Here is a 111,637-nt window from a genome sequence, read left to right as displayed (position 1 = left end):
GCAATTATCTCTGATCATGGGGTAGAAGTGCGGGCGAATTGTGCTGAGCATGCGCTCAGCAGAATCTTCCCGCACTTGTTTGACAGGTCTGGGCTGTCAAAAGCCCAGACCTGTCAAACACAGGGGCTGGAGGTCCATGGGACCACCAGGCCCTGACTACCCCTGCCCCGAGCAACAGGGGCTGAAGGTCCGGCAGACCTCCGGTCCCCCCGACAATCTCATCCCCCCCTAAACCCCCCCCTAAACCCCCAGAAAATGATCCCTGGTGGTCCAGTGGCCACTTAAGAAGTGGCCATTAAAAAGAACCCCCTCCCGGTCCCCCTACCTTAGTTGGAGGAGGGAGGTAGCCTGTCTCCCTCCTCTTCCTTGGGTTGACGCTGCCGCAAAATGGCGGCACCCAGCCCCTCCCGCTGGGCAGGGCTACAGACCATATAAGGGAGCGATTCCCTTATATGGTCTGTAGCCCCGCCCAGCACATCCCAGGATGCACTGGGAGGGGCTGGGTGCCACCATTTTGCAGCAGCGTCAACTCAAGGAAGAGGAGGGAGGCAGGCTACCTCCCTCTTCCAACTAAGGTAGGGGGGCCAGGAGGGGGTTCTTTTTAATGGCCACTTTTTAAGAGGCCACTGGACCACCAGGGACCATTTTCTAGGGGTTTGGGTGGGGCTGGAGACCCACCGGATCTCCAGCCCTCCCTGAACCTGGGGGGATGGGATCGTCAGGGGGACTGGAGGTCCGCCGGACCTCCAGCCCCCCTCCCCGTCGCTTGCTGGGAGGGAGGGGGTTTGGCCGGCGGCCACTGGACCACCAGGGTCCATTTTCTGGGGGTTTGGGGGGGCTGGAGACCCACGAGATCTCCAGCCCTCCCTGAACCTGGGGGGGGGTCGTCGGGGGGGGGGGGGGGACTGGAGACTTACAAAGTTCCATCGGTTACTATGTAACTTTGTAAATCTAAGTGCTTTGAAAATAAGCCTCCACGTCTGCATACCACCCTCCCCTGTGAGTTTTTTTTTTCTTTCTGGTTATTGGTAACAGCAGTTAGTGTATCTGGGTTTGGTTTGAACAAATTCCTGGAGGAAAAGTCCATAGACTACTATTGAGACATACATGGGAAGCAACTGCTTGCCTTGGAATTAGTAATATGGAATGTTGCTACTATTTGGGGCTCCAGAATGTTGTTACTCTTTGAGATTCTGCATGGAATCTTGCTATTCATTATGATTCCTGTATCTTCTTACTCTTTGGGGTTCTGGAATGTTGCCACAATTTGGGTTTTTGCCAGGTACTTGTGACCTGGCTTGGCCACTGTTTGGAAAACAGGATATTGGGTTAGATGGACCATTGGTCTGACCCAGTATGGCTACTATTATGTTCTTATGACTTGCTCCTTGGGAAACATTCTTCAATCAATGCTGCATTATAACAAATTTCAATCACACATGCAAACATGAAGAAATTATCCTGTCCTCAAGAGCTTCATATCCATTTTTCAGATCTTCCTCTCTGCCAGTTTCCATTCCCTGTAAACTTCTCAAGAAAGACACCCTGAAGGTAACAGTTAATATTAAGAGAAGAGACCGGATTGTTAATGACTTTATTTACTAATCTTTATTTTTATAGTTTTGCCAGTAATCTGTTGACATCAAATGTGGGCCTCAACTCCTATGGAATTACACTAGTCTTGTCCTATCAGTAACCACTTGTGACCAGAACTTGCAGAGAAGGGAAGGAAAGCATGCTAGGTAGTATCTCCAAAGACCTACCCTGGCTAACACCAAATCTTCACTTTACAACCTTATCCATAATAATAAAAACTTTATTAATAATCAGGGCTTTTTTTGAGGGAGTGCTTGGGGGTACTGAGTACCGGCACCTTTTCCATTATCTGCTAAAATTGACCCCAAGCTTTAGTGAAAGAGCTCAGGCTCTACACACCAATTCTGCCTTGTCATAGATTCTGTGACTGGTTATGGGGGGGGGGGGGGGCCCCACCCGGGCCCCACCCCTGAAGGGTGGCCTAGCATTTGAGTACCGGCACCTTTTTTGCTAGAAAAAATAACCCGCTATATCTTTAAAAGTCTAAGCAGAGAACAAATCACATACAAATTATATAAAAAAACCCAATAAACGTTATTTCTTTACACAACAAACTATACAAAAAAAACTCTACCATTCAAACGTACAGCAGATTAAAATTTACATAGTATTAAAATAATTTATACATCAGAGGAACCAAGAACCTGAAGAAATAAATGACTTTTCAATGCTTTTTTAAACTGGTCCATATTTTGTATTGAACGAACTTCAGTAGGCAAAGCATTCCATCATTTTGAATCTTTGATGTAAAAAATAGATGAACTGCATTCGTCTAAATAGACCTGATGAAGGCACCTCAAGTAGCTGTTTCCGAGATGATCATATCCAGCATGAAGTACCTCAAATGCAGGTTGTAGATCTATTCAGCCAGGGCCAGCATAAGAGACAGCAACCAGGGACCACTGGCATCAGGCGCAACTTCCGCCATCTTGTCCTCTGCTGGTTAGAGTGTTTGCAATCTCTTTGAGCTGATTTGGACGCCATCACCTCCCTCAACCAACGTCTCCAGAAATTTGTCCATGTAATAAAAGTCGCAATAAAAAGCCTTAAAAGCAATGAGGGTACCAAATTGCCACTCGTTGGGGTCAGACGGAGTCGGGAGTCCCGGAGCTGGCTAGACCTGCGTCCTGCGTCATGTGGTCCGGGCCCAGCTGATTTTTGGAAAGGATATAGATAGGCTCTCCCGATAACTAGTTAAAGACCCCATTTCATGTTAGGATGATATATACAGAAGAATCCTCCTGCAGAGACGCATTGCACATTGTAACAGAGGGGTGACAGCTTCATTGGTTCCTCCATGGCTGCAACCCACTGTTATCATTGTTTGGAGTGGAGGAGTAGCCTAGTGGTTAGTGCAGTGGACCTTGATCAAATGGCAACTGAGTTCAATTCCCACTGCAGCTCCTTGTGACTCTCACTTAACCCTCCATTGCCCCTGGTACAAAATAAGTACCTGAATATATGTAAACCGCTTTGAATGTAGTTGCAAAAACCTCAGAAAGGTGGTATATCAAGTCCCATTTCCCTATTTGAGATTCTACATGGAATGTTGCTATTCCACTAGCAACATTCCATGTAGAAGCCTTCCCTTGCAGATCACCGCGCAGGCTTCTGTTTCTGTGAGTCTGACATCAGACTCACAGAAGCAGAAGCCTGCGCGGCCGCGTTGCTGATCTGCAAGGGAAGGCTTCTACATGGAATGTTGCCAGTGGAGGAGTAGCCTAGTGGTTAGTACAGCAGAGTCTGATTCGGGGGAACTGGGTTCAATTCCCACTGCAGCTCCCTGTGATTCCGGGCAAGTCACTTCACCCTCCATTGCCCCAGGTACAAATGAATACCTGTATATACTATGTAAACCACTTTGAATGTAGTTGCAAAAACCACCGAAAGGTCCCCTTTCTCCCTTTTACCACACTTCGGAATAACATACTACTGAAGTACCCTGTTATTAAGAATTTAAAGTGCAAACCTCAGATCAACTCCAGGTTCTCCTTTCGCGCCACTGCTGAGTGGAATTCTCTACCAGTTATAGTCTGTTCAGAATCAATCCACATGCGGCTGCGTACGAAAGTGAAGACCCTATTATTTGACAAATTTTAACCGCTGCCTGTCTCTCCTGTCAATTTGAAGTTGAACTGCCTGCGGTCGTGTAGAAACTGAAGTCACTACGATGACCTTATCCTAAATTCATCTTCTGCTCTTCTTTCTTCTGCTCTGTAGAGACTCTTTTCCCCGTAAACCACCTCCAACCTCTAGTTGGGATTTGTACAAACTGTAGATTACATTAGATTACATCACACTTCAGACTTCTGAACCCGAATCAAAGGCTGTTCACTTGAGGTGCTGCTCCAAGTTGAATTCACATTCTTATCACTCAATGGCAATATCAGATCCTCTTGCTCACGACTCTCTGTCAGCTCCACTTTGAGATTCGGCACCAACTCCCTACGCTTTCGATTATACATCTTCTTCCTTCCTGTGATACAGAAAGACATTAAACCGATGCAATATGAAAAAATACACCTGCATTATTTTCAAGTAAACTGGCATAAGAGAAACTAGCATGCAGGATAATTCCAGAACTCAAATGCATAATCTTTAAAAAGTCACTTAAGAAGGGAGGGGACAAGTGTCACACACGCGCACACGGGAACTGGCAATGCGGAGCGAGAACATAGCGATTGTCAATTGGATGTAGCCATAGTCGGTTCAAAACTCTGCTGCCCGTCTCGTCTTCCGCCAGGGTCGCTTTACTCATACTACCCCTCTCCTCAAGACCCTTCACTGGCTCCCTATCCGTTTTCGCATCCTGTTCAAACTTCTTCTACTAACCTATAAATGTACTCACTCTGCTGCTCCCCAGTATCTCTCCACACTCGTCCTTCCCTACACCCCTTCCCGTGCACTCCGCTCCATGGATAAATCCTTCTTATCTGTTCCCTTCTCCACTACTGCCAACTCCAGACTTCGCGCCTTCTGTCTCGCTGCACCCTACGCCTGGAATAAACTTCCTGAGCCCCTACGTCTTGCCCCATCCTTGGCCACCTTTAAATCTAGACTGAAAGCCCACCTCTTTAACATTGCTTTTGACTCGTAACCACTCGCCTCCACCTACCCTCCTCTCTTCCTTCCCGTTCACATTAATTGATTTGATTTGCTTACTTTATTTATTTATTTTTTGTCTATTAGATTGTAAGCTCTTTGAGCAGGGACTGTCTTTCTTCTATGTTTGTGCAGCGCTGCGTATGCCTTGTAGCGCTATAGAAATGCTAAATAGTAGTAGTAGTAGTAGTAGTCTCTTGTAACCAGAGCTAATATTGTGATGTCATAATGCCTCAGGCCACCAATAAGAGCCAACCTCATCAGTGATGTCACAATGGCTTGATTGTCCTATACTTGTCTCACTTTTATTACATAGCTCTTTGAGCAGGGACTGTCTTTCTTCTATGTTTGTTCAGCGCTGCGTACGCCTTGTAGCGCTATAGAAATGCTAAATAGTAGTAGTAGTAGTAGTAGTGTTGGACCTAAGGTGAAGGGCTACAAGAACCAGAGCCCTTCGCGGTACACGACACTGAAAGGTATGAAGCTGAGTGCCACAGGAAGACGGGAGAGCAGTGGAGGGTGCCCTGCTGGACATTACGCAATACCTTATTATAATCCAACTACTGACATATACACGCAACATTAAACACATAATGTGGCGAGAATACAGTAATGCTTGTGACATGGGGGTTGGGTGGTGGGGAGAAAATGTAAAATTGTACGATGACATTTTCTAGATGATGGCAAGTTGAGAACGTGTTGTGTTTGGTGAATTTGTACAAGTTTGTTACCGTCAATAAAAAAACGACTTAAACATAAAAAGTCCATAACATAATTCTCCGCCACTCCCACCTCCCAACATGCACATGTTATGCCAGTGGTCAGGACTGGGATTTGCAAACACACACTGCTTAGTCTGGGGTTGGTAGTGAAAAGGTTACTGCCCTACAAATGAAACTTACCAATGATCAGCCCAGCTACAAAGAGGAAAGCCACCACAGGAATCAGAATAAAGGCCACCAGTTGTATCACTGTGTCTCGGATCTTTACAGGATCTGAAGAGAAACAGCAATCCACACAGCACATAAACCAGTGAGACTATCACCTGCATTGCCAAAGAAAGCCTCATGGATGAGGAGAGGAGGAATGTCCAGCCAGTGCTTAAAAGGGTGGACAAGCTTTTGAAAGAGTCACAATTTCCCCTACAGCAAAGGCTAAGCAATTCAAGATGAGCTGATCTGCTCCAGAGTCACCTGATGGGACTGATTCTGTCCTGGGTTTGCCCCACTGCATGAAGGGACTTGTAGTTCTCATGGCTTGGCTGCACCACCCAAGAAAAACAAGACTATGAATCTCTGCCTGGTGTGATGTAAATTCAGGACTAAGGGAAGCCTCCTCGGAGAGGTTATAATCTTGCTTTTTCTGCGTGCAATCAGCACTATGAGGAGCAGGTAGATTGCACAGGCTGTTGCAGTCCTGGTTCGGTTAACCAAAAATCTCTAAATACTGTGGAGCAAAACCAGGACTGAAGCAGCCTCTTCAGTTGACCTAGGGTGAGGTGGTAATCTTGGGAACAAAATGCGCCAGGAAAGACGGACATATCACAGAATCAAAATTGGCAGCATGCCCAGGTGGTGGAGGTGGGGAGGGGTCCTGCAACTCTTCACGCCCTACTCAGTCTCTTTATAGAAGTAAAGGCAGCATTGCTTAAAAAATCCATGAGTAGGTGTTGAGCTGGACTCGTTAAAAGAGCCTTACCAATGACGTCCAACAGTATCTCCGCAACCTTCCTCTGGCCAGCCAGGTGACAACTGTATGTTCCGGCGTTGGTGGCCGTCAGTCCCCTCAAGTTTAGAGTCCCATTCTCACTCAGCGAGATCCTGTCAGAGCCGGCGGCGTCCCTCGCGGGACGTGCAGAGCTCACAAGCTCAGCCTCCAGGGCTATCCCACTCTCTAAGAACCTCCAGGAGGTTTGCAGACTGGGTGAGCTGCCGCCACACCCAGGCCTAGAAAAGCAGGGCAGATGGACGGACGCTCCTAAAGTGGCAGTCATGGAGATGCCAAGACCCAGGCCAACGGGATCTATGTAGGATCAGATGAAGCACAAGGACGGAAAAATAAAAATGAGACAGAGTAAAATAATGTTACATACAGAGAGCAGCCTAGACGCTCAAACCCTACCCCATACCTCACAACCCAAGGAGTTCTAGAATTGAACACAAGGAGAGGTAGCGTGGATATTATGTTTGCATTTCTGTTGGCTACCTTAAGGGAAAAGGAGGTTAGGCTGGAGAGTACAGAGGAATGGGTTGGGGAAGGGGGGGATAATAACATTAAAATATTGATGACGATAACGAATGTTATACCACTGTATTTCTGGTGTATTCTATGATATGCTGCATGTTGGAGTTAAAGGTTGTATTGAAATTGTTGAAACATCAATAAAAAAACTGTTGAAAGTTAAAAAAAAAAGCCACTAATCTAAAAATATCGGATCCTGCTACTGAAGTCCCCGAAGGGGAACAAAGATTTAACAGTGTGATTCCACTTTGGAATCAGACTTTTTACTTGTGTGCAATGATGGGAGTACCAAGACACCCTAAACAGGGAAAGCAGTGGCGTAGCCACAGGTGGGCCTGGGTGGGCCGGGGCCCACCCACTTAGGGTTCAGGCCCACCCAACAGTAGCACGTTTAGTGGTAGCTGGTAGGGATTCCAAGCTCTGCCAGTTGACGACTTCTCCCTGATGGTAACGAAAACGCTACTCTCCATGATACCGGCACCTGCGCATGCTCAGTTTTCAGCGCACGCCTGCTGCAGACTACCAAGGTGGAGAGAAGCATTTTCCCACCAGTTGAGATATTTTTTTGGCGTGGGGGTGGGGGGAGAACATTTGGTGCCCACCCACTTCTTGCCTAGGCCCACCCAAAATCTGCTGTCTGGCTACACCCTTGACCTGCAGTGTAGTGTCAACAGAGCTCTTTATTGGAAAAAAAAATCATCAAGAAACCAAACACGGCCACGTTTCGGCACACTGTTTGCATCAGAGATATAAACCGATCCTTTGATGTCGCCTCAGCTCTGTTTCACTGAAGGAAAAACTGATTCTCTGAGCCACACTCAGCTGTGCACTGCACCTTCGTAAGCAAAGGAGATATCACAGGTCAATAGTTTCTCAATGGTCAATATGATATCTCCTCTACTTATGAAGATACAGTGCATCAGCTGAGTGTGGTCTGGAGAATCAGTTTTTCCTTCAATGAAACGGAGTTGAGGCAACATCAAAGGATTTGCTTATACCCCCTGATGCAGGCGGTGTGCCGAAACGTGGCTGCGTCAAATCTCTTGATGATTATTTTTCCAATGAAGTGCTCCGTTGATGCCTTACTGCTTTCCTGGTTCTGGTTCCGAGTGCCTTCATGCTTCCACCATTGCCCTTCGGTGGATAATTAGCCTTTTCATCATTGTCTTTACCTGTGTGTACATCAAGCTGTATCTCTGCGCAGATCTTCCTGGAATAAGGGGTCAGCGTGAAGATTTCGCAGGTGTAGGCTCCACGGTCGATGCCGGTGATGTTGGAGAGAGTGACAGTGATGTCTCTGCTCTGGGGCCAGCCGTCTCGCACTGCGGTCCGGTTTCTGAACCTGCCGCTCTGATGAAGGTTAGTGAAGTTCCTCGTGTCTTCGTGGTGGACAACTAGAGTGGCCCCTGGCCTCCTCGTCTGCCAGACCAGCTCAAAGTTAGTGAAAGGCAGCCCTTCCCAAGAGAAGCTGCAAGGGAGGGAGATGGTGTCCCCACAGGTTCCCGTCAAGAACTCTGTCCTCTTTGTGCAGAATAACTCTCCTGTGGACCAGATGCACCATTTGATGAGAATTCATGCATCATTCTCAAGGGCAATCATAACCAACTGTGGAAGGCAGCGAATGTGGAGAGAAAGTAGACGTGGTAACAGCTTTGGAATCCTGCTTCTGCCACTCACATGCTACGTGACCTTGAGCAAGTCATTATCTCCCTTAGACATGGATATCCACTTAGATTGTGGTAGGGAGGTATTGTATCTGAATACTTACCACTACTGTACAGTGACGACCATATCTAGTAGTGATAGAATAATGATACCTATGATTAGATTACCAGAGGAAGCGCAAATAATTTCAACCAGTGGCGTAGCCACAGGTGGGCCTGGGTGGGCCAGGGCCCACCCAACAGTAGCACACGTTTAGCGGTAGCTGGTGGGGGATCCCAAGCTCTGCCAGCTGAAGACTTCCCCCTGACGGTAATGAAAATGTTACTCTCCACCATACCGGCACCTGCGCACGCTCAGTTTTCAGCGCCTGCCTGCCGCAGACTGCCAAGGTGGACAGAAGCGTTTTCCCGCCAGCTGAGATATTTTTCGGGTGGTGGCGGGGGAGGGGGAGAACACTTGGTGCCCACCCACTTCTTACCTAGGCCCATCCAAAATCTGTTGTCTGGCTACGCCCCTGATTTCAACTCAAGGTCCACAGCCCTTTTTTTTTTTTAAGCAATGTTTTTATGTCAAATGTATAGAACAGGGGTTCTCAAACCTGTCCTGGGGTTTCATAGGCCAGTCGGGTTTTCTGGATATCCCTAATGGATATGCATCGTTATCCTCTAGGTATAAGTTCAATTAATAGTTGTATTCTCTATAGTATACAAATTCTCTAACAACTATTACGCCATACTTCATCAACCTTTATTAAATCGTTTATTATCTTTCTGTTTTGACTATAACAGGGCTTTTTTTGAGGGGGTACTCGGGGGTACTGAGTACCGGCACCTTTTCCATTGTCTGCTAAAATTGACCCATGGTTCCCCAAGTTTTAATGAAAGAGCTCAGGCTCTACACACCAATTCTGCCTTGTCACAGATTTTATGACTGGTTGCAGGGGACCTGCCTATTGTGGGACGGGTCCCTCAGTGATCACCCCACCCCTGAAGGGTGGCCTGGCATTTGAGTACTGGCACCTTTTTCGCTAGAAAAACCGCTCTGGACTATAATCACATTCAAACTGCTGCTCATATTGTTTAAAACCTTAAACACTAATCATCTTAATCCAATCACACAACCATGCATTCCTACAAATTCTTCTATTACATTACAATTATATTAAAAAAAATTCTTGCTTAATTCTTAGTGAGGAAATCAGTCCATGTTGCTCAAAGTCTCTTACGGTGGCTGAATATCATAGTTCCACATTTCCAAAAGTCTATGGATTGAACTCAATCTACATGCAATCTTCTACTCAGCTTTCTATGAGTTCAAAATTCATACAGTTGTTCTTATTCAAACCCTTGCACTCGTGTGTTCAACCTCTTGAGAACTTCTTCGCGATCCATAAAGAGAAACATGCAACAGTCCTTCAGACTTTATTGCTAAATGAATATGCATGAGAAGATTTGAATGCCTGTCACCTCTATTATGTATCCTTGGCATAGAGCAGACATCAAAAAGATTCCCCATGGTCACAGGGGGAGTGCACTTAAGAAACCCTCTCATCTCTGGGGGTGGGGGGGGGGGAGAGGAGATGCTGAGCTGCTATGTTGCTGCTGGGTGGCGCCCTTGCCAAGACGGTGCCCGGGGAGCCCCGTCCCTGCTTTCCCCTTTACTAGGTCACTGGCAGAAACAGAAACATTATAAGAGCAATTCATTTATACCTTGCACAGCTGATGTGCAGAGAAAAAGCATCAGTCCCAGCATTGCACGTTTCCTTTCTGACACAAGGTTCTTGCAAATCTTCAGTCTCCTGTGGGATGTTAAGAAGGCAACAGTGTGATTGTCCCATCACCAGGGCTTTTTTTGAGGGGGTACTTGAGGGAGTACCGGCACCTTTTCCATTGTCTGCTAAAATTGACCCATGATCCCCAAGTTCTGCCTTGTCATATATTCTGTGACTGGTTGCAGGGGGCCTGGTCCCTCAGTGATCACAGAAACAAAAGGGGTTCGCAGTTTCCACAAAAATTCAACAAAAGAAGGAGGTGGAAAACACAACTTCAAGAGATGAATCCGAGACTCAGGGTAAGATGCTCCAGGAAAACTTTATTAGGACCCTACACGGTCCGTGTTTCGGCTTTTAAAAAAGCCTTCATCAGGGGTCGATCAGTGGATGCACAAAGTGTATACTGATTGACAATGGAGCACATAAAATGTCGTCTCTGAGTAAAATAAAGTGTACTGCCTCGTGCCTGGCCATTGTCAATCAGTATACACTTTGTGCATCCACTGATCGACCCCTGATGAAGGCTTTTTTAAAAGCCGAAACACGGACCGTGTAGGGTCCTAATAAAGTTTTCCTGGAGCATCTCACCCTGAGTCTCGGATTGATCTCTTGAAGTTGTGTTTTCCACCTCAGTGATCACCCCACCCCTGAAGGGTAGCCTGGCATTTGAGTACCGACACCTTTTTCGCTAGAAAAAGTGCACTGCCCATAACCAACAGAATCAAACAGCTTACAGAACCGGGCCAGGCGTTGGACTTTTAGATCATTTGCATTCCGTTTTCGTTAGCTGCTACCGTGACAGGGAAATGGCTCGGAGAACCCTTTCGTTTGTGTCTTGTTTTACTGCTTGCTCGCTAGACTGGCTAGAACTGGTTTAAAAACCACATTGCTGGCTCGTTAACTTTTTAGTGCATCTGGCTCTCAGTCAGTAGCTGTTTAATAAAGGAATTTTGTTTCACTTCCCCCTTTGGACTTTTTTTTAATCGCGCATCACAAGAACACAAACGGCCGGCAACGAAAAGGCCAGTACTCTTACCTTAAAAACAACATAGAGAGTCTTAGCTTCACGTCTACTATGTATCAGTGGCATAGCCACAGATGGGCCAGAGCCCACCCAACAGTAGCACACGTTTAGTGGTAGCTGTGGGATCCCAAGCTCGGCCAACAGAAGACTTCCTCCAGATGGTAACGAAAACGCTACTCTCCATGATACCAGCACCTGCATATGTTCAGGTCTTATTTTATTTTTGTTACATTTGTACCCTGCGCTTTCCCACTCATGGCAGGCTCAATGCGGCTTACATGGGGCAATGGAGGGTTAAGTGACTTGCCCAGAGTCACAAGGAGCTGCCTGTGCCTGAAGTGGGAATTGAACTCAGTTCCCCAGGACCAAAGTCCACCACCCTAACCACTAGGTCACTCCTCCACTGTTGCTACTATTTGAGATTCTACATGGAATGTTGCTATTCCACTAGCCAGATCACCAATGTGGCCGCGCAGGCTTCTGCTTCTGTGAGTCTGACGTCCTGCACGTACGTGCAGGACGTCAGACTCACAGAAAAAGAAGCCTGCGCAGCCTTCTACATGGAATGTTGCTAGTGGAATAGCAACATTCCATGTAGAATATCCAACAGTAGCAACATTCCATGTAGAATCTCCAATAGCAGCAACATTCCATGTAGAATCTCCAATAGTATCTATTTTATTTTTGTTACATTTGTACCCCGCGCTTTCCCACTCATGGCAGGCTCAATGCGGCTTACATGGGGCAATGGAGGGTTAAGTGCCTGCTGCAGACTGCCAAGGCGGAAAGAAGCGTTTTCCCACCAGCTGAGATATTTTCTGGGTGGTGGTTGGTGCCCACCCACTCCTTCCCTAGGCCCACCCAAAATCTGTTGTCTGGCTAGACCCCTGCTATGTATAAACTGGAAAAAAAAATGCTCTTCCGAGCATGAATATTAATGCCAAGGACTGCCCAGTATTACAGGCAAATATTGCCACATAACACTACTCCTGAAACGGTCTTCTGTGTTGTTTCACTGGGGCCCTGTGCAGGCACCTCTGGGAGTGGTGTTATCTGAGCCCTTGGAGCAGTACTTCCCTCCCACTCCCCCAAAGCTCAGTATTAGCACATGCATGCTCACTCACCTGGATGTAGTGTCTGTGGCTGCTCTCTGGTCAGATACACGGCAAGACAGACAGCCTGAGGAGCCCTGGGTGGGTAGGAGGAGCGTGCAAACAGAAAGAGGAACCTGAGCCAGGGACTTTCCCCAGCTGGAATCAAATCAAGCGTCGGCAATAATTTCTATTCCTGTTAGATATTAAACAGCAACATATGTTGAACTACAATAAAAATGTGAACAGAATGTGCTTTGTCTCTCTCTATTCCAGTAAACTCACACAGCGATTGCTGTTTACCTGTTTTCTTGTGCCTGGGGATAGGTCTGTCCTTTTTTTTGTTGTTGTTTTTCATTTTCATGTTTTTTTTTTTTTAATATATATATATATTGTTTTGTATTGTAAGCCACTGTGATTGCGTTCAGTTCTGGTCACCGTATTTCAAAAAAGATGTGGAGGGGCATAATCGAACGCAAACACCTATCTCCATGGGCGTTTATCTCCGAGAACGGGTCCGTGAAGGGGCGGGCCGAACCGTATTTTCGAAAAAATGGACGTTTTTGAGCTGGGCGTTTGGTTTTTTTTTTTAGCGATAATGGAAACTAAAAACGCCCAGCTCAAAAACGTCCTAATCCGAGCCATGTGGTCGTGGGAGGGGCCAGGATTCGTAGTCCACTGGCCCCCCTGGTATGCCAGGACACCAACTGGGCACCCTAGGTCAGTGCGGTGGACTTCAGAAAAAGCTCCCACATGCATAGCTCCCTTACCACGGGTGCTGAGCTCCCAACCCCCCTCCCCCAAAACCCACTACCCACAAATGTACAACACTACCATAGCTCTTAGGGGTGAAGGGGGCACCTACATGTGGGTACAGTGGGTTTTGGAGGCCTCCCATTTACCAGCACAAGTGTTACAGGTGGGGGAGATGGGCCTGGGGCCACCTGGCTGAAGTGCACTGCGGTACCCACTGAAAGTGCTCCAGGGACCTGCATACACGCAGGCCTCTAGGACTTGTTGCTGCTGTATAACATTGGCACACCAGTTGACACCTGAAGACTAATCTCTCCGAAAACATCCTTTATTGGAATAACCGTGTTTACTCACAGTTAACTGCAGATCAGAGGTTGTGCCCCACTGGCAACGAGTCTCCCTGGTACTGAGATTAGCAGTAGGTCAGAGCTGGCAGAATGCTGTACAATGCCCTCTTTCAGCCACATTCAAGGTAAGAACTAAGTTCTCTAACGTGGCTAACACAGGAAAGGGAACTAAAACTGGCTTACAAAAATGGCCACTACCGCATGGACTACAACAGGAAACACAACAGGGCACACTCTGACCCAGTAGGCAGGGGGAAAAGCACCATGGGAGAAGAGCCTACCAACTACCAACATCGTGAGACTGTAACACAAGCTAATGAAATCACGGAGCCCAATACCCTACACCCACCACAATGCAATGCTGATGTGACCCTGTAGTGCACCCGAGAGCCACATCTGACCCAGGGAAACGCTGTGAGAGGATCGAACACATTCTGCTGTCATGGAGGTGGGTACGGCATTTGAGGCTTGCATACAGGCTAGGAAAAAAGTTTTTAAAGTGGGGTTTTTTTTGGTGGGAAGGGGTTAGTGACAACTGGGGGAGTCCGGGGACGTCATCCCCGATTCCCTCCAGTGGTCATCTGGGCAGTTGGGGCACTTTTTTGGGACTTGTTCGTGAGAAAAAAGGGTCCAAAAAAAGTGACCCAAAATCGCAGTCAAAACGCCTTTTTTTTTTTCTCAATTATCAGCTAAAGACGCCCATCTCTCCTCAGCTGATAACCACGCCCGTCCCGCCTCCACCACGCCTCCGACACGCCCCCATCAACTTTATTCGTTTCCGCGACGGAGTGCAGCTAGAAACGCCCAAAATCTGCTTCCGATTATACCGATTTGGGCGCCTTTGCAAGAAAAACGCCCATCTCCCGATTTGGGTCGAAATATAGGCGTCTTTCTTTTTCGATTATAAGCTGGATAGTGGAATTAGAAAAGGTTCAAAGAAGAGCGACCAAAATGATAAAGGGGATGGAACTCCTCTCATACCAGGAAAGGCTAAAGAGGTTAGGTCTCTTCAGCTTGGAAAAGAGATGGATGAGGAGAGATATGATTTAGGTCTACAAAATCCTGAGTGATGTAGAACGAGTAAAAGTAAATCGATTTTTTACTCGTTCCAAAAGTACAAAGACTAGGGGACATTTGAGGAAGTTACATGGAAATACTTTTAAAACAAATAGGAGGAAATATTCTTTCACTCAAAGAATAGTTAAGCTCTGGAACTCTTTGCTGGGGGATGTAGTAACAGCGGTTAGCGTATCTGCACAAGTTCCTGGAGGAAAAGTCCATAGTCTGCTATTGAGACAGACATGGGGAAGCCACTGCTTGCCCTGCGATTGGTGGCATGGAATGTTACTACTAATTGGGTTTCTGCCAAATACTTGTGACTTGGCGTAGCCACAGTTGGAAGCAGGATACTGGGCTAGATGGCCCATTGTTACTCTTCAGGATTCCAGCATCTTGCTATTCTTTGGGGTTCTAAGTGGAATGTTGCTACTCTTTGAGATTCTGCATGGAATCTTCTCACTCTTTAGGATTCCAGAATCTTGCTATTCTTTGGGGTTCTACATGGAATGTTGCTACTCTTTGAGACTCTGCATGGAATCTTGTCACTCTTTAGGATTCCAGAATAGAAACATAGAAACATGACGGCAGGTAAAGGCCAAATGACCCATCCAGTCTGCCCATCCTCTGAAACCCCTAACTCTTCCTTTCCCTAAGCTTATCCCATGCCTTCTTAAATTTTGACACAGTCCTCGACTCCACAACCTCTTGCTATTCTTTGGGGTTCTACGTGGAATGTTGCCATGATTTGGGTTTCTGCCAGTACTTGTGACCTGGCTTGGCCACTGTTTGGAAAACAGGATACTGGACTAGATGGGCCATTGGTCTGACCCAGTATGGCTATTCTTATGTTCTTATCTGATCTCTGTGAGTTAGCCATATAGCAAATCTTAATGAACTATTAACATAGGCAGGCTGCACACACCCTCACACCTCAGGCCCTCACACATAAGACACACAATGACTGGGCAAGAAGCAAGTTCTGGGGCATAAATGGCCACAGCTCTATTAAAACACATTAGCATAACCCCTAGGAAGCATCCAAGCCTTGAGTTCCATATTGTAGAGGCTTCTCCCTGCTATACCTTTCCAGCTGGCCCATGTGTCAGCCAGCCATATCTCCTTCTCCAGCGTGGCCCCGTGCAGGACGTAAGGCGTCAGAAACAGATGATCCCACAACGAAGGCGCCGGAGTTGACCGGCGCTGAAGACTCTTCGGTTGGCGGGATTTGGGGACCCCCGCCAACAAACAAGGTACCTGATGCGGCAGCGGGGCGGGCGGTGGTGGCGGCAGGGGGAGTTTTGCGGTTGCGGTGGTGGGGGGAGGGGTCGTCGGTGGCGAGGGGAGGTCGGCGGCTAAACAGTGCCCCCCACCTCGGGCTCTGGCCCTCCCCTCCCGCCAAGGTCTTGCTACGCCCATGGTTCAGAGTCAGGGTAAGTGGGCAAAGCCCAGACCCAACATACACAGTGGGGACGAAATGACTGGGGATCGCTCTTACCCCATTCCATTTACTTTGAGGACTTCACCCAGATAGACTGGGGATTGTTCCTGCCCATTTTATAGAATTTGATGCAGTAAGTGGGGTCTGGGGGAGGAAGGGGAATGAGCGGGGGGGGGAGGGGTTATAGGGTGATACCTAGAGGGTCATTTCCTAAATGAAAGGAAACAAAAAAAAAAAAAACAGAATTTCTGAGGAAAGAATGTTTTGGTTAGTTTGAAAATGAACTGAAAATTTTGTAATGTTTTTCCACCCCTTTTGAAATGAATACATATTCCTACACTATCTGGAACTGTATTTGTACACAACAGAAGCAGTGCATGCAAATCTCTCGTGCATATTCATTGCGGGTATCCTGAAAATCTGACTGGCTGGGTTGTCTTGAGGACTGGGTTGAAAACTGGTATTATGAGATCATTACGTCTGCCTCTTGTCCGCCTCCAACAGTAAATGTGTCTGTTTGTTTATTAGGATTTATTAACCATCTTTAGGAAGAGATTCACCCGAGGTGGTGAGCAGCCGGTACAGTTTGACATAAAACTTACAATTTTCTTAACATAACTAGTGAAATGATCAAACATAAGCATTGAGGTAAACTCGGAGAAGGCAAACAGGAGTAACGTTAACGTAGTATCAAAAATACACAGCTGCGCAGCACAGTAGAACAATTGACCCAGTATCGGGGGGAGGGGCAGGGGGGGCAAAATTCCCTGGGCCTGGCCTCCAAGGGGGGGGGGCCCGGTGGCAGCAAGCTTCTTCTTGCTTCTAGGTCTGTCTCTCTCCTGCGTGCCGGGACCCAGAAGGTTGCATTCAAGCGATAACCCAGCTTACCCAGGTTATCGCGTTAATACAATCATTCGGATCCCAGCGCACAGGAGCAGGAGACGACAGACCAAAGAGGTTTTCAGCCAACCTCTTTGCGACAGACTGAGGAAGGTAAGGGGGTGGGGGCGGAGGCCTGAATGTGGTGGCAGCACGAGTGAGTGTGGGGGGGGGGGGGTCTTGCCCCGGGCTCAGCTGCGTCTCTTGGCAGCCCTGCCCAGTACGGCTATTCTTACGTTCTTGATTATATAATTAAAATATGATAAAAGACAGTAGAGTACAAGGCTGCCCCCTATCACCTTTAAACCGTATTCGTCCAATTTAGTTCAGATGTTGGCCACAAACAGTAAAGTACCTTATCTCTCAGCCCAGCTCGTGCTTTTTTGGGGCGGTTCCCACCCTTACAATCTCATTTTTGAAACGTTTTCTACAAGGAATTGAAGTGGGCCGCTTCAGCTGCAATCTCTTGAGGGGGGAGGAGGGAGGCGGCAGAGCTGTCCTGTCATTGGTTGGTCCCTGTGGTAACCATCTGACTTCATTTCATTCCCTGTGAGGAAAAGTTGTCTTTAAATGAATGAGGCATTATGAGGAAATAAGTAACATCATACACCAATGAACCCTCGTCAACTTCCTTAGCCTGCCCAGCCCTGGCTCGGGAGAGGAACAAAGAAATTCATTTTCACTCTACGGCAAGGGTTCTCAAACCACTCCTGGGGACACAACCAGGCCAGTCTGGTTTTCACGATATCCACAATGAATATGCACGGGATAAATCTGTAAACACTTCCTCCGTGGTATGCAAATGTATCTCACCCATATTCATTGTGGATATCGTGAAAACCCGAGTGGCTAGGTGTGTTCCGCGGACTGGGTTGAGATCCCCCACCTGCTCAATGGGCACCGTGGAAATCTGTTTCCACAGCGGTCTTCTTCGATGGGAGGCTCCCAAGCTTGCCGCAAGCTTCGGTGTCCTGGAAAGCAGATGTGCTGCCATCTCTGGGATGCAGAGGGAGCCTTCTGGACACCAAGCGTATGACGGTCATGGCACTGTGGTAGGAACGTGGGTAGCCCGAGGCAGCAGCAATACCAGCTCGCTGTAGGCGATCTCTTTGGCAGTGTCTGGCTGTGGCTGGCCCTTTGCAACCTGTCGTGGTGGAGGGACCTGGTGGAGGGCATTCCTGATTTCTGCATATACTGTCCTGTCCCTCATGGTCTGGACAGGTGCAGAAGCAGAGGCATTTCCGAAAGAGAAAGAGAGAGAGAGAGAGAGAGGATTTGAATCCAAAATTTGCATCAGAACAAAACATTTCTAAATTTTTCCTTATTTTTAAGGGAGAAGTGAGGAGATCAGTGTGTATCACTGTACTGTGATGTAGTAAGTTTGCTGGGTTATTAATTTTGCTGGATCTAGGATTTATGAAAAGTGTTACTGGCTGGAACTGATCGCAGTGGTGTAGCCACAGGAGGTCTGGGTGGGCTGGGGCCCACCCAATTTAGACTCAGGCCCACCCAAAATTGAGACATTCTTGCTGTGGCTGGCAGGGATCCCTAAACTCCACCAGCTAAAGATTTTCCTCCTCCATGGACAGCCACTGCTCTTCCAAATGGTATCCAACAGTCAGGGCTATCGAGATACAGAGCCAGGCAAGACGACACATGTCACCAGCCAAGCAGGTTTAAACTGACTTTTCCTCAGACCTTCAGGCTTCCATCTCCAAAGCCCAAAGAACCAGTTTCAACTATCCCTGAATTGTGATTGGGTTACTACCAGTGCGTTATTTCCAGCCAAAATGGTTGCCGGTACTCAAATGCCAGGCCACCCTTCAGAGATGGGGGTGATTGCTAAGGGACCCACCCCACAATAGCCAGGCCCCCTGCAACCAGTCACAGAATCTATGACAAGGCAGAATTGGTTTGCAGAGCCTGAGCTCTTTCATTAAAACTTGAAGACCATGGGTCAATTTTAGCAGACAATGGAAAAGGTGCCAGTACTCAGTACCCCCAAGTACCCCCTCAAAAAAAGCCCTGGTTCCTATACACCATGGGACCTCAGTTCTTAATGGCCCAACAAGAATGATAAAAGCAGGCTTCATTTCCTCTCGCTTGCTTGTTGGATCCACCCTCTCTCTGGACCTTTGCTGGACTCCTCATCTTCACCCAAGACGAGACCTTCTCCACGTTCCACTCCGCAAACAGAAGACCTTTTCTGCCAGCAAAGGATCATATCTAGCTCCCCTCTGCGGAAGCAAGAACCTTCTTTACCACTCCGACCAACAACAGAACGAAGAAAGGATACATCTGGATCCCAATCAGTGAGTTCATCCTGATCCAGCACAATCAATAATTCAGACTTTCTAGGAATATTTATCCCGTGGCCCATTTTGCTTGTATAAGATCCCTAAACTGAGTGCTAAAATTAATGCATTGCCCGTACAGTATTGTAAATAAATGTACTCTGCAGCTGAGAATAAGAATCTAGTCTTCCTTAATGTTCTGAGTGTGTTTCCTTAATCACCGTGCAGTTCAGGTTGTGCTGTTCCCCCAACATAAATATTGCATTTCTCTTGCATAATTAAATCTGTTTACGTCACATCAACACCAGGTAATCTGGAGCCTGAAGACCTGCTGAGCCTCTTCAGGAGTCTGGACTACAGCTCCCATAATACTTGGAGTTTGTGACCCTGCATAACTTATGATTCTGTTCTTTAGCCATTGTCTTATTCTATCTTGCTTTGATCTTGACATGTTAAAGAAATTGTCGTGTTTTTCAATTGCACGAACAGTTTTGCATTCCTTCTCTTTCTCTGTATAAGTTATTTCCTCCTGTTCCTCTGGGTACCTAGATCAACCGGAACCAGGATCTGCCCTCATTAGCTTTTATTCCCAATGACTCAGGAAATTTTTTTTTTCTGTTTTATATTTTGTCACAGTCACTGTAGGAATAATTATGGCCAGGAACACACACCAGAGTGCTCACCCTCACCCTGCAATCATGGGTCATCGCATTCCTCCATTAGATGCCACTGTTGCATAATGACTGACCTCCCTCTGCTCTTTCCTCAGCACTCTCCCTATCCCCAGCCTCAGGGCATGGAAGATCTGAGCTGGGATATGAATTGTGTCTAGTGACCCAGGGGCGTAGCCAGACTTCGACGGGAGGGGGGTCCAGAGCCCAAGGTGAGGGGGCACATTTTAGCCCCCCCCCCAGCGCCGCCAACCCTCCCACCTGCCGCCAACTTTCACCCTCCCCCCACCGCTGCCGCAACCCTCTCGTCTCCCCCTTCCTGCCGCCAACCCTTTCCCGCCACGTACCTTTGCTGTCGGGGGACCCCAACCCCCACCAGTCGAAGTCCTCCTCTCGGCCACGTGGCATTGCTGAATGATCTGATCACGTTTGAATCTGTTTCTGCGCGTGCATCTGATGCCCTGACGTCAGACGCACGCACAGAAACTTGATCAGATCATTCAGCAAGCAATGCCACGCGGCCGAGAAGAGGACTTCGGCTGGTGGGGGTTGGGGTCCCCCGCCAGCAAAGGTACACAATGGCGGCGGGGGAGGGTTGGCAGCGGGAAGGGGGGGTCTAGGGCCAAATCTACGGTGCCCTCGTCCCCATGATAGCTACACCCCTGGTCTAGTCTGATTTCTATGCACACCTTTGACACTCCATGACACGTGTTCTCTTCGGTATCCCTGGTGATGGGTGGTCGCACCTCTTCTCGAGCCCCTGTGCATTTTCCTAAAGAAAAGCAATATTTTATTTCATTTATTTCAAAGATTTATAGGCTGCCCTGTCTTCCAATTCTAGGCAGTTTCCAAATTACATAAGTAATAAAATCTTTACAAATAGCAAACTAATCTTCACGTTAGACAAAACATAACATTAAATAAGATACCCATCTGTTAGATCTTCCAGACACTGCTCCTCACCCCCACCCCACCCCCGAGCTTAGATATTGCACTGTGTGTGTATGTGTCTTTGGGACTGATATGGGGAATTCTGTATACCGGGCGCTCACCTTTATGCACTTGTTATATGTATGAACTAGCCGTTAAGCCCGTTAAAACGGGCGAGAATTGTGTTTTTAACAATGTAGTGGAACAGCCGAAGAAGAAAAATAAGAGTTGGATGGCCAGCATGTCTTCTCTCTCCCTTCCCATCCATCCATGTGCATCTCCTTCCTCTGTGTTCCCTCCCCTTCATCCATGTCCAGAATTTCTTCCGTCTCCCCTCCATCCATGTGCATCTCCTTCCTGTCTTCCCTTCCCTCCCCTCCATCCATATTCAACAATTCTCCTCTCTCCCTGCCCTCCCCTCCATCCACCCATGCCCAGCCACCCTCCTCTCTCCCCTGCCCCCCCCCATGTCCAGCAACTGTCCTCTCTCCCCTTCCGTCCCCTCTCTTCCATCCACCCATGTCCAGCAACCCTCCTCTCCCCTTCCCCTGCCCCCGTGTCCATCAACTCTCCTCTGCGAGTCCTCTCATCAGCTCGCCTGCAGCGCAGCGTTCCTTTCCTTCTCTGTTCCGTCCTCTGACGTCATCAGGTCTTGACGCGGGGGTGGGACAGAGAGGGAAGTCTCTACTGCGCATTTGCGGGTGAGTCGGTCACCTCTCGTTTATATAGTTAGATGTACAGGATACAGACTTACATGAGTGCATATGCACACATATGTTTGTAAATATCAGGCATCCTAAGTGCTATTTCAGAAATATCTACTTATCTTACATAGCAGGGGGTGTATACAGGAGCAAGGCATGGGTGGGCCACTGTTCCCTTGAAGCTGAGGGGGAGTCCTCCACCTACAGTCCTGCCAGTGGGTGGTGCTGTTTCACTATCACATTTTAAATAGTGAGGGACAAGCAAGCTCTGCAGGACTTCAGGGAACCTGCCCGCCCCTTGCAACTGAAAGCACAATATTGAAGAATCGCCCTCTACTGGTAGCAATGCAGTTGGAGGACTCTCACTCAGCTCAGAAGAAACAGTGGGTGGGACCTAGGCAGGGCTCCCGCTTATTTAGGTAACTTACAGCCTAATGTAAGTTACGCACATCTCCACTGCATTTAGGAGCTCACACTTACAGCAGCTCTATGATTGGCTTAAGTACAAGCACATAAATATTAGGTGCAACAATGCCGAGTTATGCTAGAATTATATAATGGAACCTCTGGATGCCAAGGTTCCATTACAGAATAGGCTCCTCCTATGTGACCTTGGGGTGCCTAAATGGAGGTACCAGCTGTAGAATTTGCCACTATCATCAGGGTCCTACATTAATATGAAGTAGGGGTCAAGTGCTCATGGAAGGGGTTATGTATGTGGGTGGGCATGAAGGAGTGGGGTTGTGTGGAGAGGCTACTTGCAAAGGTGTGTGTGGTAGTTACATGTAGGGGTGTGTATAGATTGAGATTAGCTTTTTCAGGGGTAGCTTGAGATGAGTTACATTTAGGTACAACAGGTATTTCCGTGCTCCTGGATGGATTCCAATCTAAGTTTGTACCTGAGGCAATGAAGAGTTCAGTGACTTGCCCAAGATCACAAGAAGCTGCCAATGGCATTTGAAGCTGAGCTCTCTAGGACTTAGCCTGCTGCTCTCAACATTAGGGGTTGCTTGTAAGGGAGTGGGGTTGTGTTTGGAGGAGACGGGTGGCTATTTGTGAGTGGGTGGCAGTGAAGTTGTGTTGGAGGAGGGGAGCTATGTGTGAGGTATGGAGATGTATGAAGGGAAGTTCTATTACACTGAAACTTGTCTGTGGCTCCATCTACTGTTGCTTCAGGTCATCTGTTCCCTCACCCCCCCTCCCCCTCTGTCTGTCTGCTGATCCCTCCCTCCTGCTCCCCATTCTCAATTCTCACCTTTTGATGTCAAGATAAAGGCTGTCAGCATGATCAGGATCCCACCCATGGCAAGAGCCAAAACTAGAAGGGAGCCATAAAGCTGCAGAGAACTCTGAGGCAGCACCACCTCCTCACCTTTGCAGGGGAGAAGAGAAAGATGTGGATGAACCCAGGAAAGGTGAAACCCAGTACAGAGGTGAGAAGAGCATATCAGACAGTATATAGTGTAGGATGGTAGAAGCTGGTTTAGCACAGCGCAGGATTGGAAGGTGGGCACTCTACCTTGTACTGTTACCATCGAGCCATTTCCGGAGAGGTCCAGTGTGGGCAGTGGTCTCAGCACGGACACACTGCAGCGATAGAAGCCGCTGTCCTGCTCCCGGGCATCAATCACAACCAGCCAGGATGCCCTTGCTCCTAGATCTGCCCGCACGGACACTTTGCCATCCCGGCCAAGGGACAGGGGGGCACTCTTGCCTCCTGCAGCCTCCTCTGGGGTGGAGGAAGCCACACGGCTATATGTCTGGTTCCCAACCTCCCACAGGAAGACCAAGGTATGAAGTTGTGCCGCCTGCCTCCAGATCAACCTGCAACTCAGGTTGAAGGTGTCCCCTGTCCTTACAGTCAGTGAGAGGGGGGTCTGCAGGATGCTGTCCTCCTCCTCCTCCTCCTCCTTCTCCATCTTCTCCTCCTCCATCTCAAGCAGTTCTGGGGCACAATCACAGAACACAAGTATTTTTTAGAGTGGGTTCAATAGAATATGCTTTATCTCACAAAACATCCCTTCCAGACCTCACTGCACAGAGTCCAAAGATGTCACCAATTAACAGGCTGTATCACTCAAGGTCATTAGGTGTTCTTCTCATTTAACTTTAGGGCCCCCACTGAGATTGCGATCACTTCTAACACCACCCAAAAAGTCTTTTCTGTGGGTAAATGAGAGTTATCCAGGTCAATGCTCTACTTGAAAATTTCCCACCCTTCCTCTGGGCAAAAGTTCATGCCCATGGTTCTTTGAGTTTTTTGGTTGTCACATGCTATTGTTTTGCTGCTCTGTGCCACTCTCCTAGAAGCTGCTGCCTTAGGCAATTGTGTAATTTGCCTAATGGTTAAGCCTGCCCATCCCTCATAGAGACAGTCCTAAAATAAATTAATAAGAGGTTCCCTGTAGTCCCTAGACACCCCTGCAGCACACCACTCCTGATCTTGGAAGCCTTATGGATAAGTTCAAGGAACGAAGACAGGCAGAGGACCTAAGTGTAAGGGGTTGGGGGGGGGGGGCACATTTGTCTGCTGTCCAGAGCACCAGACCCAGTAGAAAGCCACTCAGAGGGAGCAGGAGAGGAACAAAGAGAAGAACCCAAGCTTGTACATTGACTCAAAAGAATTAGAAGTCAGATTTCAAGGAGGCCTTAAGTGGTGTGGTAGCCATGTTAATCCACTTTTAAAGGTAATAAGTAGAAATAAAACATAGAAAAGAAAATAAGACACCACCTTTTTTATTGGACTAACTTAATATGTTTTTTGATTCGCTTTCGAAGGTAACCCTTCTTCTTCAGATCGGAAATAAGCAAATATTGACAAATATCAGAACATAAGTGAAACACAAAAGCATTTCAATGACAGTCTCGCAGGAAGAGGGAGGGGTAGGTTAGGTGAGAAACAGAGCTGGGTGGGTGAGAGACAGGGAGAGATGGATGGCAGATAAGCCAGTGACAAAGCAGTAGAAAAGCAAGGCGCAGTGCCTCAATGGGTGCACGGAGCCGCCATTAACATGGCGCCGTGCCCCGACGGGGATGCGCACTAGCCCAAGCGGGGTGCGAGCGGGGCGAGGCGGGCTCGTTCCCGCCCCTCAGAGGCACCCCGCTGGGAATGGTCGGGAAATAGGAAGGGGTTTAAAACCCCTGGACTGAGCCCGGACGTCCTCTTCTGGCGTCTGGGCATCAGCGTGCACCCAGCCCCCCCTCCCAGTTTAATATTGAAATGTACATGTATATATTTGTTGCAGCTTTGGCGGGGTACCCAAGCCTGATGGTGTAAGCTAGGCAGCTGGGATAGCTGCGCTTACGGTTGAGCGCCCTTGCTGTACAGCGGGGAGCTCTGTATACGATTGGTCAGTCTTGCTGTGACAGCGGACTGGGTTTGGCTGCTAAGCCGGAAGGTTGATTGGCTTGGGTATGCCCAGGGTTATGATGTTTGTAATTTAAATAAAGCTGCGGCCAAGTTGTGCCATGTTAAGAAAATGCCATGTGTCTGTTATTATTTGACTATCTTGAATATCAGCAGGCCCGAGGAGTCTCGGCTGCCTATGTTATTCTATGGTTTATAGTGGGATAGAAAGCCCAGATCTTTTTAAGTCCCTGTCTGGTGGGCCTCTCTCCTCCTGGCCCAGTAGGCCACAAAACCCTTTACCCCTGGTAGGCACCTGTCTTGCTCCACAGACACCACTGTAAAACAAGCAACTTTGCCCTTCTGTCTGCCAGCCATACTCCATGGCGTCAGCTCTCCACTTCTTCAAGCCACGCACCAGGTCACCAGCTCTCATCTTTGGCAAGTAATAGCACCAATGTGGCTTCTTTGTTTTCATGGGGGGTCAGAGTATAGCACAGGTTAAACTTGTCCCATGGGCCAGATATGGACCCACCATCATTTGGAGAACTTCTCTTCTAAAGAGAGAGCACTTCATCTCCTCCCGACCCTCAATACAGAACAGTCACAGACAGCTCCCTCAATCTCCCCCCCCCCCCCTTAGCCACAAATACAGGACGCGTAGACAGGGAGCGTTCTTATTACTTACCCCGGTATGGGACAGAAAGGATGGACTCTAATTATACAACAAAAGCCCCTCACTCCCTGGTACAGGTCAGACAGGGCATCCTCTTATTCTATTTATTTATAAAATTTCTAGCCACATAATCGACAAGAGCAAAGTGAGGCATCGCTATGCTTTGAACAACCAATTGAAAATTATCTTGGGAAAGATCATCTTTCAGCCGTCTGATAAGATTTAACTTGGAAAAAAACAGTACTAATCACCTTAGTCACTTGGGATTTCATATTCAATGCAGAGTCCAGGGTCACACCCAAAGATCAAATCATTTTACTAAACTTAATTTCCATCCCATCAATTGAAAGACTTTGAAGCATCAATTAAAGGAATGCTAGACATCAAGATAACCTGTGCCTTAGACATATTCAAACTAACACAGTTAACTCTTACCCATTGTTTTATTGTCTTCAAATAAAGACATAGCAAAGACTGATTTCCATCACAGAATTTTCAATTTTGAAAAAGAATTCAATGTCGTCTGCGTAGATCCTTTAATAAAGACCCAAACCCTTCAGCAAAGTACATAACGGAAGAAGCAAGATGTTAAATAAAATCGCTGAAAGGGCAAAGCCTTGAGGAACCCCAGTGGTCAACCTAACATTCGTAGATCTATCAGCCCTCCGAACTACCCAAAAACTACGCATACCCAAAAAGGAAGAAAACAACTTTCCAACAACACCAGCAATGCCAACAGAACGTAGAACAACGCAAGACTAATTGAGACAAACGCGGCAGATATATCCAAAGAAACTAATATAAATGATGAACCTTTATCAAAACCCATTCTTAAAACATGACGTAGACAGTAATAAAGATTCAGTATCATGCTCGCAACTAAACCCAAATTGATATTGATCAAGAATCTGATGTTCATTAAAGAAGTCCACAGATTGAAACAATGCAACTTTTTCAGTTACTTTCACCCAAAATAAAAGGGACGAAATGGGCTTAAAGTTCTCAGCTTTGGAAGCATCCAACTCATCATTATTTATCAGAGGCTTAACCGAGGCAATGTTCAGAGAAACAAGTAACATTCCTTCGGTTAAAGACTTGATAACTAGGAAAGTCAAAACCTCAATAGAGCTTTAGCAATAGAAACATGGCAAGACTCAACAACAGATCCAGCTCTAACCTTAACCTCAAAATTCACACCAGAAAACTCGCCCCAAATCTCAACATACATTGACGAATCTCTCAAACTCTCTGTCAGCTTCACATCAAAAGAGAAGGCATCAATGAAAACCTGACTTGAAAGATGTATCCAAATGACCACTACCTGATTTAGGGGTTACTAATTTCTTTACCATGGCAAACAATTCTTTACATTGGGAAGGAGAGAACTCTATAATCTTATTTTAAAAACTCTCTATTTACTCTCAACGTAGCAGAATTATGCAATGAGTGGCCTGCCCTCCCCATGCACAGAGAGAGCCCCTCATCAGCTAGACACAAAGTGGTCTTATTATACAGAGAGATGTTTAAGGGCCATCAACAATGCATCCTAATAAAGCACCACAGAATACGTGGACTGGATTGAATAATGCCAATCACATGGCTGCCTTGTTTAAGTCCCTGCTGACTACCTGAAGCTCTTCACTCTTACGAACCTATAGTTGCAATGGTAGGGAGTGTTTTAGTGGTGCTGGATGCATAGTCGGTATCACAAGCCTCTGAAGCTCTGCCCATGGGGTTCCCCAACTCAACTATGTCACTCATACATCTACAAGCCAGAAGAGCTACCTTTCTCCAGGGAAGGGAAGCAGGGAGCCCGCAGTAGCATGAAGAGGCAGAGCAGGGTTGCTCTGTCTTCCATTCCTGCGTCTGATCTGGAAGCTGCCAGGTCAGGGAGTGAAAATGAGGTCAGAGGAACTGACAGCGGAGATATCAGAATTGGGGCATCAGTAACAGCCCATTTCCTGCCTTGACACACACTCCCTCCTGGTTCAAAAATCACAAAAAATTGTTAATATTGGTATCCAGATTCCCTCCCCCCATGCACGCTCCCAGCTAATTTATTAAGGAGAAATATGCTGGGGAAAATATAGAGTTAAAAATGAATGGAAAGTCATTGGACAAAGTGATACCACAATATAAATTAAGGTTAATGAATGTTTAAAGATGAAAAATTCCAGACCTACCTCTCCATGGCTCTAGATGACCTCTGGAACCTCCTTCAATCTATTTCCATGACCCTAGGTGACTTCTGGAGTGCCCCTCAAGTCCTGCCTTTGAACATGATTCTAGATGTCCTCTGGAACTCCCCTCCAGTCCTACCTTTCCATGACTGTAGGCAGCCTCTGGAGCGCTCCTTGAACCCTACCTTTGAACATCTTCATAACTCTAGGTGATCTCTGGAGATCTCTTCCAGTCCTATTTTCCCATTATTCTAGATGTCTTTTGGAACTCCCCGAGTCCTACTTTTCTAGTCCTATTTTCCCATTACTATAGATGTCCTCTGGAACTCCCCTCCAGTCCTACCTTTCCATGACTGTAGGCAGCTTCTGGAGCACCCCTTGAACCCTACCTTTGAACATCTTCATAACTCTAGGTGATCTCTGGAGATCTCTTCCAGTCCTATTTTCCCATTATTCTAGATGTCCTTTGGAACTCCCCCTGAGTCCTACTTTTCCAGTCCTATTTTCTCATTACTATAGATGTCCTCTGGAACTCCCCTCCAGTCCTACATTTTCATGACTGTAGGCAGCCTCCAAAATGTGACGTTAGTCCAGATACAGAGTGAGAGGATGGTCAGTCACCACAGCCATTAAAGGCTTGGCAGAAGAGCCAGGCTGTCACCTTCTTCCTGAAGTAGAGATAGTCTTTGAGTTAGGCATAAGCTCAAACACATCAGAAGATGCTCTTAAAATGTCTTTTGTAAATGTAGAAACCAAAGCGTGTTGATAGGTAAGAGTGCAATTATTACCCTAGACTTTGAGGCCCTCTTATCATTATAATAATAAGCCTCAAGGGCCACAGAGCAAATAGCAGGTAACCAAGATTTACTGTTTTATTTTTAGATTTTGCTCACACCTTTTTCAGTAGTAGCTCAAGGTGAGTTGCATTCAGGTACTCTGGATATTTCTCTGTCCCAGGAGGGCTCACAATCTAAGTTTGTACCTGAGGCAATGGAGGGTTAAGTGACTTGCCCAAGATCACAAGGAGCAGCAGTGGGATTTGAACTGGCCACCTCTGGATTGTGCTCTAACCACTAGGCCACTCCTCCACTCCAGAATATTGCTATTCTTTGAGATTCTGCATGGAATCTTGTCACTCTTTAAGATTCCAGAATCTTCTTTATTTAGATTTTGCTCACACCTTTTTCAGTAGTAGCTCAAGCTGAGTTACATTCAGGTACTCTGGATATTTCTCTGTCCCAGGAGGGCTGACAATCTAAGTTTGTACCTGAGGCAATGGAGGGGTTAAGTGACTTGCCCAAGATCACAGGGAGCAGCAGTGGGATTTGAACCAGCCACCTCTGGATTGCAAGACCAGTGCTCTAACCACTATGCCACTCCTCCATGCCTCTTGTTAACACCAACAGGGTCTTGGGAAGCCCTGTTAAAATAGGATTAGGATGTGCTCTTATAAGAATAAGAGGGTGTTATAGAACAATCTACCTCACATATTCTTATTTCCATTACACCTGCTGTACTTCCTCCTCCCCCCTGACCAGCTGTGAGCAGGAACCGTCCTGCAAGGCCCTGCTGGTCTTTTCTGGGTCACTGAGAGAGAGCGAGACCATTATAGGTTCTGCAGGAAGTGTGTGCAGGTTATGAGCCGAAGGAGGGCAGCAGATGGGGTGAAGCATAAGGACACTGTTGACCTGTTTGCTATGAGAGCAAAAACCTCAAACTAAAACCATTCCGTGCAAGCAAGAATTTTTCCGCTCCACCCCCTCGTTCTTTCTCAGAGGCCGATGTATTAACGTGTGTGAGGCTTAGCACCTAGTTTCTGCCCTGTCAATTCAGGAGTTGGCCCATAACTTCGTAGACATCTGCCCGCTTCATTTAAATCTAATACTAATGAGGGCATGAGCTGGTTTAGGGAGCCTTTTACTATGACGCGCTCACATTTTTGGTGTGCGCTAAAATCGGGCATACGCTAAATGTTAAAGACACCCGTAGGAATGCACTGGCATCTCTAACGTTTAGCGTGCGCTCAATCTCAGCGCACGCCAAAAACATGAGCGTGCCTTAGTAAAAGGGGGGCTTACAGTGTTCTTGAAAAATACATTTGTTACATTTGTATCCCACATTTTCCCACCTATTTGTAGGCTCAATGTGGCTTACATTATACCGGAGAGGCGTTTGCAGACTCCGGTGTAAACAAATATAAAGTGATATTGTGGTAAGATAAAGTTCATGTGGCACAGCCACATTAGGGAATCCTACAATGGAAGATTTGTGTCATGTCCATTCAGGGCTTTTTTTGAGGGGGTACTAAGTATCGGCACCTTTTCCTTTGTCTGCTAAAATCAACCCATGGTAACCACGTTTTAATGAAAGAGCTCAGGCTCTACACACCAATTCTGCCTTGTCATAGATTCTGTGGGGGCCTGGCTATTGTGGGGTGGGTCCCTCAGTGATTTCCCTACCCCTGAAGGGTAGCCTGGCATTTGAGTACCGGCACCTTTTTTGCTAGAACAAATGCACCGTGTCCATTACGTACTTTAGTTTTGTTGTGTTGCAGAGATCAGGCATTGATGTTGGATTGGTAGGGTATGTCTACCAATCACGTTTCAAGTGAGTTGGCAAAAAGATGTTTCAGTGAACTGGCATATGGTACAGGGAGTGCCTCGGGGATCCCTCTTCTCACCCGTTTTGATGTTTAAGCGAGATGGGCAGCGTGCGTCACTCGCTGAAGATTAAACTTTTCTCATAATCAGAGGATCTAATACTTTCCCCTGTGACTAAGGATATTCAAGGTGCTTTTCCTTCATCTGTTTGATAAGATTTATAATTGAATACCAGAAATTGTAAATGAATCTAGATTAAACAAATATTCTTTGACTGGGCCATCCTTTCTTGCTGCTGTTTCCCTGTAGATGTGTTGTTATTTGGTTAGAGAATGCTAAACATACTTTTTGAGCCTTGTCAACTGACACTTTCTGCTGACATTATACCTGGGAATTCAATGCCAGGGCCATGGCCAGGCTTGGCCACTGAATTTCCTGGTGTACAGAGCCAGCCAAAATATAGCTGCCTGTACCAGAAATGCTTTGGAAATCGGGACGACGAGTGAGGTGATCAAATTTGCAGATGATACAGACGGACATTTTTCACTCAACGAATAGTTAAGCTCTGCAACTCTTTGCCGGAGGATGTGGTGACAGCGGTTAGCGTATCTGGGTTTAAAAAAAAAAAAGGGTTGGACAAATTCCTGGAGGAAAAGTCCATAGTCTGCTATTGAGACAGACATGGGAAGCAACTGCTTGCCCTGGGATTTGTAGTATGGAATGTTGTCACTCTTTAGGATTCCAGAATCTTGGTTCTTTGGGGTTCTACATGGAATGTTGCTACTCTGAGATTCTGCATGGAATCTTGTCATTCTTTAGGATACCTCCGACCCACCCCCATCCTCCCACCCTGTCAGACTGTCATAGTAATGCTTGAATGTTTTCACTTATATACACTGTCAGCTAGCACATTTGCTTATTTCCGATCTGACGAAGAAGGGCAACCTTTGAAAGCTAATCAAGAAATGTATTAAGTTATGTCCAATAAAAAAGGTATCATCTTATTTTCTTTTCCATGTTTTATTTTGTTTGATTTCTATTGATAACTTTAGGATTCCAGAATCTTGTTATTCTTTGGGGTTTCTACATGGAATGTTGCCACGATTTGGGTTTCTGCCGGGTACTTGTGACCTGGCTTGGCCACTGTTTGGAAAACAGGATACTTTGTCATTTGAGAAGATGGCAGGCTGCATTCCTTGAACCTCTGGCACAGTGTGTCAGGAAACGATGACCTTTGCCTGCCCAACCCCCCCCCCCCCCCTCAAACACACACACTATGGAAAAGGCTGAACACCACTTTTTCTGTTCTCAGCAGAAGGTAACGACAGTGGGGTTGCAATGTGTAGGTGGCTTTCACATCCTGGCCCATGGCTTTTGGGTTCCTCGGTCACGCACACACGTGATAGGTGCCTGGCCTCATTTCAGGCTGTAAGCAGTAATTGTTTCAAGTTACCCTTCCTGAGGGCTGGAAAGCCTGGGTCATTCTGTGGCCAAGGCAGAACTGAACTATGGTGCCCATGCAGCTTCTTGCCAGTGTCAGGATACTGCAGAATGGATCTAGCAGAGGAATACCAAGCTGTGTTACTTCACCAATGAATAACAATGCCCCTGCGACAGCCTTGTTATCCTCTACCAGGCCAGTCCTGCACAGTCTGAGCTCCTTCCTTCGTTAAATTGTTTCTATAAAACATTCTCTTCCTCAGACAAGCAATGCTTCAAGTACAAACAGATTGTAAACCCTCTCAGGACAGGGAATATATCCATTCTAACTTAATGTGACTCACCTTGAACTGCTGAGAAAGGCCGAGTTAAATGCAAAAGGTGTAGGTCATAAAGGATGTTACGCCCAAGATAAAACTGTACGTAATGTTTTGCTATAAACGTTCTAATAAAAGAAAATATATAAAAACGACACAGTAATAAAATACAGTTTAGCTCCTAACCTCCCCACCCATAACCAATCCCTGCTTTGATGAATAACCTTTAGGGACAGCCAGTCAGTTCAATATACACAGCCAGGAAACCTGCCATTTACAGGTATCAGACCCTTGTAATGTTTAACTTCAGCTTATGCTCATAAAACTCGTTAACCTAGGGGGCATGCAATGAAGCTACAAAGTAGTAAATTTAAAACGAATTGGAGAAAATGTTTCTTCACTCAACGTGTAATTAAACTCCAGAATTCGTTGCCAGAGAATGTGGTAAAAGCAGGTAGCTTAGCGGGGTTTAAAAAAAAAAAGGGTTTGGCCGGCTTCCTAAAAGGAAAAGTCCATAAGCCATTATTAAAACAGACTTGGTGAAAATCTATACTGCTTATTTCTAGGAGAAAGCAGCATAAACAATGTATTGTTGTTTTGGGATCTTGCCGGGGACTTGTGACCTGGTTTGGCCACTGTTGGAAACAGGACGCTGGGCTTGATGGACCTTCGGTCTGTCCCAGTATGGCAACACTTATGTAACCTCTGTCTACTGAAGCTTCCTGGGTGACAGGGACAACGTGACTCACTTTGGACAGAGCTGTACTATAAATTATTACTAACTGATGGATCTGGGACCAAACATACTGCGTGTGTTCCCGCTGAGCAGGAGACCAGATAGGTCTAAGATGCTGATGTACATCACAGTGTCTGAGAAGGTGGAGTAGGTGTCCACAGGGACCTGTTCCCACCAAGGTCAAAGTGTTCTAGACTGTAGGTCTGTCCAAGCAACCCCCTGCTTGTACATTTTTGCCACACACACACACCTTTTCCATGTACACAAAGTTTAGCTGCCTTTTTTTAAATTTATTTTTAATAAGGTTTGCTATAGTAGAAACTGTTTAAAAAATCACTGAAATGATCCACCTGGGGGGGCGTGTCAAGATGGCGGATTACTAGATGGACGCTCTGCCACGTCGCTGAGATCTTCCCTGGTGGATAAGATTTTTCCTACTGAGAAGTATTCTCTTTTAAGCTTTAAACATGCCTCACACCAAGAGGAAGGGGGTACTTAAGGGTTTACCGACGATTAACCCTAAAACTGCCCTTACCCAGACGACAATGGACAGATTCGCCACTAGCACTCCTCGTCAAATCCACCAGATTATTCCTAACGCCCCCATAACCTCTAGATTGGTGGTCTAAGAAAGAGTATTGATTTTTTCTTTTCTCTTTTATTTTAAAGGAGATGATATTGTATATTTTTTGAAATTATATGTTCTGTTTTTCTTTAGCAAGAATTTATCTTGTATTATACTGAAATTATAAATAAATAAATTAAAAAAAAAAATGATCCACCTGCATCCACAGAGTAAAATACACTTCCATCTGTGCTGAGTCATTCATTTGCTCCTTAAAAAGGGAAGAGACACCAGTGGTCCTCGGGATTGGTCAGCTCTGCCTGTTACATATAAGAGTCCCTGCTCTGAAGAGCTTACAGTCTAAACAAGACATACAGAGACAAGCCAGAGGTCAGTTTCTTCCTGCGAGAAACGACGACAGTAGCCTCTGGCCCAGAGCAGTCAGAACAGGGCTGTCACATCATCGTGCAGAGTCCGTGAGCTGCCAACCAACCCCTATTCACTTCAGGGCAATCTGGGTCTCTAACCCCAGCACTGACCTATACACACCCTTCTATTTGCCTCAAACCACACACCCTGCTAGTCAGGTTTTCCAAGGATGAATCTGCAGACCTTGAAAACCCGACTGGCTGGGCGTATCCCAAGAACTGGATTGAGAATCACTAGTGGAAGGTAAACATGTCTGGAGCATGATCTCTGTGGACAGCCTGAACCCCGAGTGGCTGTGGGGGTCACATGGAGAGATCTGGACCACAGCCAGGAAGCTTTAAAGCAGAAGAGCAACTCAAGAAGCTGTCAGTCAGTATAACTCCAACTCCAGTGTCTTCATAGAGGTGGAAATGTTACAGTCGTGCAAAGCATAAGCTTTTCTTTGTTTCCTGCATGATAAAACTTTTTTTGTTTTTAAAAATAAAAGCATTGTTTTTTTTCTCAACCGGTTGAAGTCCCGGTTAATTAATGACACAAGGAGACTTCACTGTCCCCCAAAGCATCCAAGCACCACTCCATTCTCCTTAGTGGTAAAACCTCAGTATAAGACATTTAAGGCTTCCCCCCCCCCCCCCTTAAGAACCCACAACAGCAGCATCAGCGCACCAGGAACCAGTCCTCGGAAAGAACTGAAGCCAGAGCCCTGGCCACAGAGTAATCAAGGCAGGGACTGCGTTCTCTTGCAATGGCGCATCTGAAGGATTCACCACAGAGGGTGTTGGGCAGGTGCCATCCACACCGCACCACAGCCTTCCTCAGAGGACACATGCATTACCCACTTGGCATTCGCACAATTAACATAGTTAAACCTTTAACAAGTAACTGAAGCAACACCCTCAGGCAGAGCTGTATAGCAACTGTTCAGTTCGGTAGATTATCTGAAAATATCAGGGGAAGATTTCTGCAGAGCTGTTGAGAAAAAAAAAATAAAATAAAGAATGGATCAGGGTGAAAAAATAACCTCCCCTGGAAAAGTTCATTCCCAGCCTTAATCATTGCATGCAGTCAATTAATACCTCTTATGGTGTAAGAGCGTTACCTCTGTAAGGAGCTGGATGAGAGAAACTTCTGAGGCAGCGCTCTTAGACCGAGAGATATCTTGCTAATAAATTATTAAAATATTTATTTCTCATTTATCGCAGCACTTCTCGGTGAATTATAAAGAATATCGCAAAAAAAAAAAAAAAAAAAGGTTTAACTAGAAAACATAGCGATTCTCATGCATTCGCAAATGATAAAAATCAGACGAAGGAAAAAGACTTCAATAACTGGAAGGCAGAATTAATCTTACTTTCTGCTTAAATCAACAGTTCTATATTTATCATTGACTAGTAAAAAAGGCCCGTTTCTGACACAAATGAAACGGGCACTAGCAAGGTTTTCCTCGGAGTGTGTATGTTTGAGAGAGTGTATGTGAGACTGACTGTGTGTGAGAGACAGAGTGAATGTGCGAGTGAGTGAGTGTGTGAGAGAGAGTCTGGGTGCGAGTGTGTCTGTGAGAGAGTGTGTGTGTGAGAATGAGAGTGTGTGCAAGTGCGTATGTGAGACACAGTGTGAGTGTGAGAGAGAGAGAGAGAGAGAGAGAGTGTGTTTCACACAGATACAGTGTGTGCGAGAGAGAGAGTGTGTGTGTGAGACACAGACTCTCTGTGAGACTGAGTGTATGAGACCAAGAGAGTGTGTGAGTGACTGTGTGACACATAGAGAGTGAATGCGATACAGTGTGAGACATAGAGTGTGTGAGTGACTGTGTGACACATAGAGAGTGAATGTGATACAGTGTGAGACATAGAGTGTGTGAGAGTGAGAGAGAGAAAGACACTGACTGTGAGAGAGAGAGAGTGTGTGTGAGAGAGATTGTGTGTGTGACAGACATACCTCCCCCCCCTCTCTGGTGTCAGGCCCCCCCTCCCTCCCTCTCTCTGGTGTCAGGCCCCCTCTCATTCCCTCTCTCTGGTGCCAGCCCCCCCCCCCCCCTCTCTCTCTCTGGTGTCTGAGCATTACTGTGCTCTAGGATCTGACAAATCCTATTTAATAGAATGCACCTCCAACATTCTGAAGCCGAGAAACCTCGTGTGGTTGGTCACTTCTGCTTGTGACGAACCCGGAAGTACGTGATGTCAATTCAGGAGATGGATGCAGTCAGCTTCAGAATGTTGGAGGTGCGTTTTATTATATAGGATCATAAAAGAATTATAAAGAACATACCCAGTAAAAATACATAAACGTGCATTAAAAATGCTAAAAACATACTCAGCACCTCAACACACCCCAGGCTTCTATAATTACATTATAGCTCAACCCCAAGGAACATAATAAAAGCTGCAAGTGGGTCAAGGACTCTGGCCACTACAGGCTTTTCATACCCAGATATTCAATACCAGAATGTCTGGAATAGCCTAGTGGTTAATGCAGTAGCCTGAAAACCTGTGAAATTGGGTTTGAATCAGCGGCATACCAAGGGAGGGGCGGTGGGGGCGGTCCGCCCCTGGTGCACACCGCTGGGGGGGGGGGGGGGGTGCAGTGAGCAGTCGCGCGCCTGTCGGCTCTGCTGGTTCCCTGCTCCTTCTGCCCCGGAACAGGTTACTTCCTGTTCCGGGGCGCAGGGAGCCAGCGGAGCCGAGAGCCGCACGGCTGCTCCCTGCATGCCAAAAATGCACCCGGGGGGTGTGGGGGGGGGTGTGGGGGGGTGCGCATCGGCAATCCACCCCGGGTGGCAGCCAACCTGGGATCGTCACTGGTTTGAATACTACTGCAGCTCCTTGTGACTCTGGACAAATCACTTAACCCTCCATTGCCCCAGGTACAATTAAGTACCTGGATAGACTATGTAAACCGCTTTGATTGTAATCACAGAAAGTCCGATCCCCTTCCCTAAAATGCAGCGACTGGGTAACAACGATATTCACACCAGTCTGTGGGTAACTACCTGGATAAAGTCAAGACAGACCTTTTGCAAGCTACCTGGTTAGCGGACTGAACAGTGCCGTTAACCACTGGGTAATCCCTGGCTCTGCCTGGACTCCTCTACCCCAGCACTGACCGGATTTTCAGCAGCATTAATTAAGACCCACTGAATACTGGGCTCAAGGTTTTCAGTTTTTCCCTGAAGGTAACCAGATCCATTTCCCTCTGCAACTCTAATGCTGTTTGGCAACCGGACAAAGCCTCTGCTACTGCGAAGATCTGAGACCACACTGTAGTTAGCCAGGCCTTTTTCTTGTGTATGCGATATCATTGTGGAGGAGTGGCCCAGTATTTAGAGCACCAGTCTTGCAATCCAGAGGTGGCCGGTTCAAAATCCCACTGCTGCTCCTTGTGATCTTGGGCAAGTCACTTAACCCTCCATTGCCTCAGGTACAAACTTAGATTGTCAGCCCTCCTGGGACAGAGAAATATCCAGAGTACCTGAATGTAACTCACCTTGAGCTACTACTGAAAAAGGTGTGAGCAAAATCTAAATAAATAAGATTCTGGAATCTTAAAGAGTGACAAGATTCCATGCAGAATATCAAAGAGTAGCGACATTCCATGTAGAACCCCAAAGAATAGCAAGATTCTGGAGTGGAGGAGTGGCCTAGTGGTTAGAGCACTGGTCAGTTCAAATCCCACTGCTGCTCCTTGTGATCTTGGGCAAGTCACTTAACCCTCAGTTGCCTCAGGTACAAACTTACATTGTGAGCCCTCCTGGGACAGAGAAACAGAAGCCTGCCCTTGCAGATCAACAGTGCGGCCGCGCAGGCTTCTGTTTCTGTGAGTCTGACGTCCTGCACGTACGTGCAGGACGTCAGACTCACAGAAGCAGAAGCCTGCGCGGCCGCATTGCTGATCTGCAAGGGCAGGCTTCTACATGGAACGTTGCTAATGGAGGAGTAGCCTAGTGGTTAGTGCAGTGGAACATGGAATGTTGCTATTATTGGTGATTCTACACGGAATGTTGCTAGTGGAGGAGTGGCCTAGTGGTTAGAGCACCGGTCTTGCAATCCAGAGGTGGCCGGTTCAAATCCCGCTGCTGCTCCTTGTGATCTTGGGCGAGTCACTTAACCCTCCATTGCCTCAGGTACAAACTTAGATTGTGAGCCCTCCTGGGACAGAGAAATATCCAGAGTACCTGAATGTAACTCAGGTACTTGAGCTGCTACTGAAAAAGGTGTGAGCAAAATCTAAATAATTAAATTGTTTGTGATTTGGTCACATACCTTTAGGATGCACAATGATCAAGTAGGTTATCAGCAACAAGAAGCCCCAGACAATTAAGAAAATCACAGATGCGAGGAGCATTCCCCAAATGACAGAACCTAAAAAGAAGAGGGAGGAAAAGGTTAGAGAAAGAATGAACATAGGTCAGGATAAGATAATGGTCCACTGATAGCAAATATGAGTTATCTTGTTGGGCAGACTGGATGGACCGTGCAGGTCTTTTTCTGCCGTCATCTACTATGTTACTGAGCCCAGCATCCCATCAACAGGGGCCACTGCAGGTCTCTTGGAAACAGGGGCGTAGCCAGACCTCAAAAGGGAGGGGGGGCCAGATCCCAAGGTGGGGGGGCACATTTTGGCCCGGCTCCCTACCCCCCACCCCCATGGCCGCCACCACTCTCCTACCGCCGCCAGCTAAAGCGTTTGTCCCGCTGTGGTCTCACATTGCCTGGCGAACTGTTCTGTTTTCAGTCGCTGTGCATGCTCAGTTTCATTAACTGACTGAAAACAGGACAGGGTGCCAGGCAATGTGAGACCAGCAAGGGGCAAATGCTTTAACTGGTGGGGGCTGGGGACCCCAGACCCCCATGGCCCCCCCATAGCTACGCCACTGCTTGGAAACATCTAGCAAATCCCAAAGGGATGACCCATTCCTTTTACTGCTGGGAGTGAGCAACAACAAGGCAGCCTCACCTCTGCCTGAGCCAATCAGAGCCTGCTTTTCGATTAAAATTTTTAATCATGGTTTAAAGATCTTTAATAGTGTGATTAATTTCCCACTGCACCTCCTTGTGACCCTGAGCAAACCACTCAACCCTCTATTGCCCCAGGAAGAAAATAAGTGCCTGTATAATGTATGTAAACTGCTTTCATTGCAACCACAGAAAAATGCTATATCAAACCCCATCCCCTTAATCCATGCTTATGTATATACTCTGTAACTTTGTTCTTTAGAATAGTCTCTACCATTTTGCCTGGCACCAATGGCAAGCTCACCAGTCTATAATTTCCCAGATCACATTTGGAACCCTTTTTAAAAAATTGGTGTTACATTGGCACCCCTCCAATCATCGGGTACCATGGATGATTTTAAAGATAAATTACATATTACTAACAATAGCTCTGCAAGTTCATTTTTCAATTCTATCAATACTCTGGGATGTATACCATCCGGTCCCGGCAATTTGCTACTCTTCAATTTGTCAAATTGCCCCATTACATCTTCCAGATTTACAGAGATTTGATTCAGTTTCTCTGACTCATCAGCATTGAATACCATTTCCGGCATCGGTATCTCTCCCACATCTTCCTCAGTGAAGCAAACAATTCATTTAATCTCTCAACTATGGCCTTGTCTTCCCCGAGTGCCCCTTTTAACCCTCAGTCATCTACATAAGTACATAAGTATTGCCATACTGGGAAAGACCAAAGGTCCATCGAGCCCAGCATCCTGTTTCCAACAGTGGCCAATCCAGGTCACAAATACCCGGCAAGATCCCGAAAATGTACAAAACATTTTATACTGCTTATCCCAGAAATAGTGGATTTTCCCCCAGTCCATTTAATAACGGTCTATGGACTTTTCCTTTAGGAAGCCGTCCAAACCTTTTATAAACTCCGCTAAGCTAACCGCTTTACCACATTCTCCAGCAACCAGAGTTTAATTATATGTTGAGTGAAGAAAAATTTTCTCCGATTCGTTTTAAATTTACTACATTGTAGCTTCATCGCATGCCCCCTAGTCCTAGCATTTTTGGAAAGTGTGAACAGACGCTTCACATCTACCCGTTCAACTCCACCAATTATTTTATAGACCTCTATCATATCTTCCCTCAGCCGCCTTTTCTCCAAGCTGAAGAGCCCTAGCCACTTTAGCCTTTCCTCATAGGGAAGTCGTCCCATCCCCTTTTATCATTTTCGTCGCCCTTCTCTAGCAGTCCAACGACCGCTAGTGGTTAGGGTGGTGGACTTTGGTCCTGGGGAACTGAGGAACTGAGTTCCATTCCCACTTCAGGCACAGGCAGCTCCTTGTGACTCTGGGCAAGTCACTTAACCCTCCATTGCCCCATGTAAGCCGCATTGAGCCTGCCATGAGTGGGAAAGCGCAGGGTACAAATGTAACAAAAATAAAATAGATACTATTGGACATTCTACATGGAATGTTGCTACTATTGGAGATTCTACATGGAATGTTGCTATTCCACTAGCAACATTCCATGTAGAAGGCTGCACAGGCTTCTGTTTCTGTGAGTCTGACGTCCTGCAGGACGTCAGACTCACAGAAGCAGAAGCCTGCGCGGCCACATTGGTGATCTGCAAGGGCCGACTTCTAGTGGAATAGCAACATTCCATGTAGAATCTCAAATAGTAGCAACAGTGGAGGAGTGGCCTAGTGGTTAGGGTGGTGGACTTTGGTCCTGGGGAACTTAGTTCAATTCCCACTTCAGGCACAGGCAGCTCCTTGTGACTCTGGGCAAGTCACTTAACCCTCCATTGCCCCATGTAAGCTGCATTGAGCCTGCCATGAGTGGGAAAGCGCAGGGTACAAATGTACCCCCCCCCCCTTTGCTTTTGCTGCATGCATATAATTTGGATACATTTCCTTTGAGCATTAGTGATCTAGTTTTGTGTGCTGTTCCAGCGGTATAGATTCTGCGCTGTTGGCTTTAGCGCAGGAGTTCTGAGCATCCGCTCCTGAGACAGAAACCCTCTTAATAGGCTCAACTTTATAGAAACGGTCTTGAGCCTTCTATAACTACTGTCCCCTTTTTTTTCTAGCTGCACAGCTCTCTTAACAGGGTCTCTCTCTCCTTCTCTGCTCATATCCAGCAGATTGCCAAGACCTGTCGTTTCTTTCCCACACCCTTGTCACTTCTTGTTTAGACTACTGCAATCTGCTTCTTGCTGGCCTCCCACTTAGTCACCTCTCCCCTCTCCAGTAGGTTCAAAACTCTGCTGCCCATCTCGTCTTCCGCCAGTGTCGCTTTACTCATACTACCCCTCTCCTCAAGACCCTTCACTGGCTCCCTATCCGTTTTCGCATCCTGTTCAAACTTCTTCTACTAACCTATAAATGTACTCACTCTGCTGCTCCCCAGTATCTCTCCACACTCGTCCTTCCCTACACCCCTTCCCGTGCACTCTGCTCCATGGATAAATCCTTCTTATCTGTTCCCTTCTCCACTACTGCCAACTCCAGACTTCCCGCCTTCTGTCTCGCTGCACCCTACGCCTGGAATAAACTTCCTGAGCCCCTACGTCTTTCCCCATCCTTGGCCACCTTTAAATCTAGACTGAAAGCCCACCTGTTTAACATTGCTTTTGACTCGTAACCACTCGTCTCCACCTACCCTCCTCTCCTCCTTCCTGTACACATTAATTGATTTGATTACTTTATTTTTTGTCTATTAGATTGTAAGCTCTTTGAGCAGGGACTGTCTTTCTTCTATGTTTGTGCAGCGCTGCGTACGCCTTGTAGCGCTATAGAAATGCTAAATAGTAGTAGTAGTAGTAACAAACAAAAAAAAAAATTATTTTACTGGTTTCTTGCTTCTAATATACCTAAAAGGTTTTTCTATGTTCTTATGCCTCCAATGCAATCTTCTTTTCAAAGTCTCTCTTTACCTTCCTTATCAGTGCTTTGCATTTGACTTGCCAATTCCTTACGAATAGCATCCTTTTTTTTGGTGAGAAAAACATATATGCATAGTTTCCACTCCTGCTACACCCCTAGCACCATCTCTTCCTTCCAAAGGTAAAATGTGTGTATTTTCCCAAAACCTAGCATACAGGTTTGGCAATAGCCTCGATTTCGGTCAGCAAAATGCTATTTCACCCAAATGAAGGGCTGTTTTCATTACGGCTTTGAGCAGTAAAAGAAAACTCATTGTGTATATATATTTGTCTGCGGTCTTTCAGGTGTGTTTGTCTAACCTGTAGGCATGTGTTCACTTGGGTCTTTGACAGTCTTTATTTGCTGGGTGTCCACATCCAGCCGGACCACAGCGCAGTGATGGGGGGAGCGAGGCCCCAGAGGAAAGGTCAACAGCAGGCATCGGTAGAGCCCCGCATCTTTCGGAAGGATGTGCCGCAGGGTGAGGCTGGCATTCTTTTCCTCATACCACCTATCCCCCACGGAAGCTCTCGTCACAAACGCCTCATTCTGCCGGTCCGCTCTGTCCTCGCCGTTCTTGAAGAACACCACCTCATCCTCCGCACCTTGCCGCACCCTCTGCCAAATCACCTTCTTGTCGCGGGGGGTCACGGAACTCTGCGAGAAGAAGCAAGGGAACAGAGCAGTATCTCCCTGCTGAACCCAAACATCAAAAGTAGCAAGATGACAACGCACGTGACCTTAGAAAAGAAAGCAAGAACATTGAGAGCGTTCTCCTCCTACACTTCCCCTCAAAAAAAAAAAAAAACCCCACACCTCAGTCCAACTATTCCTCCTTTTCCAGTCTTGAGGGCTCTGCCAATGACTGTCTCAAGAGGAGGGAAGAAGGACACAGCCAGGAGCCAACATTCTCTCTAATTTTCAATGGGCTGGGCGTGCAAAAGTTTTATTTTGTACTATTTTTTATTAAAACAAAAAGAAGTTCCCATGTTCATTAGCAAGTAGAATCCTGCAATTTCAAAAATATTAAAGCAATTGTTTTAACAACAAGCTATTTTAGCATTTAATTTATTTGAAACTAGTAAAACAGGCCCGTTTCTGACACAAATGAAACGGGCGCTAGCAAGGTTTTCCTCGGAGTGTGTATGTTTGAGAGAGTATGTGTGAGACTGTGTGTGAGAGAGAGAGAGTGAATGTGTGAGTGTGTGACAGAGAGTGAGAGTGGTGGGTGTGAGTGTGTCTCCTCTGTCCCCCCTCTAGCCACCCAGCGATTCTCCTCTCTCCCCTGCTCCCCCCTCCAGCCACCCACCGATGTTCTTCTCTTCCCTGCCCACCTCCAGCCACTCAGCGAGTCTCCTCTGTCCCCTGCTCCCCCTCCAGCCACCCAGCGAGTCTCCTCTGTCCCCTGCCCCCGCCTCCAGCCACCCAGCGATTGTCCTATCTCCCCTGCCCCCCCTCCAGCCACCCAACGAGTCTCCTCTGTCCCCTGCTCCCCCTCCAGCCACCCAGCGATTCTCCTGTGTCCCCTGCCCCCCTCTAGCCACCCAGCAATTCTCCTTTTTCCCTTGCGCCCCCTCCAGCCACCCAGCGATTCTCCTTTTTCCCTTGCCCCCCTCCAGCCACCCAGCGAATCTCCTGTCTCCCCTGCCCCCCTCCAGCCACCCAGCGAATCTCCTGTCTCCCCTGCTCCCCCTCCAGCCACTTCTCCACTTTCTATAAAACGCACCTCCAACATTCTGAAGCCGAGAAAGTGAAGCCTTGAATCATTCGTGTGCTCTGACCTGGGGGGGCATGGCGTTGCGGCGAGGGTGGCAAGACGAGAAAGTGAAGCCTTGAAGTATTTGTGCGCGCCAACCTGGGGGGGGGGGGCGTGCCGTTGCGGCAAGGGTGGAAGGGGCGGGGCCTTGACCTGCTGTTGTGCGGTTGGTCAGTGCTGCAGGTGACATACCCAGAACTACATGTCGTCAGTTCAGGAGATGGAACCTTACAGAGCGCACGAATGCTTCAAGGCTTCACTTTCTCGGCTTCAGAACGTTGCAGATCTCAGACATAAAGGAAGCAATAAGCGCAAGCAGGGCCAGTCTTAGACAGGGGTAACAGGGGTGGTCACACAGGGCCCTGTGCTCCTAGGGACCCCACATTTCTGGCACGTTTGTCCTCCTTACTCGGAACATCCTCTTACTCCATACCTTAATGTGCATCCACATTTCAGTAGAGAGCATCAGGCAGTGGCAGCGATTTTCATATCCCATCAGCTGCCGTGCCGCTTTCTACTAAAACACGGTGGATGCACATCAAGGTATGGGGGTACATAAGTATTGCCGTCCAAACTCCGCTAAGCTAACCGCCTTTACCACATTCTCTGGCAACGAATTCCAGAGTTTAATTACACCTTGAGTGAAGAAAGATTTTCTCCGATTCGTTTTAAATTTACTACATTGTAGCTTCATCACATGCCCCCTAGTCCTAGTATTTTTGGAAAGCATGAACAGACACTTCACACCCGTTCAACTCTACTCGTTATTTTATAGACCTCTATCATATCTCCCCTCAGCCAGTGAGGTGGGGTTCTGAGAGCTGTAAACCTCCTTTTACTCTGATAAATTATTACTTATGGTAGCGGGGGGGGGACTGAACTGGTCTGCAAAGGGCCCAACAATTGCTAAGACCGACCCTGAGCGAAAGCCTGGCCCTGGGCACTGTCTTGTGATTGTCCTGTCTGCTGTACCGGTTTCCTGAAGTTACAAATATGGGCTTTTAGTGACTCAGCATCCCAGAAAACACCCTCTCCGAAGAGTGTGTGGGCAGACATTTTTTCCCAGCTTCTCTTCCCGACTCAGAAAGTTAGCTGAACTGTTTGTAACGCGAGTACGACCACTTTACTTACCTTGGGCAGGGGCAGAAAGGAAGACGATCATTGCAAAAAATGGCAGGAGCAGCAAAGCAGAGGGAGCCATGACTAATCTCCAAAGTAGGAAAAACAGACTGATAGGATAAAAGGGGTTTTCCAAGGCAGGGAGTGAAAATCCTCTCCCCCAGCGCGCAGGGGAGCCTAATCCTTAAAGGTAAGCAGGAGCGCCACCTACTGAGCAAATAATTGCTGCTCCCCTGATTGTATCCCTGGCACCCTACACATTGGTGTAGCTGTACTGTTTATCGTTTGTGTTTAAGCACATTGGTGTAGTTGTACTGTTTATCGTTTATGTTTATTAACTTTTGTTATCCTGCCAGAGTTGCAATGCAAATCACAGTGGGCTGACAAATACAAATAGCTTCAACAGGAAAAGGCACTCCATAGTAAATAAAGGAAAGTAAAACCATCCATAACATACAATCAATTATGCTTAAACTATTCAAAAGCTAATACAGTAAAAGCAAGGGAGACGCTATGGAGAGTGGCATATTTCACTTTTCTGGTCAAGAAACTCTAATTCCCCTTCCTTCTCTTTACCTCAGTCTCTCTTCTTCCTTCCTGGTCACCCTCTGGTCCCTTCCCTCTGTCTCGTTCTCAAATTTCCTTCTCCCTTTCCCCTTTTAGATCCCCTTAGTGAAAACTGCTAAACTATTCCTTAAGCAAAAAATGAAAACCCAGGAGGTGCAACTAGGAAATGCAGCTTGGAGAGAAAAAAAAATGTAACTGAACAATTAAACCTTTCAACTCCTCCCCTCCCCCTTCCACGGTTTTTACACACAAAAAAAACATTTTTAAAATAAAACAATAAAAAGTAGTACTTAAGTTTCATCATCCAAAACTAAAATGATTTGGCCCGTACGGGGATCGAACCCGCGACCTTGGCGTTATTAGCACCACGCTCTAACCAACTGAGCTAACCGGCCCTTGTGGCTTTTTCGCTGCATCTAGGCTGGTTATAACACGATATAGATGAGATTCCTGTGAGCCTTTTAATTAGTCTTTAGTGGGAACCGAAATACGTATTTCTCATACCCGAAAGAGGCCACTACCCCCCTACTTTTACTCTGGAACTGCAATTGACAACATCAACGACAATTCCCCCCTCACCCCCTGCCGTACAGTTAGTCAGGAGCAGAACAGGGCAGCTGCTGCCCTGGAGACTGCATCCAAGAGTCTGGCAATCTGCTATAGTACTGGGAAGCACAAAATTGATGTAATTTATTTGTAGCATTTGCATCCCACATTTCCCCACCAATTTGCAGGCTCAGTGTGGCTTACATTTGCCGTAATGGCGGTTGCCATTACCGGGTAACAGAATTTACAAATGGTATTGCATTAAGGTGCATACATACATGGAACATGGCATATATGGAACAGATCATGGTATATGTATATACCATGTGCATACATACATGGTAAAGAAAAATAAATTATGATATTGCATGAAAGTTTCTGAGAATAAATTGGATTGTAACATACATTAGCTTCTGCTATTTCTAACGCTTTTACAAGGGAAACCTTGGCTTTTGATAGCAAAATGCTGCTGAAGGCACTGGTTTGAGATTATATGGGTTCAAATCTTACTGCTTCAAGGGAACATCCTCTAATTCTACTTTCCTCAAGACAAACATTTTTAAAAGGCTTGTACAGCTTTTGTCCATTTACCTGGATTCCAGGAAAACGGTTTTTAGAGCAGGATATAAATAATAAACTATTAATTTATTAATAAAAAGAACCTTCGCCATCTATACCCCATGAAAGAGAACTTTTGGAAAAATAATGTGTCTGAACAGTTAAATTTCTTAACTCTTCCTCAAGACAAAAAAAAAGACAGATGAAAAAACTGTGCTTATGTTTTAATATACAATTAAACAGGATGAACAAAGGCTTAGAGGGGTGATTCCAACAGTGGTCAGTCCAGGTCACAAATACCTAGCAGGATCCCTGAAAAGATCCAGCCCTTCTTTAACATCCCCAGGGATAAGCAGTGGCTTTTCTTAGTCTAAGTGGCTAATAATGATTTATGGACTTTTCCTCCAGAAACTTGTTCTCCGCACCCTTTTTATTCTTTCCAACCCGATGGAAAGCATTATACAAAAGGAGTTGTGATGAGATTGTCCGTCTGGGGGCAAACTAACAATTGGACAATACTTGGCATGTGGGGTAACTGATAAAAAGACATATCTAGCTCATAGGAACATAAATACTGGGACAGACCAAAGCTCCATCAAGCCCAGTATCCTGCTTCCAACAGTGGCCAATCCAAGTTAAAGTACCTGGCAAGATTCCTAAAGAGTAAAACAGGTTTTAAGCCACTTATTCCAGGAATAAGCAGTGGATATTCCAAATTCATTTTAATAATGGTTTATGGATTTTCCTTTTAAGAAGTGGACCAAACCTGCTCTGCTAAGCTAATTGGGCCAAAAATTGGCCAAATGGGACCGGGGTTTCAGAGAAATAAGCCCCCCCCCCCCTTAAAAAAAATGTCTCATGTGTTGTATGGAAGTTCCAGTTTCTGCAGCACAGTGAAACATAATAATTAGAGACCAGAATTAGGACAGAAAAAAATCCTGTCCATTAGAATAAGATGAAAAACATACTTAGGGTACAGGAGATTTTTCAGGTGGGGATGTAGCTCAGTGGTAGAGCGCATGCTTTGCATGTATGAGGCCCCGGGTTCGATCCCCGGCATCTCCAGGGCTTAATTTTGTTGAATGAGCCATAAACAAATATCTAGGTACAAATGGTCGAAATTTTCATCACAGCAGCTAATAAATTCCGAAAAGGAATGCAGATCAAGCCTGAGGATATCATTATGCCTCAGTTTACCGAATGGTGCAACCACTGTGCAGTACTTTCTCAGAAAAGATATAGCAGAACAGAAGGGTGACAACAATGATTACTTCATTGCATTATTTCTTGCCCACTATTCTAGTTCAATGCCCTTTTAAAATACATTACAAAAAAGGTGAACTTACTAACTAAAATGTTAAACACAGACAGAACCTACCCATCCACTCTTCTCAAGTATTTCTGAAACGACCATGTCTTCTCAACTCAATATAATTATCCCCTTAGGAATCCAAACATTTAGCAAGCAGAAACTCAGTCTGTTGTCCAAGAATAAAAGACTGTACTGAGGGCAGAGATTTTAACATCCTGCCAAATACAATGGGACTAATCCATTTTAAAACAATAACTTAAAAACTGCTCCTGCTTGAATTGACAGCTGGTGCAAACGAGCCAAAAATGGGGACACGGTTTCCCACCTTTTGATCCCCCTAAAACCAATCTAACCATTATAATCTGCAGAATTTGCAATCTAGCCGGCTACTTTGAGGCTATGCCTAAGTAAACAATATTATAGTAGTCAGATTGAGACAGTACAATGGTTCGAATCCCTTGTTTCTATGCTACCTATGCTGGAACTCTTTCTCCCCTCGAAATACATTCATCATTTTTTTTTTGGTGGGGTGGGGGGTTATTTCTCTGGAACCCTGGTCTGATTTGGTCAATTTTCAAACATAACACACTTTTTTGTATGACTTTTACCATCATAACAAGTTTTATTCCTGTTCCGTTAAATTTTTGGAGACTTATTTTACCCCAGACAAACAGACATTCTTTCTATCTTCTATTGTTTGCAATACATTTTATTGAATTTTAATATTATGGTGCAAGTTGTATTATTTTGAAATTAATAAAAAGGCAAAATATGGTAGGAAAGAAACATTTCCTAGGATCATTATATTTTTGTATCTGTCACACACACACACACACACACACACACACACTTTTTGTTAACTAAAATTTTAATTTTTTTGATTGACAAGAATCATGCACAGATATGCGCACACATATACATACAGACCCATATGCTTTATGAATAAAGATTTTAATATTGCAAGACAAGAACCATTGTTTCAAGTAAATATTGAATGGAATAAAATATAAAAATGAGAAAAATCAATTTCCTATTACTTACAGGTAAGAAAAGGCATAAACAAAAGGTATTCTGCGTTGGCCGGGAATCGAACCCGGGTCAACTGCTTGGAAGGCAGCTATGCTCACCACTATACCACCAACGCCTGCTGAACGTTCAACTTTCTAGTGGCAATACACATGATTTTTAAAAATTTCTCTGCTAAAAATTGCAGAGAAAGCGGTGAATCTCTTCCACTGTCTGTACCTGGAACTTGGGTCTTGACATGCCGTCTCTATGCCAATATGACTTTAAAGAGACCATGTGGAGGGAAGGTTTAGATATACTATAAAATAGCTGGATATATGGGAAGAAAGACTCGTTTATTTATTGCATTTGTATCCCACATTTTCCCACCTATTTGCAGGCTCAATGTGGCTTACATAGTTTTGTTAACATTGTCACCCAGGCCAATTAACTAGTTTCATCTCTGCTCTCTACCACTTTTGTATACCTGCCTAGTACATTCACCTACTTAAACTTCAAATACCAATTTCCCAACCCTCACCATGCTTTGTCTTTATGTCTTGTTCTTAGTTTTCTTCTTTGGAGGCCTGATCAAATTAAGTAGTGGGGTAGGGGACAGTTTTGGGAACTGGGCAAGTAGAGACCATAGTAGAAGTGTCTTTAAATAAAAAAGCAGACAAAAGATTGCAAATTATCACTGTCAACTGCTGAGCAACATGTAAATAGGAACAACAAACATAGTTTGAAATGTCTATTTGCAAATGCCAGAAGCCTAAGAAATAAGATGGGAGAGTTAGAATATATTGCACTAAATGAAAAATTAGATATAATAGGCATCTCTGAGACCTGGTGGAAGGTGGATAACCAGTGGGACACTGTCATACCGGGGTACAAATTATATCGTAGTGATAGGGTGGATCAAATTGGTGGAGGGGTAGCACAGAAGTGTAGCCAGGAGGGCACAGGGGAGCGAGAGTGGACTGCTGACAGCGCTGGTGCTTTATTTAAATAAGATCACATCAAAAAATAGGCCCTGGTGCACTCAGAATTCCATTTGGGGGAGCAGCCACTCCCCTGGTAGCCCAAGGAGGGCCTTGAATCAAATAGATTGAAAGGTCTGCAGGATACAGATCATATCTTGGAATCCCTATGGATTGAAATTCCATGTGTAAAAGGAAAAAGGATAGTGATAGGAGTGTACTACTGTCCGCCTGGCTAGGATGAACAGAAAGATGTAGAAATGTTATCAGAAATCAGGGAGGCTAACAAACTGGGCAACACGATAATAAAGGGTGATTTCAATTCCCCAGATATTGACTGGGTAAATGTAACATCAGGGCATGCTAGGGAGGTAAAATTCCTTGACAAAATCAAGGTCTGCTGTTCCCTTTTATTTATTTATTTATTGCATTTGTGTCCACATTTTCCCCACCTACTTGCAGGCTCAAAGTGGCTTACATAATGTTGTTAACAATGTCATTACAAGATATTAGATACAGTTATTATTGTGCAGAGATTGAGTAGGGAAGAGAGAGGAAGGGAGATTTTTGGAAACTTATTTTACCCCAGACATACAGACATTATAGACCCTTTTGTATAATTCTTTCCAACTTCTATTGTTTAGGTTTGCAATAAATTTTATTTGATTTTTATATTTTGGTGCAACTTCTGTTATTTTGGAATGAATAAAAATGCAAAATATGGTAGGAAAGGAAAATTGCCTAGGATGATTATATTTTTCTATCTCTCTGTCACATGTGTGGGTATACATACATACATATATACATACACACGCACACTTTTTGTTAACAAAATTTTAATTTTTGATTGACAAGAATCATGCACAGGTATATACACACCCATGCATACAGACCCATACGCTTTATTAATAAAATATATAAAGAATTTAATATTGCATGACAAAAATCATTGTTTCAAGTTAATAATAAATGGAACAAAATATAAAACTGAGAAAAATCTATTTTCTATTACTTACAGGTAAGAAAAGGAAAAATAAAATACACTGCGTTGGCCGGGAATCGAACCCGGGTCAACTGCTTGGAAGGCAGCTATGCTCACCACTATACCACCAACGCCAGACACATAAGTAGTTTTCAAGTTTCCAGTATCAATTGGACTTAATCCTTTCAGAAGGAGGGAAATAGGATCTCAACATCGCAGAAAAATTAGAATACGGTTTGTTCCCTCCCCTCTCCTCTAGTTTTGATAAATTCAGCATCTTCTAAGTATAATCACAAAGGAATTCTTAATGTCAATGCAAGAAGACACGTCTATTCAAAGCAGCGTCTGTGCATGAGACTAAAACTAGCAAGGCTATATTAAAAACAGCCGGGAAAAGGGAAACGATTGAAGTTTAATTTTACACCTCTCTTGAGAATGATTTCAGGATTATCCCGTTCCTTTTCTTTGCCGCAGTCTCTCTCTTCCTTGCCATGCTGCCTTCCTGTGGGTGTCAGTGCTTTCTTCCTTTCCCTTCCACATCCTTAATACAAATAGTTAAAACATGATGGGGGAGAGAGACAGCACAGCCAAGGAGGTCAGAGCTTGCAACTAGGAAATGCATCCCACAGCATCGGAAAAGGGACAGACAGCCATGTGCAAAGAATGCATTTGAACCACTAGAGCCACATTGAGCCTGCAAATAGGTGGGGGAAATGTGGGATACAAATACAATAAATAAATAAATCCTTTTAACACAAGGCACATTTTCTACATCCCCAAAGAGAGTCAACCACATTAATCCATTCACAGATGCACTCCCAGCAAGCAAGGGGCCAGGTGCGCCCCCTAATGGAAAATCCGTGACACAGTTACAATGAAGGAGGTTGGGTTAGACTGAGAACACACCTACGCGTGTCTATGAAACGTCATCATGGTTGCAACCGGGTACAGTCTCCGCATGCGCAAGGCTTGCGTAATGTACGTGACGCAGGGCGTCCTCTTAATTGGCGGAAGTGAAGTGATACGTAGCAGCACTCGGTGATGGCGGAAGTGACATGTGGTAGCATGGAGGCGAGGGAGGCTGGTGCCTCTTGTGCGGTGTCGGCGGGACTGTGCGGCCCGCACAGGACGGTGAGAGATGTCAGATTCCGTCTCTGTCCGGAGCCGTGAAAGCACGTCGCAGTTTTTGCGTTTATTGTAGGCTTAGAGTTCCGGGTTCTGGTTGAACGCTGGAACTACAACTCCCAGCATGCCCGGGCAAAAACTCTGGGAAATCGAATCCCTACCTACTGTGTGGATTATGGCAAAACTGCACAGACTGCCTTGGGAGTTTTGCCTCTTTTTTCCACCAGTTTGTGGGGGATAAGCCTCGTTTTATCTTCATTGCATTTTGGGAGTAGGGACTACAAGTCCCAAGATGCACGTGGAAAGGAGGGGAAAGTTAGGCAAAAAACCAGGACATTGGATTCATTTGACTCACCTTTGCCTGTCATTCCCTTTTCCTGCAGGAGGAGTGCTGGCTGCAGGCTGGTTGCACCTTTGCTGAACGGTGGCTGTTCACAGAAGGCCCCAGCCTAGCAGAAGACATACAGCAGTTCAGGGAAGGAATTCTCCGTTGCCTTTGTAGAAGTGGGAAGCAGGAAGAAGGGAGGCTGGGGTTGCCCGTCAGCTACAGGTAAGGAATCTGGCCCTGGGCGTAGAGTTTCATAAGAACGTGCCATACTGGGTCAGACCAATGGTCTTTCTAGCCCAGTATCCTGTTTCCAACCATGGCCAATCCAGGTCACAAGAACCTGTCAGAAAACCCAAATTGAGCCTGCAACACTAGAAACATTGAGCCTGCAAATAGGTGGGAAAATGTGGGGTATAAATGTAACAAATAAATAAATCTTAGCAACATTCCATGCTACCGATCCCAGGGCAAGCAGTGGCTTCCCCATGTCCGTCTCAATAGCAGACTATGGACTTTTCCTCCAGGAACTTGGCTAAACCTTTTTTTAAACCCAGATATGCTAACTGCTGTTACTACATCCTCTAGCAAAGAGTTCCATAGCTTAACTATTTGTGGAGTGAAAAAATATTACCTTGTATTTGTTTTAAAAGTACATAAGTACATAAGTACATAAGTAGTGCCATACTGGGAAAGACCAAAGGTCCATCTAGCCCAGCATCCTGTCACCGACAGTGGCCAATCCAGGTCAAGGGCACCTGGCACGCTCCCCAAACGTAAAAACATTCCAGACAAGTTATACCTAAAAATGCGGAATTTTTCCAAGTCCATTTAATAGCGGTCTATGGACTTGTCCTTTAGGAATCTATCTAACCCCTTTTTAAACTCCGTCAAGCTAACCGCCCGTACCACGTTCTCCGGTAATGAATTCCAGAGTCTAATTACACATTGGGTGAAGAAAAATTTTCTCCGATTCGTTTTAAATTTACCACACTGTAGCTTCAACTCATGCCCTCTAGTCCTATTATTTTTGGATAGCGTGAACAGTCGCTTCACATCCACCCGATCCATTCCACTCATTATTTTATACACTTCTATCATATCTCCCCTCAGCCGTCTCTTCTCCAAGCTGAAAAGCCCTAGCCTTCTCAGCCTGTCTTCATAGGAAAGTCGTCCCATCCCCACTATCATTTTCGTCGCCCTTCGCTGTACCTTTTCCAATTCTACTATATCTTTTTTGAGATACGGAGACCAGTACTGAACACAATACTCCAGGTGCGGTCGCACCATGGAGCGATACAACGGCATTATAACATCCGCACACCTGGACTCCATACCCTTCCTAATAACACCCAACATTCTATTCGCTTTCCTAGCCGCAGCAGCACACTGAGCAGAAGGTTTCAGCGTATCATCGACGACGACACCCAGATCCCTTTCTTGATCCGTAACTCCTAACGCGGAACCTTGCAAGACGTAGCTATAATTCGGGTTCCTCTTACCCACATGCATCACTTTGCACTTGTCAACATTGAACTTCATCTGCCACTTGCACGCCCATTCTCCCAGTCTCGCAAGGTCCTCCTGTAATCGTTCACATTCCTCCTGCGACTTGACGACCCTGAATAATTTTGTGTCATCGGCGAATTTAATTACCTCACTAGTTATTCCCATCTCTAGGTCATTTATAAATACATTAAAAAGCAACGGACCCAGCACAGACCCCTGCGGGACCCCACTAACTACCCTCCTCCACTGAGAATACTGGCCACGCAATCCTACTCTCTGCTTCCTATCTTTCAACCAGTTCTTAATCCATAATAATACCCTACCTCCGATTCCATGACTCTGCAATTTCTTCAGGAGTCTTTCGTGCGGCACTTTGTCAAACGCCTTCTGAAAATCCAGATATACAATATCAACCGGCTCCCCATTGTCCACATGTTTGCTTACCCCCTCAAAAAATGCATTAGATTGGTGAGGCAAGACTTCCCTTCACTAAATCCGTGCTGACTTTGTCTCATCAGTCCATGTTTTTGTATATGCTCTGCAATTTTATTCTTAATAATAGCCTCCACCATCTTGCCCGGCACCGACGTCAGACTCACCGGTCTATAATTTCCCGGATCTCCTCTGGAACCTTTCTTAAAAATCGGAGTAACATTGGCTACCCTCCAGTCTTCCGGTATTACACTCGATTTTAGGGACAGATTGCATATTTCTAACAGTAGCTCCGCAAGTTCATTTTTTAGTTCTATTAATACTCTGGGATGAATACCATCAGGTCCCGGTGATTTACTACTCTTCAGCTTGCTGAACTGACCCATTACATCCTCCAAGGTTACAGAGAATTTGTTTAGTTTCTCCGACTCCCCCGCTTCAAATATTCTTTCCGGCACCGGTGTCCCCCCCAAATCCTCCTCGGTGAAGACCGAAGCAAAGAATTCATTTAATTTCTCCGCTACGGCTTTGTCCTCCTTGATCGCCCCTTTAACACCATTTTCGTCCAGCGGCCCAACCGACTCTTTGGCCGGTTTCCTGCTTTTAATGTATCTAAAAAGTTTTTACTATGTATTTTTGCTTCCAACGCTAATTTCTTCTCAAAGTCCTTTTTTGCCCTCCTTATCTCCGCTTTGCATTTGGCTTGGCATTCCTTATGATCTATCCTGTTACTTTCAGTTGGTTCTCTTCTCCACTTTCTGAAGGATTGTTTTTTGGCTCTAATGATTTCCTTTATCTTACTGTTTAGCCACGCCGGCTGACGTTTAGTCTTTTTTCCCTTTTTTCTAATACGTGGAATATATTTGTCCTGAACCTCCAGGATGGTGTTTTTAAACAGCATCCACGCCTGATGCAAGTTTTTTACTCTGCGAGCTGCTCCTTTCAGTCTTTTTTTCACCATTTTTCTCATTTTGTCGTAATCACCTTTTCTATAGTTAAACGCTAGCGTACTTGATTTCCTAGTTTCACTTCCTTCAATGCCAATATCAAAACCGATCATATTATGATCACTGTTATCAAGCGGCCCTCGTATCGTTACCCCCTGCACTAGATCATGAGCACCACTAAGGACTAAGTCTAGTATTTTTCCTTCTCTTGTCGGCTCCTGAACTAGCTGTTCCATGAAGCTGTCCTTGATTTCATCAAGAAATCTTATGTCCCTTGCGTGTACAGATGTTACATTACCCCAGTCTATATGCGGGTAATTGAAATCCCCCATTATTATTGTGTTGCCCAGTTTGTTTGCGTCCCTGATTTCCTTTAACATTTCCGCATCCGTCTGTTCGTCCTGGCCAGGCGGACGGTAGTACACTCCTATCACTATCCTTTTCCCCTTTGCACATGGAATTTCAATCCACAGTGATTCCAAGGAGTGTTTTGCTTCCTGCAGAATTTTCAATCTATTTGATTCAAGGCTCTCGTTAATATACAATGCTACCCCTCCACCAATCCGATTCACCCTATCACTACGATATAATTTGTACCCCGGTATGACAGTGTCCCACTGGTTATCCTCCTTCCACCAGGTCTCAGAGATGCCTATTATATCTAATTTTTCATTTAGTGCAATATATTCTAACTCCCCCATCTTATTTCTTAGGCTCCTGGCATTCGCATATAGACATTTCAAACTATGTTTGTTGTTCCTAAGTACATCATGCTTAGTACTTGACAGTATTAACTGGCAATCTTTTGTCTGATTTTTATTGTAACTTCCTTGAGCGTTCCCTAGTCTTTGTACTTTTGGAACAAGTAAAAAAATCGATTCACTTCTACTTTTTCTACACCACTCAGAAGTTTGTAGACCTCGATCATATCTCCCCTCAATCTTTCTCTTTTCCAAGCTGAAGAGCCCTAACCTCTTTATATGAGAGGAGTTCCATCCCCTTTTCCAAGCTGGCGTAAGGTGTGGGAATGGGTATTACTGAAGTGATAGGTTTTTCCAGAGCCCTGAGGGGGAGGGAGGGAGGTCCCTGCAAGAGGGCAGCAGTGGTAGGATGTGCCTGGATGGGAAGAAGCCCATGGTGAGTAGCTTTGAAATAGAATGTAGAGAGAGAATGCCCTGGGACTGAAGAGTGATGAGGGGGGAGGGAGAGGAGTTTAGAAGGGGATAAATCTAGAGTTACTCCCTTCTGGTTACCTATCTACAGGTCTGGAGTTGCCTGTACATCCCCTGCCATTGACCAGGAGGGGAGAGAGTCCTATAAATTGGAGATACTGTTCTATAGTTGGGTAGAAGAGGGCCCAGCCAGGGAGCAGGAGACCGGAGCCAGGGAGAGCTCGTCCCAGAACCAGGGTGGACCAAAGGTGGGGTCATTGCTAGAGAAGGGTCAGATCACGGGAAGTCTGAGCCTGAAGAAGTAAATCAGTGTAAAGAAGAGGAGTCCAGCCTTTGGGGATCATATCTTTCTACAGGGTAGGCACGGACAGCATAAGGACAAGCCATTTTTGGGTTTAAAGATACTTTTGTTCCCGGATGTCTCAAAAGAAATGTCTTGTCTATTAGATTGTAAGCTCTTTGAGCAGGGACTGTCTTTCTTCTATGTTTGTGCAGCGCTGCGTACGCCTTGTAGCGCTATAGAAATGCTAAATAGTAGTAGTAGTAGTAAATATAACATCGTATCCTGTAAATATAATTCGGAAAAGAAATTGAAAAGGGAATTCCCTTTTGGGAATAACAACAAGGAATACTTTAGATTGATAATTTGCCAGTTGCTGTTTGCCTGTTGCAAGAGTTAAACTAAAGGTTTTGCTCTTGTTTGAGACTTTTTGAGTACTGCCTGGTTTGTAGAAGAGAGAGAGAGCTGAGGGAAGTGATCAACTCCAGAGGATAAAAGTATAGCCTCTAAAATCCATGGATCGCTATTCTGGATAATAGACCCACTCCCAAGCTTGACTGCAGACAAACTGGAATGGATGAGTGAGGTTAGAGAGTGGCCCTGAATGTGAAAGTGAACTAATCTGCTTTGTGGCCTGGGGCCGGAGCTAGAGCATGGGTGAGGCCCTGGTTACAGTATCTTCTGACTGTATTTCTCACATATTATTAGTACATAAGTATTGCCATACTGGGAAAGACCAAAGGTCCATCAAGCCCAGCATCCTGTTTCCAACAGTGGCCAATCCAGGTCACAAATACCTGGCAAGATCCCAAAAAAGTACAAAATATTCTATACTGCTTATCCCAGAAATAGTGGATTTTCCCCAAGTCCATTTAATAATGGTCTATGGACTTTTTCTTTAGGAAGCCATCCAAACCTTTTTTAAACTCTGCTAAGTTAACTGCCTTTACCACATTCTCTGGCAACAATGCACTATTGATTATTTTAAATCTTTTGTGTCTTCAAATTGTGTTCAAGACCTATATTGTACATCCATTATTAATTTTTTTGTACATAACTGTCCCTGTGGTTTTGTGATGTTTTCCTGGCAATCCATTTATCCAGTTCTTTTTATTTTTTATATACTCGCCATTCATTTATTTCAATTATTTATTATCGAATTGATTGTTTCTCTATTTTATTGTTTATAATACAATTAGAGTGTCTTTTTGTGCATTTTGACTGTACATTTATCTGTTATTTTCAGACTCCTGAGGCAGGCACATAAAACCGAAACACGATGTCGTGTCAAGTCTTTAATTAAAAGCCCACCTTTTTGATGCTGCTTTTAACTCCTAACCCTTATTCACTTTGTTCAGAACCCTTATTTTATCATCCTCACTTTAATATTCCCTTATCTCTTGTTTGTCCTGTTTGTCCTAATTAAATTGTAAGCTCTGTGGAGCAGGGACTGTCTCTTCATGTTCAAGTGTACAGCGCTGCGTACGTCTAGTAGCACTATAGAAATGATAAGTAGTAGTGGTAGTAGTAGTCTTTGGGGTTCCGGAATCTTGCTACTCTTTGGGATTCCACATAGAATCTTTCTACTCTTAGGGATTCCGCCCAGAATCTTGCTACTGTGGGATTCCGGAATCTTGCTACTTTTTGGGATTCTGCTTGGAATCTTGCTACTCTTTGTCCTTATCCCTTACTTGTCCTGTTTGTCTGTCCTAATTAGATTGTAAGCTCTGTGGAGCAGGGACTGTCTCTTCATGTTCAAGTGTACAGCGCTGCATACGTCTAGTAGCGCTTTAGAAATAAGTAGTAGTAATAATTATCAATAAAGAGGGTTGTTTATCTGACATCCACTGAGAAATCATGATCTCAGCTGTACTTTTGTACTGCTTATTGTCTTCCTTTGTCCCGTTCTCCTGATCTTTCCCAATTTCTTTCATTGCTGTCCTTAGTGTTGGTTTTTCTAAGGGTGATGGACTTGATATACTGTCTTTCTGTGCAGGTACTTTCTCTGTCTGTACTGGGCTCACAATCTGTTTTTTGTACCTGGGGCAGTGGGGGGTTAAGTGATTTGCCCAGGGTCACAAGGAGTTACAATGGGGTCGGAACCCAGTTCCTCAGGTTCACAGTCTACTGCATTACATTCCACTCATTGCTGTCAAAGATTTCTTTTGCTCTTTTCCATTATTTTCTCTCGCTTTTTTTTTTTTGTATTTTTTCTTTCCCAATGGCATTTTTTTTGTTGTTGTTGTTGATCTCATTCTTAAGCCACATTTCTATTCAATCATTTGTTTCCTTTCTTCTTTTTACCCTACCCAAGGGTATCGCTAGGAATAGGCAGGCCAGATGCCTACAAAAGTCACCCTCAATGAAACAAATCATTCCTTAAACCACCCAAGTACACCAAAAAACACCTCTTACACGATCTTATCTAACACCTTTCCATCTAAATCCTCTTTCACCTTTGCTTATGATCGAGTTTTTTTTTTTAAATCATGTAACGACGTTATCATATCTATACTCTGTAAGCCACATTGAGCCTGCAAAAAGGTGGGAAAATGTGGGGTACAAATACAATAAATAAATTGGGTAGAGGTCGGGGGTGCTGTGCAGGAACGTAGAACAAACCATGCACCGCTCCGCCCCCTTTCATACATTCCCCCACCCTCTAAAGTGGTCTGTCTCTAAACGTACACTCCTGCTCCCCCTATTTAGTTAAGGGGATGTAAGTGCTGGGGGAGGGGGAGAAGTGTTGCAGCTTCCACGCTGACAGTGCTAACCCATTTTGGGAATTCACCAGTCAACTTCCACTCTCCCCACCTTTCCTTCTCTCTCATACGTATTCCCAGCTTCCCTTTCTCATACACGTTCGTCCTTCCCTTCTTTTTCTCTCGGCATAGAGCGGTTGGCCTGCCTGTCATCTGCTGCCTTAGTTGCATCTGTGGAGAGTCCCAAAGCCCAGAGACTTACCAAAATGTTGTAGCTTTAGCTTGTCTGCCTGTCCCATATCAGCTGTTACAAACTATTCTAGTTCTGTTTTTTTTTTTGGTGATATGATATTAGTCTGCAAGATAATGAGCGGAGTAGAGCGGACAGATGTGAAGCGTTTGTTTACACTTTCAAACAATAATAGAACCAGGGGACATAAGATGAAGCTAGAATATGGTAGATTTAAAACAAATAGGAGAAAGTTTTTCTTTACTCAGCGTGTAGTTGGACTCTGGAACTCGTTGCCGGAGAATGTAGTGACAGCAGCTGGCCTTACGGAGTTTAAGGGGGGTTTGGACATATTCCTGAAGGAAAAGTCCATTGAACATTATTAAATATATATATATATATATATAATTTTTTTTTTTTTTGGGGGGGGGGAGGGTTCCAAGGTTGTTCAAGTCTGGATTGGCCGCTGTCAGAGACAGGATTCTGGGCTTCATGGACCCTTGGTCTTTTCCCAGTATGGCGGTGCTTATGTACTTATGTGCCCCATTAGATCTCCAGACTTGGGGGAGGGAGGCCCTCCATATCCCCACTGAATCTATGGGCTTTTCTTGGAAAGACTGAATTGCAAGTCCATAGAAGCAGGTTCAGCCTATTTTATTCTGTCTTTATCAGGGTTGATCTGGATCAGGTAGCAAACAGGGGTGAGATGTGCCTCTTCTGAGCACTACTGGTTGGAAGATAAGAGGTCCCTATTGTAGCCACATCTACCAGCCCTGGAATTGGTTAGGATCTCCTGTACCACCTGCTGGTATGTCATCACGTGGCGTGGCAGAGAGCTTAGCGTTAAACATTTAAAAGACTTAAAACCATTGAATAAGGAAGTTAAAAGGTGTGAGTGGAATACAAGCACCTGGTGAAATAAAGTAAACAAATCTTTAAACAGGAAGAGGTGACCTATGGGGACAGGTAAAGGGTACAAGATGACATTCCTACAGAGGATGAGAGGGCTTCAATGTTGATGAAAAGCTGTGATTGGCTGAGATTTGTTGTACAGATGCTTGACACATTTTGTCTTCCCTTTTAGCTTTGTCTCCGTCTCGGAGCTGAAGTCCCAGCAGCGCAGCCCTTGCTGCAGCCACCTTTTTTGGAGTACCGATCAGTACAATAAATGGACACGTCAGGGAGAAGCCCTCTTGCACAATCAGAAGGCCCTGCCACGGGCATGCTTGTTACTGATTGGCTACCTGACAGACCAGGCCTCGGTGGAGAAGGCCAGGCGCGTGGATGGGAGTCTGTACGTCAGAGACAAGAGCAGTGCAATGCCCTGTGAGGTATGACATGAAGGGGGGGGGGGGGGGGGAGATGGGAGTTCCTCACAGATTCTTCTCCCTTGAGATAAGACAGATCTTTGATGGCATGAGGAGAAAGACATCATGGGGAAGGATCCCTGATGAGAGCTGGAGGGAAAACAGGAGGAGGGGGGTTCGGCAGGGGCTGAGGTGGTGTTAAGAGTTTTTTCTTATGGATTTAGCGCAGTATTTGTTTTTCTCTCTCTTTCTTGGTCATCAGATGTTGCATTTCTCTCTGGATTTGCTGGATCAGTTACTGCTTTTTCCTGGCTGGTCATACCTTCCTGCTCAGCACTCCTCCGGAGGGTATCTGGAAATTCTGGCTCCCCCCATATCGATATCCCCCAAACCAGAGCGGCTGATCTCCAGTGAAGGGCAGCCCATTAATGTCCTGTATCCACATGCTGCTGTGCAGCTTCTCCACACACGGTAAGGACACCTCACCTGAAGCCACGTTTCCGGAAGAGTACCCAGGCCTAGAAACGCTTAACTGGCAGTGTTGTTCGTAATGATGGTTCAGGCTGTACGGTGCCTCCCTGTGCTACAGTGTTGTGCAAGGTTCACTGCTGAGTTTCGTCTCCTCCTCCTCCTTCCAGGACAGAAGGCAGGTTCCCTCCAGTGAATGTGGCTGGAGAGCTGTGCAGGTATAGCTCTCTTCTGGATCTCCGGGGCCGCATTTTCTTTACCCTTTTCTTGAAGTGCTTCTCAACAGACCACTGTGTCCCAGTCCTAGTGCAGGTAAGATGCTGGTGCCCTCTGCACTCGGAGAGATGTGTTAATGAAGCCATAGGTCTGGATGTGTCATCGAATCTTTAAAAAAAAAAAAAAAAATTTCTCTCAAAGTACAAGGATCCTGCTTGTAGGAGTAGTCAATATGATAAGGTGTATCCCAGTCCATGTTCTCTTCACATTCATTGATTTTTTTTTTGTTTGTTTGTTTGTTAAATTTCTGTGCATACACAACTTTTGACGATCCCTGAGACTGGAAGGAGATCACTATTTCATTTCACATCTGGGAGGTCATTTTGACTGGGACGAGCCTAATGATGCAGGATTTTGTTATGCTGGGACTATTTTTTCCTTGGATCATCCAGTCCCTAGAGCGTTGATACTATTCTGTTTGTTTTGAGATTTATATTCCGGCTGGTTCCATTAGAATTCAATGAAGCCTTTAAACAGAAGAAAAAAAGATAAAAACCGTGATCACAATTTACATAGTAGGAGTTAAATTTCTATTTAAGACAGACTTGCTTCTTCAAAGTGGTTTTTGAAATGTTTTCATAGAGGAGGAGTGAACTTTGATCCTGGGGAACTGAGTTCAATTCCCACTGCAGCTCCTTGTGACTCTGGGCAAGTCCCTTAACCCTCCATTGCCCCTGGTACAAAATAAGTACCTGAATATATGTAAACCGCTTTGAATGTAGTTGCAAAAACCTCAGAAAGGCTCAAGTCCCATTTCCCTTTCCCCCTTTCCCTTAGGACATCACAATATCAGAAGTGAGCCAAGTATCGGGCAATCAAGCCATTGTGACATCACTGATGAGGTTGGCTCTTATTGGTGGAATGAGTGGAGGAGTAGCCTAGTGGTTAGTGCAGTGGACTTTGATCCTGGGGAACTGAGTTCAATTCCCACTGCAGCTCCTTGTGACTCTGGGCAAGTCCCTTAACCCACCATTGCCCCTGGTACAAGATAAGTACCTGAATATATGTAAACCGCTTTGAATGTAGTTGCAAAAACCTCAGGCTCAAGTCCCATTTCCCTTTCCCCCTTTCCCTTAGGACATCACAATATCAGAAGTGAGCCAAGTATCGGGCAATCAAGCCATTGTGACATCACTGATGAGGTTGGCTCTTATTGGTGGAATGAGTGGAGGAGTAGCCTAGTGGGTTAGTGCAGTGGGCTTTGATCCTGGGGAACTGAGTTCGATTCCCACTGCAGCTCCTTGTGACTCTGGGCAAGTCACTTAACCCTCCTTTGCCCCTGGTACAAAATAAGTACCTGAATATATGTAAACCACTTTGAATGTAGTCGCAAAAACCTCAGAAAGGCAGTAGTTTATCGAGTCCCTTTTCCCTTTCGACAAAATGAGAAGGAAGGGGAGAGTTTCTATAATGCAAGAAATGGCCACATGGTGGCACCAGTGACCAAACTGCACCAGTCCTGCCCAAAAAAATCAGTCCCCAGCAAACGGATCAGATTCGGATAACTATCAGAGTTGCCAAGTTACCCAGTTCCATGAGGGAGGCTTTTTGGCCAGTCTTGGTTTTGACCTGACATCCCAAGGCAGTGTGGCATTTATAATCACTGATTACACCCATTGAAATGAGTGCTGCTGTTCCCCATTTGGTGCAATATGGGTGGGGGGTGGGGGGTGTTGGAAATCCAGGACCAGCCTAAAATCGCCCTCCTGGAACTTGGTAACTTGCCATTGCAATTTTATTTTTTTAAAACTTTCTACATGTCACCAAAATACTAAAAATAAAAGGAGAAATATAATTTACAAAATAGCGGATTACTACTCACCTGGACCAGTGAAGCTTCCTTGATCTCAGGCCCTTACCGCATTTCTTCCCAATCAGAAGCACATCCAGCCAGTTGGGTTTTCAGGAATATCGCAATATGTAGGAGATGCATTTGCATACAGTGATCTCCAATGTAAATTAACTTGCACAGCTTGATTGTAATAATTCACTAAATGTGTCTAGCAAGGTGTGCCTCCAGGAGAGGGTTCACTGCCCTAAGGTACATCAAGTGAGGAGGAGGAGGATGGGACAGAGCCAAGGTGGATCCCTGGTGACACTCCTGTGTTTGTGTGTTGTAGGATCCTACTAAAATCAGCTGGCATTTCAGCCTGAGTGTGGGCAGCCGCTATGTGATAACCAGGCTCCATGTGACTGTTGTACAGCGCTCCAAGCATAGGTTGTTGCAGGTCAGCACCGCCTCTCGGCTCTTCCCCTTCAGTGAGGGGCAAGTGTGGGAGCAGGAGCTGCCCCCTGAGGCCTTACTAAGCCAGAACCGTGCTCCTTCAAAGGCAGAGGTCAATCCCCAGGATTCCAAGGGTAGCCTGGAAGACACGTTAACGCCCAAGATCAAACTGTCCAAAGTGATATCGTATAAGGTGAGAGAACCAGGACTCCCTCGTGTCCTCCCTAACACCTATTTCCAGCATTCAAATCAAGCTCCTTTTCTACCCCCATCTTTTCTTTTAGCCTTGCTTTTTACCCTTTCCCATCTGTCCCTCAGTGGAGACAGCTGCAAGGTCGGCCTTTAATCCTTTTCCATCCATATCTCACTGGACATCTTTTATTCCTAGGGGACAGTTACCAAAGTGTTAAATGCTCGGGCCGGCCTCTATGAAGTGGACGGGAGCATCTGCGTCTGTGTTGCTTATCAGCAGCTGGTGAATTGTGGCCGAGGGCTGCGTCCCGGGGCCCGCATAGAGGTGAGACCCTGGAAGGAGACCTCTGCCCACTTGTCATGTCTCTACTTGCATGCTGGTAAACGTTGCATTGCATAAATATTTTATGTACACTGATTCATTCACCCCACTGCGCTCAGCTTTTGGTCAACCTGTGCTTTACACGTCAAGGAGCACAGTGGAAGGAGAAAGCAGAGAGGGGAAATATGATGAAGTCTGGAGCAAAGCAACATAATTGATCAGAGGGTTTGGAAAATGTGAGCTCTGAGGAGCTGGATTTATCTAACTTAGATAAGAGATGGAAGGGTGACATAATAATCTCTGTTGGGTGGTTCAGCTCTAAAGAGAGCGCAAGAAGTTGAGGGTTTAAATTGCAGCAGAAGACAGATGCAACACACTGGAAACAAATCTTAGCCATGACGGGAGGCAAATACTTCCATGATGGTGATGGAATCGTCATCAGAAATTTTAAGAACCTGTTTGGTGCACATCTGCCTGACAGCTTGGATACAGTTACCTGTATATAATATGTAAACCATTTTGGTTGTACCACAGGTGATATATCAAATGCATTACCCTTACTCTTAACAGGTCAGGTTTTCAGGATATCATTAGTGAATATACACAAGAGGTATTTACATGCCATCATATACAAATCTCTTATGCATTTGTTAGGAATATTCTGAAAATCTGACCTCTTTGCAGACCTTGTGAATACCATCGGAGTAGATGACAAAATGAGGTTCTTTTTCAGCTTTTGACTTTTTTTTTTTCCCTTAGCGTCCTCACCAGACCAGTCCAGAGCCTATGGTTTGTGCTCATCTGCTATTCTGATATAACCTACAGGTTCTGGACTGGTCTGGTAGGACTGAAGGAAAGAAAATTTAGCTGGTAAGATCTTAAATTTCTTCATAATTCTCTGAACTATTTTCATTGAAAAAAACTGTCTACATCACAGATTCAGGATGCTCATCATCACCCTTTTGATGATGAACCACACAGTCTTGTCTCCTATGAGTTGACCTTCTGTCTCTGTATGTGTTGTAGATGCGAGACGTACACTTCCTGCAGAGACCCTCTCCACACTTCCCCCTTGTGGTGTTGTGCTGCTGCCTACAGAGCGTGATTCTTATCCAAGAGTTCTCTAGCCTCTGTTCTGCTCATCAGCCCTTCTACACCTCAAGGAACCTATTTGTGTCTTTGCTGCTAAAGCATCACCTGGGTTTGCCTCAGTACCTCTGGCTGGTGAAGACCGTAAAAGATCTACAAGATAAGTAAGGCAGGAGGGTGTGAGAATCTGTGTTCCCTAGTCCGCCATCCTTTCCGGGCATCTTCACCCTATTGCAGTATCTCAGTCTCTAGTCTGATTTTTTTCCTATCCTTACATCCCTATAAGCCAGTCATTGCTCTGCAATGGACAATGTTGGCTTTCTCTTTTCCTTGATGGATCCTACTCAGCCCTACTCCGCATCAGTCCTACAAAGTGAAATGCATTCAGGGCCATTGTTTAGAGGGGTGCAAACGGGGCACTTGCCCTGGGTCTCTATGCTACAGTGGGCCCTGAGCCTGTCTAAAGGAGAGTCTGCTGGTAGGCTCTGGGGGCTCATTTTCAAATCTCTGCCCTGGGGGCATCCAGGGGCAGTAACAGGAACTTGGTAATGCGAGCAGGTTCAAAATTATGTAAACAGAATTGATAACACTTAAGGCTTGTTACTAATATTTTTAGCATTTATATATATATATATATATATATATATATATATATATATATATATATACATTTTTATTTATTTATTTTGCCTGTTTTATGTCATTTTGCATTTTTTTGTATGTCTTTCTCTCCCTACTCTTTTTGGGTTGTACACTCCCTCCCCTGCTGTATGCCTGGCTCACTGTCTCTCCCCTGATTTTTCTCTCACTCTCTCCTGTCTTTCTCCATGGCTTAGGTTCTGCCCGCACTTTATTAAACAACATCAGTTAGAGGCCTCTGTGGGGACCATAGCCCACAGAATAACAGAGGAGGTCCTTGTCCCCATCCTTCGCTCGCTGTCGCCTTCTGAACACAGATGTAGGAATGTTGAGGAAGAGATTGCGGTGGTTGAGCAACATCAATGCCCCCTAACCAAGGTCAGATGCTAGATGGAGGCTCACCATGGCTCCTCTGGACCCCCACAGCTTACCCCAGCTTTCCTGAAACCCACAATGCTGTCTGCAGGCTTGGATTCGAGACTGACGCAGTTACCGTTGCCGCGGTGAACTGCAGTAAAGCCACGATAATGGCAACACTGTAAAAAAAAAAAAAAAAATCCTCTCCTCTCCTCTCACACAGGCCAGCTCCGTGGCCTTCCTCCTGCCAAGTCCCGCCCTCTCTACTGCAACTTCCTGCTTAGCGTCAAAACAGGAAGTTGCAGTAGAGAGGGCGGCACTTGGCAGGAGGAAGGCCACGGAGCCAGCCTTGGTGAATCGCCGACGCTGCTGGCAGGAAAGTGTAAGTAACAGCTTTTGATCTCTTTAGCACTGCCAGAGGAGCCTGCTGCGTTGCTGATAAGGGTTTCACTTTCCTCTGTCTGTCTAGACTAACCACTAGGTGTCACTATAGGAACATGAATCGCATCCCATAGTGCTAGTGTTGCTGAGAAAAAACAAGGGTGTGTGACTGGCTTATATACATAGTGTGTAAATGGATGATTATCATATAATGCATGCTTGCTTTGTTTAAATATGTATTCCATTATGTAGCTTCCCAATATTCCAGAACCTGTAGGATAGTTGTCCATCAACCAGCAGGTGGAGATAGAGGACTGAAAACTGAACTGAGACATCTATCTCTTGGCATGCAGTCCAACCAGCTTCTCAGTATTTTCTATCTCCAGCAGGTGGATGAGCACATTTTTCACCCTCTGGTTCTGAGTGCTTTGGTCTTGGTCCAGTTGGTCAACTGGTCCTCAGTTGAGCCACAAATTTACTTCTTCTCTTCTCTCCTGTTTCCTGAGGAGCTCTCCTTTTCCAACACAACAACCTTAAAAAAAAAAAAAAAAAAAGCATGGGACATAGTATCGGTCCTGAGCCTTTCTTATCTGTGGTAAGACTTGTGGAGACTGAGCATGGGTGGACCAGCCGACAGTGGTTAAGTCCAACTAAAGCTTGACTCAAAACTGGAGGGCTGCAAGTTGTAGTTGGTGCAATGGAGGGATCCTGCCCTTGTTCGTTTTGTGCTACTTGGGGTGAATGGCGGCTCCCACTATTCCAGAGGCCCGCCTGAGGTTACCTTGCATGCATATCTCTTGTTTTCTACGTGTGACAGGGAAGAGAGAGGTCCACGAGTCCACCCTTTTGCTCTTCTGGTTAGTGTTAAGTGACTGAGTTGTTTAAGGTTGTTGTGTTTGTTTGTTCTGAGTTTCTCCTTACTGCTTGCCTGTGTAAATACTGAGGAGGTGGACAGGATGCCAAGAGAGAGAGAGAGATCAGCTCAGTTTTCAGATCTCTGTCTCCACCTGCTGGTTGATGGACACAACATAATTTTGTTTCCATTCGTCCTTCCCACTAAGACCTAACTTCTCCTTTAAAAAAAACAACAAAAATAAGCAAAAGGGCAATACGATAAGAGTTGAGAAATGAGGGGAATCGGGGCACACAAAGGCGCTTGGAACTGCTGCATAAGTATCGTCATACTGTGTCAGACCAAAAGTCGGTCTAGCTCAGTGGCCAATCCAGATCGCAAGTATCTGGCAGGATCCCCAAAAGTAGCTATGTGTTACTTGCCCCCAGAAATAAGCAGTAGCTTTCTCCCAAGTCTAACTTATTAGCAGTTTATGGACTTTTCCTCCAGGAATTTGTCCAAACTTTATATTTTTGTTAAGCCAGGTACGCTAACTGCTTTTATCACATCGAATTCCAGACTCGGACATGCGTGAGACTATATAATCCTTTGCTGTGCAACAGGTCCTGCCTGTCCTCCCCCACCTTAGTATTGTCTGTCTCTCTCCCTGCAGTACTCGCCTCTGAAGGGTCCCTGCGAGGTGCTCTCTCTCTCACAGCTATATGCGGACGCAGAGCGGCAGGGCTGGGAGCGTTTATGTCTGCCACAGCTGCTCCCCAGCTCCCAGGCACAGTACATGAACACGCAGGAGCTGAACAGGAGTTTGGCCTGGTCTTTTCTCACCCTGGACGCCCAGGACTTCCAGCCGCAATGTGTCAGTGCTGTTCCCTCTCTCCTTACAACCTCCCTTTCCAGCTCGGCTCTCCTCTGATCTCTCTGCCTCTTGCCCCTCTTACAGATACTGCTAGGGGTGTTGCGTTCCTCCTCTCGCTCCGGCTCCCTCCAGCTGCAGGATGAAAGTCGCTCTGTACCCTGTCTTATCATCAAGAGGGGTAGAGCCTGCTGCAGCCATTTCACCGACACAGGATTCATAGGTTAGCAAACCCTAACTCTTTTGAGTCATGTGTATTGCACTGTTTCTGAATCTCCTGCAGCTACCTGGTATGCGCATTTTCTCTTAGGAGTAGCTTGTGTACTTGTATTTCTCTGTGAGGCAGAGACAGCTTGAGCATTAATGAGGTCTATAAAATAATGAGTGGAGTGAAATGGGTAGATGTGAATCGTTTGACTCTTTCCAAAAATACTAGGATTAGGGGATGAACAATGAAGCTACAAAGTAGTACATTTTAATATGAATTGGAGAAAATTTTCTTCACTCAACGTGTAATTAAACTCTGGAATTCCTTGCTAGAGAATGTGGTAAAAGCAGTTAGCTTAGCGGGGTTAAAAAAAAAAAAAGTCTGGACTGCTTCCTAAAGGAAAAGTCCATAGACCGTTATTAAATGGACTTGGGGGAAATCCACTATTTCTGGGCTAAGCAGTATAAAATGTTTTGTACATTTTTGGGATCTTGCTGGGTATTTGTGACCTGGATTGGCCACTGTTGGAAACAGGATGCTGGGCTTGATGGAGCTTTGGTCTGTCCCAGTATGGCAATACTTTTGAATTTATGTACTTGGGATTCTGAATGGAATGTTACTACTCTTTGGGGTTCTACATGGGATCTTGTTACTCTTTAGGATTCCAGAATCTTGCTATTGTTTGCAGTTCTACATGGAATGTTGCTACTCTTTGGGATCTTGCCAGGTATTTGTGACCTGGATTGGCCACTGTTGGAAACAGGATGCTGGGCTTGATGGACCTTCGGTCTGTCCTAGTGTGGCAATACTTATGATTAAAAAGGAAAACAAAAAGAGCAGATCGTGTGGAAATGAAATGCAATTTATTTAAACAAAACAACAATATTTATATGAGTACATACAGGCCGTGTTTCGCCCAACTGGGCTGCTTCAGGGGCTATACGGTCGCGACCGAAGCGCTGGCTTTATATCAGTAGACCATGTTTTAAATCTCTGACTCAGCTGTTTTTTTCCAAACCAATTCCTGATGCATGATTTCTACAGTTTGCCTTAGATTTGGCAACAAAGGATTTTCTGTATAGCCCCTGAAGTAGCCCAGTAGGGCGAAACACGGCCTGTGTCGGGCTGTATGTACTCATATAAGTATTGTTTAAATAAATTGCATTTCATTTCCACACGATCTGCTCTTTTTGTTTTCCATCTTGGAGTTTGCAGACCATCTGCCTTCGTGCTTTCTTGGACCAATACTTATGATTAGTCTTCTTCTCTCTGTCTCTATGCGGCAGGCAACATGTTGCTGATGGAGCGCTTTCAAGTCGTGGTAGAGAGGTTCATCCGCAGCGACTTTCCATCCTGGAGGCAGTTGGCAAGTCCAGAGTACGTGAGAGAGAAACGCAGCAGGTGAGAAGAAGAAGAGTTGTGTATGTGTTTGTGATAAAGAGGCCGACCGGATTTCGGTTCTGGCATTGAAATCGGCCCAAAATCCGTATTCAGCTTTGTTTTTGGTTTTGTCCAAAAATGCCAGTGCATTTGCAGCTGAAAGCAAAACTTCAGGCTGTGTCCCTCCCCATCTCTCTGGGGGAGCCGTTTCTGTCCCTCCAAATCTTAAGCGCCAATCCTGAATGTCTCAACAGCCATTTTGACAGTGGAGATAGCGAGGGCAGGTGCAACCGGAGATCACTCCTGCCTTGGTTAACCATAGACCACCAATGGTTAAGGTAGGCATAGTCGCCGAGAGGAGGGGGGGGGACAGGGGGGGACAAAATGGCCTGGGCCTCCAAGGGGGGACCCAGCGCCGCAGTCCCACCCGCCCTCCATCGTCGACCGTCTGCCCCCTGCATTGAAATCGCAGTCTCGCCTCCGTGAAAGCAGCGCTGCAGGCAGCAGAACGCCTCCCTTTGACCCTCCTCCCCTTCCTGTGTCCCGCCCTCGTCCGATGTAACTTCCGTGAGTGTGTGCCCCTTGCATAAGGAGGGAAGGAGGGCCGAAGGGAGGCGTTCTGCTGCCTGCAGCACTGCTTTCACGGAGGTGAGACTGCGATTTCAATGCAGGCCCAGTGGTGGACGGAGGGGGGAGCGGCAGCGATCTCGGGGGGGGGGGGGGGGGGGGGGGGGGGGAGCGGGGGTAGCGGCGCCGAGGGTGGCAGGGGTAGGGCCCCAGGGGCGGCCTTGCCCCGCCCCAGTCTCTCGGCGGCCTTGAAGGTAGGCCTTGGGGGGGGGGGGGAGGTGACACAACTCTGTCAGGGCGGGGGGAGTGGGTGCTGTTTGTAGGGTGGAGGCAGGGAGTGGGTGCTGTTGGTGTTTCTGCCAAAACTGAAAAATCTGGTTTGGGTCGGCCTCTTAATTGTGAGGATGTGGGTGTTAATGTTGATGTGAGTGGGCTGCTGGTGAGGGACCCCTGCTAAGGTGGAGATTGCGGTGAGCCTGTAGGTAGGATCCTGAATAATTCTGACCATTTTTCTATAGGGTTTATATCCAGTTCTATATGGAAGATGCAGTGAATCTGGGCCAATCAGGGGCTGTCAGCAGGCTCCACCAGCTTCCCAGGGAAGTTAAGCTTCAGTCAGCACCACATGAGATCCCTGCAGAACCTGTTGCCAGCAAGGACCAGCCTTCAAAACGCCAGGCTGAGCCTGACCCGTCTTTCCACGTGCCCCTTAAAGCTAAGGTGGCAAGAGTGATGGAAGCTGGAGAGGCCACACGTACAGAGCACCTGGGAGACGCAGAGGCCACGTGTGCAGAGCACCAGGGCGGCGGAAAGTCAGATGAGATCGGTAGACAGGGCTCTGTGTCTCAGCTGTTCCTGCTCGTTCACAAGGAGGGGCTGCTGCTGCGGAACTGTACCCCCATCCAGGGGGACGGAACGAGAGACATTGGGCAGCAGGAGAGGCTCACTCTGCAGCTCTCCTTTCAGGCCACAGTGGTGTGGGTGGGGAAACCCCGAGCAGAGCCAGGAGATACCCAGGAGTCCCCAGAAATCATTGATGGAGACTGGGAGAGGCTGAGAGAGCCACAGCGGGTGAGCGACTAGGACACTGGGTTCTTTACCGGCTCCCTTTTCTCACCACTGTAGAACAGGAGTTTTCAGCTTAGTCCTCGGAACACACCCAGCATCCAGGTTTTCAGGGTCTCCACAATGAATGGGCGTGAGTTAGATTAGCATGAGTGGAGGAGTGGCCTAGTGCTTAGGGTGGTGGACTTTGGTCCTGAGGAACTGAGTTCGATTCCCACTTCAGGCACTGGCAGCTCCTTGTGACTCTGGGCAAGTCACTTAACCCTCCATTGCCCCCCATGTAAGCCGCATTGAGCCTGCCATGAGTGGGAAAGCGCAGGGTACAAATGTAACAAAAATAAAATAGATACTATTGGAGATTCTACATGGAATATTGGAGATTCTACATGGAATGTTGCTACTATTGGAGATTCTACATGGAATGTTGCTATTCCACTAGCAACATTCCATGTAGAAGGCTGCGCAGGCTTCTGTTTCTGTGAGTCTGACGTCCTGCACGTACGTGCAGGACGTCAGCGTCACAGAAGCAGAAGCCTGCGCGGCCCCATTGGTGATCTGCAAGGGCCGACTTCTACATGGAATGTTGCTAGTGGAATAGCAACATTCCATGTAGAATCTCAAATAGTAGCAACAGTGGAGGAGTGGCCTAGTGGTTAGGGTGGTGGACTCTGGTCCTGGGGAACTGAGTTCAATTCCCACTTCAGGCACAGGCAGCTCCTTGTGACTCTGGGCAAGTCACTTAACCCTCCATTGCCCCATGTAAGCCGCATTGAGCGGGAAAGCGCGGGGTACAAATGTAATAAAAATAAAAAAATGGACATCTTGAAAACCAGACTGGGTTGAGACACCCTGCTCTAGAGCATTTTTAACTCCCCTTTCTCTTACCTGGCACATTTCCTCCTCCTCCTCCTCCATCTGTGGCCCAGTTATTTCTAAATATCTTCCTGCCTTTCTTCTTTTATTCTCCACCACTGACTTTCTGCTCTTGTGTTTTTTTAGGTGTTGCTTCTTTTCACGGGAAAAAGCATCAGATGGTTCCCTGTCCTACATCCAGACTGCTTGTACCGACTCATCATACCTCGATGTTCGGTTAGTGTCGCCCGGTTCTCATGGAGACCTGCCAGTGTCCCGTTAGTAGAGCATGGTGTTTTATCTTTTCTAAGTATTTTTCAGGCCTGGATGTTTCCTCCAGTACCATTCACAACCTCCTGGGTTCTCCTCCCCCCACCCCCCCCCCCCTCCATACTCTCTGAAGCCAGTCACCACAGTAACCGTCCTTGACTGGAGCTCATGCGCCAGTTACCTGGTAAACTACGGAAGCCTTAAGTGTTTTCAAAATACGCCTCATGTGTCCGCTGGACATCGCCGTTCACTCAACGCTTGCCTCTGTATGGCCTTGTTCCAAATCTAACTCAAAAACTCCTTGTTTTCTTTTCAGGATGTTGGGGTATTCAAGCGACTGTGTGCTCCCACCGTCCCTGTGAAAACCCAGCATCTCTTCAATTGCCCCTTGCTCCTGGTAGTGCCAGAGAACTGGAAACTGCATTATGTCACCCTGCTGGAGAGCCTGATCGAGCACCAGGTAGCCTTCCGTGGATGAAGCCTGGGTGACTGAGAAATCCATGTTTATAGGCTAAAAATATTCTTATGCTGTGCGTGTATTACTGGAAAATAAAAAAGCAAGTTTTCTAGTGGAGAAACTTTTTTTTTATTTTCAGTAAAATGAGCCCTTTTTCTCTTCTTGTCCAGTATAGCTGTCTCATAGGTGGAGTGTTTATCCTGCATATGAATAAACTGGCCTGTGTTAGACTGACCCCTTAGGGTGGGGCAGAGAACTGTCTCAAGAATTTTATGGAGACCTTCTCTCAAGCAAATCTGCTTTAAGTAATACGGGTGATTTTTAAGCACTCAGTTGGCCGTGGGAATTCCCTCCGCAAATTGGTTTCTTGGCCAGGAAGGCAGTTGTCTGCTTTGAGCTCTGCCGGGTCGGAGCAGACATGTATATATATTTTTTTTAAGTTTAGTGGGTGGGGAGGGGTGTCTGGTAAATCGAATTGTCCATTAAATCGAAATGTCTGAAAAATATTAGTTTTCATATTTAAAAAATCCCCCCACAAATTTAAGGCCTCATATCAAGCCACGCAGCAGTGCCGATGAAGCCCGTGAGAACGTGGCATATCATGCATTAAGAAATATATATACTGTACTTTCATATAAATACACTTTTAATTGTTTTTGCTTTGGATTTGTGCTGCTTCTGAAATCATCTCAGCTGCGACCTTCGAATAACTAATGTCAGCACAGTCGTCATTAATACACAGCCGCCGGCAGTGTGTCCATTAAATTGAGGGTCGACTGTAAGACCCCTTCAGGAATACTCCATTACCCTGGCTTCATTGCCACTGGAGACCATCATCAGTCAGTTGAAACCTACCTTGTCGTGTTCCCAGTGACTTTTTTTCTCCACACTCTTGCTATCGTTAACAGGACCTGTACCAGACGCTTGCTCGCGGGAGGCCAGAGCTCCACTCCGTTGCGGAAATCCTGCAGCCTAAGTAAGATTTGGGGTGGGGCAGCTTTTTATCCGGGGTAGGGGGTTGATGATGGTGGCTTTTGTGCTGTCTTACCTAGATCCCTTTCTTGGTACGTGGAACCTTGCATGACATAGCTATAATTCGGGTTCCTCTTTCCCACATGCATCACTTTGCACTTGCTCACATTAAACATCATCTGCCATCATTCTGTGTGTATTCTGTGTGTGCAGGAGCATAGCCAGACCCTGCGATTTTGGATGTGGCCTTCCCACCTCCGTACATACATACAGGGTTGGGGTTTTTAGGTTTTTGGGGTTTTTTTTTAAACCTTTCCCTCCCACTGCCCCTATTCACATTTCACATGTCGCCATCTTTCTCCCCTTCTGCCCACAGCCAGGCATATGCCCGTCTCTCGCTCTCTGAAAACACCCCCTCCCCTGTCTACTTCCAAAGCATCACCAATTCCGGTAGGCGACTGGCGCCGGCCCTGCAGGCTTCCCTCTACCGCCTCCCCACCAGTAGAGAAACAGGAAGTGACATCGAGGGCAGGACGCGGTACAGGGAAGCCTGCACAGTCGGCACTGGTTGCCTACAGGAATCGTTTGCCAGCGACAGCTCGGAAGTAAACTAGGGTGGAGGTTCGGAGAGAGACGGGCAGATGTTGTGCTGCCAGCAGAGAAAGAGAGAGGAGTGAAGCACTGCCAATGAGGTGTTTTTTGAAAGCCACTAGACTGGGTGGGCCTGAGGCAAGAATGAGTGGGCCTGTGCCCACCCAGGCCCCGCCCATAGCTATGCCATTGCTTGTGTGTGGTGTTTGATAAAACTGTCCTATTTTTGTCTATAGTGCTACTAGACATACACAGCCTTGTAGACATACACGTAAAAAAAAGTCCCTGCTCCACAGAGCTTAGTCTATCCACTGTCGCCATGTTTGTGTTTTTCTCTCTCTCTTGTGAGGTGTGATTTATGAAATCTTTTGTTGGTCAAATTTTCAGGATATCCGAAATAAATATTCATGAGAAAGTTTCATGCAATTTTTTTTCTCATGCATATTGTGGATTTCCTGGAAACCTGATTAACTGAGAGTCTCTCGGGATTAGTTAGGCAGCCACTGCTCTAGAGACCCCACAGATCCCATCTTCAGAAGTAATACACACAGGCAAAATTTTTTTTTTTTTTTTAATTTGCATTTTGGTGTGTTTTTTTTTTTTTTTTCATTTAGTTTCACATGTTTGTCTTAATAGGGACTTTTAGTGCCTGCTAAATTGACTTTAAAATGCATTAAAAAGTGACCTTTCGTGCGTGCCTCACGTTTGTCATTCCTGTGCGCTAAGGCCATTTTTACCCTGTGGTGAAGATGGTCAACTTCTCTATTTCCAGCATTAATGGCCACTGGAAGTAAGGGCTCATTCGCTAATCCAGTTACACCTCCGTTAATAAAGCCTCGCTAGAGTTTTTAGCGTGCCTGCTAACCCTGTAGACACCCATATGGGCTCTCACGGTTAGCGTGCGCTAAAAACTCTAGCGCGCCTTTTGTAAACAGGGCCCGTCATGTGTGGCAGTGTAGCTGTATTAACCAATTACTGCAGAACACACTCTCCACTGTCTGACCCACCCCAGCTTTTTTTAAGGTGCTCCAATGAACCGAATGCACACTCCAGGTAGCTGCAGGGTCGAAGGGAGGAAGCCTTGCCCTTCTGCTCTCTCTTTCCTGGACACACGGAGCTGCTTTAAGACTCTGCCACGTATGAGGAGGGTTCGGGCAGAGTGGAAGAGATGCCTTAGCTGTCTGTCTCTCTTTCAGGTTCACAAGGTCCTTGGTGTCCTTTGTGGGTGAAATTGCGGAGCGGACTCTGTGTGAGCCAGAAAGGAAAAGCTGGATCCCGACTTCACTGAGCAAGGGAAGGGATGAGGGTGAGGACATGTGCTGTAGAAGTTAAGTCAACCCCAGAACTTGAGTGCTTGTCTGAATTTTGAAGAATGGAAATGATTATTATTATTTGTATAGCGCTACCAGTCGCACGCAGCACTGAACACATGACACAGAGACAGTCCCTGCTCAAAAGAGCTTACAATCTAAATAATACAGACAGACAAGACAATTAAGGGCGAGGAAAGTACTGGGTGAGAAGGAACAAGGATAGGGGAATTGAGTAGTGGTTAGGAGCCAAAACATTCCATCTAGAATCTCCAATAGTAGCAACATTCCATGTTCCACTGCACTAACCACTAGGCTACTCCTCCACTAGCAACATTCCACATAGAAGCCTTCCCTTGCCGATCAGCAACGCGGACGCGCAGGCTTCTGTTTCTGTGAGTCTGACGTCCTGCACATACGTGCAGGACGTCAGACTCACAGAAACAGAAGCCTGCGCAGCCGCGTTGCTCATCTGCAAGGGCAGGCTTCTACATGGAATGTTATTATTATTAACATTTGTACAGCGCTACCAGACGCACGCAGCGCTGAACACCTGACACAGAGAGACAGTCCCTGCTCGATAGAGCTTACAATCTAAGTAATAAAGACAGACAAGACAGTTACGGGTGAGGGAATTAATGGGTGAGAAGGAAGGAAGGGACAAGGGAAGGGCAAGTGAGTAGTGGCTAGGAGCTAAAAAGCAGCAGCGAAAAGGTGGGTTTTCAGCATAGATTTGAAAACAGGTAGAGATGGAGCTAGACTTATAGGTCTATTATTATTTTTTGTTGCCGTGCCTCCTAGGAGTTTTCCTGCCCTGGGAGTATACCCTGAAACTGACTGTCCGTGATACCTCCAGCTCCAGGAGCACACTTCATGTCTACATAAATTCCAGTGTGCCCCTCCTGCTGGGCTTACTGCCCAAAGCACAAGTGCACTTCTACAATCTCGAAAGGAAAACCTCCAAGTAAGCCATCTCCATTTTTGTCTCTCCAAAGTTACTGTTCCCTTCTAGGGTTACTACTTCCCTTTTGGAGTGTCTCTTTCCACCCCTCCCCCCACACCCCAAGACCTTTGCCAGACCAACTAGTGCCTCGGATGGTCATGAGGTTCCCCCCTGCCCGCCCCCCATCCTGGCTAGGTGTGTTGAGGCCATGCAGACAGTTCTCCCCTTCTAATGATGTGGTTATGCAAGAGCTGAGTTTTACCACTCCGGTGACACACACCTCTTTCCACAGCCATGTGTCCCACTCTGCTAGGGTTACTGCTTCTCACAACCTCTAGTTTGTGCCCGCTAGAGTTAACATTCTCACCATACTCCCTAGTGTTCCCGCTGCCAGTGGGGTTACTACTTCCTTGCAGTCCTAACTGCCTTCCTTGCCAGGCTACTGCCCTCTGCAGCTTAGGGTGCTTGTCCCTCATTTACTCTGTTTGCCCCCCTACTCGCTATTGATTGCTGTCCAGCACTGTGAGAAGAAACCTTTTTTCATTATCCTGCTAACCAGTACAGACATGTTAAGTTTATGCCGTTCTGCCAGCAGATGGAGACAAAGAACCACAATTTTGTGTGACATCACTGTTCTAAAGGAGTAGTACAGACGAGGCTCTTGCCAGTATTCTCTGTCTTAAGCAGATGGTCCATAGGCTGGGCAGATTCAACAGATTGATTTGAGCTTCAGGATATTTCCCCTGCTAGCGCAGGATTCAGCCTCATTCTCCCAGGGCTCTCTGGTCTTCAGGCCTTCCCCTCTGGTAGAGCAGGATTCAGGCTTTCTCTCCTAGCAAGTTTCAAGTTAATGTACCGCTTAGAAGAACCTATTAAGGCAGTTTACAATAGTCAAAACAATAAGTGAATTAGGGAAAAACTACAGTGATAGGGAGAGAGCAGGAGAGTGAAGAAATGCCAAAGACATGGAAGCAGTAGGGAGTAACAAGACCCGTATGGACTGCTTTCCCTGCTGGAGCAAAGTTCAGCTTTTCACTTCCAGTGCCAACGGTCTCCCAGGGCAGCAATTTGTGAACTGTCTCTCCTGGTTGAGCAGATTCTTTTCTGGCCTTCTGGTAGGTAAGGTGATTAGCTATGTTTCTGACTTGTTCCAGCAGAGCTATTGTCTGTTTAGGCCTCCAGCCTTGTCACCAGAACCTTCAGTGTTGGACCCTGAATGAGAGGGGACCCGGCTTTCACGGTGGAGCCTTCCTTCTCTCATCCTTGGCTCCCTTATGCCCGATTTTTGTTTCAGGTATACACCAGGCCTTTTTGTAAAATGAGGGAGCCTGGGCATAGGGGGGGGGGGGAGGAGGGAAAACATGACTCTTCTTCGATACCTGAATGTACTTCCACATTTCCATTGGAGAAGACTGTTGGAGATTTTTGCGATTTTTACTATCTAGGGAAGGCGCTTCCAATTCAGGTCAGAAGACTAGGGCAATTTTGGCTGGGCAGTGAATTATGGAAAATGCAGTTTGATTCCCACCCAGTCCCTTGGGCTATCTGTGGGTTCACTTTGATGCCGAGCTGAGTCTCCATGAAGTGGAAAAGGATTTCCAAGTTTCTGACTCGGGGTCAGAAGTTTCTTTCTGAATTACAAGATTTGAGAGTATTACCAACTTTTGGGCTTGACGATGGCCTCTGTGGATCTAGTAGCTTTGGACAAAAGCTATGAGTCTTCTTCAGGGCTCTTTAGTGGTTCAGTGGTCTCCCCGATCTCAGGACTTATCTTCCTGTGGAATCCCCAAATGGCATTTAGCTATGTTGGGTTCAAGCCTAGTGAGCTGGGGCATCCATTGCCATGGACAAGTAGCACACATACTTTTGTCCAAGAAAGACGATGCCTGGCGTGTGGAGCAGAATGGTGACCTCCCCAAAAAACCCACCTATCTTTTGGCAGTTGATATAGCAAGAGTAGAAAATATCCAGATTGACTTCTTAGGAGCTTGATGGAGCGGGAACAAGGCCAGGAAGTTTTTTTTCTAATGAGACATATACCCATATGGACCTAATGGCAATTTGCTAGAACTCTTGACAGATTTTTCATCTGCTGAAAAGAACAAGGCTCTAGAGATATTGGTGCCTTTGATAGAGTCATGGCTGAAGAACGAACTACTTTGTGTTTCCTCCATGTTTATAAGGCAGGACTCTCAGAAGATCACTTGTTGGTCATTCTAGTGGTTCCAGATTGGCCAAGAAGGTCATGGTACGCAGATCTAAAGTGAAGGCTGGGGGCCCCCCACCAATTTCCCTTTACCAAGGAAGGCTACCCCAAGGTCTGAGTTCCTTGGAAGATTAATCTTCATTTTGTTTTACAGTCTAGCACTTAAAAGGCTAGGTTGCAAAAGAGGGGTGTTCCTCAGTGGTGGTGAGGGTGTATAAAGCCTCTATTTCATTGATGTATATTAGGGTATAGCATTGTTTTGAGGTTTCTTGCAAAAAATCTGACACTAAGTGCCTAGCCTTTATTTCTCTGAAGGTTGAGGTTGCAGCCATTTTGTGATATATAAAGCTCAAATTTAGGGTCCATCAGTGGATTTCTCCTTCAGAGTTAACTGTTTGATTCTCCAGTGGGATCTTAACCTAGTCCCCAATAGCCTTTAGAGGCGCATTTGTCAAGGGAAAGAGAACTGTCCAGCAAATATGGACATTAGTCAAGTTCTTCCCAGATACCTGAAGGTGACTAATTAGTTTAGGAAGGCCAAGAGACTTTGTCGTCTTCAGCGGCCCTTGGAAGGGAGAGGCAGCTTCTAAATCGTCCTTGTGGATGGGCAATAAATGCAATCTCCTTAGCCTATTGTGGGAGACAGGTGTCTTGGGAGCTGGTGTTCCAGCAAAGTTAGTGTCTTGTTTGGCCAAGCCCCCTCCCCCTTGTCTCTGGACCCTTCAGGATTGATCCTTTAAACATGAGGTACCTCTGCTCTCTCAACAGAGCCTTTGTCCTTTCATTGAAGGCTGGGGGCCTTGTGAGCATATTCATAAAGGATGCAGGCTTCCTTCTGGGCAGAGTGTAGAGCAGTTAATGTGGAAGACATTTGGCTATTTCCTTTATATCTCTGTGATAGTGTTAGAGATAGATATGGGTTTTTGTTTACATTTTTCAGGTTTTGTTTTTTGTTTTGTTTTGGTTTTTTAAACTCCGTTCCATTACTTTGACATTTAAGATATTGGCAAGACTTTTTTTTTTTTTCCATTAAATTTTTTTTTTTTTTGGGGGGGGGGGGGGGGGGGGGGGGGGGGGTTACTCCGTTCCATTACTTTGACATTAAGATACTGGCAAGAGTCCTGTCTGTACCACTTATTCAGTAAAGTGATGTCGCAAGAACAAAACCAGTAGTCCTCTGTCTGATCTGCTAGCAGGGAGGCCTAATCCCATTTATCTGGACTGAGTGAGAAGGATTCAAATAAAGGAAATAAACCCCCTCGAAATGTGAGAGAGCTGGATGTACAAACTACTTGTTCATATTGCTGTCAAGCTATTACTGGATCTCAGACACCCTTTTTCTCTCTTTTAGGCTGAATAACGTGTATTGTAAATTTGTGGCCTGCAGCTCCTTCAGCGTGATGGAGCTCCCATCACATCCAGCCCTGCGGTGAGCCCGATGCCTGGAACTGCTGCTCCCTCACCCACGTATCATTTTGCTCCAATTTTGACTGGCTTGTGCTGCTGTAGGAGCACTTGGGGAGTCTCCGGTGCTCCACGCTTTTTCTTTTCCTGCTCCATGTGCTTTCTGAGCACTCTCTGTGCATGTTCTTTGCTGCTTCGCATCGTCTGAGCATCTTCGTTCATGAATTCATTCATGACATTTATACCCCCACCCCATTAGCCCGAAATAGACTGGCGTTCAGTGTGGCTCACGCTTTTCCTCTTCCTCCCCCTCTAGGTCAGCGGCACTGGACAGCGAATCCCCCCCGCCTGATTCCTCTCTTCCAATGATGTTCCTGTCCCAGTTGATGTTGCAGCCAGAGCAGTCGTCTCGGGGACGCTCCGTGTGCCACGTGGTCTGTGTGCTCAGCCTAGGCCTGAACTGGCTCTGCTCTCACTGCGGCAGTGCCTTTGTTAACGTACGTGGGAGAGGGAGGGAAACCTTTCGGCATGTATCCAGGGGGAGGGGGCAAGTACTGTTAACTTTAAGAGAGCAATGGAGGGGGAAGCTCAGTCCCTTTTCATTGTTAGTGAACAGGAGAAGGCAACTACCCCCAGCTGTGAATGAAGAATTAGAGGGCCTGGTACCCCCAGAAAAGGGGAGGGGGGGAGTAGGCTTCTCCAGCCATAAGGCAAAGAGTGGGAAGGTCAGGGCAGTATTTTTCACTGTAAAGGTTGGGGGAGTGGGGGGGTGTTTGATAGGTAGATGTGGTAAGGTCCAGTTCAGGATATCTTTCAACTGAAGTGTGACACTCCTTATTTCTCCCTCAGGGGAGCTGTAGCAGAACCGGGCCCACCTGTTCATCCAAGACACCCGTCTTCCAGGCTTATGCCAAGTGAGTGCTCTGTGGTGTGTGAGGTTTCTCTTGTTTTTGCGCACGGTGTGCTGTTTGTTCTTTCTCCATGCTGCAGAGATTAGGGGGGTAGGGGGTTGCTGCAGTCCTGCCTTCTGTTGACTACTCTTCAGTGTCCGGGATGTTCTTTCTTCTGCAGGATTATAATAGAGGATGGAAGCACCGAAGCCCACGTTATGTGCAGAAATCACCAGGTCTCCGCCCTGCTACACCTGCCCCCTTCAGAATGGGAGGGATTGCAGCAGCATGTGCTGAAGAAGGGGCACGTGTATATCCATCACCGTGGCTGGAGCGTGGAACACAAGGTCAGCAGTCCCTTCTCTCTCATCCGCCCGCAACCTCAGAGTCATCTTCCACTCCTCCCTCTCCTTCTCTGCGCATATCCAGCAGACAGCCAAGACCTGTCGCTTCTTCCTCTTCAACATCAGCAAAATTCGCCCTTTCCTCTCTGAGCACACCACCCGAAGTCTCGTCCACGCCCTCATTACCTCTCGCCTTGACTACCGCAACCTACTCCTCACCGGCCTCCTCTATCCCTCCTTCAATCTGTCCAGAACTCTGCTGCACGTCTTATATTCCGCCTGAACCGTTATACTCGTATCACCCCTCTCCTCAGGTCGCTTCACTGGCTTCCGGTCAGATACCGCATTCAATTCAAGCTCCTCCTTCTTACCTACAAATGCACTCAGTCTGCAGCCCCTCATTACCTCTCTACTCTCATCTCCCCTTACGTTCCCGCCCGTAACCTCCGCTCACAGGACAAATCCCTCCTCTCAGTACCCTTCTCCACCACCGCCAACTCCAGGCTCCGCCCATTCTGCCTCGCCTCACCCTATGCTTGGAATAAACTTCCTGAGCCCGTATGCCAGGCCCCGTCCCTGCCCATCTTCAAATCCTTGCTCAAAGCCACCTCTTCAATATTGCTTTTGACACCTAACCTTTATACCTTTCACGAAATCTAGACTGCCCCAATTTCAATACCCCTACTTGACTGACTGTACATTTGTCCTTTTAGATTGTAAGCTCTTTGAGCAGGGACTGTCCTATGTTAAATTGTACAGCGCTGTGTAACCCTAGTAGCGCTTTAGAAACGTTAAATAGTAGTTGTCTTGTCAGTGCTGTCTCTGACGCTCCCCCCTTCCTTCACACCCCATCCTGACCTACTACAAGTACGAGGGCTTATCACTTCTATAATGCTAATAGATGTATGCTGTATACAAATACCTAAGACCCTCTGAGCAGGCTTTTGTTCTACTGCCTTCTGCAGTCATAGACTCTCTCCACCCCCTTCCCTGCTGACCTTGCCTCTGGTGCTGAACCTGCTCCTGGTCTCCTCCCTCATTTCTTCCTACCCTGCAGCGCTAACATTTGCTCCCACCCTCCACCCTCCTTCACTTCTTGCTTAGCAGTGGCACAGACCTCTCCGCTTCAGTGTGTTGCTTTAGCATGGTACTGACCCAATTCCCTTTCCTTTCTCATTACCCCTTACTACTACTTGACATTTCTAAAGCGCTACTAGGGTTACGCAGTGCTGTACAATTTAACATAGAAGGACAGTCCCTGCTCAAAGGAGCTTACAATCTAAAGGACCAATGTACAGTCAGTCAAATTGGGGCAGTCTAGATTTCCTGAAAGGAATAAAGGTTAGGTGCCGAAAGCAACATTGAAGAGGTGGGCTTTGAGCAAGGATTTGAAGATGGGTAGGGAGGGGGCTTGGCGTAAGCGCTCAGGAAGTTTGTTCCAAGCATAGGGTGAGGCGAGGCAGAATGAGCGGAACCTGGAGTTGGCGGTGGTGGAGAAGGGTACCCCTTCAGTGTTGGTACCACTAGCCCTTTTTCTGGCACTGACTCGCTGCCCCTCCCCCTCGCTCACTACTACCCCTTCAGTGTTGGTACGACTGATCCTTCTTCATCCTCAGCGCTGCCCCCTTTTTCTTTCATTACCCCTTCAGTGTTGGTAGCACCAGCCCTTTTTCTCTCAAACTTCCTCGGTGCTGGCACTGACCCCGCTCCCCCCTCCTCCTCTCATTTTGCAGTGCACTGAGGCGCCAGATGAAGACTTGTTGACAAAATACTTGAGGAAACTGTGCCTCAGTCCCCTCATCTGCCGACCTGTCCTGCTCTCCTTCAGGCCCCATCAGCAGGGGAAAGAGGCTTCCCACACAGGTAAGAGGCTGGGGGAGAACAAGTCCTTCCAGTAATACCTATGTCTCTGGTCTTAGGTGCCCCCCCTCTCCCCTGCACGCTGTAACCCCACGCAGAGAAGAAAGCAGGAGGACTCATTCTCAGTGTCCATGCTAACTGTATAGTTTGTGCTTCTGCAGACTCTGTGCAGACGAGAACATTTGGCCTCGGACGCTACGAGTATCGTACACACATCCCGGCCCCACTGCTGCTGATGTGTCTGGAGCTCCAGGAAGTGGATTACAAGGCCTTATGTCACCTGAGCAGCCATAGGATCAGAATGGCTGGATTAGGGTAAGTCATTGTGGGGGGGGGGGGGGGGGGGGGGAATAATGTAAATATTGCAATAAACCTTACTCCTTCTTTTCTGGCTTGGGGCTGCAGATTGCTTCCTGCACCCGAGTGCTCAGCGACTCGCCCTCCTTGAGGCCATCCCGAGGAAGCCAGCTTACAGCACGGCCTTCTCCCAGCAGACTCTCCGTTCCCAGAGACCCCCGAGTCTTGCAGTGGACGTAAGTATTCTGGAACAGTCCTCGGAGCAGAACTCTTACCTCCTCATTTCAAGCATGCTTGGCTTTCTTGTGTGTGTTTAATGTTTTTTTTTTTTTTTTTTTTTAATTCTGCTTTTGAAGGCTCCCTTCATGGAAGATTCTAGAGGAGCCAGATGGAGCATGAAGAGAGAGAGTGGATGTGTTTTCCCTGCTCACAAACATCTCCCCTATTGCCCTGTCCCCAGGAATGAGTACACATGTCATACTCCCCCCCCCCAGTTCCTTTTTTTTATTGTTTTAAACCATGTGTAAACACTGAATAACATAGCATTTTTCCAGATCTTGTATTTTAAGCACTCCTGGGCTAGGCCTTCTTTGTGTCTCTTAATGTACAATAACCACTGTGTTTGTTTATTTGCTCTTGAAACCACATTAAATCTGTTTTATCTGACAGCATTGTCCCTTTTTTTTTATCGTCTGTCCTGCTTTTAGGACAACAAACTCCAGATGCCCACAGAATGTAATGATTTTTTTTTTTTTTGTTACATTTGTACCCCACGCTTTCCCACTCATGGCAGGCTCAAAGCGGCAGGCAATGGAGGGTTAAGTGACTTGCCCAGAGTCACAAAGAGCTGCCTGTGCCGGGAATCGAACTCAGTTCCCCAGGACCAAAGTCCACCACCCTAACCACTAGGCCACTCCTCCGCTGTTGCCACTATTTGAGATTCTACATGGAATGTTGCTATTCCACTAGCAACATTCCATCTAGAAGTCGGCCCTTGCAGATCACCAATGTGGCCGCGCAGGCTTCTGCTTCTGTGAGTCTGACGTCCTGCACGTACGTGCAGGACGTCAGACTCACAGAAACAGAAGCCTGCGCAGCCTTCTACATGGAATGTTGGTAGTGGAATAGCAACATTCCATGTAGAATCTCCAATAGTATCTATTTTATTTTTGTTACATTTGTACCCTGCGCTTTCCCACTCATGGCAGGCTCAATGTGGCTTACATGGGGCAATGGAGGGTTAAGTGACTTGCCCAGAGTCACAAGGAGCTGCCTGTGCCGGGAATCGAACTCAGCTCCTTGTGACTCTGGGCAAGTCACTTAACCCTCCATTGCCTGCCGCTTTGAGCCTGCCATGAGTGGGAAAGTGTGGGGTACAAATGTAACCAAAAAAATATATATATATATCATTACATTCTGTGGGCATCTGGAGTTTGAGTAAGCCCCCCAGGACTGTAGTATACCTGGTTGGAAGGCTGAGCTGCTTTAGGATAGCTGTAGGAAAGCTCTCACCCCTCCCATCCCATCTTCCTCGTAAAATCACCACACCAGCACAGGAATACAGAAAACACAAATTTATTTCTGTACATTTACTATAAAAATGCAAAGTTCTGAAAATGTTGACGGCATACAGTATCCCCTCATTTAGAACAGAGAGAATCCAGAGGGTAGGGGGGAAAAGCTACCCCCCCCCCCTCCTTACTGCTACACATTCAAAGTAGTAAAGGGGCCTGTTAGCACCTGGGACCCCTTAGCTTCTGCCTGGCACTCAAGACTAGAAAATTTTAAAACCTTTTAACCAGGGTGTTTTTTTTAAATAAATATTTTTGTCTGTTTTATGTGTATATATAAAAAATAACTTTACAAAAAGGATTCTTTTCCTGTCCTCCCTCCTCCCCTCTCAAGCCAATCTCTGTTTCACTGGAATCTTAATATTTGGAAGGGGTATAGGTATGGCACAGGCCCCCCCTCACAAGCTGCCAGGCTAAGGCGTTGTGGCCCCAGCATGAATGCACAGCTACTGCCCTGCTCCTATACTTGAAAAAAAAACACAAGGGGAAACAGACACTTTAAAACCCTGCAGGTAGATTTACACTGGTCTCCCACATGATGTGCCTCTTCCAGGCCCCTGCTGGGTTTTTTGTCTTTTTAAATAAATACATTTTACAGTATCAAAAATGGGGAGGGGGAGGGGGGGGAAGAATACTCATACTATGACCACATAGTAGCCGACTCCTCACGCTTGCTTCTGGTCCAGGGCTCGTCACGAGGTGCCCCTGCCACTCTGGGCACATAACCTGAAGGGCTAGCCCATGGTCTGGCTGTAATACAGTACAGCGCCTCCTCCTGGTGTGTGTCCCCTCCAAACTAGGTGCACACCAGTCAGTCTCTACCATGTGGACAGATGCACAGGGATCCTTGGTGAAGGCTGCCCTCTGGGGCTCGGTCTCTCAGCTCCTCCTTCCACCAATTAAGTGAACCACTGTACAGAGTGCAACTTCCATCCCCGAAATCAGTGCCACACCCTTCCTTCTTGCATCACAACAGCAGCTCAATGCTAGACCCCAGAGCAGCCCATTGCCCCCCTCAGTCCAGCAACTCTTGTCCTTGGAGCGCAGCCTGCTGCTGGTGGAGAATCTCTCTCCATTGTCTTTCCAAGTCTCTTGCCCAGTTCCTTATCTTGGATTTAACGTACTGCTGTCACCTCGTGCCTGTCTCTCCTTATTACTCTCCTCTTCCTCCTCCATCGTGATCTCCATTGATGGGGGTGAAGCACCGAAATCAGCCCCTGTGCTTAGGGCTTCTGCTGGCATAGGACCTACACTGGAGCCTCCTTCCTCCTCCATACTGACTATATCTCCAATGACTTCCTCAATGGGCTCCAGCATCACTGACACCTCCATCGCATGGATTTCCACGTCATAAGGTGGGGCTGCACGGGTGGGCACAGCGTCACATCCCTCGCAAGCCTACAGAAAGGAGACGGCAAAAGTGTGACATGAGGTTCTGTAGAGCTCTTACTGAAAAACACCTGACGCTGATAGCACTAGGATCTAGGCACAACTAGAAGCAGTTTTGGGATAACCTTTTTCGTTGGTCAACAGACAAGAAAATTAAGCCTCTTTCTAACATGGGTTAGGGGCCTCCTTGAGGTAGAATCTTTGGGGAGCAGTGAAGAAAGCCTGGGCTACAATGCTTGGGAGAGAGACCTCTCATGGATCTTTTGCTCACCATGACATCAATGGCTTTGGGAAGAAGTCCCTTCCTGATCCAGGGGTGCACCTCCCTCAGCTCCCGTTTCTGCTCCTTCGTGAATCGGGGCTGCCGCTTCTGCATCTGTTTGAGTTTGATCTTGTCCTCCCGCAGCACCGTCTCTATGTCCCTGCAGCAAATCAGAAAGAAAAGAACACGAGCCAGTGCAATGAGTAATCTGTAGACAATCGTTCAACATCTGTCGATAAAGCCTAGCCCTACGGAAAGGCAAATTTCACTAGGAGGAAATCCTGTGATGACGCACCCCCCCCCCCCCCCCCCCCCAAAAAAAAAAAAAAAAAAAAAAAAAAAAATTTTAGCCAAAGTTTCTCCACACCCAGAATCTGTCCCTTCCCCTCCTCACCTGGTTGGAATCTGATAGGACATCATGATTTTGTTATCGGTGTTGGCCATCAGCAACCAGATTGGATCTTGCATGACATATTTAATGAAGTGGTCGTCGTCTTTCTGCTCCACTCTTTTCCTTCCCTTGTGGTCATTGTCCAACGAATCTATGCTTCCAAAATACTTGCTGGTATTGCGGCTCTGGCTGCTCCCTGGAGGACGGGAAAAGAAAGCAAGACCCTAAGCAGCTGGAAATGCACACCAGCAACACAGTCCCCCCCCCCCCTAAACAGTGGCCACTACGGTCTTTGGTGATCTATACTTTTTATATCATGTATATTCATTCATTGTGGCTAAGGGGTATTATGTAGAGACAACAGACAAGACCTTCTAGAACTGGTCCATATTCATGGAGTAAACAATCTGGACTGATTTGCATGTCATCTATATCTGAATTTTGGAAAACAAATCGTTTGTACAAGCTTACAGGTGTTATATAGATGAAGAAATGATATATAAGTACATAAGTACATAAGTAGTGCCATACTGGGAAAGACCAAAGGTCCATCTAGCCCAGCATCCTGTCACCGACAGTGGCCAATCCAGGTCAAGGGCACCTGGCACGCTCCCCAAACGTAAAAACATTCCAGACAAGTTATACCTAAAAATGCGGAATTTTTCCAAGTCCATTTAATAGCGGTCTATGGACTTGTCCTTTAGGAATCTATCTAACCCCTTTTTAAACTCCGTCAAGCTAACCGCCCGTACCACGTTCTCCGGCAATGAATTCCAGAGTCTAATTACACGTTGGGTGAAGAAAAATTTTCTCCGATTCGTTTTAAATTTACCACACTGTAGCTTCAACTCATGCCCTCTAGTCCTAGTATTTTTGGATAGCGTGAACAGTCGCTTCACATCCACCCGATCCATTCCACTCATTATTTTATACACTTCTATCATATCTCCCCTCAGCCGTCTCTTCTCCAAGCTGAAAAGCCCTAGCCTTCTCAGCCTCTCTTCATAGGAAAGTTGTGTTTTTAATGTAGCCCCTGCTAAGGCAGGCTATAAATATATAGTAAGTAAATAAAATAAATCCTGGAAAACCCAAGTTTGCATACACTGGCTACACATTCTATAATTTGGTACCTACATGTGATAGCGACTAGTTTGAAGGTGGGTGTTCGCATGGGTGGAATCTGGGCAGGGTGTTAATTTTAGAACCCTGCAAATTTTGCCCATTTTTAACTATCTAGGTGTGTGCATTTACATCAGTTCTAGGGCTGCTGTAAGTGCTTTATTCATGAGTACGTTGTGTTACGCTGCTAGTGTTCTATGAAAGAAAGTGGGAACCTACTTTTCTATTCGATGGTACGCTCCAGCCATATGAAAACCAAACCTTTTTTTTTTTTTTAATTTTTATAGCTCACTCACAGAAAGAAGTGGAAAGGACCTCAGAACGTCAAGACCAGTGGGTTCTTAGGCCAGTCGATCAGGATTTCCACAATGAAATATGCATGAAAGGGAGTTGCAGATCTATTTTATGAATATTCATTATGGGAAAACCTGACTGGGCTGAGAGCCACTGATCTGGACCAGGGTTTCTCATCCCTCTCCTCCTGCAGGCATGTCTATACTCCGTTGCACTTTCAAGATTACCACAATGACTATAAATTTGCATGCAACAGGGTCTCCAAGCTATGCACATTGTCACTGTGGTAAGCCAGTTGCGTTTTCAGGATACGTGTCCCCCCCTGCAAGACAGGGTTGAGAGGCAGTGATCTAAGACCATTTCCAGGCTAAAGGTCAGATCTGCTGCACTAGGAAGACGCACGTCTGACCTGCTCTTACATCCTCTGTAATTTTACACGGATTACTACATAAGCTTCTTAGGTCCTGGAACTCACCTGTGCCAAAGGTGGAGCTGCTCTCCTTGCCGTTTGAGCCGGAAGTCACAGAGCCCGAAGCAGCCGAGCCCGTGCCAGAGTGGGAGTCTTCCTGGAACAGGATGTCGAGAAGGTCGCTGGAGCTGGACAGTGCATCGTTGTTGGAAGACCTATGGACCTCCCCCTGAAGAAAGTAAAAATGGCAAAAACGAGGCATCAGTAAAAGACAAGCCATCCTCCTGTAACATCATGGGCTTCTAGAAGGCAACTGAACGGGGTGGGGGTGGGGTGGGGGGCAATTCAGCAGCCTCTAACTCTTTCCAGCTCTTATTTCTAATGAAAAAAATTTTAATTTATTCAACCCTTAACTTAGCTGTGAAACACAAATATTTGCCGAGTACTGGGAAGTGTTCTGTAATCCACCCCTTGTATGACAAGGAACATTGTTCACGACTCTTTATCACTAGATATCGAATGGAATATGACAGAAAATCACCACCCAGAAAAATCCACTCAATAATTTGATGCACTAAAGGTTCTCAAATTTCACATTAATAAAATAAACATCAACAAACATATCTCCTTAGATACCGAAGGAGTGAAGGAAAAAAAAAAAAGACCTTGATCCAAACTGCTCAAAAGTCAGAACACTTAAATCATAGGCCATAAAAAAATCTCTACTCTCCAATGACTACATAAGACAACGGAATAGTGTTCCAATACTAAGTAAGGGGGGGGGGGGGGGGGGGGAATCTCTGTCCTCCAACCCTGCACTGTGCAATACTCATATTCAAACTCTCTCAAAAGATTTCTGACTTAACCTTGCTCATATTTTCAAATGCAAATCTATTAAGTCAGCATTCAAGCTTGGCTTAGAATAAAATCCAGACTGGCTCAAATTATTCACCCAGCAGGGGAGGGAGGAGGGAGGATAGGGATCCCTATCCCGGTGAAGACGGATTAGCAATCAGGAAAAATGGCTCTTACCAGGCAGGCTTCCTTCTGGGCAACATCTTTTGGTGCACCGGCCTCGTTGGTGCTGGCATTCCAGTCTGGCCCGTGTCCTTCCTGGCGTTCCAAGGGATTGGGGATCTCATCCATCTGCAGCAGGTTCAGCTGGAGAGGGGAACTGCAACGTGAGTCGAAGAGTGGCGAGTCAGCCATATCTGGCTGGCTCATGGAGTGTGGAGAGGTAGAGCGGCATGCAGGATGTATGATCTCTGGCCCTGGGGTTGCTGGGGCGTTGGAACTTGGAGGCTGGGCAGCTGGTGGCGGGGGGAATGGGTAAATAGGATTGCCCCCAAAGGAGCTCTGACCGGGATAGAAAGGTGGGGACATAGTGCTGCCCATCTGAGGGATCACGTAGTTGGGTAGAACCAGAGCGACCATGGGTGTGACTAGAGGAGTTGGGTACTGTGGGGGCTGCATGGGGTAGTGAGCATTTTGGGAACCGGGCACCGAGGCTGAGGGCATGGAACTGCGGGCAGGGAAAATGGGCATGGGGTAGGTAGGCAAGAGAGTAGGGAAATGCAAAGAAGGGAGGCTGCCAGGGGTAGGACCGGGCACATCCTGGGTATGCAGCGGAGAGCTGTAGTTCGACATAGGCTCATGGTCCTCAGTTGACTTCTGCTGCTTTAGACGCTTGGCTTTTGACTTGCCAATCTGCCTGCGCTGGCCATTGCCCTTGGCTCCTCTGGCAGTACTAGGCTGGGAGCTTCTCGGCCCTGGAGTAAAGGAGATAAGAACAAAGAGGAGATGAAACACAGCTCCAACCATTTAAGTAAAATATCCAGCATCTCATCTACCCCATCCACTTTCCACGCCGTAGGCTCGGGCTCTGCCTTCCACCTTCTGGCCCTAGCGCACTCACCTCTACCCACGAGCTGCCTTGTGTATCGTAGTTCCTGCCGGCAAAACTCTGAGAGGGGATCAAAGATGTGCCCTTGGCTGAGATCTCTAAATCGGGTGAGGAAAGCCTGTTCCTCCTTCTGGGTATGGATGGACAGCACCTCCTTGGTGAGGCCAACCTTGCAGTATTGATCCTTGTCTTTTTCCTGAGTCACGCTGGGAGCAGCAGGCACGGAGGCTGGGGCAGGGGTGCTGGGCGCCGCCTCCATCACGATATCTGTGGACAGAATACAAAATGTGGAAAGTGTGAGGATGAGGAGCATCTCACTCCACCTCCCAGCCATTCAACCCTGCCTCAGGCCATCTTTCTAACCATTCTTCAACCGAACCATCCCATCCCTTCAGCCCCTTCAGTTCTCCAAATTCTGCTGGCCGTTTCCAGAGTGTGTCTCGGCCACGGCCAACTGTGGTCCCTGAGGAGATTTGCTTTAAGATCATGCAGGTCATACACCAGGCTAAAAAACTGGTGAACGCTGAGGGTGGGACCAGCAGAGGGCACCACATACTGCCACTACCACCAAGAGAAGGTTCTCTTTCAACCTTCTGGGTACCAAGGGCAAATGTTTCTACCCAAGTAGCTGTCGGGGAGTTATAACAGACCTGCCCCTCTCCCCTGGCCGTAAAAGAGGTCGCCTCACCTCCAGCCCCTGTCGTCATGCAAACAGTCACTAAATACCTGATTCTGGGGGCTTCTTGTCTCCCACATGGACGATGGTACTGCTGAAGCTACACCGACTGGCGATGGACACCTCGCTCTCTGCTTTACTGGGAAGGGCCATGAGTGTCACTGGGGCCTCCACCGCTGCTGTCACCTTCGCCAGTGGCTGCGGTTCCTTTATCTGGTGCGAGTTCTCCAGGGCTTCCTCCACGACATCTGTTTAAAGAGATGAAGATTGGTTTTAGGCCAGAGCACCCAGCAGATCAAGGTAGGTCGACACACTATCTCCCACCCCTTCACCCTCTAGAGACGGATGTTTCATACCTCCTGTAGAGACCATGAAAATGCCTTTCACTTGCCACAGGGCGTGTCTAGGTCCCTGTGGCTCACTTGCCTCTCAACATGTGCTGCCCTGTATGTCGCAGTCCTGTTGGCAGGACTTTACCGAGATCCCTAAAATAGACATGGCCCCACTGAAACAGCAGGAGGTGGATGATACAGGTACCTTTCCTCCCAGCCATTCTCCACGACCACCCTTCAGAATTTCGTGGGGGGGGGAGGGGGGGCAGAGCCACGTTATTACACCCCGACCTTCCTGTCTTAGTGAAATGGACCCACGGATCATACCCCACCGCCCACGAAACCCTCACACACAGATTATTTCCACGAGCAACGGGTGCTGTCAGGTGGGATTTCCAGCCCTCACCTTTCTTGGCCTCTCCTGCCGCCTTCTGCTTCTCATCGTCGCTGATGGAGGAGGCGGTGTAGGAGGACCATCCACATTTCCGCTTCACCGTGTTTGGAATATTGCAGCTCTCCAGGTACCTAAATAAGATCGGAAGAAATACGTCAACCTTACCCATGAGAAACGACGGAGAAATGTCAGCTGCTGGGGGAGCTAAAGCGAAGGGATGGTGGGAGGAGAATGGAACCACAGGCTGGAGAAGTTCAGGTAACTGGGGTTCAGGGGAATTGTAGACAAAGGTAGGGGAGAGACAAGCAGTAGGTAGGCCACACCTCCTCCCCCCCCCCCCCCCAAAAAAAAAAAGTCACAGGGTCACTCACCGGATGATACTGTCCAAACAATTAATCTGCTGATAGGAGACACTGGCCAGATCTTTCCTGTGAGGCTCCTCAGGGGTTGCTGCCTTGTCCATGCTAATGCTAGGCTCATTCTTGTCCTCTACCTGCTGGGGGCCGATTCCCTTTAGGGGTGTTAATGCTAGAATGGAAAGGGATAGAGAGGGTAGAGTACATTAAGAACACGCCTCATGATAATCAGCTCCCACCTAGTGTGGGTGACAAGGTATAGTGCCCATCGCTGGGTAAGAGACACTAAAGTGTCATCCTGGACCAGAGATCTTGGATGGGAGGCTGGCCTTTAGCAGAGCATGGGCAGCTCCCTGACACTTACCTGTTGCATGCTGCCTCTGGGGTTTTGCCCTGGAACCGATGAACATCTGTTGCCCCTGGCTCTTCACCATGTGAATGTTCTTGCACATCTGCTGGAAGGTCATCTGTGGCAAGAGCAAAAGGATGCAGCTTCAAGGATTGCCCCATAGTGTAACAGGAACCACGCTGATTTTCCCTGGAAGCACATCAGATCCCCCTCATCCCCAACCCTCAGAGGAATCTGCCTGAAGGACTGAAGTCCTCATGTGTCCAGGGCAAGGCCCATTGCCCCCCCTCCCCAGCAGACTTCCCACTTAAAGGAGTCTTCACATACCATGTCAGGTCCTTCATACTCCAGCAAGGGCAGCTTCATGCAGCATCTGTCTTGCCATACCGTAGCGGGTTCCACAGGACCCCTGCCCAAGGCCCCACAGGGACCTCACCTTATCTCAGAAACCAAGCAGTGGATTTCAGACCTGATAACTGATTTATCCCATGGCGCCATGCTTCGCACCTCCACCTTGCTCACGTCTAAGAACCGCACACCTCCGTACCACTCACTCGTCTGAGGGTCCCCATGCCCCTTTCTCTTGCCTCAGTCACTCACCGGTCTGGGGGTCTGCACTTCCTCCACGACCATCCCATTGCTGTCGCTGGACGAGGCGATGCTGAGAAAATGCTCTTGGGAGGCATTGCTTCCGCCACTGCCCTTACCTGTCGGGCTGGAGTTGTGCACGGGCTAAACGAGGACAGAAAAGCGGGAGAGAAATCAGGAATGGAAGCAATGAAACAGAGAGAAAAGCAACAGAGATGCACACGCACACACACACACACACCTAAGGAAGCACCATCTGCCACACAAGACGCGCATGCTGGCTACCCACACGCAGATTTACTCACCTGCATGAGGATCTTATGAATCTGCTCAGAGAGTTCCTGGGTGTCACAGTCCACAGCTTTCATCTCTACTCCTTTAGGGGCTGTGAAGATATCTTCCTTTAAAGGGCCGCTGAAAAAAAAGAGAGAACGAGAGTTCAATTCTGAGGCACACCAAGACATCTCACTCCTGCCAGACTTCCTCTCCTCTGCGCACAGCTCTGCCATGAGTTGAGAAAATGTCTCCAACAGTATAGGACATCTCTCTCCACTAGAGGGAGCTCCTTCATCTCATTCTTCTCTGGCTGGTCTATAATCTTTGCTCACAGAAAGGAGGCGCTACTCACGTGCGGACTTTGTGTCGACCCAGGATGAAGGCCACCTTGCGGCTCCAGGGGTTGACAAAGCTTGACCAGCTGGTGTCAATCGTCACATACTCTCCGTTGCGCGCACAAAAACGGATCGGAGAATGGTCAAACGGCTGCCCGGCACACTGCAGGACTGCAAAGGTGGAGAAAGGAAAAAAAAGTGAGGCTTGAAGAGTAAGGTCTCCCAGAGACAGAAGCAGCCTGGGAAAAGGTGAGCTGGATAAAACCACAGTCCCCCCAGCCCTCGCTGCAACTTTCCCCAAGAGCTGAACCAGCTATAACCACAACCCCCTCCCAGCTGCAGCTCCTGTGCACCTACATTTCATACCCTCCCTTACTGCAAAGGGCAAACAGTTTGCAACTTACTCTTTTTATGAATAGCCAGCATCAGTTGACGGTCCTCAGGGTGTACAAACATGAGCACAGGCATCCCAATGAGATCCTGGGGTAGGTAGCCAAGGAGAGGGACAGCCCTGTAACACGAGAGAGTTGGCAAGGAGTGAGAAACCCCACGATGACTCAGAGCCTAGAAGGGTATACAGCTCTAACATCCAGGGGAGAGGACAGAGTTTATCACGAGAAGAGCTAGCAAGATATAAGCTGATGCTTGGAAGTCCCCATACCACACAACTCACCTCTCGTCCACCTCCTGGAACACGCAGCCTGGTGTATGCCTGGTGGTGAAGATTCGCTTATCTGGGGGGATCCTGGGAGCTGTGGAAAGCAGGCAGAAGAAGGCATGAGCGTTTCTACATTCTCAGCAAGACAAAAGGGAAAAGCCATCCTCTGACCACTGTGGAAATTAATGCCTAGAGTCCCTCTCTCCCGGTCCCCCCTTCCTCACCTTCGAAGCCCGAGTGGACCTTCTTGGCAAACAGCAGGCAGCAGGGTTGTCCCTCGGCGCTGTCCGAGACCCGCACCTTCATCAGATACGGCGTCAGGCGGAAAGGATAGTAATGCAGCTCTCGGCTTCCGCTGTGAAACAGACACCTGCAATAAGACCACAGAGGCCACAGGAGACCGGGACACAGCTTGGGGTGGGGGCAGCGGAAGAGCTCAAATGCTCAGAATCAGAGGTGCCTGGGGATGCCCTCTACCTCCCTCCCCACCTCTGCTGACCGCTGCTGTGATCCGGGTCGAGGTTGTGCTTAGATCAATAACCACAGCCCGTCCCCGAGAACTGGAATGGAGGAGAACCCCCTGGAACCTATAACATCACTCATCCACAACATATCTGTGGCCTTCCACCCTCCCTTTGCTAGGGCTTTCGAACACCAACAGCCCCCAACCCATTTCCAATGACCCAAAAGATTGTTACCCCGTAGAAATAAACACTGCATCAAAGAGACTCCCCACCCCTCCGTACTGTGTCCCCCCCCCCCCCCCCCCACCATGGCGGTTAGGTCATTTCAACACCCTTTTTATCTACAGTGTTAAGAAAGCATCTGTGGCATCCCTGTGGGTATGTAACACATCGCTGGCACCAGGTCTGGGAGACACATTCAGGCCTTTTGCATCCACCTGACAACCAAGGTTGCCAGCTGGGAAAAATTTTCCCAGCCCAAAACCAGCCGTAAACCCGCCCAAAAACCGCCCGCAGCCAACCCCCGCCTCCCGTGTCACCGAACCCCGCTCCCCGCATCACCTAACCCTGCCCCCGCATCACCTAACCCCGCCTCCCGCGTCATTAACCCCGCCTCCCACATCACTAGCCCCCGTCACCCCTGACGTCAACCCCTGAATTGGACCAACAGAAGCCCCGGAAAAGCTTCTACACCTCCCTGAAAGTTGGAGAGGTATCAAACTATGGGGGGGGGGGGGGGGGAACCCCCATCTACTCTGAAAAACACAGCATGGAGCTCTCCCCTCTCCTGTCCCACACTTGCTCTCCTAGAAATCACCAGATTCCCACTACCCCTTCCCACCCATCCTATGCAAGAGCAGTTACCTGATCCTGCAGTACAGGGATTTCTCTTGTGTATAATCCATGAGTGTGGCATCTAAAGACAGAGGGAGGATGTACAAGTTTGTCACTTTCTCTTTTCATCGATACACCGCCATCTTCTCCCACCAGGAAGTTGGAACACAACAACTGTTACACTAATCCCTCCCCATCAGGTTTTTGCTATCCTGTCTCTGGACTGCAGATAAGAGAATGACAGGGGGGGGGGGGGGGGGGCAAAGTTTGTCTCTGTCCCCACAGGTTCTGTCTCCGTCCCCGCCCCATCCCCCCCAGGCCCTATCTCCATCCCCACCTCGTGGGCTCTGTCCTCATCTACAGAAGCCTTGAACGCTTATGATTTTATATTTAAATCTTTTTACTAAAAGTATGAAAAAGAACAATATGCTCTGCAAATGTTGTGTATAAATTACAAATAGAAAACAATAAGCAGCTATAATAAAACCTTCTTCCCACCACCCTTCTAACTAGAAAATGACACGGGGACAAAGTTTGGAGTGGAGCAGTGGCCTAGTGGTTAGGGTGGTGGATTTTGGTCCTGAGGAACTGAGTTCGATTCCCGGCACAGGCAGCTCCTTGTGACTCTGGGCAAGTCACTTAACCCTCCATTGCCCCATGTAAGCCGCATTGAGCCTGCCATGAGTGGGAAAGCGCAGGGTACAAATGTAACAAAAATAAAAATAAATAAAAAAAATCCCCCGCCCCAGCGAGTTCTGTCCCCGTCCCCATCTCCGCGGTTACTGCAGTTCCCCATGCCCATGTCATTCTCTACTACAGCTCAAAGGGCACCAATCAATTTATCTCAGTTCGTATATCCGATGGAAGCAAAAATGAAAACGCACCCGAGAAGGGAGAGTCCCCACCTCAGACTACATGCCCCAGGACAACAACAACTAAGGGAAGCGATGAACATTTACGGCAGTGGGTACTCACCCCCGGAGGTACAGGCACTCCAGGATGGCAGGTGGTAGGGTGCTGTGGAGCCGTAGAAAACGCTCACATCCTGGGGCGCCAGGAACTCGGCAAAGGAGGCACCCTTGAAAACGTCACGTTTACAGCGAAGGACGAAGGCTGCATGGTCCGAGATGTACACAATCTTCCCTGTGAGGAAGGAGACGGCCAGGGAGAATGAATCCTAAAGAAAAGAAGACGAGATATTAGCAATAGAAAATCCGCTGCTGGGTCGCTTGCTCAAGGGGCAGGCTTCTGCTAACGGCCGTCACCAAGGGTCAAAGGGCAAAAATCAAACAACTCACTGGGTTTTTGAGGCTGTACTCGGAAGCGATGTTCTCCAGCTCCTCAATGGTGTAACTGGACATGTCAAAGTTGCAGGGCTGAGTGTCATCGATGGTCCACTGCTGGTAATAGTCTTGGTTAGCTAGGAGGAAAAGAGACCACAGGCTTCAGAAACAGCCACACTGAGGAGCCCCCTCCCAGGCTCAACATCATAACTCCTCCCCCATCTCTACAACCAGCAGAATAATCTTCCCCTTACAAAACCAAGGGAATCCTTAACCCGCAGCGGCGCACAAGCCAGTGGGCTTCAGTGTTCGTGTAGGTAGAAGGATCAAGAGGCCTTCTATACTTGAATCAACTTCTAGAAGAGTTACCCCACTGCTCTATCTGCCCTTAGCATGCTTTCATGATTTTTTTTTGTTTGTTTTGTAGCATTGCAGGATCCAGTAGCATAAGCCTTCATTTCCTCTGTCTTATATCTCCCTTGAGAACCCTGAAGCTGTGGGCCCTTCATCTGGCCACTAGATGCTATTGTTGCACGAATGAGATAAGATTTGCATACAATGGATGCAGGGGAAAATTTGGACTTGCCTGTTAATTTCCTTTCCTTGAGTCCTGCCAGACCAGTCTGGACTGAGCCCTCAACCAGGTCTCCCTTGTCTGGACTGATCTGGCATGGACTATAAGGAACATTCATTAGAGATATTTATTTATTTGTAGCATTTGTATCCCACGTTTCCCCACCAATTTGCAGGCTCAATGTGGCTTACATTTGCCGTAATGGCGTCTGCCATTTCCGGGTAACAGAATTACAATGGTTTTGCATTAAGGTGCATACATACATGGTAACATACATGGAACCAGGGGCGTATCTGCGTGGGGCCTCAGGGGCCTGGGCCCCCGCAGATTTTGCCCTGGACCCCCCTACCGCCATCAACCCTCCCCCGCTGCCGTTCTTACTTTTGCTGGCGGGGGACCCCAACCCCCGCCAGCCGAGGTCTGCTTCCACCTGCCGCTGCCATAAAAACTTCTTCTTCAGCCGGCGGGGGACCCCAAACCCCCGCCAGCCGCCCCGCGGTGTTTAAAATTCATCTTCGGCCTCCGTGGCCGTGCTGCTGTGATAGGCGCTGTTGAAATCCACTTCGGAGTCTGACGTCGTTGTACATTGTACGTGCTGCGACGTCAGACTCCGAAGTGGATTTCAACAGCGCCTATCACAGCAGCACGGCCACGGAGGCCGAAGATGAATTTTAAACACCGCGGGGCGGCTGGCGGGGGTTTGGGGTCCCCCGCCGGCTGAAGAAGAAGTTTTTACGGCAGCGGCAGGTGGAAGCAGACCTCGGCTGGCGGGGGTTGGGGTCCCCCGCCAGCAAAAGTAAGAACGGCAGCGGGGGAGGGTTGGCGGCGGGAGGGGGGTGGAGAGAGTCATTGGTGGCGGTGGGGGCTCGGCGGCGGCGGCGGGGGGGGGGGCTAAAATGTGCCCCCTCCCTCTGGCTCTGGCCCCCCCTACCGCCGGAGTCCAGATACGCCCCTGCATGGAACATAGTATATATGGAACAGATCATATTCTAATAATGACCTGTTTGCACTTAATTCATTCGCATCCTAAAGTCATTCTCCCCAAGCTGCAACAGGAGACAGTGGGAAGTTGTAGTACAGCGGAAGCTTAGGTCCAAGGAGCAGAAGGGTTACGCTGGAAGGGGGGAGGTTATATAAGCTCAGGTTAGTATGGGGGTGGGGGAGAGAAGCTGGCTAGTATTTGTTAAAAGCTACATTTGGTTATATCTAGAATAGCCTTCCTCTTACTTTTTGCCATGATTTGAAGACTTTCTATTTAAAAATTTTGTCTGCAGGTAATGTATTTTCCTAGGAGTTTATATTAGGTTGATAAGCGTATTTTCAATTCTGTTTGACTTGTGACATTTACTTTGAACCCTCGTGGTGAATGGCAGGCTATAAATTGCTGTGGTATTATCATTATTAGTATTTTTTGTTGACTGAGCTGTTAAAATCCCACTGCTCACACCATTAGCCTCGATGTACAAACCCTCCGTCGCCCACAGGCCGACTCACCTCGCACCTGCTTGACACAGGACAGAGCATACTGCAGGGTGGCCAGAGTACCAGATTTCCCTTTGTTCTGTTTCTCCGTCGGAAGTCGGATTTTCAGCTCTTTCAGAGCCTTCATCAGCTCCTTCTGAGTCTTCTCCCGAGCCGACTGCTCACTGCTGCAGTGGGGAGAAGAGAGAGTGTCAGCACAGGAGAGTCGTGTGTCTGAAGAAAGACAGAGAGGGAGCAGCGGACTGGAAACTTCTCAGGAGCTTACGTGTCCGAAGAGGAACAGACAGGTTGCACAGAGAAAAGGGGGGGGGGGGGGAACGACAGACGGACAGAGATGGAGAGTGAGACAGCCAGAATGTGTCAGAGATCTCAGCAGATGCGAGTCCTCAAGAGAGATGGTGCAGGGATTCCCTGGGAGACCAGATGACACTTGCCTGCAGCCACTGGTGGAGGGGTTATCATGTTCGGAGCTGGCGCTCAGGAGACTGTAGGCGATTGAACTGCTGGGGGGTGATGGGCTGTGCGAGTTTGTGCTGTAGACAGAGAGACAGACAGACACAGGACTCAAAATTAAAACCAAAAGACCTGAAACAACAAATGTTCACAACCCAAGCCACAGCCTCCCCTCTGTCGGCAGTGTGCAAGAACGTTCTTATTAGTATAACACTGCCTTATCCCTCATCCTCGGGGGGGGGGGGGGGGGGGGGGGGGGTCTTTTCTAATGCAATGCAGACACTATTCTATCCTCCCTTCACCTCCAGCCCACCCCCACTCCCGCAAGTACACATCACTTTTACCAAGCATTTGAAGGCAGTGATAACTGCAGCGGTATCACATATCACATCTGTCACAGCAGAGTGACCCACTTTCACGAAGATGTCAGAGAAACGTCACAAACTCTTCCTGAATGATACACAAAGGCTGTGCCTATTGTATAAAAACAGTGTTTCACAGCTGCAGCTGGCAGAAAATAGCGCGGGGTAATATACAGGCCAAGGGTACCACACATAGCCTGGGTGAGGTGAGAAACAGATGGCCCAGGATAAGAGCCAACGTGGTTGAAAACATTTCTGGAGACATTTTGACCAGCACGGGAAGAAAACCTTCTCCCCTTCCCCAGAAACATGAGTCACTCATCTCTCCTTGCTCTCGGCATCTGCACTGTATTCCATTCGCCCACATGGCCCCGGGCTGGAAGAGCGATGAAAATGATAAAGGGGATGGGACGACTTCCCTATGAGGAAAGGCTGAAGCGTCTAGGGCTCTTCAGCTTGGAGAAATGGCGGCTGAGGGGGGATATGATAGAGGTCTATAAAATAATGAGTGGAGTTAAACGGGTAGATGTGAAGCGTCTGTTTACGCTTTCCAAAAATACTAGGACTAGGGGGAATGCGATGAAGCTACAATGTAGTAAATTTAAAATGAATCGGAGAAAATATTTCTTCACTCAACATGTGATTAAACTCTGGAATTCGTTGCCAGAGAATGTGGTAAAGGCAGTTAGCTTAGCAGGGTTTAAAAAAAAAAAAGGTTTGGACAGCTTCCTAAAGGAAAAGTCCATAGACCATTATTAAAATGGACTTGGGGAAAGTCCACTGCTTATTTCTGGAATAAGCAGCATAAAATGTTTTGTACTTTTTGGGATCTTGCCAGGTATTTGTGACTTGGATTGGCTACTGTTGGAAACAGGATGCTGGGCTTGATGAACATTTGATCTGTCCCAGTATGGCAATAGTTGTGGACTTATAATATTTGTGTCCCTTTCCCTCCCGCACAGAGCTCCAGGTCCCTCAACGCTTACCCCTTGGTGATTATGTCCCTTACCTAGCTGCACAAGGCCCCTCACCCCTCATTCCTGTCCCCTCCCTGCCTGCGCAGGTCCCCAAGTCTCTTTCTTCCTGCTCTTATGCCCACACCCTCTCCTCTTCTCCCCAGGGGCCCCGTCTCACCTCTTGCTGCTCTCGGTGGTCTCCAGGAGGGCAGAGTCCTTCCCATTGCCGCTGCTGCTGCTGTGGGAACTGCGAGAATCCCGTCCGCGTGACTCATTCCCGCTGCCATTGGCGTCCATGTCATCATTGGACTGGTTCTGGTGCTCTGCTTCCACCCCCTCATCCCGGGGAGTGCGCCCCCTTCTCCCCATGCTCTCACTATGGCTCGGCCCCAAATCAGAATTACCGCTGCTCATAATTTAAGGCTGTGTGCACCAACTTATGGCATCCTCCGGGTTAGAGAAACAGGTGAAAAAAAAAGCAGTTCTGGACAACACCTGCAGGGGAGGAAACGGGAGAAATTCAGCAAGATACACACAAGCAGACATACAATACAATACAATACACATATGCGCTTGGAAATCCAACGTGCAAAGCAGAACATGTATAAAGGCAGAGACACGCAAGGAACTGGCAAACATTGCAAATCGGACGATCTGCAAACTCCAAAGTGGGAAAACAGCAAAGCAGATCAGTGGTTGACATACACAAACTTTATTAGTAGAGCTGCACACAAAATATATTGCCCAACACAGGCCGTGTTTCGCCCAGCAGGGCTGCGTCAGGGGCTACTAAGTGGCCTTTACTATGGAATCTATGCAGGTTGTAGAGAACAGATAATCAAGAGAGACTTCAGACCGCCCAGAACACAGCAGCGAGACTGATTTTTGGAAAACCTAAAATTCGAATCTGCCAAACCCCTTCGTGAAGAACTACATTGGCTCCCCATTAAGGAACGTATTGCCTTCAAGGTCTAGTCTGCACCTTGATTCACAGGATTATTTATGGAGAAGTTCCTGGATACATGCTAAGAAGTCTAATTGACTTACCACCCAGAAACAGTCCCAGTTTTTCCTGATCCTTCCTAAAATTTACATTATCCAGACTGCAAAGGCCTCAAATACAAGTCTACCTACGCATCCAGCGTCTCCTTCATAGGAACACAGCTATGGAACGCACTACCCAAAATATTAAAATCAACTCAGAACCATCTAAATTTCAGGAAATTACTGAAGACGACCACCCTGTTCAAAAAGGCCTACCTTCCTGACTCAACATAATTTAGCCCTTATGATTGACTGTTTTTTTTTCTTTTTAAATCATGTAACGACGTTTTCATTTCCATACTCTGTAAGCCACATTGAGCCTGCAAAAAGGTGGGATAATGTGGGGTACAAATACAATAAATAAATAAATAAAAAATAGCAAAATCCATGGACCTTATCATTTTTTATTCACTCTTATTATCTCTGTTTTTCTACACGGTACCTATACGTTTACTATTTTTCTATTACACTGTTTCATTGTATTTTACTGAACTGTAGTTTGCCCTACGGTCTTGTGTAAGTCACATTGAGCCTACTACTAGTGGGGAAAATGTGGGGTATAAATGTGTTAAAAATAAAAGAAAAATGCTCCTTACCTAGTCCCCACAAAACCAAATATTTGCATCAAATATTGTGTTCAATTCTGGTCGCCGCATCTCAAAAAAGATATAGTGGAATTGGAAAAGGTGCAGAGAAGGGCGACGAAAATGATAAAGGGGATGGGACGACTTCCCTATGAGGAAAGGCTAAAGCGGCTAGGGCTCTTCAGCTTGGAGAAAAGGCGGCTGAGGGGAGATATGATAGAGGTCTATAAAATAATGAGTGGCGTTGAACGGGTAGATGTTATGCGTCTGTTTACGCTTTCCAAAAATACTAGGACTAGGGGGGCATGTGATGAAGCTACAATGTAGTAAATTTAAAACAAATCGGATAAAAATTTTCTTCACTCAACGTGTAATTAAACTCTGGAATTCGCTGCCAGAGAATGTGGTAAAGGCGGTTAGCTTAGCGGAGTTTTAAAAAGGTTTGGACGGCTTCCTAAAGGAAAAGTCCATAGACCGTAATTAAATGGACTTGGGGAAAATCCACTATTTCTGGGATAAGCAGTATAAATGTTTTGTACTTTTTTGGGATCTTGCCAGGTATTTGTGACCTGGATTGGCCACTGTTGGAAACAGGATGCTGGGCTTGATGGACCTTCCCAGTATGGCAATATTTATGTACTTATGTAAAAGCACGGGATGTGGGAAGCAGGGCTCGGGACAGCCCCCTCCCCTTACCAGAGCAGATTACAGGACAACAAAGGGCCCCCTGATTCCCCTGTAGCCTTTCATTTTCAGGGAACCTGCTCAGGCAAGTTTCTCCTGCTTCCACTGACTTGCCAGAGACAGAGAGGAACAAGAGAAAACAGGGGAATAACTAATTCAGCGGTTAGCCAGATCTATTTAGGAAAGGCAGCCGGGTAACTGTGTTCCTCTGTGTGTGCGGCTCTGAAGAAACATGCCAGGTACACGTGTCCATAAGCCAGTGGCATAGCCACAGCTGATTTTTTTTGGTGGGGCCTCAGGTTAATGGGGGGGGAGGGGGGCACTAGGCAGTGTTGATGTTAACACTCCAGTTCTCCTATTGGCTTGGGTGGGCCCGACTCCTAGTTGGGGGAGGGGGGCACAACCCAATGCACGGCTACACCTTGCCAAGAGCTCACAGCCCCATGAGGAGACGAATCAGCTCACTACGGCATACAGTGATCTAGTGGGACGGTGGCAGTGGTCCCCCCCACCCTTTTCACACCATCCCCTCTTTCCGAGCTCGAGACCACAAAAACAGACTCCAGTCACACCACAGAAACTTGAACACGTGCGGAAGGGGCGGAGTCTGAGAAAGGGGGTGGGGCCTGAGGGAGAGTAGGCAGAAACAACAAAGGAGGGAGTGGCAGTTGCTTAACTTCTTGCACCAATACAAGACTTGGGAACAGGAACAGTATGTCCCAAAGTCAATGGGTTCTGGAAGTACCAATGAACAAATGCTCCCGCCCATAAGCATGGCCTTCTGACCCAATCCTAGGCAGCGATGACACAGTAAATTCTGCTCCACGTGTAGGCATGCCTCTGTATCTCTGTACAAACTGTTATCATACAATGTGTACTCACAGGGCTCTCAGAAACCAGTGACAGTGCAAAACACAACATTACAACGACCAACGGTGAAGAAAAGCCAACATGAGAGAGACCACCAACAAAGATAAGTGTTTCAGTGGTACCGTACAGACATCACTGGGGCACTTAGTGCTAATATTGCAGTGTAGCCATCTTTCAGTGCATCCGATAAAAACATATACAAATCTCTAAACAAACTTCACCTGAAGCAACACTCAACCTGGAGATACACACAGGAGAGAGGGGAGGGGAGGATCAGAGAACCCACTTGCATCTCCCTACCTGTCATCAGCATGGGCCTCTGCATCTCCTAAACCCGGAGAGGTCTTGAAAGAACCAGACAAAGACTCTCAGTTTCAGATGCATGTATAGGTCAGGGTCTCGCCTCTTCCACAGTCCCCGAGATTCAAAGCAAAGACAGACGTCTCTCTGCTCCCGTTCTCCTGAGACTGACAGCAAGGACCAATGTCTCGCTGTTCTTGCAGCCCTCAGATCCAAAAAGGACAGAGCGATATCTCTCGGCTCCAGCAGTCCCCGAGATTCAAAGCAAAGACTGTTGTCACCTTGCTCCTATTCTCCCGAGATTTACTGACGTCTCTGCTCCCGCAGCACTGAGATTCAAAGCAAGGACTGACGTCTCTCCACTCCTGCAGTTCTCAGATCTAAGGCACTGAGTGACTTCTCTCTGCTTCAGCTGCCTGGTAATCCAGGCAAGGACTGGAGAGTCCCTGAGCCCCGGCAGCCTCTCACCTCTCTCCACCCCCTCCCGCCTCCTGACATGTGAGCCTGCCCTGGAAATACAGTAGGCATTGCATAATCAGCAGTCAGTACTACCAGTGGGCTTCCTGCCTCTGATGTCATGGCTGTTACAGATGTCTGCACGTGGAACACAGTGCTGCATGTCCCCTCAGTCCCCCTCACTCTCCTATTGGCTGAACGAGCAAACTAATGAAACAACAAGTTCTGCACAACAGGGAAATGAGACATAGTAGTGTCAAGACAGGACTGGGAGATCACTAGGGAGGGGAGGGGGCATTATAATCATACCACACCTGTCTACACTTTAAAAAGAATGCAATGCAATATACAAAGTTTAAAAACAAGCTTTATAATTCTCAAACATGATAAGAAACCCATCATACAGAAATACACATATCTGACAATTATATCAAAGACCGTCATATACACGCACGCGTATTATCAAATATGGACATTATGAACCATAAACCCACTGGAAATTAAAAACGTCATGCAAATAACGCACTATCCAGCCAGACAAGATGTAATCACCAATCTTCCGCTGTAAGAATTGTAAAAGCAATATTCAATCCTAATTATCACCATATCCTTGCAGTGGAACCGAAAATGCATGGATGGAGACATCAAGGTGTATAAATATAGGTAGAGAGCTAAACCAAGTCCTCTGAACGCAACTCCTAAAGAGATTACTGGGGGTCAAAGCACTTTACCAGTGCCAATCAGCTGTCTGAAAATCACCCTCTGTGCAGTTAAAAGTTTACACAGGCACTGTCCTGCACCGAGAAAAGCTGCTCGCAGGGGGGGGGGGGTCTTTTGGTTAAGGAGGTGGACAGAAAAAATGCCCCCCCCCCACACACACAAATCCACACGTGGACTTTTTCAGCAAATTCTAACTGCACCAAAAGCACATGCATGGGTTTACTCTGCCTTTGAAAACCAGTGCAAAGACCACAAGGAAGAAAGCATGCATAAGTGCAAATATATTTACAGCCACATGCAGTGCAGAGTTGGGTAGGGATATTAAAGAGACAGCATTATTTGGATAAATAAATACACAGACGCGTGCACCCAGATACATAAAAATGAATCAAATACATACCCAAATATATGTACAGTAGCTCTTACATACACTCGTCTCTCTTCTGCTGTCTTACGCGTGGTACAAACTTTGGAATGACTCTGAAAGTGTGTGTCACAGCGTAGAAGCCCAAAGGGTGGTGACATCACTTTTCACCCAGCCAATGAGAAACCAGTCTCCTCCTCCTCCTCCTGTGCTTCACAGGCACGCGGAGAATGCTGGCACTACTAGCAGGCCAAAATGTGCCAGTCCCCTCCTGCCCTGCTTTCTCTGTGTACTTACTGTAATTATTACAGAAGACAGGGAGGACAACAAGCAAGAAGGCGGGGATGAGTGTAACGCCACCCCTTTCACAGTCACTGAGCCTATAGCCTTCTACAGAAAGAACAAGGTGTGCTGGACGGGATGTTCAGGTACAGAGCAAAGCCAACCCCTGCAGCTACTCAGGTACGCCCAACACTATGTGCAAGAGCCGCCAATCAGAGTGCAGGTACAGTACACGGAAGAGCCAGGGATCAGGACGTACAGTAACAGAGAGAGGAAGAGAGTCTGTGAATCAGAGCCAGGAACATGGCTACTCTCATTCCAGTGTTCCCAAACATCAGGCAGAGGACTCGAGTGGGTGCAGAGTACAAGGTCTGAAAAAGAGGATGATGACAGCATATGCAAGTCACGCACACACATTCCACCTTATTGCACAGAAACACAGATTCTGAGGACAAATATGGACCATGAAGTCCATGCAGCCTGAGAAATTTACTTCTCTGTACAATACGAGAGCCCCCAACTTATCTAAAGCTTTGCTTTTACGTCCTCACAACCAAGGAAGGATCTGCTTATCCCAGACCCTTTTCCCACCACCCATTCTGTGCCTAAGAAAAGAAGTCTGAATTGAAAAACAGGCCAGAATCATGTTCGGCCTCGCATATGTTCTTATGTCAACATCTATGTCCACAGAGATGGAGTCCTCCAGGTGATGCTAGGGTCCACCTTAGGAGTCAGCACTCAAGAAAAAGATCTAGGTGTCATTGTAGACAATACACTGAAATCTTCTGCCCAGTGTGCGGTGGTAGCCAAAAAAAGCAAACAGGATGCTAAGAATTATTAGGAAACAGATGCAAAATAAGACCAAGAATATTATAATGCCTCTATATCGCTCCATGGTACAACTTCACCTCAAGTACTGCATTCAATTCTGGTCGCCGTCTCTCAACATATAGCGGACGAACTTAGAAAAGGTTCAAAGAAGAGCGACCAAAATGATAACAGGGGATTTGGGACTTGATATACTGCCTTTCTGAGGTTTTTGCAACTACATTCAAAGCGGTTTACATATATTCAGGTACTTATTTTGTACCAGGGGCAAAGGAGGGTTAAGTGACTTGCCCAGAGTCACAAGGAGCTGCAGTGGGAATAGAAGTCAGTTCCCCAGGATCAAAAGTCCACTGCACTAACCACTAGGCTACTCCTCCCATACGAGAAAAGGGTTAAAGAGGTTAGGGCTCTGCAGCTTGGAAAAGAGACGGCTATGATTGAGGTGTACAAAATCCTGAGTGGTGTAGAAAGGGTAAAAGTGAATTGAGTTTTCACTCTTTCAAAAAGTACAAAGACCAGGGGAAACAATGAACTTACATGGAAATACTTTTAAAACAAACAGGAGGAAATATTTTTTCACTCACAGAACAATTAAGCTCTGGAACTCATTGCCAAAGGATATGTTAACAGTGGTTAGCATACCTAGGTTTAAAAAGAAGGTTTGGACAAGTTCCTGGAAGAAAAGTCTGTTACTGAGAGAGACATGGGGGAAAGCCACTGCTTGCCCAGGGATTGGTAGCATGGAATGTTGCTACTATTTGGGTTTATGCCATGTGATCTGGATTGGCCACTGTTGGAAGCAGGATACTGGGCTAAATGGACTACTGAACCTCCAAAACCAGATTTTCAAAATACCACTTGATCTCGCTGGCAGACCAACCTGCCTGACCACTCTACAAGGCAGATTCTCCTGAGGATATGTCTTCTGTGTGCCACTTACACAAGGTACAGTGGGGGCCATTTGGTGGTTGCTGCCCTGGGCTTCCTCCAATCCACTGGCAGTAGCCACAGATCACCTTCCACAAATGAGTTCACACATTGGTAATAACAGCAGTGACATAACAGCCAATCACAAGATCTGAAAGCCACGTGGTCCATTCGCTCTGACCCGTGCCCATCTCTTCCACTGGCATCACAGGACACCCAGGTACATGGACCCCCTAAAGGCTTCATTTATCTTATTTATTGAGATTTATTAAATCGCCTTTACGAAGAGGCGCAAAGCTAAACAGAACAGGAGATGCAACGCTGACTGCGATAATCAGACTATAAAAGTCAGAATTAACAATGATGACATGCAAAGAGCCAGCATGAAAGAGACTGTCGCATCCCAATGCAAAACCTACTCAGCCTGCAAAACTAAGAAACCATATAAAAAAAAAAAAAAAAAACTTACCTGATGGATAAAACACACCCTCCCTTCACTATCCCCATACACTACACAGCTTTATATTAAGAATAAAACATAACGGAAGATGCAAGGGCGTGAGATAGGGGAGGCTGTGTGTGCTATTCAATCAGGAATGAAAAGACTAGAGAGCAATGCTTCTCAACCCAGCCCTCAGGGCACGTGCAGCCAGCCGGGTTTTCAGGATATGCACAATGCAGGAGTGAGGGATCTGCAGGCTCTGACTCCTTGGTATGAAAATCTCTCTCATTCCTATTCATTGTGGATATCCTGAAAACCTGGCTGTTTGTGCCCAGAGGCCTGGGTTGAGAATTATAAGACTAAATTAGTCTCTGTTACAGGTTTGGGTGTCAAAACCTTCCCTGGGAAGCCACTCCACACCCCCCCCCCCCAAACACAAAGGAATATTTGCTAATGTTACCCCTTAATCCATCTTTTTGCAGCCAGTATGGTTGCTTTTTACCTAATTTCTCCCCAAAAGCTAGTTTCCTGTGTACTATTTCTGCTTCTGAGGTACCCAAGCGTCTCTCTCATAGCCCCCCCTTGCCATCTGTAGAGCACTGGCGGGGTCTGCAAGAGAAAGAGTTGAGGGGGAGGGGGCGACAAATGTGCAAAAATGAGCAGTGGTATTACTCACTGGGCCAGGGGTATAGAAACAAAAATATTGTTTTTGCATGTCTAGTGCTCCCCAAGTCCCCAGAGTAGGCGTGAAGCATTGCACATTTTACAAAGCAACTGAAACGGTAACAGAAAAAAAAAAAAAAAAAAGACAGAGAATGGAAAGACTCCCTCCTGTCACTGTTACAGTGACTCAGAATCCTTTTGCCACTGCCTCCAAACAAAGCCAGCAACACAGCCACTCTCCCTCCCCCCCTTCAGCCCCAACCGTCCCTTACCTTGTCACCTCCTCGATCCACACCATCAGGCGCCCCCCCCCCCCCCCCACTCTGAATCCGGGTCTGTGCGCTACACACTCAGGGACCCTGCAGTGAGAAAGCAGACTGCAGAGGCCAGTCTGTGTTGCACCCTCCTCGGACAACCTTTGCAGACTGAAGGTGGGCAAAGGGGAAGAGGAAAGAAGGGAGGCGTCATTTGTTCTTTGGATTCCCCTGTCCTAATATCACTAATTCCACAGTACAAGAGCAAACTGTTCTTTCCTTTTCAAGAACAACAAAAGTCAGCACATTATGCCAAAAATATGACTCTGCCTTCCGCCACTATCCAAGTTTGCAAACATGCTTAGCTTTTGGCAGTTCTCCCTGGCAACGTGTTCCTCGAAATGCAAGGTGGGTGGGAGTTTCGTCAGCTCCTCCCCCTCCCATGGCCACGCCTCCACGCATAGAAGCACTGCTAAGGGGCTGAGGCGGAGCCTGCTACAGATGGGCCAGGAGAGAAAAGGGGGCAGGGCTACACTGTCCTAGGCCAGATTCCAAATAGGCCAAGCCCAGGGCTTCCTCAGAGCAGTAGGACAGGAACAGCTTGTACTGTACTTTGGCTCAGCTCCCTGTTTATTCATAGTCTGTCTCGGAACTGGCCACAAAAATGTTAACAAATCCCAGCTGTACTCAAACACAACGGAGAACATGCCTAGTACAGTCTGTCTCACAGAAGAGCACTCTCCCAATACTGAGGACATCCCCCCCCTCAACACACACACAGAGCTCTGCCAATGCACCCCAATCCTGCCATCCGGCACCGAGAGTGTCACACTGAGCTCTACCTACACCCCTCACTCCTTCCCCCAATATCCCCCTTGTTAACCCTGGACCGAGACTCACCTTCTTATAAAACTCTAAATTCTGCCCACCCAAGACAGAAACCAGCACATCAACGTCCATTCCTACACATATTTCAGACCAGGCCAACTCAATTCTGGATTTGCTAGCCTTTCTAAAATGCCATGCTAAGAGGTCCTTTTACTAAGCTGAGGGGAGACATGATAGAGGTATATAAAATAATGAGTGGAGTGGAACAGGTGGATGTGAAGCATCTGTTCACGCTTTCCAAAAATAGTAGGACTAGAGGGCATGTGATGAAACTACAGTGTAGTACATTTAAAACAAATCGGAGAAAATTTTTCTTCACCCAACGCATAATTAAACTCTGGAATTTGTTGCCGGAGAACGTGGTGAAGGCGGTTAGCTTGGCAGAGTTTAAAAGGGGGTTAGACGGTTTCCTAAAGGACAAGTCCATAAACCACTACCAAATGGACTGACAAAGCTACTGGGAGTAACGATAGACAGCCATTTATCTTTTGATAACCACGCTAAGCTCACCACGAAGAAAATGTTTAATATGATCTGGATATTGAAACGAGTGAAGCCTTATCTCCCACTCAACACTTTCCGGAACCTGATACAGTCTACTGTTATTACCCACGTCGACTACTGCAACAGTGTCTTTTTAGGATGCAAAACCCAAATACTGAAGAGACTCCAAACTGCCCAAAACACGGCTGCCAGACTTATTTTTGGCAAATCAAAATTCGAAAGTGCATCACCTCTCCGAGCAACGCTTCACTGGCTCCCCATCAAAGAAAG

At 46.9% G+C, this 111,637-nt stretch overlaps 5 protein-coding genes and 4 non-coding genes across 13 annotated transcripts; 2 read left to right on the top strand and 7 right to left on the bottom strand.

Moving 5' to 3' along the window:
• Positions 1-3,449: 3,449 nt before the first annotated feature.
• LOC115457827 lies at positions 3,450-12,597 on the bottom strand. The gene is made up of 6 exons (XM_030187464.1): positions 12,524-12,597; positions 10,314-10,402; positions 8,112-8,480; positions 6,397-6,720; positions 5,601-5,693; positions 3,450-4,072 (listed from the first exon to the last, which is right to left on the bottom strand). The coding sequence occupies exons 2-6, from the start codon at positions 10,354-10,356 to the stop codon at positions 3,891-3,893; spliced, it is 1,011 nt and encodes a 336-aa protein (XP_030043324.1). The 5' UTR covers positions 10,357-10,402; positions 12,524-12,597; the 3' UTR covers positions 3,450-3,890.
• A 5,158-nt stretch (positions 12,598-17,755) lies between these two features.
• LOC115458084 lies at positions 17,756-27,445 on the bottom strand. Its single transcript, XM_030187902.1, has 5 exons — positions 27,373-27,445; positions 23,085-23,510; positions 22,821-22,937; positions 20,621-20,703; positions 17,756-18,179 (listed from the first exon to the last, which is right to left on the bottom strand). The coding sequence occupies exons 1-5, from the start codon at positions 27,443-27,445 to the stop codon at positions 18,006-18,008; spliced, it is 873 nt and encodes a 290-aa protein (XP_030043762.1). The 3' UTR covers positions 17,756-18,005.
• A 6,405-nt stretch (positions 27,446-33,850) lies between these two features.
• LOC115457737 lies at positions 33,851-44,710 on the bottom strand. Its single transcript, XM_030187303.1, has 4 exons — positions 44,615-44,710; positions 42,048-42,467; positions 38,114-38,212; positions 33,851-34,823 (listed from the first exon to the last, which is right to left on the bottom strand). Exons 1-4 carry the CDS (start codon positions 44,682-44,684, stop codon positions 34,789-34,791), a joined length of 624 nt encoding a protein of 207 aa, XP_030043163.1. The 5' UTR covers positions 44,685-44,710; the 3' UTR covers positions 33,851-34,788.
• A 780-nt stretch (positions 44,711-45,490) lies between these two features.
• On the bottom strand, positions 45,491-45,564 carry TRNAI-AAU. Its single transcript has one exon. It is a non-coding gene; the product is annotated as a tRNA-Ile (tRNA).
• Positions 45,565-47,266: 1,702 nt separating this feature from the next.
• Positions 47,267-47,338, top strand: TRNAA-UGC. Its single transcript has one exon. It is a non-coding gene; the product is annotated as a tRNA-Ala (tRNA).
• Positions 47,339-48,657: 1,319 nt separating this feature from the next.
• Positions 48,658-48,729, bottom strand: TRNAG-UCC. The gene has a single exon. It is a non-coding gene; the product is annotated as a tRNA-Gly (tRNA).
• Positions 48,730-50,614: 1,885 nt separating this feature from the next.
• Positions 50,615-50,686, bottom strand: TRNAG-UCC. Its single transcript has one exon. It is a non-coding gene; the product is annotated as a tRNA-Gly (tRNA).
• Positions 50,687-51,592: 906 nt separating this feature from the next.
• On the top strand, positions 51,593-84,523 carry CTC1 (CST telomere replication complex component 1). 2 transcript variants are annotated; one of them, XM_030187974.1, is made up of 26 exons: positions 51,593-51,683; positions 52,061-52,227; positions 60,358-60,604; positions 60,843-61,051; positions 61,219-61,360; positions 63,445-63,741; positions 63,937-64,065; positions 65,089-65,315; positions 65,988-66,168; positions 68,034-68,234; positions 68,319-68,454; positions 69,726-69,840; positions 70,905-71,457; positions 72,451-72,540; positions 72,890-73,033; positions 73,939-74,006; positions 75,790-75,899; positions 76,705-76,867; positions 80,404-80,481; positions 80,773-80,953; positions 81,306-81,370; positions 81,528-81,693; positions 83,424-83,553; positions 83,712-83,865; positions 83,956-84,083; positions 84,204-84,523. In XM_030187974.1, the coding sequence occupies exons 1-25, from the start codon at positions 51,594-51,596 to the stop codon at positions 83,996-83,998; spliced, it is 4,086 nt and encodes a 1,361-aa protein (XP_030043834.1). In that variant the 5' UTR covers position 51,593; the 3' UTR covers positions 83,999-84,083; positions 84,204-84,523. The 2 variants fall into 2 exon arrangements, with proteins under 2 accessions (XP_030043834.1, XP_030043835.1); XM_030187975.1 differs by lacking the exons at positions 63,445-63,741; positions 63,937-64,065.
• A 1,122-nt stretch (positions 84,524-85,645) lies between these two features.
• Positions 85,646-110,151, bottom strand: PER1 (period circadian regulator 1). 4 transcript variants are annotated; one of them, XM_030188446.1, is made up of 23 exons: positions 109,994-110,151; positions 101,736-102,052; positions 100,221-100,319; positions 99,799-99,953; positions 97,746-97,867; positions 97,423-97,624; positions 96,478-96,529; positions 95,374-95,504; positions 95,165-95,243; positions 94,896-95,002; positions 94,509-94,662; positions 94,186-94,294; positions 93,893-94,024; positions 93,308-93,410; positions 92,959-93,115; positions 92,600-92,718; positions 91,912-92,109; positions 91,198-91,452; positions 90,315-91,051; positions 89,349-89,511; positions 87,464-87,656; positions 87,079-87,229; positions 85,646-86,816 (listed from the first exon to the last, which is right to left on the bottom strand). In XM_030188446.1, exons 2-23 carry the CDS (start codon positions 101,969-101,971, stop codon positions 86,523-86,525), a joined length of 3,948 nt encoding a protein of 1,315 aa, XP_030044306.1. In that variant the 5' UTR covers positions 101,972-102,052; positions 109,994-110,151; the 3' UTR covers positions 85,646-86,522. The 4 variants fall into 4 exon arrangements, with proteins under 4 accessions (XP_030044306.1, XP_030044305.1, XP_030044307.1 ...); XM_030188445.1 differs by lacking the exon at positions 109,994-110,151 and adding an exon at positions 106,616-106,704; XM_030188447.1 differs by lacking the exon at positions 109,994-110,151 and adding an exon at positions 105,040-105,707.
• Positions 110,152-111,637: the final 1,486 nt, after the last annotated feature.

This window comes from Microcaecilia unicolor, chromosome 14 (assembly GCF_901765095.1).
Source record: "Microcaecilia unicolor chromosome 14, aMicUni1.1, whole genome shotgun sequence".
Taxonomy (NCBI): Eukaryota; Metazoa; Chordata; class Amphibia; order Gymnophiona; family Siphonopidae; genus Microcaecilia; species Microcaecilia unicolor.
Note: the sequence above shows the minus strand (reverse complement) of the source record. Positions and strands in the feature narration are given on the sequence as shown.

What these genes read in the sequence shown, in the direction of transcription:
- LOC115457827 (XM_030187464.1), bottom strand. Translation starts at nt 10,356, where the DNA reads ATGCTGGGACTGATGCTTTTTCTCTGCACATCAGCTGTGCAAG. An exon ending in CTGCACATCAGCTGTGCAAG is followed by an intron (nt 8,481 to 10,313) that starts GTATAAATGAAT and finishes TCTGGTCCACAG; the next exon opens with GAGAGTTATTCTGCACAAAG. An exon ending in TGTAGCTGGGCTGATCATTG is followed by an intron (nt 4,073 to 5,600) that starts GTAAGTTTCATT and finishes TCTGTATCACAG; the next exon opens with GAAGGAAGAAGATGTATAAT.
- LOC115458084 (XM_030187902.1), bottom strand. Translation starts at nt 27,445, where the DNA reads ATGGAAGACAGAGCAACCCTGCTCTGCCTCTTCATGCTACTGCGGGCT. An exon ending in CTTTATCTTGACATCAAAAG is followed by an intron (nt 20,704 to 22,820) that starts GTGAGAATTGAG and finishes GCTTTTCTTTAG; the next exon opens with GAAAATGCACAGGGGCTCGA. An exon ending in CGTGTCATGGAGTGTCAAAG is followed by an intron (nt 18,180 to 20,620) that starts GTGTGCATAGAA and finishes GCACCTGTCCAG; the next exon opens with ACCATGAGGGACAGGACAGT.
- LOC115457737 (XM_030187303.1), bottom strand. Translation starts at nt 44,684, where the DNA reads ATGGCTCCCTCTGCTTTGCTGCTCCTGCCATTTTTTGCAATGATCGTC. An exon ending in CCTTTCTGCCCCTGCCCAAG is followed by an intron (nt 42,468 to 44,614) that starts GTAAGTAAAGTG and finishes TTCTTTTCTAAG; the next exon opens with GTCACGTGCGTTGTCATCTT. An exon ending in GATCATTGTGCATCCTAAAG is followed by an intron (nt 34,824 to 38,113) that starts GTATGTGACCAA and finishes TTTTCTCAACAG; the next exon opens with CTCTGCAGAAATCTTCCCCT.
- CTC1 (XM_030187974.1), top strand. Translation starts at nt 51,594, where the DNA reads ATGGCGGAAGTGACATGTGGTAGCATGGAGGCGAGGGAGGCTGGTGCC. An exon ending in TGTGCGGCCCGCACAGGACG is followed by an intron (nt 51,684 to 52,060) that starts GTGAGAGATGTC and finishes CTTTTCCTGCAG; the next exon opens with GAGGAGTGCTGGCTGCAGGC. An exon ending in GTCCCGGGGCCCGCATAGAG is followed by an intron (nt 64,066 to 65,088) that starts GTGAGACCCTGG and finishes TATGTGTTGTAG; the next exon opens with ATGCGAGACGTACACTTCCT.
- PER1 (XM_030188446.1), bottom strand. Translation starts at nt 101,971, where the DNA reads ATGAGCAGCGGTAATTCTGATTTGGGGCCGAGCCATAGTGAGAGCATG. An exon ending in AAGGCAGCTCGTGGGTAGAG is followed by an intron (nt 91,052 to 91,197) that starts GTGAGTGCGCTA and finishes CCTTTACTCCAG; the next exon opens with GGCCGAGAAGCTCCCAGCCT. An exon ending in CAGCTCCACCTTTGGCACAG is followed by an intron (nt 87,657 to 89,348) that starts GTGAGTTCCAGG and finishes CCCGTCCTCCAG; the next exon opens with GGAGCAGCCAGAGCCGCAAT.